Source organism: Bos javanicus, chromosome 27 (genome assembly GCF_032452875.1).
Source record: "Bos javanicus breed banteng chromosome 27, ARS-OSU_banteng_1.0, whole genome shotgun sequence".
NCBI lineage: Eukaryota > Metazoa > Chordata > Mammalia > Artiodactyla > Bovidae > Bos > Bos javanicus.
In genome coordinates this window covers 521,836-666,014 of record NC_083894.1, presented here as the reverse complement: position 1 = coordinate 666,014, position 144,179 = coordinate 521,836, and the positions used below count along the sequence as shown (strand labels likewise).

Sequence of the window (144,179 nt, the reverse complement as noted above, 5' to 3'; positions counted from 1 at the left end):
GCCAGGATCCTTGGCCTCAGAAGAAGAAGAATTCAATCTGGGGCCAGAGACGAGGCTTGATCTCTCAGAGCCTTGTGTCATAAGGTTTTATTAAACTATAAAGGAGATGGAGAAAGCTTCTGACATAGGCATCAGAAGGGGGCATAAAGAGTACCCCCTTGCTAGTGTTAGCAATAGAGTTATTTACACACTCCCATTAGTTATTACCATGAATTAAAAGAATGTCTGGAGGTTGTAAAGACCTCACTAGACCTATTTCCATAATTTACATTTTAAGATACCACGATTAGCCAGAATGTTCTTTCCAGAGACTGTCCTCAAGCAGGATACATTATTGTTATATAATCCTAAGGGATATAGAGGGGAAAAAAAGTTTGTCCTTTCTTGAATTCCTGAAAATTCCAGACCCCTCTCTCCTTGGGGACCCCACACTTCTTATCAACCTGCCTAGGAAATGACTCTCTCACTCTCGAGGCATTGCAGGAGAAAAAGGCCTCATCTCACTTTGAGGTGGGTATGTCGTGGTTTTTCTTGAGTTACAGTGGGATGCTTGGGGTTCCTCTCGAGTTGACACGAGGATCTCAGGGAACCTCTTGTATTGCCTCAGGGAAGTCAAATCTCCTTTCCTGTTGTGAGGGGGAGCATAGGATTGCTATCGAGTCACTGCAATGGATATCTCGGGGAACCTCTTGAGTATCATAAAGGGATCCAAGCCTCCTTTTGAGTTTTGTGTGGGAAATTTGGATTGCTCTCGAGGCACTGCAGGGGAAAAGGGCCTCATCTCAATTTGAGAAGGGAAACTCAGGGTTCCTCTGCACTTACAACAGGGATTTTGGGGTTCCTATCGACTTTCAACATGTGAGTCTGGCCTCATCTCATGTTGAGTCATGGAACTCCACGTTCTTCTCGAGTTGTAAAAGGGTTGTCAGGCCTCCTGTCGAGTTTAGGCGGAGAACCTGTGCTTTTTATAGAGGTGCAACAGGCAAGTCAGACCTCCATTCATGTTGATAGGGCCTACTGGGGTTCCATTTGAGTGGTTCTGAGGAATCAGGCCTTATCTCGAGTGGAGGGGGACCTCGGTGTCCTTTTGTCTTGTGGCAGGAACCAAGGGTTTCCTCTCGAGTTTCGATAGGTGAGACAGGCCTCCTCTCGAGGTGCCCGGGTAAAGTCGGGATTCCTCTCGAATCGAGGCAGGGGAATCGGCCCTTATCTCCAGATGAGGTGGGGAACACAGGCCCCATCTCGAGTTCTGGTCGTAAACTCGGGCTCCTTTCAAGTGACGACGTAAACCTCCTGGAACATCTTGAGTTGCATAAAGGGAGTCAAGCCTCCTTTGAGTATCGGGACGGAACTCGGGATTGCTCTCGAGGCGTTGCAGGGGAAAAGGGCCTCATCTCGCATTGAGGGGGGTATCTCATGGTTTTTCTCGAGAAGCAGTGAAATTCTTGGGGTTCTTCTCAAGTTACGGTGGTACCTCAGGGAGCCTTGTGTGTTGCCTTTGGGAAGTCAGACCTCCTTTCAAGTTTCAAGGGGCATCTCAGGATTCCCCAGGAGGAGCTGCATTGGAATAGGGCCTCATTTCGCGTTGAGGTGGAATGTCATGGTTTTTCTCAAGTTACAGCAGGAAGCTTGGGGTTCCTCTCGAGTTATGGCAGGTACTTCAGGGAGCCTCATATGTTGGCTCTGGGAAGTCAGGACTCCTTTCAAGTTCTGAGGGGCATCTCGAGATTCCTCAGGAGAAGCTGCATTGGAACAAGGCCTCATTATGCCTTGAGTGGAAATACTTGGTTTTTCTTGAGTTATGGCAGTAAGCTTGGGGTTCTTCTCAAGAGTTGTGACGGGGATCTCAGGGAAGCTCTCATATTGCCTCAAGGAAGCCAGGTCTCCTTTCATGTTGCGAGGGGGAGTGCAGGATTGCTATCAAGACACTGCAGGGGAATCGGGTCTCATCTCATCTGCATTGAGGGGGGAATCTCATGGTGTTTCTCGAGTTGCGGCAGGAAACTTTCTGTTTTCTCTAGTGGCGAGAGTGTCTCCAGAGAACCTATTATGTTGCCTCAGGGAAGTCAGGCCTCCTTTCCAGTTGCCATTGGCCCTCAGGATTGCTTTCAAGTAGCTGCAGAGGAATAGGGCCTCATCTCATGTGAAGGCGGGAAACTCAGTGTTTCTCTTCAGCTGAGACAGGGATCTCGTGGTCCCTACCGAGTTTCGACAGAGGAGTCAGGCCTCATCTTGGGTTTAGGCATGAAATTCCACTTTCTTCTTGACTTGTAAATGAGTTGTCAGGCCTCCTGTCGAGTTGACCTGGGGACTTGGACTTTTTCTAGAGGTACAACAGGGAGACAGACCTCCCCTGTGTTGTTAGGGGATACTCATGGTTCCATTCAGTGAAGGGGAATTGGTTTTTATCAGGAACTGAGTGGGAACTCAGTTTCGTTTCGGCTTGTGGCAGGAAGCCTGGGGTTCCTCTTGGGTTTCAATATGTGAGACAGGCCTTCCCTTGAGGTACGAGGGGAAGGTCAGGATTCCTCTTGATTCGAAATAGGGAAATCAGCCCCCATCTCGAGATGATGTGGTGAACACAGGGCACATCTCAAGTTGTGGTGCAAACCTAGGGGTTACTCTCAAGTGGCAATGGGTATCTTGGGAAATCTCTTGAGATTCATAGAGAGATTCAAGCCTCCTTGCGAGTTTCAAGAGGGAAATCTGGTTTGCTCTTGAAGCACTGCAGGGGAAAAGGGACTCATCTCACGTTGAGGCAGGAATTTCGTGATTTTTGTCGAGTTGCAGCAGTAAGCTTGGGGTTCTTCTCCAGTTGTGAAGGGAACTTCAGGGAACCTCTCATGTTGCTTCAGGGAAGTCAAGTCTCCTTTCAGGTTATGAGGGGGAGCACGGGATTGCTCTCAAGTCACTGCAGGGGATTTGGGCCTCATCTCACTTTGAAGGGGTAATCTCATGGTGTTTCTCGAGTTGCTGAGGGAAGCATTGGGTTCCTCTGGAGTTCCAGTGAGGATGTCAGGGAACCTCTCACGTTGCCTCAAGGAAATCAGACCACTTTAATGTTACAAGGGGGCACCTCGAGATTCCTCTTGAGTTGCTGCAGGGGAACAGGGCCTCATCTCGAGTTGAGGAGGGAAACTCAGGTTTCCTCTCTGCTTGCTATAGGGATTTCAGGGTTCTTATTGAGTCTCAACAGGGGAGTCTGCCCTAACCTCCTGTTGAGTCATGGAACTCTGCTGTCCTCTCGAGTTTTAAATGGGGTTTTAGGCCTCCTGTTGAGTTGAGCTGGGGAACTTGGCATTTTTCTAGAGGTGCAACAGATGAGTCAGACCTCCTTTTGTGTTGTGAGGGGCTACTCTGGGTTCCATTTGAGTCTGTGCAGGGAAATCAGTTTTTATCTCAAGTTGAGGTGGAACTTGGTGTCCTTTCAACTCATGGCAGGAACCATGGGATTCCTCTCAAGTTTCAATAGGTGAGACAGGCCTCCTCTTGAGAAGTGAAGGGCAAGTCGGGATTCCTCTAAAGTCGAATCTGGGTAATCGGCCCTCATCTCGAGATGAGGTGAGGAACACAGGCCCTTCTTGAGTTGGTGTTGTAAACATGGGGTTACTTTTGAGTTGTGACAAGTATTTAGGGTAACTTTTTGAGTTGCATAAAAGGAGTAAGCCTCCTTTCAAGCTTTGATAGTGGACTCGGGATTGCTCTCAAGGTGTTGCAGGAAAAAGGGCCTCATCTTGCATTGATGGGCCAATCTCGTGGTATTTCTCAAGTTGCAGCAGGAAGCCTTGGGTTCTTCTGGAGTTGTAATGAGGACCTCAGGGAACCTCTCTTTTTGCCTCAGGAAAGTAAAGTCTCCTCTTGGGTTGCAAGGGGGAGCACTGGATTGCTTTCGAGTCACTACAGGGAATTGGGCCTCATCTCACATTGAGGGGGGTATCTCCTGGTTTTTTTCAAGTTGCAGAGGGAAGATTTGTGTTTTTCTAGTTGTGACAGTATAATCAGGGAACCTCTCATGTTGCCTCAGGTAAGTGGCCTCATTTCAAGTTGCAATTGGCACCTCGGGATTCCTTTCGATTCGCTGCAGGTGAATAGGGCCTCATCTCGTGTGAAGGTGGGAAACTCAGGGTTCCTCTCCAGTTTCTACAGGGATCTCAGGGTTCCTATCAAGTTTCAACAGGGGAGTCAGGCCTCATCTCGTTTTGAGGCATGGAACTCCGTTTTCCTCTCAAGTTGTAAAAGGGGTGTCAGGCCTCCTGTTGAGTTGAGGCCGGGAACTTGGGCTTTTTTTTTAGGTGCAACAGGGGAGTCACCTCCCTTTGTGTTGTGATGGGGTACTCGGGGTTCCATTTGAGTCCGTGCAGGGAAATCAGTCCTTGTCTCGATTTGAGTGGGAATTCAGTGTCCTGTAGAATTTCGGCAGAATCACAGGATTCCTCTCGAGTTTCAATAGGTGGAAAATGCCTCCACTTGAGGTGCAAGGGGAAAGTCAGGATTCCTCTCGTGTCAAGGTGGGAGAATTGGCCCTCATCTCAAGATGAGGTGGGGACCATGGGGCGCTCTCGAATTGTGGTCGGAAACTCAGGGTTCCCCTCTACTGGCAATAGGTATCTCGGGAAATATCTTGTGTTGCTTAAAGGGTGTCAAGCCTCCTTCCCTTTCCCTTTGAGAGGGAAATTGGGATTGCTGTCGAGGCGTTATACGGGAAAGTGCTTCTTCTCGCGTTGAGATTTGAATTCAGTGGTTTTTCTGGAGTTGAAACGGGAAGCTTGGGGTTCCTCTTGAGTTGCAACAGAGACCTCTGGGAACCTCTCGTGTTGTTATTGCGGAAGTCAAGTCCTCTTTGGAGTTGCCAGGGGGAGCGTGGGATTGCTCTGAAGTCACTGCAGGGTAATCGAGCCTCATCTCACATTGAGGGGGCATCTCCTGGTGTTTCATGAGTTGAGACGGGAAGCTTTCAGTTCCTCTTGAGTTGTGACATGGACCTCATGGAACATCTCATGTTTCATCAGGGAAGTTTGGCCTCCTTTCAACTTGTGAGGGGCACCTCGGGATTCCTCTCGAGTTGCTGCAAGGTAATAGGGGCTCATCTCGAGTAGAGGTGGAAAACTCAGTGTTCCTCTCCAGTTTCCACAGGGATCTCGGGGTTCCTATCAAGTTTCAACAGGGGATTCAGGCCTCGTCTTGTTTTGAGTCATGGAACTGCGTTTTCCTCTGGAGTTTTAAAAGGGGTGTCAGGACTCCTGTTGAGGTGAGGCTGGGAACCTGGACTTTTTCTAGAGGTGCAGCAGGGGAGTCAGACCTCATTTCGTGTTTTGAGAGGTTACTCGGGGTTCCATTCTAGTCGGTGCAGGCATATCAGTTTTTATCTCGAGTTGAGGTAGAACTCTGTGTCCTTTCGAATTTCGGCAGAAACGGTGGTGTTCCTCTCGAGTTTCCATAGGTGAGACAGGCCTCCCCTTGAGGTGCAAGGAGAAAGTCGGGATTCCCCTTGAGTCAAAGCAGGGGAATCAGCCGTCATTTCAAGATGAGCTGGTGAACACGGGTCACATCTCAAGTTGTGGTGAGAAATGGGGCTCCTTTTGAGTTGTGACAGGTATCTTGGGGAATCTCTTGAATTGCATAAAGGGAGTCAAGCCTCCCTTCGAGTTTTGAGAGGGAACTTGGGATTGCTCTTGAGGCACTGCAGGGGAAAGGGGCTTCATCTGGCGTTGAGGGGGGAATATCATGGATTTTCTCAAGTTGTAGCGGGATACTTGGGGTTCCTCTCATATTGCGACTGGGACCTTAGGGAACCTCTCGTGTTGCTTCAGGAAAGTCAAGTCTCATTCGAGTTGTGATGGGAAGCCCTGGATTCCTCTGGATTCACTGCAGGGGAATCAGGCCTCATCTCACCTTGAGGTGTGAATCTTGTGGTGTTTCTCGAGTTGCGGCAGGAAGCTTTGGGTTCCTCTTGAGTTGTGACAGGGACCTCAGGGAACCTCTCATATTGCCTCAGGGAAGTAAGGCCTCCTTTCGTATTGTGATGGAACACCACGGGATTCCTCTCGAGTCGCTGCAGGGGAGTAGGGTCTCATCTCGAGTTGAAGCGGGAAACTCAGTGTTCCTCTCTAGTTGCGACAGGGATCTTGGTGGTCCTATCAAGTTTTAACAGGAAAGTCAGGCCTTGTCTCATATTGAGGCATGGAACTCCGCTTTTCTCCGAAGTTTTAAAAGGGGTTTCAGACCTCCTGTCAAGTTCAGGTGGTGATCCTGGGCTTTTTCTAGAGATGCAACAGGGGAGTCAGACCTCCCATCGTGTTTTCAGGGTATACTCATGGTTCCATGCGAGTTGGTGCAGGGGAATTAGACCTTATTTCAAATTGAATGGCAACTCAGGGTCTTTTCTGTCTGCAATGGGAACCGCATATTTCCTTTGGAATTGCAGCAGGTGAGACAGGCCTATTCTTCGGGTGCGAGGGGAAAGTGGAGATTCCTCTCAGCACAAGGCATGGGAATCTGCCCTAATCTCAAGATGAGGTGGGGAACAAGGTGCTCTTGGCAAGTTGTGATGGGAACCTCAGTGTTGCTCTCAAGTTGTGATGGGGATCTCAGGGAACATCTTGAGATAAAAGGAGTCAAGTTCTCCTTTCGAGTTTCGAGAGGGAGCTCGGGATTGCTCCAGGGTAAGGACTTCATCTCTCAATGAGGCATGAAACTCGTGGTTTTCTTGAGTTGTGGTGGGAAGCTTGGGGTTCCTCTCGAGTTGCAACGGGCACCTCAGGGAACCTCTTGTGTTGCCTCAGGGAAGTCATGTCTCCTTTCAAGTTGTGAGGGTGTGCACAGGATTGCTCTTGAGTCTCTGCGGGAGAATAGGGCCACATCTCGAATTGAGGCAGGAAACTCAGGGTTACTCTCCAGTTTCGACAGGAATCTCAGGGTTCCTATCATGTTTCAACAGGGGAGGCAGGCCTCATCTTGTTTTCAGGCATGGAACTCCACTTTCCTCTGAGTTGTAAAAGGGTTTTCAGGCCTCCTGTCGAGTTCAGGCAGGGAATTTGTGCTTTTTCTAAACGTGCAACAAGGGAGTCAGACCTCTCTTCACATTGTGTGGGGTACTCGGGGTTTCATACAAGTCGGTGCAGGGGAATCAGGCCCTATCTCGAGCTGAGCGGTAACTTGGTGTCCTTTTGAATTGTGGCAGGAACCGAGGGGTTTCTCTGGAATTTCAATAGGTGAGACATGCCTTCTCTTGAAGTATGAGGGGATAGTCGGGTTTCCTATCGAGTCGAAGCAGGAGAACCTGCCCTCATTTCGAGATGAGGTGGGGGAACACGGGGCTCTTCCTGGGTTTTAGTGGGAACCTTGGGATTCCTCTCGAGTTACGATGGGAATCTCAGGAACCTCTTGAGTTGCATAAAGTCAAGCCTCTTTTCGAGTTTTGAGAGGGAACTTGGAATTGCTCTAGTGGCGCTGCAGGGCAAAATGTCCTCACGTCACATTGAGGGGAGGAATCTCATGGTTTTTGTTGAGCTGCAGCAGGAAGCTTGGTGTTCCTCTCGAGTTGTGACGTGGACCTCAGGGAACCTTTCATGTTGTCTCAGGGCAGTCAAGTCTGCTTTCAAGTTGTGAAGGGCAGCTCAGGTTTCTTCTTGAGTCATTGCAGGAAAATAGGGCCTCATCTCATGTTGAGGCATGTAACTCCACTTTCTTCTCAAGTTGTTAAAGGGGTGTCAGGCCCCCTATAGAGTTCAGGCGGGGAACATGGGCTTTTTCTAGAGGTGCAACAAAGGAGTCAGACCTCCCTTCACATTGTGAGGGGATACTCGGGGTTCCATGTGAGTCAGTGCAGGGGAATCAGGCCTTATCTCGAGGTGAATGGGAAATCAGTGTCCTCTTGAATTGCAGCAGGAAATGAGGGGTTCCTCTGGAGGTTCAATAGGTGAGACAGGCCTACTCTTGAGGTGTGAGGGGGAAGTCAGGATTCCTCTCGAGTCGAAGCAGGGGAATCTGCCCTCATCTCGAGATGAGTTGGCAAACACGGGCTCTTCTCATGTTGTGGTGGGATACTCGGGTTTCTTTTTGAGTTACGACAAATATCTTGGGGAACCACTTGAGTTGCACAAACGGAGTCAAGCCTCCTTTTGAGTTTCAAGAGGGAACTCAGGCTTGCTCTCAAGGCGCTGCAGAGGAAAAGGGCCTGATCTCACTTTGAGGGTGAAATCTCATTGCTTTTCTCAAGTTGTGGCGGGAAGCTTGGGGTTCCTCTTGAGTTGTGATGGGGACCTCAGGGAATCTCTCGTGTTGACCCTGGGAAGTCACGTCTCCTTTCCAGTTGTGAGAGGGGGCATGAGATTGCTCTCGAGTCACTTCAGGGGAATCCAGCATCATTGAACATTGAGGGGTGAATATTGTGGTGATTATCAAGTTGGGGGGAAGTTTGGGGTTCCTCTCAAGTTGCAACGGGGACCTCAGGGAACCTCTCGTGTTGCCTCAGGAAAGTCAGGCCTCCTTTCATGTTCCGAGGGGCATATCTGTGTTCCTCTCTAGTGACTGCAGGGTAAAAGGGCCTAATCTCGAGTTGTGGTGGGAAAATCAGGATTCCTCCCTAGTTGCAACAGAGATCTCGGGGTTCATATGAAGTTTCAACAGGGGAGTCAGGCTTCGTCTTGTTGGAGGCATGGACTCCGGTTTCCTCTCGAGTTGTAAAGGGGGTGTCAGACCTCCTGTAGAGTTGAGTTGGGGAACTTGGTCTTTTCCTATAGGTGCAACAGGTGTGTCAGACCTCCCTTCGTGTTGTGAGGGGATACTCGGGGTTCCATGAGAATCGGTGCAGGGGACTTAGGCCTTTTTCTAGATAAGCTGTATCTCCATGTCCTTTCAACTTGCGACACAAACTGTGGGGTTCCTCATGAGTTTCAGTAGGTGAGACAGTCCTCTTCTTGAAGTGCAAGGGGAATCAATGCAGGGGAATCAGGCCTTAACTTCAATTGAGGGGGAACTCGGTGTCCCTTCGACTTGTGGCAGGAAATACGGGTTTCTCTCGAGTTTCCATAGGTGAGACAGGCCTACTTTTGAGGTGCGAGGGGAAAGTCAGGATTCCTCTCAAGTCGAAGTTGGGGAATTGGCCCTCATCTTGAGATGAGGTGGGGAACACGGAGCTCTTCTCAAGTGGTTTCCGGAAACTCGGGGTTCCACTCGAGTTACAACGAGTATCTCAAGGAACCTCTTGCATTTCATAAAGGCATTCCAGCATCCTTTCTAGTTTCGAGAGGGAACTCAGAATTACTCTCAAAGTGCTGCATGTGAAAGGGCCTGATTTCACATTAAGGGTGGAATCTCATGGTTTTTCTTGAGTTGTGGTGAGAAGCTTGGGGTTCCTCTCAACTTGCGACGGGGACCTCAGGGAGCCTCTAGCATTGCTTCAGGGAATTCAGGCCACCGTTCAAGTTGCGAGGGGCACCTTGGGATTTCACTTGAGTCGCTGCAGGGGAATAGGGCGTCATCTCAGTTTGAGGCAGGAAACTTAGGCCTCCTCTCCAGTTGTGGTAGGGATCTTGGGGTTCCTATAGAGTTACGTCAAGGGAGTCAGGCCTCATCTCGTGATAAAGCATGGAGTTTCACTTTCCTCTCAAGTTGTAAAAGGGGTGTCAGGCCTCCTGTCGAGTTCAGGTGGGGAACTTGGGCTTTTCCTAGAGGTGTAACAGGAGGGTCAGACCTCCCTTCATGCTGTGAGGTGTACTTGGGGTTCCATTCGAGGCAGTGTGGGGAAATCAGTCCTTATCTCCAGTTGAAATGGAACTCCGTGTCCTTTTGACTTGCAATAGGAACTGCGGGGTTCCTCTAGAGTTTCAATAGGTGAGATAGGCCTCCTCTTGAGGTGGGAGGGGAAAGCCGGTATTCCTCTAGAGTCAAAGCAGAGAACTGGCCCTCATCTCCAGATGTGGTGGGAAATACAGACTCTTCTCGAGTTGTGGTGGGAAATTCAGGGTCCCTCTAGAGTGGCAACGAGTAAGTCTCAGAACCTCTTGAGTTGCATAAAGGGAGACAAGCCTCTTTCAAGTTGCCTCAGGAAAGTCAAATCTCATTTCAAGATACAAGGGGGAGTGCCAGATTGCTCTCAAGTCACTGCAGGGGAATTGGGCCTCATCTAGCATTGAGAGGTGAATCTCGTGATATTTCTCGAGATGTGGCAGGAAGATTTAGGTGCCTCTCGAGTTGCAACAGGGACGTCAGGGAACTTATGTTGCCTCAGAGAAGTCAGGCATCCTTTCAAGTTGCGATGGGACACCTCAGGATTCCTCTCGAGTTACTGCAGGGGAATAGGGTCTCATCTCAAGTTGACGTGGGAAACAGTGTTCCTCTCAAGTTGCATTAGGGATCTTGGTGTTCATATCGAGTTTCAAAAGGGAAGTCAGGCCTTGTCTCATTTTTAGGCAAAGAACTCAGTTTTCCTCTCCAGTTGTAAAAGGGGTTTCATGCCTCCTGTTGAGTTGAGGAGGGGAACTTGGGCTTTTTCTAGAGGTGCAACAGGTGCATCAGACCTCCATTCGTGTGTGAGGGGCTATTCTGGGTTCTATTCGAGTCGGTGCAGTGGAATCAGGCCTTATCTCGAGTTGTAGAGGAACTCAGTGTCCTTTTGACTTGCAGCAGGTACCACGGGATTCCTATCGAGATTCAATAGGTGAGACAGGCCTCCTCTTGAGGTGCGAGGGGTAAGTCTGGATTCCTCTCGAGTCAAATCAGGGGGATTGGCCCTTATCTCGAGATGAGTTGGGGAGCACAGGGCTCTTCTCGTGTTGTGGCAGGAAATTTGGAGTTCCTCTCAGGTTGCGATGTATATCTTGTGGAACATCTTGAGTTGCTTAAAGGGAGGCAAGACTCCTTTTTAGTTTCAAGAGTTAACTCAGTATTGTTCTTGAGGCGCTGTAGAAGAAAGGGTCTCATCTCGCCTTGAGGGGGGAATCTCATGGTTTTTCTCAAGTTGCGGCAGGACGGTTGGGGTTCCTCTAGAGTTGCGAAGGGGTTCTCAGGGAACCTCTCATGTGCCTCAGGGAAGTCAGGTCTCCTTTTGAGTTGTGAGGGGGAGCATGAGATTCCTCTCAAGTCACTGTAGGGGAATCAGGTCTCATCTCGTGTTGACAGGGGCATATTATGTTGTTTCTGTAGTTGCGGTTGGAAGCTTTGGGTTCCTCTCAAGTTGAGACGTGGACATCAGGGAACCTCTCATGTTGCCTTAGGGAAGTCAGGTCTCCTTTCAAGTTGCAAGGGGCACCTCATGATTCCACTCGAGTTGCTGCAGGGGTACAGGGCATCATCTTGAGTTGATGAGGAAAACTCACGGTTCCTATCCACTTTCAACAGGGATTTCGGGCTTCCTATCAAATTTCAGCATGTGAGTCTGGCCTCATCTCTTGTTGAAGCATGGAAATCCACTTTTCTCTCGAGTTGTAAATGGGTGCCAGGCCTCCTGTCGAGTTGAGGTGGAGAATTTGTGCTTCCTCTGGAGGTTCAACAGCCAAGTCAGACCTCCATTTATGTTGTGAGGTGTTACTCGGGGTTCCATTCGAGTCGGTGCTGGGGAATCAGGCCTTATCTTGAGTTGAGGGGAAAATCGGTGTCCTTTTGTCTTGCGTCAGACCGAGGGCTTCCTCACGAGTTTCAATAGGTGAGACAGGCCTCTTCTTGAGCCAGGAAGGTAAAGTCGGGATTCCTCTTGAATCGAAGCAGGGGAATCGACCCCCATCTCTAGATGAGGTGGGGAACACAGGGCCCTTCTTGAGTTGTGGCCATAACCTCGGGCTCCAGTCCAGTGGCGACGTGAATCTCGGGGAACATCCTGAGTTGCATAAAGGGAGTCAAGCCTCCTTTCGAATATCAAGACGGAACTCAAGATTGCTCTCAGGGCATTGCAGGGGAAAGGGGCCTCATCTTGCATTGAGGGGGGTATCTCTTCGTTTTTCACGAGTTGCGGTGGGAAGCTTGGAGTTTCTCTTGAGTGATGGTGGGCACCTCAGGGAGCCTCGTGTGTTTTCTCTGGGAAGTCAGGCCTCCTTTCAAGTTTTGAGGGGCATCTTGGGATTCCTCAGGAGGTGCTGCAGCGGAATAGGGCTTCATTTCATGTTCAGGGTGCAATGTCGTGGTTTTTCTCGAGTTATGGCAGTAAGCTTGGGGTGCCTCTCGAGTTGTGACCGGGATGTCAAGATACCTCTCATATGGCCTCAGGGAAGTCAAGTCTCATTTCGTGTTTCAAGGGGAAGCACAGGATTGTTATCGAGTCACTGCAGGGGAACCTGGCCTCATCTCACATTGAGGGGGGAGTCTTGTGGTGTTTCTCAAATTGCCACAAGAAGCTTTGTGTTTTCTCGAGTTGCGACAGTGCCTCCAGAGAACCTCTCGTGTTGCCTCAGGGAAGTCAGGCCTCCTTTCAAGTTGCGATTGGCCCTCAGGATTGCTTTCGAGTACCTGCAGGAGAATAGGGCCTGATCTCGTGTTAAGGCGGGAAACTCAGTGTTTCTCTCCAGTTGCGACAGTGATCTTGTGGTTCTTACCGACTCTCAACAGGGAGTCAGACCTCATCTTGTGTTGAGACATGAAACTCCCCTTTCTTCTCAAGTTGTAAAAGGGTTGTCAGGCCTCCTGTCGAGTTGAGGCAGGAAACTTAGGCTTTTTCTAGAGGTGCAAAAAGGGAGTCAGACCACCCTTCGTGTTGTGAGGAGATACTCATGGTTCCATTCGATCAGTTCATGGGAATCGGTCTTTATCACGAGTTGAGTGGGAACTCAGTGTCATTTCCACTTTCAACAGGAAGCCCGGGGTTCCTCTCAAGTTTCAATATGTGAGACAGTCCTCCCCTTGAGGTGCGAGGGGAAAGTTGGGATTCCTCTCAAGTTGAAACAGGGAAATAGGCCTCCATCTCGAGATGATGTGGGGAACACAGGGAACATCTCGAGTTGTGGCGTGAAACGGGGTTGCTCTTGAGTTGCGACGGGTATCTCAAGGAACCTCTTGAGATTCATAAAGCGATTCAAGCCTGCTTTCAAGCTTCGAGAGGGAAATCTGGATTGCTCTCAAGACACTGCGTGGAAACAGGACCTCATCTCGAGTTGAGGAGGGAAACTCAGGGTTCCTCTCCACTTGCAACAGGGATGTTGGGGTTCCTATTGAGTTTCAACATGTGAGTCTGGCCTATCTCTTGTTGAAGCATGGAAATCCACTTTCCTCTCGAGTTGTAATGAGGTGTCAGGCCTCCTGTTGAATTGAGACTGGGATCTTGTGCTTTTGCTAGAGGTGCAACAGGCAAGTCAGGCCTCCATTTGTGTTGTGAGGGGCTACTCGCGGTTCCATTCAAGTTGGTGCTGGGAATCAGGCCTTATCTCAAGCTGAAGTGGAACTCGGTGTCCTTTTGTCTTATGGAAGGAACCCAAGGTTTCCTCTCGAGTTTTGATAGCACAGACCTCCTCTTGAGGTTCGAGGGTAAAGCCGGGATTCCTCTTGAATCAAAGCAGGGGAATTGGCCCTCATCTCGAGATGAGGTGGTGAACACAGGGCCATTGCTGAGTTGTAGTCATAAACTCGGGCTCCTGTTGAGTGGCAATGTGTTTCTTGGGGAACATCTTGAGTTGCATAAAGGGAGTTAAGCCTTCTTTAGAATATCGAGACAAAACTCTGTATTGCTCTCAAGGTGTTGCAGGGGAAAAGGGCCTCATTATGCATTGAGGGGGGCATCTTGTGGTTTTTCTCGTGTTGTGGCGGGATGCTTGGGGTTCCTCTCTAGTTATGGCAGGTATGTCAGGGAGCCTCCTGTGTTGCCTTTGGAAGTCAGGCCTCCTTTTAAGTTTTGAGTGGCATCTCAGGAATCCTCAGGATGTGCTGCAGTGGAATATGGCCTCATTTCACATTGAGGTAGGAATGTGGTAGTTTTTCTCGAGTTACAGCGGTAAGTTTGGTGTTCCTTTCATGTTGCAACGGGGAATTCAAGTCTCCTTTCATGTTTCTAGGACGAGCACAGGATTGCTATCAAGTCACTATAGGGGAATCAGGTCTCATATCACATTGAGGGGGGAATCTCGTGGTGTTTTTCAAGTTGCACAAGGAAGCTTTTTATTTCTCTAGTTGCCACAGTGTCTCCAGAGAACCTCTCATGTTGCCTCAGGGAAGTCTGGCCTCCTTTCAAGTTGCGATTGGCCCTTGGGATTGCTTTCAAGTAGCTGCAGGAGAATAGGGCCTCATCTCTTAGTATGGCAGGAAACTCAGTGTTTCTCTCCTGTTGCGACAGGGATCTTGGGGTTCCTAGTGAGTTTCAACAGGGGCGTCAGGACTCGTCTTATGTTGAGGCATGGAACTCCACTTTGTTCTCGAGTTGTAAAAGGGTTGTCAGGCCTCCTGTTGAGTTGAGGCGGGGAACTCAGCCATTTTCTAGAGGTGCAACAGAGAAGTCAGACCTCCCTTCGTTTTGTGAGGGAATACTCGTGGTTCCATTTGATCGGTGCAGAAGAAGGTCTTTATCGCAAGTTGATTGGGAACTCGGTGTCGTTTCAATTTGTGGCAGGAAGCCCGGGGTTCCTCTCGAGTTTCAATATGTGACAGCCCTCCCCTTGAGGTGTGAGGGGAAAGTCGGGATTCCTCTTGAGTTGAAAAAGGGGAATCAGCCCCCATCTCGAGATGATGTGGGGTACACGGGGCATGTCTCGAGTTGTTGCTGGATCCTAGGGATTGCTCTTGAGTTGTGACGGGTACCTTGGGGAACCTCTTGAGATTCATAAAGGGATTCAAGCCTGGTTTCGACTTTCGAGAGGGAAATCTGGATTGGTCTCGAGGCGCTGCAGGGCAAAAGGGCCTCATCTCGCATTGAGGCAGGAATCTCATGGTTTTTTTTCGAGTCGTGGCAGGAAGATTGACGTTCCTCTTGAGTTGCCACGGGAACCTCAGGGAACCTCTTGTATTGCCTCAGGGAAGTCAAGTCTCCTTTCAAGTTTCGAGGGAGAGGGCCGGACTGCTCTCGAGTCACTGCAGAGGAATCGGGCTTCATCTTGCATTGAGAGGCAGAATCTCATGGTGTTTCTCGAGTTGCGGCAGGAAGATTTGGTTTCTTCTAGATTTGTCTTGTGGACATCAGAGAACCTCTCATATTGCCTCAGGGAAGTCAGGCCTCCTTTCAAGTTGCGAGGGGCACCTCGGGATTTCTGTTGAGATGCTGCAAGGTCACAGGGCCTCATCTCTGATTGAGGAAAGAAACTCAGGATTCCCCTACTTATGACTGGGATTTCAGGATTGCTATCAAGCTTCAACAGGGGACTCTGGCCTCACCTCTTGTTAAGGCATGGAATTCCGCTCTCCTCTCACGTTGTAAATAAGGTGTCAGGCCTCCTGTTGAGTTGAGGCGGGGAATTGGCCTTTTTCTAGAGGTGCAACAGGTGAGTCAGACCTCCATTCATGTTGTGAGGGGTTAATCCGGGTTCCATTCGAGTTGGTGCAGGGGAATCAGGCCTTATCTCAAGTTAAGGGTGAAGTCTGTCCTTTTGTCTTGTGGCAGGAACTGCGGGTTTCCTCTCGAGTTTCAACTGATGAGACAGATCTCCTCTTGAGTTGCGAGTGTGAAATCGGGATTTCTCTCGAATTGATGCAGTATAATCGGCCCTCATCTTGAGATTAGGTGGGGGACACAGTACTCTTCTCGAGAGTTGGTGTCGTATACTCGGGGTTCCTGTTGAGTTGCAACGTATATTTCGGCTTTCCTCTTGAGTTGCATAAAGTAAGCCTCCTTTTGAGCTTTGATAGTGGACTCGGGATTGCCCTCAAAGTGTTAAAGGGAAAAGGGCCTCATCTAGCATTGAGGGGCCAATCTCATTGTATTTCTTGAGTTGTGGCAGGAAGCCTTGGGTTCCTCTGGAGTTGCAATGGGGACCTCAGGAACCTCTCTTGTTGCCTCAGGGAAGTAAAGTCTCCTCTCGTGTAGCAAGGCATAGTGCTAGATTGCTCTCGAGTCACTGCAGGGAATTGGGCCTCATCTTGCATTGATGGGGGTATCTCGTGGTTTTTTTTCGTGTTGCAGTGGGAAGCTTTGTGTTTTTCTAGTTGTGATAGTGTACTCAGAGAACCTCTCATATTGCCTCAGGGAAGTGACATCCTTTCAAGTTGCGATTGGCACCTCGGAATTCCTTTTGATTCACTGCAGGTGAATAGGACCTCATGTCGTGTGAAGGCCGGAAACTCAGGGTTCCTCTCCAGATTTGAAAGGATTTGGTGTTCCTACCGAGTGTCAGGGGAGTCAGGCCTCGTCTGGTTTTGAGACATGGAACTCCGCTTTCCTCTAGAGTTGTAAAAGGGGAGTCAAACCTCCTGAATAGTTGAGGCGGGGAATTGGGTTCTTTTTCTATAGGTGCAACAGGGGAGTCAGACATCCTTCGTGTTGTGAGGGGAGACTCGGGGTTCCATTCAATTGGTTAGTGAAATCAGTTTTTAATCTCAAGTTGAGGTGGAATTCGGTGTCCTTTTGACTTGAGGCAGTAACTGTGGGGTTCCTCTCGAGTTTCAATAGGTGAGACAGGCCTCCTCTTGAGGAGTGAAGGAAAGTCAGGATTCCTCTAGAATCGAAGCAGGGGAATCGGCCCTCATCTCGAGATGAGGTAGTGAATGTGGGGCACATCTCGAGTTGTGACAGGTATCTCAGGGAACCTCGTGAATTGCATAAAGGGAGTCAAGCCTCCTTTTGAGTTTCAAGAGGGAACTCAGGATTGCCCTCGAGGAGATGCATGGGAAAGGGGCCTCATCTTGCATTGATGGGGGAATCTCGTGGCTTTTCTAGAGTTGTGGCAGGAAGCTTGGGGTTCCTCTCAACATGCAACGGGGACCTCACGAACCTCTCATGTTGCCTCGGTGAAGTCAGGCCTCTTTTCAACTTGTCAGGGGCACTCTGGATTTCTTTCGAGTCACTTCGGGGGAACCTGGCCTCATCTCACATTGACAAGTGTATCTCATGGTATTACTGGAGTTGCTGCGGGAAGCTTTGGGTTTCTCTCGAGTTGCGAGGGGGACCTCTGGGAACCTCTTTTGTTGACTTAGGGAAGTGCAGTGTCCTTTCAAGTTGCGAGAGGCAGCTCTGGTTTCCTCTCGAGTCCGTGCACAAGAATAAGGCCTCATCTCGAATTGAGGTGGGAAACTCAGGGTTCCTCTCCAGTTTCGATAAGAATCTTGGGGTCCTTATCGAGTTTCAACAGGGGAGTCAGGCCTTGTCTCATTTTGAGGCATGGAATTACGCTTTCCTCTCGGGTTGTAAAAGGGCTGTGAGGCCTCAAATTGAGTTAAGGTGTGGAACTTGGGCTTTTTCTAGAGGTGCAACAAGGGAGTCAGACCTCGCTTACTGTTGTGAGGGGATACTCTGGGTTCCATTCCCTTCAGTGCGGGGAAATCAGGCTTTATCTCGATTTGAGGGGAAACTTGGTGTCCTTTCGACTTGTGGCAGGAACCATGGGGTAACTCTTGAGTTTCAATGGTGAGACAGGATTCCTCTTAAGATGCGAGGGAAAACCGAGTGTCCTATCGAGTCAAAGCGGGGGAATCGGCCCTCATTTCAACTGAGATGGGGAACACGGGGCTCTTCTCGAGTTGTGGCGGGAAACTAGAGATTCCTCTAGAGTGAAGACAGGTGTCTCGGGGAAAATCTTGAGTTGTGTAATGCGAGTCAAACCTCCTTTCGAGTTTCGAGAGGACTCTCGGGATTGCTCTCCAGGGGAAATGTTCCCTCATCTTGCATTGATGGGGGAATCTCATTGTTTTTTTCAAGTTGAGGTGGTAAGCTAGGGGTTTCTACTGAGTTGCAATGGGGACCTCAGGAACCTCTCATATTACCTCGGGGAAGTCAACTCCTTTTGAGTTGCAAGGGGGTGAACGGGATTGCTCTCAAGTCACTGCAGGGGAATCAGGCCTCATCTCGCATTGAGCATGATATCTTCTGGTGTTTCTCGAGTTGTGGCGAATCTTTGGGTTCCTCTCAAATTGCGATGGTGACTTCAGGGAACCTCTCATGTTGCCTCAGGGAATTCAGTCCTCCTTTCAAGTTGCGATGGGCACTTCAGGATTCCCCTTCTGTTGCTGCAGGGGAGAAGGTCTTCATCTCAGGTTGAGGCAGGAAACTCTGGAGAGAGTGTTCCACTCCAGTTGCAACATGGAAATCGGGGTTCCAACTGAGTTTCAACAGGCCCCGTCTCGTGTTGAGGCATGGAACTCCACTTTATTCTCGAGTGTAAAAGGGGTGTTAGGCCTCCTGTCGAGTTGAGGCGAACAACTTGGGCTTTTTCTAGAGGTGCAACTGGGGAGTCAGACCTCCCTTCGTGTGAGGGGGTACTCGTGATTCCATTCTAGTTGATGCAGGCGAATCAGGCCTTATCTCGAGTTGAGTGGGAATGCAGTGTCCTGAGGAATTGTGGCACAACCGCAGGGTTCCTCTTGAGTTTCAATAGGTGAAAAATGCCTCCTCTTGAGGTGCGAGGGCAAAGTTGGGATTCCTCTCGAGTTGAAGCAGGGGAATTGGCCCCCATCTCAAGATGAGTTGGAGAACATGGGGCCTTCTTGAGTTGTGGTCGGAAACTTGGGGTTCCTCTCAAGTGGCGATGGGTAACTCATGAAACATCTTTAGTTGCATAAAGGGAATCAAGCCTCCTTTCAAGTTTTGAGAGGGAAATTGTGATTGCTGTCGAGGTGCTGCAGGGGAAAAGTGATTCATCTCATGTTGAGAGGTGAATTTAGTGGTTTTTCTTGAGTTGAAACGGGAAGCTTGGGGTTCCCCCTGAGTTGCAACAGAGACCTCATGAAACCTCTCGTGTTGTATCAGGGAAGTCAAGTCTTCCTTCAAGTTGCCATGGGGAGTGTGGGATTGCTCTGAAGTCACTGCAGGGTAATCGGGCCTCATCTCGCATTGAGGGGGGATCTCATGGTGTTTTTCGAGTTGCGGTGGGAAGCTTTGGGTTCCTCTCGAGTTGCGATAGGGACCTTATGGAACGTTTCATGTTGAATCAGGGAAGTTTGGCCACCTTTCAACTTGCGAGGGGCACCCAGGATTCCTCTTGAGTCACTCCAGGGGAATAGGGGCTCATCTCGAGTAGAGGTGGGACACTCAGGTTTCCTCTCCAGTTGCCACAGGGATTTTGGGGTTCCTATCGAGTTTCAACAGGGAATTCAGGCCTTGTCTCATTTTGAGTAATGGAACTATGCTTTCCTCTGGAGTTGTAAAAGGGATGTCAGGCTTCCTGTCGAGTTGAGGCTGGGAACTTGGACTGTTTCTAGAGGTTCAGCAGGGGAGTCAGACGTGACTTCGTGCTGTGAAAGTGTCTTCGAGTTTCTATTCTAGTCCGTGCAGGGGAATCAGCCCTTATCTCAAGTTGAGGGGGAACTCGGTGTCCTTTCGACTTTTGGCAGGAACTGCGGGGTTCCTCTCGAGTTTTAATAGGTGAGACAGGCCTCCTCTTGACGTACGAGGGAGAAATTGGGATTCCTCTCTAGTCCTAGAATAGCAATTGGCCCTCATCTCGAGATGAAGTGGGGAATATGGGGTTCTTCCCGAGTTGGGGTGGAAAACTCGGGATTCCTCTTGAGTTTCAATAGGTGAGACAGGCCTCCTCTTGATGTGCAAGGGGAAAGTCGTGATTCCTCCCAAGTTGAAGCAGGGGAATCGGCCCTCATCTCAAGATGAGCTGGTGAACACAGGTCACATCTTGGGTTGTGGCAAGAAACTCTGGGTTCCTCTCGAGTTTCAACGTGTAACTCGGGGAATCTCTTGAATTGCATAAAGGGAGTGAAGTTGTGAAGTTACGTTTTGACTTTCAAGAGGGAACTCAGGATTGCTTTTGAAGCGCTGCAGGGAGAAAGTGCCTCATCTGGCGTTGAGCAGGAAATTTCGTGGATTTTCTCAAATTGCGGCGGGAAGCTTGGGGTGCCTCTCGACTTGAGACTGGAACCTCAGGGAGCCTCTCATGTTGCCTCAGGAAAGTCAAGTCTCATTTCAAGTTGCTAGGGAGAGCGCTGGATTGCTCTCGAGTCACTTCAGGGGAATCAGGCCTCATCTCATATTGAGGGATGAATCTTGTGGTGTTTCTCGAGATGCAGCAGGAAGCTTTGTGTTCCTCTCGAGTTGTGACAGGGACCTCAGGGAACCTCTCATTTTTGCCTCAGGGAAGTCAGGCCTCCTTTCATGTTGTGATGGGACACCTCGGGATTCCTCTCGAGTTGCTGCAGGGGAATAGGACCTAATCTCAAGTTGAGGTGGGAAACTCAGTGTTCCTCTCCAGTTGCGATAGGGATCTTGGTGTTCCTACCAAGTTTCAATAGGGCAGCCAGGCCTCGTCTCATGTTGAGGCATGGAACTCCGCTTTTCTCCCAAGTTTTAAAAGGGGTTTCAGACCTCCTGTTGAGTTCAGGTGGGGATTTGGGCTTTGTCTATGAAAGGTTGTTGTTGAATCACGCGAATACACCGGGATTCTTGGCCCCCAGAGGAGAAGAATTCAATCCAGGGCCAGAGACGAGGCTTGATTGCTCAGAGCTTTTGTGTAATAAAGTTTTATTAAAGTATAAAGGAGATAGAAAAAGCTTCTGACATAGGCATCAGAAGGGGGCAGAAAGAGTACCCGCTTGCTAGTGTTAACAATGAAGTTATATAATCCAAAGAATATCTGGAGGTTGTAAAGACCTCATCAGACCTACTCCCATAATTTACATTTTAAGATAACACTGTCCTCAGGCAAGATACATCCTTGTAAAGACCAGGTCTACTCCCATAATTAACATTTTAAGATAACAAAAGGTTGAATCCAAAGACTGTCCTTAGGCAGGATACATTATTGTTATATAATCCTAAGGAATGTGGAGAAAGAAAAAAAGTTTGTCCTTTCTTCCTCCTTGAGAATTCCAGACCCCTCTCTCCTTGGGGACCTCTAGACTCCCTATCAACCTGCCCAGGAACTGACTCTCTCATCTAGAGATGCAACAGGGGAGTCAGACACCTGTTGTGTTTTCAGGGGATACTTGGGGTTCCATGCAAGTCAGTGCAGGGGAATCAGACTTTATTTCTAACTGAGTGGCAACTCAGGGTATTTTCAATTAGTGGCAGGAACCGTGGAGTTCCTCTGGAATTTCAATAGGTGAGTCAGGCCTCCTCTTGGGGTGTGAGGGGAAATTGGGGGTTCCTCTCGACACAAAGCATAGGAATAGGCCCTCAACTCGAGATGAGGTGGGGAACACTGTGCTCTTCTTGTGTTGTGAAGGGAAATTCGGTGTTCTTCTCTTGTTGCAACAGGTATCTAGGAAATCTCTTGATTTGCATAAAGGGAGTCAAGTTCTCCTTTCGAGTTTTGAGAGGAAACTCGGGATTGCTCTCCAGTAACTTCAGGGGAAAAGGACTTCATCTCACTTTGAGGAGTTAATCTCGTGGTTTTCACGAGTTGTAGTGGGAAGATTGAAGTTCTTCTTGAGTTGCGACAGGGACCTCAAGGAACCTCTCGTGTTGCCTCAGGGAAGTCAAGTCTCCTTTTGAGTTTTGAGGGTGTTCACGGGATTGCTCTTGAGTCACTGCAGGAGAATTGGGCCTCATCTCACATTGAGGGATGAATCTCCGGGTGTTTCTTGACTTGTGGCTGGAAGATTTGGGTTCCTCTCGAGTTGCAACAGGGATGTGAAAGAACCTCTCATGTTGCCTCAGGTAAGTCAGGCCTCATTTCAAGTTGTGAGGGTACCTCGGCATTCCTCTACAGTCGCTGCAGGGTAACAGGGCCTAATCTCGAGTTGAGGCGGGAAACTCAGTGTTCCTCTCCAGTTGTTACAGGGATCTGAGGGTTCCTACTGAGTTTCAACAGGGGAATGAGGCCTCGTCTCGTCTTAAGGCCTGGAATTCTGCTTTCCTCACGAGTTGTAAAAGGGATATCAGGCCTCCTGTAGAGTTCAGGTGGGGAAATTGGGCTTTTCCTAGAGGTGTAACAGGGGAGTCAGACCTCCCATCGTTTTGTGAGGGGACACTCGGGGTTCCACGCGAGTCAGTGAAGGGGAACCAGGCCTAATTGCAATTTGACGGGTAATTCGGTGTCCTTTCGAATTGAGGCAGGAACCGCAGGGATCCTTTTGAATTTCAATAGATGAGACATGCATCCTCTTGAAGTGTGAGTGGAAAGTCAGGATTCCTCTTGACTTGAAGCAGGGGAATTGGCCCTAATCTCAAGATGAGTTGGAGAACACGGGGCCCTTCTGGAGATGTGGTTGGAAACTTGGGGTTCCTCTCTAGTGGTTACAGGGGTCTCAGGAAATCTCTTGAGCTACATAAAGGGAGTCAAGCCTCCTTTCGAATTTCGAGAGGGAACTTCGGATTGCTCTCATGGGGCTGTAGGGGAATAGGAGCTCATCTCAAGTTGAGGTCAGAAACTCAGGGTTCATCTCCAGTTGCCACAGGGATCTCGGGGTTCCTTTCGAGTTTCAACAGGGGAGACAGGCCTTGTCTCCGTTTTAGGCATGGAACTCCATTTTCATCTTGAGTTGCAAAAGGGGTGTCAGGTCTCTTTGTCGAGTTTAGGTGGGGAACATGGGCTTTTTTAGAGGTGCAATAGGGGAGTCAGACCTCCCTTCATTTTGTGAGTTCCGCTCAAGTTTTGTGGCTTCCATTCGAGTTGGTGCAATGGAATCAGGCCTTATCTCAAGTTGAGGAGGGAACTTGTTGCTTTTCAAATTGTGGCAGTAACTGCAGGATTCCTCTTGAGTTAAATATGTGAGCCAGGCCTCCTCTTGATGTACAAGGGGAAAGTCAGGATTTGTCTCAAGTTGAAGCAGTGGAATCGGCCATCATCTCAAGATGATGTCGGGAACATGGAGCCCTTCTCAAATTGTGGTTGCAAACTCGGGGTTCCTCTCCACTGGCAACGGATATCTCGGGTGTCATCTTGAGTTGCATAAAGGGAGTCAAGCCCTCCCTTCAAGTTTCAAGAGGGAACTCGGGATTCTCTCAAAGCCCTGCAGGGGAAAGGGCCTCATCTCACGTTGAAGGGGGTATCTCTTGGTTTTTCTCCAGTTTCAGAAGGAAGCTTAGGATTCCTCTCAACTTGCCATGGGGACATCAGGGGACCTCTCATGTTTCCTCAGGGAAGTCAAGTCTCCTTTCGAGTTGTGAGGGGTAGCTCAGGATTGTTCTCAAGTCACTGCAGGGGAATCCAGCATCATCTTGCATTGAAGGGGGAATCTAGTGGTGTTTCTCGAGTTGCAATGGGAAGTGTTGGGTTCCTCTTGAGTTAAGACGGCGACCTCAGGGAACCCCTCTTGTTGCCTCAGGGAAGCCAGGCCCTTTTTCAAGTTGCGAGGGGCACTGAGGGATTCCTCTCGAGTTGCTGCAGGGGAATACATCCTCATTTCGAGTTGAGGCAGGAAGCTCAGGTTTCCTTTCCAGTTGCCACAAGGATCTAGGTGTTCCTTTCAAGTTTCAACAGGGAATTCAGGCCTTGTCTTTGTTTTAGGCATGGAACTCCACTTTCCTCTCGAGTTGTAAAGGGGTGTCAGGCCTCCTGTCGAGTTCAGGCATGGAATTTGGGCTTTTTCTAGACATGCAACACGGGAGTCAGACCTCTCTTCACGTTGTGTGGGGGTACTCGGGGTTCCATTCAAGTTGGTGCAGGGGAATCAGGCCTTATCTCAAGTTGAGCAGGAACTCAGTGTCCTTTCAAATTGTGGCAGGAACTGAGGGTTTCATCTGGAATTTCAGTAGGTGAGATAAGCCTCCTCTTGAAGTGTGAGGGGAAAGTCGTGTTTCCTCTAAAGTTGAAGCAGGAGAATCTTCCCTCATCTCGAGATGAGGTGAGGAACATGAGGCTCTTCTTGGGTTTTAGCAGGAACTTTGGGATTCCACTCGAGTTGCGACAGGAACTCAGGAACTTCTAGAGGTGCAACAGGGGTGTCAGACCTCCCTTTGTGTTATGAGGGGATACTCGGGGTTCCATTTGAGTCAGTGCAGTGGAATCAGTCCTTATTTTGAGTTGAGGGAGAACTCGGTGTCCTTTCGACTTTCCGCAGGTACAGCTCCTCTCGAGTTTCAAAGGTGACACAGGTCTCCTCTGGAGGTGCAAGGGGAAGCTTGGTATTCCTCACGGATTGAAGCAGGGGAATGCGTCCTCATCTCAAGATGAGGTGGGGAACACGGGGCTCTTCTCGAGTTGTGGCAGGAAACTTGGGGTTCCTCTCGAGTTGTGACGGGTATCTCGGGGAACCCCTTGAGTTGCATAAAGGGAGTCAAGCCTCCTTTCAAGTTGGAGAGGGAACTCGGGATTGCTCTTGAGTAGCTGCAGTGGAAAAGCGCATCATCTCCCGCTGAGGGGGGAATCTCGTGGTGTTTCTCGAGTTGTGGAGGGAAGCTTTGGATTCCTCTCAAGTTGAGAGTGAGACCACAGGGAACCTTTCATGTTGCCTTAGGGAAGTCAGGCCTCCTTTCATGTTGTGAGGGGCACCTTGGGATTCCTCTCGAGTTGCTGCAGTGGAATCAGGCCTCATCTCGCATTGAGGGGTTAATCTCCTGTTGTTTTTCAAGTTGCAGTGGAAAGCTTTGGATTTCTCTCGAGATGCAATGGGGACCTCAGGGAACCTCTCATTTTGCCTCCGGGAAGTCAGGCCTCCTTTCAACTTGCATGGGGTACCAAGAGATTCCTCTTGAGTCGCTGCAAGGGGAATAGGGCCTCATCTCGAGTTGAGGTGGGAAACTCAATATTCCTCTCCAGTTGTGGCAGGGATCTCGCAGTTCCTATCGAGTTTCAACAGGGGAGTTAGGCCTCATCTCGTTTTGAGGCATGAAACTCTGCTTTCCTCTTGAATTAAAAAAAAAAAGTGTCAGGCATCCCGTAGAGTTCATGCAGGTAACTTGGGCTATTTCAAAGGTGCAACACTGTAATCAGACCACCCTTCGTGTTGTGCGGGGATACTCAGGGTTCCCTTCTAGTCGGTGGAGGGGAATCAGGCCTTATCTCCTGTTCAGTGGGAGCTCACTGTCCTTTCGACTTGTGGCAGGAACCACGGGGTTCATCTCGAATTTCAACAGGTGAGACAGGCCTCCTCTTGAGGTGCAAGGGGAAAGTCGGGATTCCTCTTGAGTCAAAGCAGGGGAATCGGCCCTCATCGAGATGAGGCGGGTAACATGGCACTCTTCTCTTGATGTGTGTGTGTGTGTGGGGGGGATCTCGGGGTTCCTCTTGAGTTGTAAAGGGTATAGTGGGAACCTATTTATTTGCGTAAAGGGAGTCAAGCCTCCTTTCGAGTTTCAAAAGGGAACCCAAGATTTATCTCCAGGCCTGCAGTGTAATATGGCCTCATCTCACCTTGAGGGGGGAATCTCATGGTTTTTCTAGAGTTGCGGCCGAAAGTTAAGGGTTCCTCTCGAGTTGTGACGGGGAACACAGGAAACCTCTCATGTTGCCTCAGGGAAGTCAAGTCTCCTTTCGATTTTCAAGGGGGAATGCTTAATTGCTCTCGAGTAACTGCAGGGTATTGGGCCTCATATGACATTGAGGGGGGAGTCTCATAGTGTTTCTCGAGTTGCGGCAGAAAGCTTCGGGTTCCTCTCGAGTTGCGACGGGGACCTCAGGGATCTTCCCACGTTGCTTCAGGAAGTCAGGCCTCTTTCAAGTTACAAGGGGACCTCAGGATTCCCCTCAAGTCTCTGGGAAAAGGGCCTCATCTTGCATTGAGCCAGGAATCTCGTGGTTTTTCTCCAGTTCCAGCTGGAAGCTTGGGCTTCCTCTCGAGTTACGATGGGGACCTCAGGGGTCATCTTGTGTTGCCTCAGGAAAGTCAGTCCTCCTTTAAACCTGTGAGGGTCACCTCGGAATTCCTCTTGAGTCGCTGCAGGGGAACAGGGCTTCATCTAGAGTTGAGGAGGGAAACACAGGGCTCCTCTCCACTTGTGACAGTGATTTCGGGGTTCCTATTGAGTTTCATCAGTGGAGTCAGGCCACGTTTCCTTTTGAGGCATGGGATTCCACTTTTCTCTAGAGTTGTAAAAGGGGTGTCAGGCGTGCTGTCTAGTTGAGGTGGGGAACTTGGGCTTTTTCTAGGGCTGCAAAAGGGGAACCACACCTCCCTTCCTGTTGTGAGGGGATGCTCGGGTTTCCATTCGATTGGCGCAGAGGAATCAGTTTTTATCTTTAATTGAGCTGGAATCTGGTGTCCTTTCGATTGCAGCATAAACCATGGGGTTCCTCTCGGGTTTCAATAGGTGAGACTGGCCTCCTCTTGACATGCGAGGGGAAAGTAGGTATTCCTCTCGAGTCGAAGCAGGGGTGTTGACCCTCATGTCAAGAAGAGGTGGTGAAAACTGGGCAAATCTGATGACGTGGCGGGAAATTAGGTGTTCCACTCGAGTTGCAGTGGATATCTCTGGGAACCTCTTGAGTTGCATAAAGGGAGTTCAGCCTCCTTTCGAGTTTCAAGAGGGAACTGGGGATTGCACTCTAGGCGCTGCAGGAGAATAGTGCCTCATCTTGAGTTGAGGTGGGAAACTCAGGGTTCCTCTCCAGTTGCGACAGGTATCTCGGGGTTCCTACCGTTGTTTAACAGAGGAGTCAGGCCTCGTCTTGTTTTGAGGCATGGAACTCTGCTTTACTCTCGAGTTGTAATGGGTTGTCAGGTCTAGTGTCGAGTTCAGGCAGGGAACTTCGGCTTTTCTAGACGTGTAACAAGGGAGCCAGACCTCCCTTTGTGTTGTGTGGGGATATTCGTGGTTACATTTGAGTTGGTGCAGGGGAATCAGGCCTTATCTCAAGTTGAGTTGGGACTCGGTGTCCTTTTGATTTGTGGCAGGAACCTAGGGGTTCCCCTGGAGTTTCAAAAGTTGAGACAGGCCTACTCTTGAAGTGTAAAGGGAAAGTCGGGTTTCCACTCGAGTCAAAGCAGGGGAATCTGCCCTCATCTCGAGATGAGGTATGGAACATGGGGCTCTTGGGCTGGTGGGAACCTTGATGTTCCTCTCGAGTTCAATAGGAATCGTGGGAACCTCTTGAGTTGCACAAAGGGAGTCAAGCCCCTTTTTGAGTTTTGAGAGGGAACTCGGAATTGCTCTAGAGGCTCTGCAGGGGAAAATGGCCTCATGTCACGTTGGGGGGGTCGGGGGAGGGAATCTCGTGGTTTTCTCGATCTGTGGCTGGAAGCTTGGAGTTCCTCTCAACTTGTGACGTGGACTTCAGGGAACCTCTCTTGTTGCCTAAGGGAAGTCAAGTCTCCTTTCAAGTTGTGAGGGGCAGCTCGTGTTTCCTCTCTAGTCACTGCAGAGGAATAGGGCCTCATCTCGCATTGAGGGGGTAATTGTGAGGTGTTTCTTGAGGTGGGCCAGGAACATTTGAGTTCCTCTAGAGTTCTGATGGTGACATCAGGGAACCTTTCATGTTGCCTCTGGAAAATCAGGCTTCCTTACAGGTTTCGAGGGGCACCTCGGGATTCCTCTCAAGTCCCTGTAGGGGAATAGGGCCTCATCTCGAGTTGAGGAGGGAAACTCAGGTTTCCTCTCCAATTGCAACAGGGATCTCTGGGTTCCTATCCAGTTTCAACATGGGAGTCAGACCTCATCTTGTGTTGAGGCATGGAACCCTGCTTTCCTCTCGAGTTGTAAAAGGGTTGTCAGGCCTCCTGTCGAGTTGAGGCAGGGAACTTGGGATTTTTCTAGAGGTTCAACAGGGGAGTTGGGTCTCCCTTCGTATTGTGAGAGGATACTTGGGATTCCATTCGAGTCAGTGCAGGAGAACCAGGCCATATCTGGAGTTGAGAAGGAACTTGGTGTCCTTTCAAATTGCACTGGGAATGGTGGCGTTCTTCTCGAGTTTCAAGGTGAGACAGGCCTCCTCTTGAGGTGTGAGGGGAAAGTAGGGATTTCTCTTGGGTCTAAGGGGGGGAATCAGACCTCATTTCAAGATGAAGTGGGTAACATGGGGCTCTTCTCGAGTTGTGGCAGGAAGCTTCGGGTTCCTCTCCACTTGTGACGGGGCCCTCAGGGAACCTCTCATGATGACTCAGGGAAGTCAAGACTCCTTTAGAGTTGTGAGGGGGAGCACAGGATTGCTCTCGAGTCACTGCAGAGGAATCTGGCCTCATCTCCAATTGACAAGGGTATCACATGGTGTTTCTCGAGTTGCGGTGGGATTCTTAGGGTTTCTCTCGATTTGCGACAGTGACCTCAGAGAAACTCTTGTGTTAACTTAGGGAAGTCAAACTTCCTTTCAAGTTGCAAGGGGCAGCTCGGGTTTCCTCTCGAGTCACTGCAGGGGAATAGGCCTCATCTCGCATTGAGGTGGGAAACTCAGCATTCCTCTCCAGTTTCAATGGGTATCTCGGGGTTCCTATCAAGTTTCAACAGGGAAGTCTGGCCTCGTCTCATGTTGAGGCATGGAACTCCGCTTTCCTGTCAAGTTGAGGCAGGGAACTTGGGCTTTTTCTAGAGGTTCAACAAGGAAGTCAGACCACCCTTCACGTTGTGAGTGGATACTCGGTGATTCATTCTAGTTGATGCAGAGAAATCAGGTGTTATCTCAAGTTGAGTGGGAACTTGGTGTCCTTTCAAGTTGCAGCAGGCAACGAGGGGTTCCTCTGGAGTTTCAATAGGTGAGACAGGCCTCCTCTTGAGGCGTGAATGGAAAGTCAGGACTCCTCTTGAGTCGAAGCAGGGGAATCTGCCCTCATCTCGAGATGAGTTGGGGAACACAGAGTTCTTCTCTAGTTGTGGCAGGGAACATGGTTTTCTTCTTGTGTTGTGACGGGTATCCTGGGGAGCCTCTTGACTTGCATAAAAGGAGTCAAGCTTCCTTCTGAGTTTTGAGAGGGAACTCGTGCTTGCACTCAAGGCACTGCATGAGAAAAGGACCTCATCTCTTGCTGAAAGAGAATCTCATTGTTTTTATCGAGTTGAAGTAGGAAGCTTCAGGTTCCTCCGGAGTTGTGACGTGGACATCAAGGAAGCCATCATGTTGCCTCAGAGAAGTCAGGCCTCCTTACATGTTGTGAGGGGCACCTCAGGGTTCCTCTCAGGTCATTTCAGAGGAATAGGGCCTCATCTTGAGTTGAGAAGTGAAACTCAGGGTTCCTCTGCAGTTGTGACAGGGATTTTGGGTTTCCTATTGGGTTCCAACAGGGGAGTCAGACCTCATCTCATGTTGAGCCATGGAACCCCACTTTCCTCTCGAGTTGTAAAAGGGGTGTCAGGCCTCCTGTCGAGTTGAGGTGGGGAACTTGGGCTTTTTCTAGAGGTGCAACAGGAGAGTCCAAGCTCCCTTCATGTTGTGTGGGGACTCTCATTGTTCCATCCAAGTCAGTGCAGGGTGCCGGAGTCCAGCTCCAGCAACCAGGGATTCAACCTGAAAAGATGGATGGTGTCGGCGAGAGAAATGGGGCAGCCTCTCATTTTTCTTGGACTGCCTGTTTATTTCAAGTTTAAGATTCTCTTTTATACTTTTACAAAAACATTAGGCCAGAGGTTTGACATTTTCAGTTCCCCCTCTCCCAGATTTATTATTTCCATAAATCATTGTTGCTCTTCAAACAAAATTCCTGCTTCAGTGATTCTCTGGCAATCATCCTTATCATCTATTATCTACTTCCTCTAATGTGTCCTATAGTTAACTTGTGATTACATTGTAACTCATGCTACATTCCTCAGTTTAATACTTATCTTCCTAAATCCTGTTTTCCCCTAACATCCTGAGCTCACTATCTCCTAAAAATGCTTCTAGCTATAGTGTCCCTAAAAATTCCTAACTTCTATAAGCTATAGTAAAATATGCTAACTTCACAACATTCCTTAAATCTTTAACTTCTAACTGTTTTAATTATTTCTAAGCCCTAAATTCAGTAAACTCCTTTGCCATAAACATTCGCCTCACAAATAGGCTTCAGATAGCAATCCCTCCCATGGCCTCAAGCTACAGCCTATCTGCTCATCCTGGAACACTCTTTTGTAAAAGTCCTTAAACCAATGTCAATGGTTAACTTTATGAATTATTTTCTGAGCATAGCTGCAGAAGGTTTTGTGCCTCCTCATGCTCCTTTCAAGAACAATCAGTTCAGTTCAGTTCAGTTCAGTAGCTCAGTCGTGTCTGACTCTTTGCGACCCCGTGAATCGCACCACGCCAGGCCTCCCTGTCCATCACCAATTCCCGGAGTTCACTCAGACTCATGTCCACTGAGTCAGTGATGCCATCCAGCCATCTCATCCTCTGTCGTCCCCTTCTCCTCCTGCCCCAAATCCCTCCCAGCATCAGAGTCTTTTCCAGTGAGTCAACTCTTCGCATGAGGTGGCCAAAGTATTGGAGTTTCAGCTTTAGCATCATTCCTTCCAAAGAAATCCCAGGCTGATCTCCTTCAGAATGGACTTGTTGGATCTCCTTGCAGTCCAAGGGACTCTCAAGAGTCTTCTCCAACACCACAGTTCAAAAACATCAATTCTTCAGCACTCAGCTTTCTTCACAGTCCAACTCTCACATCCATACTAACCACTGAAAAAACCATAGCCTTGACTAGATGGACCTTTGTTGGCAAATAAGCACCTTAATATTCCTTTTCAGTCAACTCAGCTGAGGAGAGGAAAAGACAAGTCAGAATTACAAGGCCTAACCCCCGACAGAGGATGAGATGGCTGGATGGCATCACTGACTTGATGGAGGTGAGTCTGAGTGAACTCCTGGAGTTGGTGATGGACAGGGAGGCCTGGCGTGCTGGTATTTATGGGGTCGCAAAGAGTCGGACATGACTGAGCAACTAAACTGAACTGAACTCCTTCATCCTGGGGCCATGCCTGTGGAATGAGGAAAGGGGTCTGTGGCCATGCCTCCATTTTGTCAGGAATGCCTAACGTGGCTCCCGACAGCAGGGGAATCAGGTTTCATCTCGAGTTGAGAGGGAACTCGCTGCCCTTTCTACTTGCGGCAGGAACAGCAGGGTTCCTGTCGAGTTTCAATAGGTGAGATAGGCCTCCTCTTGAGGTCCGAGCGGAAATTCGGGATTCCTCTCCAATCGAAGCCAGGGATTCGGCCCTCATCTCGAGATGAATTGTGCCGAGAAACTCGGGGTTCCTCTCCGGCTGTGACAGGCATCTTAGGGTACCTCTTGAGTTGCATAAAGGGAGTCAAGCCTCCTTTCGAGTTTCAAGAGGGAACTCGGGCTGCTCTCAAGGCACTGCCGGGGAAAGGGCATCATCTCACGTTATGGGGGAAATCTCCTTGTTTTTTTCAAGTTAAGGTGGGAAGATTGGGGTACCTCTAGAGTTGCGATGGGGACATCAGGAAATCTCTCCTGTTGCCTCAGGTAAGTTAACTCTACTTTCAAGTTGCATGGGGGGCGGGCGGGCAATATTGCTCTCAGGTCACTGCAGGTGAAATGGGCATCATCTTGCATTGAGGGGGAAATCTCATTGATTTTTTTTTTTCGAGATGCTGCTGGAAGCTTGGGGTTCCCATACAGTAGCGACGGGGACCTCAGGGAGCCTCTCATTTTGCCTCAGGAAAGTCAAGTCTACTTTCATTTTGTGAGGGTGTATGCGTGTTTGCTTTCAAGTTACTGCAGTGGAATCTGGCATCATTTCACCTTGTGGGGGAATCTCTTGATGTTTCTTGAGAAGAGGCGGGGAGCGTTTTGTTCCTCTTGAGTTGCAACAGGGAACTCAGGGAAACTCTCATGTTGCCTCAGGGAAGTCAGACCTCCTTACAAGTTGCGAGGGGCACCTTGGTATTCCTCTCCTGTCACTGCAGGGTAATTGGGCCTCATCTCGAGTTGAGGCAGGAAGCTTCAGGTTCCAGTTGCAACAGGAATATCAGTGTTCCTGTTGAGCTTCAACAGGGAAGTCAGGCCTCATCTCATTTTGAGGCTTGGAACTCTGCTTTCCTCTAGAGATGTAAAAGGGGTGTCAGTCCTCCTGTCGAGTTGAGGCGGGGAAATTGGGCTTTTACTAGAGGTGCAATAGGGGAGTCAGACCTCCCTTCATCTTGTGAAGGGATACTCCAAGTTCAATTTGAGTCGGTGAAGGGGAATTAGGCCTTATCTAGAGTTGAGGGGGAACTCGGTGTCCTTTCAACTTGGGTCAGGAACCCTGAATTTCCTCTGGAGTTTCCATAGTTGAGAAAGGCCTCCTCTTGAGGTGCAAAGGGAAAGTCGGGATTCCTCTCTTGAGTTGAAGCAGGGGAATTGGCCCTCATCTCAAGACGAGGTGGGGAACACGGGTTCCCTCTTGTGTTGTGGTCAGAAACTCGGGGTTCCGCTTGAGTTGCGACAGGTATATTGGGAAACCTCTTGAGTTGCATAAAGGTAGTCAAGCCTCCTTTCAAGTTTTGAGAGGGACATTGGGATTGCTGTTGAGGTGCTGCAGGGGAAGAGTGCTTCATCTTACGTTGAGGGGTGCATTAGAAATTTTTCTCAAGTTGAAATGGGAAGCTTGGGGTTCCTCTCAATTTGCAACAGGGACCTCAGGGAACCTCTTGTGTTGCCTCATGGAAGTCAAGTCTTCTTTAGAATTGCAAGGGGGAGCGTGGGATTGCTCTCAAGTCACAACAGGGTGACCGCGCCTCATCTGGCAACGAGGGGAGATTCTCGTGGTGTTTCTCGAGTTGTGGCGGGAAGCATTGGGTTCCTGTCGAGTTGCGATAGGGAACTCAAGGAACGTCTCATGTTGCATCAGGGAAGTCTGGCCTTTCAACTTGTGAGGGGCACATCGGGATTCCTCTCGAGTTGTTGCAGGGGAATAGGGGCTCATTTTGAGTTGAGGTGGCAAACTCAGGGTTCCTCTCCAGTTGCCACAGGGATCTCGGGGTTCCTATCGAGTATCAACAGGGGATTCAGTCCTTGTCTCATTTTGAGGCATGGACTCCGCTTTCCTCTCGAGTCATAAAAGGGGTGTCAGGCTTCATGTCAGTTGAGGCTGGGAACTTGGACTGTTTCTAGGTGTGCAACAGGGGAGTCAGACTTCCCTTCGTGTTGTGAAAGGTTACTTGGAGTTCCATCCTAGTTGGTGCAGCGGAATCATGCCTCATCTCAAGTTGAGGGGGAACTCAGTGTCATTTTGACTTCCAACAGGAACTGCGACATTCCACTCTAGTTTTAATAGGTGAGACAGTCCTCCTCTTGATATGCGAGGGAAAGGTGAAATTCCTCTGGATTCCTAGAAGAGGAATCAGCCCTCATCTCGAGATGAGGTGGGGAACACAGGGTTCTTCTTGATCTGGGGTAGAAAACTCGGGATTCCTGTTGAGTTGCAATGGGTACCTAGGGAACCACTTGAGTTGCATAAAGGGATTCAATCGTCCTCTCAATTTTTGAGAGGGAACTCAGGATTATTCTTGAGGTGCTGCAGGGGAAAAAGGCCTCATCTTCATTGAGGGTGGAATCTCATGGCTTTTCTCTAGTTGTGGCGAGAAGATTAGGCTTCCTCTCCAGTTGCAGAGGGTCCCTCAGGGAGCCACTCATGTTGTCTCAGGGAAGTCAGGTCTACTTTCAAGTTACGAGAGGTAGTATGAATTTATCTCGAGTCAGTGTAGGGGAATCGAGTCTCATCTCACATTGAGGGGGGAACCTCATGGTGTTTCCCCAGTTGTGGTGGGAAGCTTTGGGTTCCTCTCAAGTTGCAGTGGGGACCTCAGGGAACCTCTCATGTTGCCTCTGGAAAGTCAGGTCTCAAGTTGCGAGGGGTACCTCCTGATTCCTCTTTAGTCACTTCAGGGGAATAGGAACTAATCTCGAGTTGAAGAGGGAAACTCAGGCTTCTTCTCCAGTTGTGACACAGATCTTTGGGATTCGATCAAGTTTCAACTGGGAGTCAGGCCTTGTTTCATTTTGAGGCATGGAATTTCACTTTCCTCTCGAGTGGTAAAAGTGGTGTCAGGCTTCCTGTCGAGTTGAGGAGGGGAACTTCGGTTTTTTTCTGGAGTTTCAACAGGGGAGTCAGAGCTTCCTTCGTGGTATAAGAGGATACTCAGGGTTCCACTTGAGTTGGTGCAGGGGAACCAGGCCATATCTCGAGTTGAGAGGGAATTCTGTGTCCTTCAAATTGCACCAGGAATGGTATGGTTCTTCACGAGTTTCAAGGTGAGACAGGCCTCCTCTTGAGGTGTGAGGGGAAAGTAGGGATTTCTCTTGGGTCTAAGAGGGGAATCAGACCTCAGCTTGAGATAAGGTGGGTAACACAGGGCTCCTCTCGAGTTGTGGCCAGTAACTCGGGGATCCTCTCGAGTTTTGACGGGTCACTCAGTGAACAACTTGAGTTGCATAAAGGGAGTGAAGTCTCCTATCAAGTTTTGAGAGGGAACTTGGGATTGCTCTCAAGAAGCTGCAGAGGAAAAGGGCCTCATCTCGTGTTGAAGGGGGAATCTCGTGGTTTTTCTCGAGTTGTGGCAGGAAGCTTTGGGTTCCTCTCCACTTGTGATGGGGCCCTCAGGGAAACTCTCGTGTTGACTCAGGGAAGTCAAGACTCTTTCGAGTTGCGAGGGGAAGTGCAGGATTGCTCTCGTGTCACTGCAGGGGAATCGGGCCACATCTCACATTTAAGAGGGGATGTCATGGTTTTTCTCAAGTTGTGGCAGGAAGCTTTGGCTTTCTCTCAAATTGCAACTGGGACCTCAGGGAGCCTATCATGCTGCCTCAGGGAAGTCAGGCCTCCTTTCAAGTTGTGAGGGGCACCTCAGGATTCCTCTCGAGTCGCTGTAGGGGAATAGGGCCTCATCTCCATTTGAGCCGGTAAACTCTGGGTCGCTCTCCAGTTGCGATAAGGTATCTCAGTGTTCATATCGAGTTTCAACAGGGGAGTCAGGCCTCACTTCCTTTTGAGGCATGGAACTCCGGTTTCCTCTCGAGTTGTAAAGGGATGTCAGGCCTCCTGTTGAGTTGAGACGGGGAACTTGGGCTTTTTCTAGAGGTGCAACAGGCAAATCAGACCTCCATTCGTGTTGTGAGGAGCTACTTGGGGTTCCATTCAAGTTGGTGCTGGAGAACCAGGCCTTAACTTGAGTTGAGGGGGAACTCGATGTCCTTTTGTCTTGCGGCAGGAACAGAGGGTTTCCTCTCGAGTTTTGATAGATGAGGCAGGCCTCCTCTTGAGGTGCGAGGGCAAAGTCAAGATTCCTTTTGAATTGAAGTAGGGGAATCGGCCCTCATGTCGAGATGAGGTGGGGAATCCAGGGCCCTTCTCGAGTTGTGGTCGTAAACTTGGGCTCCTGTCCAGTGGCAACGTGAATCTCGGGGAACATCTTGAGTTGCATAAAGGGAGTCAAGCCTCCTTTCGAGTATCGAGACAGTACTCAGGATTGCTCTTGAGGCATTGCAGGGGGAAAGGGCCTCATCTCGCGTTGAGGGGAGTATCTCATGGTTTTTCTCGAGTTGCAGCGGGAAGCTTGGGGTTCCTCTTGAGTTACAGCGGGTACCTCAGAGAGCCTCATGTGTTGCCTCTGGGAAGTCAGGACTCCTTTCACGATTCGAGGGGCATCTTGGGATTCCTTAGGAGGTGCTGAGTGGAATAGGGCCTCATTTTGTGTTGAGGGGGGAATGTTGTGGTTTTTCTCAAGTTACAGTGGTAAGCTTGGGGTGCCTTTCGAGCTGCGACTGGGATCTCAGGCAACCTCTCGTATTACCTTAGGGAAGTCAAGTCTCCTTTTGTGTTGCTAGGGGGAGCAAAGGATTGCTATTGAATCACTGCAGGGGAATCGGGCCTCATCTCACATTAAGAGGGGAATCTCATGGTGTTTCTCATGTTAAGGCAGGAAGCTTTGTGTTTTCTCGAGTTATGACAGTGTCTTTAGAGAACCTCTCATGTTGCCTCAGGGAGGTCAGGCCTCTTTTCAAGTTGCGATTGGTCTTCTGGATTGCTTTCGAGTAGCTGCAGGGTAATAGGGTCTCATCTAGTGTTAAGGCAGGAAACTCAGTGTTTCTCTCCAGAGGCGACAGGGATCTCAGGGTTCCTACCTATTTTCAACAGGGGAGTCAGGCCTTGTCTTGTGTTGAGGCATGGAACTCCACTTTCTTCTTGAGTTGTAAAAGGGTTATCAGGCCTCCTGTCGAGTTGAGGCTGGGAACAAGGGCTCTTTCTAGAGGTGCAACAGGGGAGTCAGATCTCCCTTTGTGTTGTGAGGGGATACTCGTGGTTCCATTCGATCGGTGCAAGGGAAACAGTGTTTATGGCGAGTGGAGTGGGAACTCGATGTCGTTTCGACTTGTAGCAGGAATCCCGGGGTTCCTCTCGAGTTTCAATATGTGAAGCACTCTTGAGGTGTGGAAAGTCGAGATTCCTCTGGAGTCAAAGCAGGGGAATTTGCCCTCATCTTGAGATGATGTGGGGAACACGGGGCACATCTCGAGTTGTGGCAGGAAACTCGGGTTTCTTCTTGAGTTGCGACGGGTATATTTGGGAACAGAGTTGCACAAAGGGAGTCAAGATTCCTTTCGAGTTTCGAGAGGGAACTTGGGCTAGCTCTCAAGTTGCTGCAGAGGAAAAGGGTCTGATGTCGCGCTGAGGTGGATCTCGGTGTCTTTTCAACCTGCGGCAGGAAACTCGGGGTTACTAACCAGTTGCAATAGGTGAGATGGCCTCCTCTTGAGGTGCAACGGAAAGTCTGGCTTCCTCTCGAGTCAAAGAAGGGGAATAGGCCCTCCTCTCGAGATGAGGTGGGGAACACGAGGCTCTTCTCAAATTGCCATGGGAAACTCAGTGTACCTCTCGAGTTGTGGTAGTTATCTCGGGGAACCAGTGGAGTTGCATAACGTGAGTCAAGTCTCCCTTCGAGTTGCAAGGAGGAAGGCGGGATTGCTCTTGAGTCTCTGCAGGGGAATCGGGCCTCATCTCGCTTTGAGGGGAGAATTTCATGGTTTTTCTCAAGTTGCGGGAGGTAGTTTAGGTTCTTCTCAAGTTACCACTGGTATCTTGGGGAACCTCTGGAGTTGCATAAAGGGAGTTCCTCCTTTTGCGTTGCAAGGGGAACATGGGATTGCTTTCATGTCACTGTACTGGAAACAGGACTCATCTCATGTTGAGGGGAAATCTCATGGTTTTTCTCAAGTTGCAGTGGGAAGCTGTGCATTCCTCTCGGGTTGAAAGGGGCACCTCAGGTTTCCTCTTGAATCGATGCACGAGAATAGGGACTCATCTCGAGTTGAGGTGGGAAATTCAGCATTCCTCTCCAGTTCTGATGGGATCCTGGGATCCTATCGTGTTTCAACAGGGGAGTCAGGCCTCGTCTTGTGATAAGGCATGGAACTCTTCTTTCCTATCATGTTGTAAAAGGAGTGTCAAGCCTCCTGTCAAGTTGAGGTGGGGAAGTCGGGCTTTTCCTAGAGGTGCAACAAGGAAGTCAGACCTCCCTTCTTGTTGTGAGTGGAAACTCTGGTTTCCATTCGAGACGCTGTAGGTTAATGAGGTCTTATTCGAGTTTAGGGGGGACTCAGTGTCCTTTTGACTTGCAGCAGGAATCTTATGATTCCTCTCGAGTTGCAGTAGGTGAGACAGGCCTCCACTTGATATGCGAGGGGAAAGTCGGGATTCCTCTCGAGTTGAGGAAGGGATCAGTCCTCATCTTGAGATCAGGTAGGGCACAAGGAGTACTTCTTGAGTTGAGGCTGGAAACCCGGAGTTCCTCTCGTGTTGCGATGGCTATCTTGGGAAACCTCTTAACTTGCATAAAAGGAGTCAACCTTCCTTTCGAGTTGCAAGGGGGAACACAGAATTTCTCTTGAGTCACTGCAGGTGAATTGGGGTTCATCTTGCCTTGAGGGGGGAATCTCGTGGTTTTTCTTGAGTTGCAGTGGTAAATTTGGGGTTCCTCTCAAGTTGTGACGGGGACCTCAGGGGACCTCTCATGTTGCCTCAGGGAAGTCAGGCCTCCTTTCAAGTTGCGAGGGGTTCCTTGGTATTCCTCTCCTGACTGTCACTGCAGGGGAATAAGGGCCTTGTGTAGAATTGAGGGGGGAAACTCGGTGTTCCTCCCCAGTTTTAATAGGGATTTTGGGATTCCTATCAAGTTTCAACAGGGGAGTCATGCCTCGTCTTGTATTTAGGCATGGAACTCCACTTTCCTCTCATGTTGTGAAAGGGGTGTCAGCCCTCCTGTCGAGTTGAGGCGGGAAATTCGGACTTTTTATAGAGGTGCAACTGGGGAGTCAGACCTCCCTTCATATTTCAGGGGAAACTCGGGGTTCCATTCGAGTCACTGCAGGGGAATCAGGCCTTATCTAGAGTTGAGGGGGACCTCGGTGTCCTTTTGACTTACAGGAGGAAACTTGGGGTTCCTTTTGAGTTGCAGTAGGCGAGACAGGCCTCCTTTTGTGGTGCTAGAGAGAAGTCGGGATTCCTCCTGAGTCAAAGCAGGGGAATCGGCCCTCATCTCAAGATGAGGTGGGGAACATGGGGCTTCACTTGGGTTATGGCGGGAACCTCAGGTTTCCTCTGAGTTGTGACGGGTATCTTGGGGAAGCTCTGGAGTTGCATAAAGGGAGTCAAGCCTCCTTTCAAGTTTCGAGAGGGAACTCGGGATTGCACTCGAGGCTCTGCAGGGTAATCGGGCCTCATGTCGTGTTAAGGAGGGAATGTCTTTTTTTTTTTTTTTTCAAGTTGCAAGGGGAAGCTTGGGGTTCCTCTTGAGTTAAGATGGGGACCTCAGGGAACCTGTCATGTTGCCTCAGAGATGTCAGGCCTCCCTTCTATTGGCAAGGGTCACCTCGGGATTCCTCTCACGTTGCTGCAGGGGAATAGGACCTCATCTCGAGTTGAGGTGGGAAACTCGGTGTTCCTCTCCATATGTGAAAGGGATCTTGGGGTCCCTGTCAAGTTTCAACACGGGAGTCATGCCTCGTCTCGTATTGAGGCATGGAACTCTGCTTTTCTCTCAATTTGTAAAAGGGGTATCAGGCCTCCTGTCGAATTGAGGCGGGGGACTCCAGCTTTTTCTCGAGGTGCAACACAGGAGTCAGACCTCCCTTCATGTTGTGGGATACTCTTGATTCCATCTGTGTCTCTGCAGGGGAATCAGGCCTTATCTTGAGTTGAGGGGGAACTCGGTGTTCTTTCGACTTAGGGCGGGAAACACGGGTTTCCTCTAGAGTTGCCACAGGGGACTGAGATCTCCTCTCCAAGTGCAGTAAGAAATCAGTGTTCCTCTGGATTTGTAGCATGGGGTGCAGGATTGCACTGGAGTCGTGGCAGGGAAGTAGGGGTTCTCCTCGAGCTTGGTTGGTACTCAGGGTTCCTGGCAGCTTGCAGTGGGGCCTCCTGTCAAGTTCTCTTGTGGCAATTCTTCTCTAGCAGGGATCTGCAGGGTGGCTCCTGTCTTTTTGCAATGACTACTCACTAGTTTTGGCAAGGGACTACTCTATCATTGTGGTCGGGATCCATTCTGTCATTGCAGGGGTTTCAAGTCTCTCTAGTGGTGGTGTGCAAACTCCTTTCTCCTTGTAGTGTGAGGTTCGTCTGTATTAGCAGAAGAGGGTCTTCTCTCTGCATGTGATGTCCAATGGGGTCCTCTCAAGTAGAGGTAGAGGTCTCCTCTCTAGGGGCGAGGCTGTGTCCTCTCCAGTTGGTGTGCCTGTCTCCACCGGGGAGGTCCTCTCTGCTTTTGGCACTATGGGTTCCTCACTTCTATTCGTGGGATGCTGCTCTCCAGTTGTGAGGGCCTCCACTAGACTTCCTTCAGGGAGCTCGTCTCCATTGGAGGCAGGTCTTCTCTCTAGGTTTGATATCCTGGGGGACATCTCTCGGGTTGTGACTAGGGAATCCACTTCAGTTTTGGCTGGAAAGCCCCTCCGTCATTTGCTGCTGTGGCCCCTTTTCTTGTGCCAACCTAGGGATCCTGTGAAATTCCAGAGTGGATTCAGGGTGCCTCTTGAGTTGAAGCATATGACTTGGGGTTCCCTTAAAGCTGTGGTGGAGACTCCTCTTGATCTACAGTGGGGCAGATCCTCTCTAGTAGCAATGTGAAGCTGGCGCCTGTCTAAGGGCACTGTGCAGGAGGCTACTCTCTAGATGTGGCCTGGGGTTCACTCATTGCAGTGGGTGTCCGCTCTTTATTTTCCGTGGGCCGGCTCGTCTCTAGTTGTCGTTTGCAGCCACCTGTCTCATTGTGGCAGGGGAACTCCTCTTTAAGTGTGCTAATATGGCTCCTCTAGAGGCAGTAGAATGCTCTTCTCAAATTGGGAGGTGGCTGACTCTCTATGGTTGTTTTGAGAAGGGGCCCATTTTCTAGTTGTGAAGTGCAGGAAGCTACTGGCTATTTGTAGCCAGTCCTGCCAGAAGAAGTCCTGCTTAGTTGTAGTATGAGGCTTCCTCTCTGGTTGAGGAAGAGGGCTCTTCTCCAATTGGGATGGGCTTGGCTCCTCTTGGAAATCCTCTGCAGTTGCCCCAGTGTCTTGGGTCTCATGTCGAGTTGGGCTGGGGAACTCCTGGTTCCTCTCGAGTCACTGCAGGGGAATCAGAACACATGTTGAATTGAGGCGGGGAACTCAGGGTTCTTCTTGAGTTGTGGTGGGGAACTCTGGGTTTCTCTCTAGTTGTGATGGGGAGCTAGGGGATCCTCTCGAGTTGCAATAGATGAGACAGGCCTCCTCTTGAGGTGTGAGGGGGATGTTGAGATTCCTCTCGAGTCGAATCAAGGGAATCAGCCCTCATCTTGAGATGATCAGGGGAACACGGGGTTCTTCTTGAGTTGCAACAGGTATCTAGGGAACCCTCTCGAGTTGCCAAAAGGGAGTCAAGCCTCATTTCGAGTCGCAAGGGGGAACTTGGGATTGCTCTCAAGTCGCTGCAGGGGACTTGGGCCTCATCTCGCATTAAGGAGAGAAATGCGGGGGTTTTCTCACATGGTTTTTCTTGTGGCAGGAAGCCCGGGGTTCCTCTCGAGTTGCGAAGGTGATGTCAAGGAACCTCTTGTGTTGCCTCAGGGCAGTTAGGCCTCCTTTCGAGATGTGAGGGGAAACTCGTGATTGCTCTCGAGTTGCTGCAGGGGACTTGGGCCTCATCTAGCATTGAGGGAGTAATCGCGTATCTTTTCTCGAGTTGTAGAGGGGAGCCCAGGGTTCCTATCGAGTTGTGGTGGGAACCTCAGGGAACCTCTCATGTTGCCTCAGGGAATCAGGCCTCCTTTCGAGTTCTGAGGGGGAACTCAGGATTGCTCTCGAGTCGCTGCAGGGGAATAGGGCCTCATCTCAAGCTGAGGTGGGATACTCAAGGTTCCTCTCCAGTTACGACAGGGATCTCAGGGTTCCTCTCGAGTTGCAAAAGAGGAGTTGGGTCTCATCCAGTGTTTAGTCATGGAACTCCGCTTTCCTCTCGAGTTTTGAAAGGGGTGTTAGGTCTCCTATCGAGCTGAGGTGGAGAACTGTGGATTTTTCTTGAGTTGCAACAGGCGTTTCAGATCCCCCCACCCCCCGACTTCGTGTTGTGAGGGGAAACGCCAGGTTCCATTTGAATCGCTGCAGGGGAATCAGGCCTTATCTCGAGTTGAGGGGAACTCGGTCTCCTTTTGACTTGCGGCAGGAAACTCAGGGTTCCCCTCAAGTTGTGATGGGGATATGAGGATACCTCTCGAGTGGCAACAAGGGAGTCAGGGCTCTTTTCGAATTGAGGCGGGAAAGTCGTGTTTCCTCTCGAGTTGCAGCAGGGGAGCCAGCCTCCTCTTGAGTTGCAGCAGAAACCCTTGGTTCTTCTCTAGTTGTTGCTGGAAACTCAGGGTTTCCTCAAGAGTTGCCACAGGTGAATGAAAACTCCTCTCGAAATCAGTGTTCCTCTGGATTTTGAGCACGGGACGCAGGATTGCACTGGAGTCGTGGTGGGGAAATCGTGGTTCTCCTTGAGCTTGGTTGGTACTCAAGGTTCCTGGCGACTTGCGGTGGGGCCTCCTGTCAAGTTCTCTTGGGGCGACTCATCTTTAGCAGGGATGTGCAGGGTGGCTCATGTCTTGTTGCAATGATGGGTGACTGCTCCCTAGTTTTGGCAAGGGACTACTCTATCATTGTGGTCAGGTTCCACTCTGTAGTTGTGGGGGTTTTGAGTCTCTCTAGTGGTGGTGTGCAAGTTCCTCTCTCCTTGCTGTGGGTCGGCTCATCTCTAGTCATCGTTTGCAGCCACCTCTCTTGTTGTGGCAGGGGAATTCCTCTTTAATTGTGCTAGCAAAATCCTCTATAGATGTGGTAGTGCTTTTCTCAAATTGGGAGGTGGGTAACTCCTCTATGGTTGTAATGAGAAGGGGTGATTTTTTCTAGTTGCAAAGTGCATGAAGCTATTGGCTATTTGTGGCAGGGCAGGCCTCCTGCTTAGTTGCGGTATGAGGCTTCCTCTCTGTTTGCAGTAGAGGGCCCTTTCCAACTGGGGTGTGGTAGGCTGCTCTTGGGAATCCTCTGCAGCTGCATCATTATTGTAGGGCTCGTGTTAAGTTGGGACGGGGAACACGGGGTTCCTCTTGAGTCACAGGGTAATTGGGCTGCATCTCAAATTGAGGCAGACAACTCGGGGTTGCCCTCGAGTTGAGGCAGGAACAATGGGGTTTCTTTTGAGTTGTGACAGGGAACTCAGGGATCCTCTTGAGTTGCCAGAGATGAGACAGGCCTCCTCTTGAGGTGCGAGGGGAAAGTCAGGATTCATCTTGAGTCAAAGCAGGGGATTCGGCCCTCATCTCAAGATGAGGTGGGGAACCCAGGGTTCTTCTCCAGTTGTGGTGGGAAAATCGAGGTTCCTCTTGAGTTGCGACAGGAATCTTGGGGAACCACTCGAGTTGCCAAAAGGGAGTCAAGCCTCCTTTTGAGTTGCAAGGGGGAACTCAGGATTGCTCCCAAGTCCCTGCAGGGGAATCAGGCCTCATCTCGCATTGAAGGGGGAATCTTGTGGTTTTTCTCGAGTTGCAGTGGGAAGATCAGGCTTCCTCTTGAGTTATGATGCACCCCTCAGGGAACCTCTCATGTTGCCTCAGGGGAATCAGGCCTCCTTTTGAGCTGCGAGGAGAGCCTCAAGATTCCTCCTGGGTTGCTGCAGGGGAATTGGGCTTCATCTTGAGTTGAGGTGGGAAACTCGGGGTTCCTCTCAAATTGAGACAGGGTTCTGGGAGAAGCTTTCAAGTTGCAAAAAGGGAATCAAGCCTTTTTTTAAATTGTCATGGGGAACTCGTGATTGCTTTCCATCGATGCATTGAATTCGGGCCTCATTTTGGCTTCAGCAGGAACATTGTGTTTTTTCTCATGTTGCAGCAGGAAGCTCAGTGTTCTTCTCGAGTTGCGACTGGCATCTGGAGGAACCTCTTGAGTTGCAAAAAGGGAGACAAGCCTCCTTTCCAGTTCCCTGCGGGAACTCATGATGGCTCTCAAATCGATACAGGGTAATTGGGCCTCATCTTGAGTGAAGGTGGGAAACTCGGGGTTCCTCTTGAATTGCAACGGGTATCTGGGGGAACCTCTCAAGTTGCAAAAAGGGAGTCAAGCCTCCTTTCGAGTTGTGAGGGGGAACTCGAGGTTACTCTTGAGCTGTTGAAGGGGAATCGGGGCTCACCTCGAGTTGAGGGAGGATATTGTGATTTTTCTCGAGTTGGGGCAGGAAGCTTGGGGTTCCTCTCAAGTTTTGACGGGGATCTGGGGAAACCTCTAGAGATGCAAAAAGGAAGTCAAGCCTCTTTTTTGAATTTGGAGGGGGAACTCAGAATTTCTCTAGAGTCGCCGCAGGTAATTGGGCCCTCATCTCACATTAAGGGGGGATCTCATGGTTTGTCCCGTGTTGCGGTGGGAAAATTGGTGTTCCTTTCGAGTTGCTACGGGGTTCTCAGGGAACCTCTCGAGTTGTCTCAGAGGAGTCACGCCTCCTTTCCAGTTGTGAGGGGGAACTCTGGATTTCTCTCAAGGTGCTGCAGGGGAATTGGGCCTCATCTCGAGTTGAGGCAGGAAATTCGGTGTTCCTCTCGAGTTGTGACAGGAATCTCAGGGAACCTCTTGAGTTGAATCACATAAGTCAGGCCTCCTTTTCAGTTGTGAGTGGGAACTTGGGATTCCTATCAGTGTGCTGCAGGGGAATCAGGCCTCATCTCGAGTTGAGGTAGGAAATTCGGTGTCCCTCTCGAGTTGCGGCTGGAAATATGGGGTTCCTCTCTAGTTGTGATGGGGATCTGGGGGAACTTCTCAAGTTGCAAAATGGGAGTCAAGCCTCCTTTCATCGAGGAGGCTCAGGATTCCTCTTGAGTCGCTGCTGTGTAATTGGGCCTCATCTCAGGTTGAGGAGGGAAGCTCAGGGTTCTCCTTGATTTTTGAAAGGAATCTGGGGGAACCTCTCAAGTTGCAAAAAGGGAGTCAAGTCTCCTTTCCAGTTGTCTGGGGAACTCAGGAATGCTCTTGAGTTGAAGCAGGGAAATTGCGCTTCATTGCAAGATGTGCTGGGGAACATGGAGTTCTTCTCGAGTTGTGATGGGAAACTCGGAGTTCTGCCCGAGTTGCGATGGGGACCTCAGGGAACCTCTCGACTTGCTTCAGGAGAGTCAGGCCTCCTTTCGATTTGCTAGGGGAAACTTCCAATTCTTCTTGAGACGCTGCAGGGTAATCAGGCCTCATCTCGAGTTGAGGCATGAAACTCGGGGTTCCTCTCAAGTTGGGGTAGGGATCTCAGGGAACATCTCGAGTTGCAAAAAAGGAGTTAAGCCTCCTTTCTAGTTGAGAGGGTGAACTCTGGATTGCTCTGGAGTCCCTGAAGGGGAATCTGGCCTAATTTCTGGTTGAGGGGGGATCTCGTGTTTGTTCTTGCATTGCGGCAAGAAAATTGGGGTTTCTGTCAAGTTGCAATGGGGATCTGGGAAAACCTCTCAGGTTACAAAAAGGGAATCAAGACTTCTTCTAGTTGTGATGGGGAACTCATGATTGCTCTCGATCCCTGCATTGGAATTGGGCCTCATCTGGGGTTGATGGGGGATATTGTGGTTTTTGTTGAGTAGTGGTGGTAAATTCGGGGTTCCTCTCAAATTGTGATGGGGACCTGGGGGAACCTCTCAAGTTGCAAAAGGGAATTCAAGCCTCCTTTCTAATTGACTGGGTGAACTTGGAATTGCTCTGAAGGCTATGCAGGGGAATTGGGCCTCATCTCGGTTTGAGGTGGTATATCATGGTTTTCTCGAGTTGTGGCGGGAAGCTTGAGGTTGCTCTCGAGTTACGACAGGGATCTCAGGGAACCTCTAGAGTTACAAAAATGTAGTCAAGCCTCCTTTCAAGTTGCAAGGGGGAACTCAGGATTGCTCTTGAGTCACTGCAGTTGAATCTCACCTCATCTCAAGTAGAGGGGGGATCTTGTGGTTTCCCGACTTGGGGCGGGAAGCTCAGGGTTCCCTCGAGTTGCAACGATGATCTGGGGGAACCTCTCGAGTTGCAACAATGAAGTCAAGCTCCTTTCCAATTGCCTGGGGGAACTCGGGATTGCTCTCAAGTCACTGCAGTGAAGTCCCACCTCATCTCAAGTAGAGGGGATATCTTGTGGTTTCCTGAGTTGGGGCAAGAAGCTCAGGGTTCCCCTCGAATTGTGACGAAGATCTCTCAAGTAGCAAAATGGAGTCAAGCATCCTTTCAAGTTGCGATTGGCAACTCGGGATTGCTCTCGAGTCACTGCTGTGGAATCGGGCCTAATCTTGGGTTGAGGATGGATGTTGCGGTTTTTCTCGTGTTTCAGCAGGAAGCTCGGGGTTGCTCTCAATTTTGGAAGGGGATCTGGGGGAACCTCTTGAGTTGCAAAAATGGAGTCACACCTCTTTTCCAGTTGCCTGGAGGAACTTGGGATTTCTCTCTACTCCCTGAGGAATAACAGGGGTCTCATTTTGAATTGAGGGGTGATTTTGTGGGGTTTTGGAGTTCCTCTTGAGTTGCTGTGGGAAATTCGGGATTCCACTCGATTTAGCAAATGAGAGTCAAGCCTCCTTTTGAGTTGTGAGTGGGAACTCGGGATTGCTCTTGACTCACTGAGGGGAATCAGGGATCATCTCGGGTTGAGGTGGGATTTCGTGGTTTTTCTCAAGTTGAGGAGGGAAGCTCGGGGTTCCTCTCAAGTTGAGACAGGTATCTTGGGGAACCTCTCAAGTTTCGAAAAGGGAGTCAAGCCTCCTTTCAATTTCCAAGGGGGACCTCGGGATTTCACTTGAGTCGCTGCATGGTAATGGGGCTTTGTCTCAGGATGAGGGGCCATCTTGAGGTTTTTCTTGAGGTGTAGCAGAAGCTTGGGGTTTCTCTCGAGTTGGGATGATGATCTGGGGGAACCTCTCAAGTTAAAATAGGGAGTTAAGGCTCCTTTCAAGTTGCGAGGGGGAACTCTGTATTGCTCTCGAGTTGCTGCACTGGAATTGGGCCTCATCTTGGTTGAGGGTAGATGCTGTGGTTTTTCTCGAGTTGTGATGGGAAGCTTGGGGATCCTCTTGAGATGTGGTGCATATCTTGGGGAACCTCTCGAGGTACAAAATGGAGTAAAGCCTCCTTTCCAGTTGCCTGGGCAAAGTCGTGATTGCCCTAGAGTCACTGCATGAATTGGGCCTCATCTCGGTTGAGAGGGGATCTTGTGTTTTTCTCGAGTTGCGGCGGAAAGCTCTGGGTTCCCCTCGAGTTGCAATGGGGATCTAGGGGAACCTCTCGTGTTGCAAAAAGGGAGTCAAAGCTCCTTCCCAATTGCCTGGGGGAGCTCAGGATTGCTCTCGAGTCACAGCAGGGGAAATCCAGCCTCATCTTGGGTTGAGGGGGGAATCTCATGGTTTTTGTCAAGTTTTGGCGGGAAGCTTTGTGTTCCTCAGGAATTGCAAAGGCGATCTGGGGGAACCTCTTGAGTTGCAAAATGGGAGTCAAGCTTTCTTTTGAGTTGTGAGTGGGAACTCGGGATTGCTCTCATGTCACTGCAGAGGAATCAGGTCTCATCTCGGGTTAAGGGGAGATCTTGTGATTTTTCTCAAGTTGCAGCAGAATGCTCGGAGTTCTCTCGAGTTGTGACCAGGATCTGCGTGTACCTCTGGAGTTGCAAAAAGGGAGTCAAGCCTCCTATTGAGTTGCAAGGGGAAACTCGGGATTGCTCTCAAGTCACTGCAGGGGAATTGGGACTCATCTCGGGTTGAGGGAGGATCTCGTGGTTTTTCTAGAAGTGCGGCTGGAAGCTTGGGGATCCTGTCAAGTTGCATTGGGGATCTCAGTGATCCTCTCGAGTTGCCTCAGGGGAGTCAGGCCTCCTTCCCAGTTGTGAGGGGGAATTCAGCATTCCTCTCGAGGTGCTGCAGAGGAATCAGGCCTCATGTCGAGTTGAGGCAGGAAACTAGGGGTTTCTCTCGAGTTTTGACAGGGATCTTGGGGTTCCTCTTGAGTTGCAATGGGGATCTCAGTGAATTTCTCTATTTGCCTCAGGGGAGTCAGGCCATCTTTTGTGTTGCGTGCAGGAACTTGGGATTCCTCTCGAGTCAATGCAGGGGTTTCAGGCGTCATCTGGAGATGTGGTTTGGAACATGGTGTTCTTCTTGAGTTGTGACGGGGATCTGGGGGAACCTCTTGAGTTGCAAAAAGGGTGACAAGCATCCTTTCGAGTTGTGAGGAGGAACTCGGGACTGGTCTCGAATTGCTGCAGTGGAACTGGGCCTCATCTCGGGTTGAGGGTGTCTTGTGGTTTTCCTCGAGTTGTGGCAGGAAGCTCAGGGTTCCTCTCGAGTTGTGATGGGGATCTGGGGGAACCTCTTGGGTTGCAAAAAGGGAGTCAAAAATTCCTTTTGATTGCTCTCGGGTGGCTACAGGGGAATTGGGCATCATATCAGGTTGAGCAGAGATTTCTTGGTTTTTCTCAAGTTGTGGTGGGAAGCTTGGGGTTCCTCTTGAGTTGCAACAGTGAACTGCGGGAACCTCTTGAGTTGCAAAAAGGGAGTGAATGCTCCTGTCGAGTTGCAAGAGGGAACTCGAGATTGCTCTCAAGTCGCTGCAGTGGTATTGGTCTCAACTTGGGTTGAGGGGTTTCTTGTGGTTTTTCTCGAGTTGTGGCTGGAAGCTCGGGGTTCCTCTCAAGTTGCAACGGGAATCTGGGGCACCCTCTCTTGTAACTAAAAGGAAGTGTAGCCTCCTTTAAAGTTGCAAGGGGGAACTAGGGATTACTCTCAAGTCGCTGAAGGAGGATCAGGCCTCATCTCAGGTTGAGGGAAGGTCTTGTGGTTTTTCTCAAGGTGCATTTCAAAGCTTGGGAATCCTGTCGAGTTGCGGCAGGGATCTCAGTGATCCTCTCGAGTTGCCTCAGAGGAGTCGGACCTACTTTCCAGTCATGAGGGGAAATTCAGGATTCCTCTCGAGGTGCTGCAGAGGAATCAGGCCTCATGTCCTCTTGAGGCAGGAAACTCAGGGTTCATCTCGAGATTTGACAGGAATCTTGTGGTTCCTCTCAAGTTGTGACAGGGATCTCGGGGAACTTCTTTATTTGCCTCAGGGGAGTCAGGCCTCCTTTCTAGTTGTGAGGGGGCACACAGGATTCCTCTCTAGAGTGCTGCAGGGGAATCGGGCCTCGTCTCGAGGTGAGGCAGGAAATTCGGGGTTCCTCTCAACTTGCGACAGGGATCTCAGTGAACATCTAGAGTTTCTATAGGGGGTCAGGCCTCCTTTCCAATTCTTAGGGATAACTCGATATTACTCTTGAGTTCAGTTCAGTTCAGTCACTCTGTCGTGTCCAACTTTTTGTGACCCCATGAATCGCAGCACTCCAGGCCTCCCTGTCCATCACCAACTCCCGGAGTTCACCCAAACTCATGTCCACTGAGTCGGTGATGCCATCCAGCCATCTCATCCTCTGGCATTCCCTTCTCCTCCTGCCCCCAATCCCTCCCAGCATCAGAGTCTTTTCCAATGAGTCAGCTCTTCACATGAAGTGGCCAAAGTATTGGAGTTTCAGCTTTAGCATCAGTCCTTCCAAAGAAATCCCAGGGTTGATCTCCTTCAGAATGGACTGGTTGGATCTCCTTGCAGTCTAAGAGACTCTCAAGAGTCTTCTCCAACACCACAGTTCAAAAGCATCAATTCTTTGGAGCTCAGCTTTCTTCACAGTCCAACTCTCACATCCATACATGACCACAGGAAAAACCATAGCCTTGACTAGACGGACCTTTGTTGGAAAAGTTATGTCTCTGCTTTTCAATATACTATCTAGGTTGGTCATAACTTTCCTTCCAAAGAGTAAGTGCCTTTTAATTTCATGGCTGCAATCACCATCTGCAGTAATTTTGGAGCCCTAAAAAATAAAGTCTGACACTGTTTCCACTGTTTCCCCATATATTTCCTGTGAAGTGATGGGACCAGATGCCATGATCTTAGTTTTCTGAATGTTGAGCTTTAAGCCAACTTTTTCACTCTCCTCTTTCACTTTCATCAAGAGGCTTTTTAGTAGAAGCAGGGAAATCGTGCCTCATCTTGAGATGTTGTTGGGAACTTGGTGTTTTTGAGTTTCCGTGGGAAACTTGGGGTTCCTCTGGAGGTGCAACAGGGATGTTGGGGAACCTCTCAAGTTGCAAAAAGGGAGTCAAGCCTCCTTTTGAGTTGCAAGGGGAAGCTTGGGATATCTCTCGAGTCACTGAATTGAAATTGGGCCTCATATCGAGTTGAGGTGATATCTCATGGCTTATCTTGTGTTGCTTCGGGAAACTCGAGGTTCCTCTCGAATTGCGATGGGGATCTAGGGAAACTGTCAAGTTGCAAAATGGGAACCAAGCCTCCTTTCATGTTGTGAGGGGGAACTCAGGATTGCTCTCGAGTCACTGCAGTGAAATCATGCCTATTTTCGGGTTGAAGGGTGATCTTGTCATTTTTCTCGAGTTGTCGCAGGAAGCTCGGGCTTCCTCACGAATTGTGACAGGGGTCAGGAGGAACTTCTCAAGTTCCCAAAATGGAGTTAAGCCTCCTTTCCAGTTGCCTGGGGGAACTTGGGATTGCTCTCGAGTTGCTACAGGGGAATCAGGCCTCATCTCTGGTTCGGGGTGGGGGGGAATCTTGTGGTGTTTTTTGGTGTTGCAGCAGGAAGCTTTGGGTTCCTCTCTAGTTGCAAAGGGAATCTGGGGAAACTGTTCTGCCAAAAGTGAGCCAAGTCTCCTTCCGAGTTGTGAAGGGGAACTCGGGATTGCTGTCGTGTCACTGCAGTGAAATCCCATCTCATTTTTGGTTGAGGGTGGATCTTCTGGTTTTTCTCGAGTTGTGGTAGGAAGCTTGAATTTCCTCTCAAGTTGCCATTGGAATTTCGGGGATCTTCTAGAGTTGTGATGGGGATCTCAGGGAACCACTCAAGTTGCCCTAGGGGTGTCAGGCCTCCTTTCCTATTGTGAGGGGGAACTTGAGATTCCTCTCGAGGTTCTGCAGAGGATTCGGGCCTCATCTCGAGTTGTAGTGGGGAGCTTGTGTTTCCTATCAAGTTGTAACGGGCATCTGGGGGAACCTTTCAAGTTGCAAAAAGGGAGTCAAGCCTCCTTTCCAGTTTCCAGGGGGAACTATGGATTGCTCTCGAATTGCTGCAGGGGAATTGGGCCTTTCTCTCGAGTTGCAGCAGAAACTAGGGGCTCCTCTATAGTTGTTGCTGGAAACTCAGGATTTCCTCGAGAGTTGCCACAAGGGACTCTGGGAACCTTTCAAACTGCAGTGGGAAATCAGCGTTCCTCTAGATTTGCAGCAGGGGATGCAGGATTCCAGTGGAGTCTTGGTGGGGAACTCATAGATCTTCTCGAAGTGCTCAATGACCTTGAAGAGGTGACATTAGTATGGCACCCAGCCCTCTCAGACACACTCCAGTAACCTGCTTCCTTATGGGCAGTACTGGTCTGATCTAGAAATGTATTTGACAGCTCGGAAAGTGCACGGAGACACACGGCCCTGACTCTGGAATTTAGGCTCTCTGGGCAGGCCTGGATACCTGACTTCTGAGAAGTGAAAGAGTTGCTGCAAGATAGAGGCCTGAAAAACACTCTCTGGATGCCTTTCCTTCCTCGAAGAAGATAGCTTTCCCAGCCTCTTGCATGCAGAGTCACACACTGCTTGAAAGCACTTGCTTGGTGGTCATTGCTAAAGGAAGATGGGATCAGAGTCATTTTGTCAGATGTATTCTTGAAGGACTCAGGCAAATGCATACTAAAACCTTAAACTATGCTAAATTGGCAGTCATAGAACAGGACGAGACAGAAGCTCCTGGTAAATTCCTAGGGAGACTGAAAGAAGCCCTTTGAAGATTCACCGAGATTGATTCTGAAAGTAGAGAGGCAGGAGTGATCTTAAAAGATAGATTTCTCACTCAATTGGCTCCAGATATCCACCGTAAGCTATTAAAACAGGTGTATGCAATAAATCAGGAAGTTCACGGTTCACATATTGCTGAAGCCTGGCTTGGAGAATTTTGAGCATTACTTTACTAGCATGTAAGATGAATGCAATTGTGTGGTAGTTTGAGCATTCTTTGGCATTGCCTTTCTTTGGGATCGGAATGAAAACTGACCTTTTCCAGTCCTGTGGCCACTGCTGAGTTTTCCAAATTTGCTGGCATATTGAGTGTAGCACTTTCACAGCATCATCTTTCAGGATTTGGAATAGCTCAACTGGAATTCCATCACCTCCACTAGCTTTGTTCGTAGTAATGCTTTCTAAGGCCCACTTGACTTCACATTGCAGGATGCCTGGCTCTAGGACAGTGATCACACCATCGTGATTATCTGGGTCATGAAGATCTTTTTTGTACAGGTCTTCTGTGTATTCTTGCCACCTCTTCTTGATATCTTCTGCTTCTATTAGGTCCATACCATTTCTGTCCTTTATCGAGCCCATCTTTGCATGAAATGTTCCCTTGGTATCTCTAATTTTCTTGAGGAGATCTCTGTTCTGTTGTTGAGATCTGTCAGATCTCCCATTCTGTTGTTTTCCTCTATTTCTTTGCATTGATCACTGAGTAAGGCTTTCTTATCGCTTCTTGCTATTCTTTGGAACTCTGCATTCAGATGCTTGTATCTTTGCTTTTCTCCTTTGCTTTTCGCCTCTCTTCTTTTCACAGCTATTTGTAAGGCCTCCCCAGACAGCCATTTTGCTTTTTTGCATTTCTTTTCCATGGGGATGGTCTTGATCCCTGTCTCCTGTACAATGTCACGAACCTCATTCCATAGTTCATCAGGCACTCTATCTATCAGATCTAGGCCCTTAAATCTATTTCTCACTTCCACTGTATAATCATAAGGGATTTGATTTAGGTCATACCTGAATGGTCTAGTGGTTTTCCCCACTTTCTTCAACTTAAGTCTGAATTTGGTAATAAGGAGTTCATGATCCGAGCCACAGTCAGCTCCTGGTCTTGTTTTTGTTGACTGTATAGAGCTTCTCCATCTTTGGCTGCAAAGAATATAATCAATCTGATTTTGGTGTTGACCGTCTGGTGATGTCCATGTGTAGAGTCTTCTCTTGTGTTGTTGGAAGAGGGTGTTTGTTATGACCAGTGCATTTTCTTGGCAGAACTCTATTAGCCTTTGCCCTGCTTCATTCTGTACTCCAAGGCCAAATTTGCCTGTTACTCCAGGTGTTTCTTGACTTCCTACTTTTGCGTTCCAGTCCCCTATAATGAAAATGACATCTTTTTTGGGTGTTAGTTCTAAAAGCTGGTTTTACAAAAGGCAGAGGAACCAGATATCCAATTGCCAACATGCGCTGGATCATGGAAAAAGCAAGAAAGTTCCAGAAAAAACATCTATTTCTGCTTTATTGACTATGCCAAAGCCTTTGACTGTGTGGATCACAGTAAACTGTGGAAAATTCTGAAAGAGATGGGAATACCAGACCACCTGACCTGCCTCTTGAGAAATCCGTATGCAGGTCAGGAAGCAACAGTTAGAACTGGACATGGAACAACAGACTGGTTCCAAATAGGAAAAGGAGTTCGTCAAGGCTGTATATTGTCACCCTGTTTATTTAACTTATATGCAGAGTACATCATGAGAAACGCTGGACTGGAAGAAACACAAGCTGGAATCAAGATTGCCGGGAGAAATGTCAATAACCTCAGATATGTAGATGACACCACCCTTATGGAAGAAAGTGAAGAGGAACTCAAAAGCCTCTTGATGAAAGTGAAAGTGGAGAGTGAAAAAGTTGGCTTAAAGCTCAACATCCAGAAAACGAAGATCATGGCATCCAGTCCCATCACTTCATGGGAAATAGATGGGGAGACAGTGGAAACAGTGTCAGACTTTATTTTGGGGGGCTCTAAAGTCACTGCAGATGGTGACTGCAGCCATGAAATTAAAAAGCACTTACTCCTTGGAAGGAAAGTTATGACCAACCTAGATAGCATATTCAAAAGCAGAGACATTACTTTGCCAACAAAGGTTCATCTAGTCAAGGCTATGGTTTTTCCTGTGGTCATGTATGGATGTGAGAGTTGGACTGTGAAGAAGGCTGAGTGCTGAAGAATTGATGCTTTTGAACTGTGGTGTTGGAGAAGACTCCTGAGAGTCCCTTGGACTGCAAGGAGATCCAACAAGTCCATTCTGAAGGAGATCAGCCCTGGGATTTCTTTGGGAGAAATGATGCTAAAGCTGAAACTCCAGTACTTTGGCCACCTCATGCGAAGAGTTGACTCCTTGGAAAAGACTCTAATGCTGGGAGGGATTGAGGGCAGGAGGAGAAGGGGACGACAGAGGATGAGATGGCTGGATGGCATCACTGACTCGATGGACGTGAGTCTGAGTGAACTCTGGGAGATGGTGATGGACAGGGAGGCCTGGCATGCTGCGATTCATGGGGTCACGAAGAGTCGGACACCACTGAGTGACTGAACTGAACTGAAGCATTCCAAGCATTCAGTAGAATTGAGGTATGTATTTAAAATGAAATTTTAAGCTTTAACTCAAGAAATTAAAAACATTAAGAAAATTTAAGCCTGGAGGAGGAGCTAAGATGGGGGAGGAATAGGACGGGGAGAACACTTTCTCCCCCACAAATTCATCAAAAGAACATTTAAACGCTGAGTAAATTCCACAAAACAACTTCTGAATGCAGGCAGAAGACATCAGGCACCCAGAAAAGCAACCCATTGTCTTCAAAAGGAGGTAGGAAAAAATATAAAAGACAAGAAGAGACAAAAGAGGGAGGGACGGAGCTCCATCCCGGGAAGGAAGTCTTAAAAAGAGAGACGTTTCCAAGCACCAGGAAACATTCTCACTGCCGAATCTGTGCTAAGCCTTGGAAGCACAGAGGGCAACATAACAGGGAGGAAAAATAAACAAACAATTAAAACCCGCAGGTTAGGAGCCCTACGGTTACTCCCCCAGCGGAGAAGCAGCACAGACGCCTGCACACGCCACTAGCAAGCAGGGGCTGGGCAGGGAGGCGCGGCGCAGGCTGCATCGCTTACAGTAAGGATCTGGCCTGAATACCCCGAGCGCTATCTGAGCTAAATAATTTGGGCTAACAAACCAGACTGTGGGATATCTACCACACGAAAAGCCAGCCGTAACCTAAGACACTGCCAGGCCCGCACACGGAACAAAGGACTGAACAGAGATAGCCAGCTACAGACAATCCCCCTCCGGTGATAGGCATCCAGAGCCGGAAGGGGGCAATCGCAGCCCCAGAGAGACGTTATCTACAAAACTGTAAGCAGGCTTCTTTGCTAACTAAAACTTCTTGGGGGTCTGGATGGTCAACATACGCCTGAGAAGGTGCGCCGGTTGTACACCTAGATAACGGAGTGGCAGGGAGGCGATAAGTCGCAGCAACCACGCTTGCCAAACACCTCATCACCTGAGCTGCTCGGACCTGGGAAGGGCACAAAATGCAGGCCCAACCGAGTCTGCACCTCTGAGGACTACCTGAGTGCCTGAACCTGAGCGGCTTAGAACTGGGAGGTGCAAGCAGCCCAGGGCTGGCCCCGGATGGTTCCTCGCGGAGCAACCTAGAGCCTGAGCAGTGTGGGCAGGGAGGCTACATGCACCGTGAGCAGGGGCAGGCCCAGTGTGGCTGAGGCACTGCGAGCACACACCAGTGTTATTTGTTTGCAGTGTCCCTCCCTCCCCACAGCTTTGTGTCAGGGTGCAAATCAGACACTGAAGAGACCAGCAAACAGAAGAAGCTATAACAGAGGGAACCACCTTGGAAGCTACAGGCAATAGATTAAAACCCTGTGGTTAGTACCGACTACATAGGAAGGGGCCTATAGATCTTGAGAAATATAAGTCGGACCAAGGAACTAGCTGGAAATGAACTGGCCCCACAATACCCACAACAAAACCAGAGAAAGTCCTAGAAATATTTTTACTATTTTTATGATCATTCTCTCTTTCTTTCTTTTTTTTTAATTTTTAAAAAATTTTAAGTCCTCTATTACTCCTTTAATTTTCACTTTTATAACCTACTATTACTTTGCAAAAAAAAAAAAAAGACTTTTTTTTTTAAAAAAAGCAAACTTCATATATGTATTTTTTATAATTTTTGTAACCTTGTTTTTTTTTTTCTTTTATTCTTTTCTTTAACATTGTATTTTTGAAATTCCAAACTCTACTCTAGATTTTTAATTTTAGCTTTTTTGTATTTGTTATCAATTTTGTACCTATATTTTTTAATATAATTTTTGTGACTTTTTTTAATCTCTCTTTCTCCTCTTTTATATAACATTGTATATCTGAAATTCCAAACTCTACTCTAGATTTTTAATTTATGTTTTTTGGTATTTGTTGTCAATTTTGTACCTACATTTTCTTCATAATTTTTGCGACTTTGTTTGTTTTTATTTGTTTGTTTGTTTTTCTCTCTCTCTTTCTTTTTCTTCTTCTTTTCTTTAACATTGTATTTTTGAAATTCCAAACTCTACTCTAGATTTTAATTTTTGCTTTTTGGTATTTGTTATCAATTATGTACATATATTTTCTTTATACTTTTTGTGACTTTTTTTTTCTTTTCTTTTTCTCTCTTTCTTTTCCTTCTTCTTTTCTTTAAGATTGTATTTTTGAAATTCCAAACTCTACTCTAGATTTTTAATTTTTGCTTTTATGTATTTGTTACCAATTTTGTACCTTTAAGAACCCAATCTTCAGTACCCATTTTTTACTAGGGAGCGAGATTACTGGCTTGACTGCTCTCTCCCCTTTGGACTCTCCTTTTTCTCCACCCGGTCGCCTGTGTCTCCTCCCTAACCCCTCTCTACTCTACCCAACTCTGTGAATTTCTGTGTGTTCCAGACGGTGGAGAACACTTAGGAAACTGATTACTGGCTGGATCTGTCTCTCTCCTTTTCATGCCCCCCTTTTATCCTCCTGGCCACCTCTGTCTTCTTCCTCCTTCTTCTCTTCTCTGTATAACTCTGTGAACATCTCTGAGCAGTCCAGTTGTGGAGTGCACATAAGGAAGTGATTACTGGCTATCCCGCTCTCTCCACTGTTGATTCCATCTCATCTCATTCGGGTCACCTCTAACTCCCTCCTCCCTCTTCTCTTCTCCATGTAATGCTGTGAACCTCTCTGGGTGACCCTCACAGTGGAGAAATTTTTCATCTTTAACCTAGATATTTTATCAATGGTGCTGTATAGGAGAAGTTTTGAAACTACTGTAAAAATAAGACTGATAACTGGAAGCAGGGGGCTTAAGTCCAAACCCTGACTCCAGGGAACATTAATTGACAGGAGCTCATCAAACACCTCTATACCTACACTGAAACCAAGTACCACACAAGGGCCAACAAGTTCCAGGGCAAGACGTACCAAACAAATTCTCCAGCAACACAGGAACACAGCCCTGAGCTCCAAGATACAGGCTGCCCAAAGTCACCCCAAAACCATAGACATGTCATAACTCATCACTGGATACTTCATTGCACTCCAGAGGGAAGAAATACAGCTCCACCCACCAGAACACCGACACAAGCTTCCCTAACCAAGAAACCTTGACAAGCCACCTGTACAAACCCACACACAGTGAGGAAATGCTACAATAAAGAGAACTCCACAAACTACCAGAATACAGAAAGGACACCCCAAACTCAGCAATTTAAACAAGATGAAGAGACAGAGGAATATCCAGCAGGTAAAGGAACAGGATAAATGCCCACCAAACCAAACAAAAGAGGAAGAGATAGGGAATCGACCTGAAAAAGAATTCCGAATAATGATAGTGAAATTGATCCAAAATCTTGAAATCAAAATGGAATCACAGATTAATAGCCTGGAGACAAGGATTGAGAAGATGCAAGAAAGGTTTAACAAGGACCTAGAAGAAATAAAAAAGAGTTGATATATAATGAATAATGCAATAAATGAGATCAAAAACACTCTGGAGCCAACAAATAGTAGAATAACAGAGGCAGAAGATAAGATTAGTGAATTAGAAGATAGAATGATAGAAATAAATGAATCAGAGAGGAAAAAAGAAAAACGAATTAAAAGAAATGAGGACAATCTCAGAGACCTCCAGGACAATATTAAACACTACAACATTCGAATCATAGGGGTCCCAGAAGAAGAAGACAAAAAGGAAGACCATGAGAAAATACTTGAGGAGATAATAGTTGAAAACTTCCCTAAACTGGGGAAGGAAATAATCACTCAAGTCCAAGAAACCCAGAAAGTCCCAAACAGGATAAACCCAAGGCGAAACACCCAAGACACATATTAATCAAATTAACAAAGATCAAACACAACAAATATTAAAAGCAGCAAGGGGAAAACAACAAATAACACACAGGTGAATTCCCATAAGGATAACAGCTGATCTTTCAATAGAAACTCTTCAAGCCAGGAGGGAATGGCAAGACATACTTAAAGTGATGAAAGAAAATAACCTAGAGCCCAGATTATTGTACCCAGCAAGGATCTCATTCAAGTATGAAGGAGAAATCAAAAGCTTTACAGACAAGCAAAAACTGAGAGAATTTAGCACCACCAACCCAGCTCTCCAACAAATACTAAAGGATATTCTGTAGACAGAAAACACAAAAATGGTGTATAAATTCGAACCCAAAACAATAAAGTAAATGGCAACGGGATCATACTTATCAATAATTACCTTAAATGTAAATGGATTGAATGCCCCAACCAAAAGACAAAGACTGGCTGAATGGATACAAAAACAAGACCCCTACATATGCTGTCTACAAGAGACCTGCCTCAAAACAGGGGACACACACAGACTGAAAGTGAAGGGCTGGAAAAAGATTTTCCATGCAAATAGGGACCAAAAGAAAGCAGGAGTAGCAATACTCATATCAGATAAAATAGACTTTAAAACAAAGGCTGTGAAAAGAGACAAAGACGGTCACTACATAATGATCAAAGGATCAATCCAAGAAGAAGATATAACAATTATAAATATATATGCACCCAACATGGGAGCACAGCAATATGTAAGACAAATGCTAACAAGTAAGAAAGGAGAAATTAACAGTAACACAATAATAGTGGGAGACTTTAATACCCCACTCACACCAATGGATAGATCAACTAAACAGAAAATTAACAAGGAAACACAAACTTTAATGATACAATAGACCAGTTAGACCTAATTGATATCTATAGGACATTTCATCCCCAAACAATGAATTTCACCTTTTTCTCAAGCGTACATGGAACCTTCTCCAGGATAGATCACATCCTGGGCCATAAATCTAGCCTTGGTAAATTCAAAAAAATTGAAATCATTCCAAGCATCTTTTCTGACCACAATGCAGTAAGATTAGATCTCAGTAACAGGAGAAAAACTATTAAAAATTCCAACATATGGAGGCTGAACAACACGCTGCTGAATAACCAACAAATCACAGAAGAAATCAAAAAAGAAATCAAAATTTGCATAGAAATGAATAAAAATGAAAACACAACAACCCAAAACCTGTGGGACACTGTAAAAGCAGTCCTAAGGGGAAAGTTCATAGCAATACAGGCATACCTCAAGAAACAAGAAAAAAGTCAAATAAATAACCTAACTCTACACCTAAAGCAACTAGAAAAGGAAGAAATGAAGAACCTCAGGGTTAGTAGAAGGAAAGAAATCTTAAAAATTAGGGCAGAAATAAATGCAAAAGAAACAAAAGAGACCATAGCAAAAATCAACAAAGCCAAAAGCTGGTTCTTTGAAAGGATAAATAAAATTGACAGACCATTAGCCAGACTCATCAAGAAACAAAGGGAGAAAAATCAAATCAATAAAATTAGCAATGAAAATGGAGAGATCACAACAGACAACACAGAAATACAAAGGATCATAACAGACTACTATCAGCAATTATATGCCAATAAAATGGACAACGTGGAAGAAATGGACAAATTCTTAGAAAAGTACAACTTTCCAAAACTCGACCAGGAAGAAATAGAAAATCTTAACAGACCCATCACAAGCATGGAAATTGAAACTGTAATCAAAAATCTTCCAGCAAACAAAAGCCCAGGTCCAGAGGGCTTCACAGCTGAATTCTACCAAAAATTTAGAGAAGAGCTAACACCTGTCCTACTCAAACTCTTCCAGAAAATTGCAGAGGAAGGTAAACTTCCAAACTCATTCTATAAGGCCACCATCACCCTAATACCAAAACCTGACAAAGATGCCACAAAAAAAGAAAACTACAGGCCAATATCACTGATGAACATAGATGCAAAAATCCTTAACAAAATTCTAGCAATCAGAATCCAACAACACATTAAAAAGATCATACACCTGGGATAAAGTGGGCTTTATCCCAGGGATGAAGGATTCTTCAATATCCACAAATCAATCAATGTAATACACCACATTAACAAATTGAAAAATAAAAACCATATGATTATCTCAATAGACGCAGAGAAAGCCTTTGACAAAATTCAACATCCATTTATAATAAAAACTCTCCAGAAAGCAGGAATAGAAGAAACATACATCAACATAATAAAAGCTATATATGACAAACCCACAGCAAACATTATCCTCAATGGTGAAAAATTGAAAGCATTTCCTCTAAAGTCAGGAACAAGACAAGGGTGCCCACTTTCACCATTACTATTCAACATAGTTTTGGAAGTTTTGGCCACAGCAATCAGAGCAGAAAAAGAAATAAAAGGAATCCAAATTGGAAAAGAAAAAGTAAAACTCTCACTGTTTACAGATGGCATGATCCTCTACATAGAAAATCCTAAAGACTCCACCAGAAAATTACTAGAACTAATCAATGATTATAATAAAGTTGCAGGATATAAAATCAACACGCAGAAATCCCTTGCATTTCTATACACTAATAATGAGAAAACAGAAAGAAATTAAGGAAACAATTCCATTCACCACTGCAATGAAAAGAATAAAATACTTAGGAATATATCTACCTAAAGAAACTAAAGACCTATATATAGAAAACTATAAAACACTGGTGAAAGAAATCAAAGAGGACACTAATAGATGGAGAAATATACCATGTTCATGGATTGGAAGAATCAATATAGTGAAAATGAGTATACTACCCAAAGCAATTTATAGATTCAATGCAATCCCTATCAAGCTACCAATGGTATTCTTCACAGAGCTAGAACAAATCATTTCACAATTTGCATGGAAATACAAAAAACCTCGAATAGCCAAAGCTATCTTGAGAAAGAAGAATGGAACTGGAGGAATTAACCTGCCTGACTTCAGGCTCTACTACAAAGCCACAGTCATCAAGACAGTATGGTACTGGCACAAAGACAGAAATATAGATCAATGGAACAAAATAGAAAGCCCAGAGATAAATCCATACACATATGGACACCTTATCTTTGACTAAGGAGGCAAGAATATACAATGGATTAAAGACAATCTCTTTAACAAGTGGTGCTGGGAAAACTGGTCAACCACTTGTAAAAGAATGAAACTAGACCACTTTATAACACCATACACAAAAATAAACTCAAAATGGATTAAACATCTAAACTTAAGACCAGAAACTATAAAACTTCTAGAGGAGAACATAGGAAAAACACTCTCCGACATACATCACAGCAGGATCCTCTATGACCCACCTCCCAGAATATTGGAAATGAAAGCAAAAATAAACAAATGGGACCTAACTAAACTTAAAAGCTTCTGCCCAACAAAGGAAACTATAAGCAAGGTGAAAAGACAGACTTCAGAATGGGAGAAAATAATAGCAAATGAAGCAACTGACAAACAACTCATCTCAAAAATATACAAGCAACTCCTACAGCTCAATTCCAGAAAAATAAATGACCCAATCAAAAAATGGGCCAAAGAAGTAAATAGACATTTCTCCATAGAAGACATACAGATGGCTAACAAACACATGAAAAGATGCTCAACATCACTCATTATCAGAGAAATGCAAATCAAAACCACTATGAGATACCATTTCACGCCAGTCAGAATGGCTGCGATCCAAAAGTCTACAAGCAATAAATGCTGGAGAGGGTGTGGAGAAAAGGGAACCCTCTTACACTGTTGGTGGGAATGCAAATTAGTACAGCCATTATGGAGAACAGTGTGGAGATTCCTTAAAAAGCTGGAAATAGAACTGCCTTATGATCCAGCAATCCCACTGCTGGGCATATACACTGAGGAAACCAGAAGGGAAAGAGACACATGTACCCCAATGTTCATCACAACACTGTTTATAATATTAAGCCAGGACATGGAAGCAACCTAGATGTCCATCAGCAGATGAATGGATAAGAAAGCTGTGGTACATATACACAATGGAGTATTACTCAGCCATTAAAAAGAATACATTTGAATAAGTTCTAATGAGGTGGATCAAACTGGATCCTATTATACAGAGTGAAGTAAGCCAGAAAGAAAAACATCAATACAGTATACTAACGCATATATATGGAATTTAGAAAGATGGTAACAATAACCCTGTATACGAGACAGCAAAAGAGACACTGATGTATAGAACAGTCTTTTGGACTCTGTGGGAGAGGGAGAGGGTGGGATGATTTGGGAGAATGGCATTGAAATATGTATAATATCATATATGAAACGAGTCACCAGTCCAGGTTCGATGCACGATACTGGATGCTTGGGGCTGGTGCACTGGGACGACCCAGAGGGATGGTATGGGGAGGGAGGAGGGAAGAGGGTTCAGGATGGGGAACACATGTATACCTGTGGCAGATTCATTTCGGTATATGGCAAAACCAATACAATACTGTAAATTTAAAAAATAAAATTAAATTTTTTAAAAAAGAAAGAAAATTCAAGCCTGAACCCAAGAAATTAAACCATTGCTTTTTGCAAAGTGGAGAATATTACTATAAGCACTTACAGTTGAACCCCTCAATAGAGAAGTTGTCCAGTCTCTATTTTGGACTGTGTGATACACTCTGACTCTCAGCTTCCCTAGCCATACCATTTGGGTTCATGGGCATGCAAGGTTCATCTAATGATATTATCCTGAATTACACAACACAGGATAGCCTCACAAGGCTAAATTCTGTTTAACTGAGAGTTGAAAGATTAGCAAGCTGAGCCCTGTTAAAATTTTCAAAATGTGTTCCAGTTACACAAGAGGATGTCAGAAAAAAAATGGACACCTTCCCACCCACCATGTGAGTACTGAAATGCACTTCTAACATGTGAAAGGCCTTTCTCTCCTCACAGCTGGCCAAAAGGCCCACAGTGCCAATAAGGATAAGTTGAACTGGTCAAGTTTCACAAAACTTGTATGCCTTAAACAGATCCAGAGATCATTTTACTACTTCTAACCATATATCCAAGAGAAATGAAGATGTACTTCCACACAATAATGTGTACGTGAATGTTCAGAGCAGTTTTAGGCATAGTATCCAAGACATGTGAATAAACCAAAATCTAACTGATGAATGGATAAATATGGACATATCCATACAATGGAATAGTATTCAAACCTAAAAAGAAACGAAGTGCTGACTTATGTTACAACATGGATGAACTTTGAGAGCACACTAAATGAAAGAAGGTGGTCACAAAGATTGCTTATTGTGTGATTCCATTTATATGCAATGTCCAGAAGAAATAAAAAGTAGATTAGCAGTTGTGAGAGGCTGCTGGTAGCAGGAAAATGGGGGTTTGAGAGGAAATGGGGGTTGATTTCTTAAGGGTACAGGGTTCTTTTTGGGTCAGAGTGTTCTAAAATTGTTTTGATGGGGTCTTCCCTGGTGGTCCAGTGGTTAAGAATCCACCTTGCACACAAGTTTGCCCCAAGTTTGACCCCTGATTGGGCAACTAATCCTGTGTGCTGCAATCAGAAGAGTCTGTGTGCTGCATGAAAGATCACACATGGCACAACTAAGACTCAATACAGCCAAATACATCAGTGTTAAAAGAAGATTGTGACAATGGGTACACAACTTTGTGAATATACCAAAAAACACCATGTTGTATGCTTCAGATATATAAATTGTATGGTATGTGAATTATATCTTAATAAAGTTGTTACCAAAAAAAACAGAAAATCATGCCAGGGGGTCCAGGCCTCCTGGAGGTGGAACCCAGGGCCATCTTGGTGGGGACCAGAAACACAGCAGATCCGAACACTTTGGCATCAGGCTCTAAAAATGAGGTATCTCTCAAATGAATCAGAATTCATCTGGTGAATTTCCCTTGGGTAACTCTATGTGGTCTGTTAAGTTACAAGGGCCCAACATGCCATGCTTTCCAATCTGGAGGGCCTTCTCGGTCAGGAGAAAACTGAAGTCAAGGATGACAGAGTACTAGATGCAAGACTAATTCTATCAATGGCAGTATTCAAAAGCCTGAGATTAATACAGTAGATTTGGAGGTATGCAAGCAATAGCCGGGGGCTTCCTAGGTGATGCTAGTGGCAAAGAAAGTGTAGTCACTCAGTAGTGTCTGACTCTTTGAGACCCCATGAATAGCAGCCCCACCTGGCTCATCTGTCCATGGAATTCTTTAGGCAAGAATACTGAAGTGGATTGCCATTTCCCTGCACGGCAATGCAGGAGACATAAGAGACTCAGGTTCGATCCCTGCATCTGAAAGATTCCCTGGAGAAGAACTCCAGTATTCTTGTCTGGGGAATCCCATAGACAGAGGAACCTGGAAGGCTACAGTCCATGTGGTCACAAAGAGTCAGACACAATTGACTGAGCAAGCATGCAGGCATGCATGACCATCTCTGGAGGGCTTCCCCCAACTCATCAGGAAAGTACCAGTTCCCAGATTATGAAGGGCATATCAGTCTTAAGGCTTCCAAGATATAACAGAAGACATGTCCAGGACTCTGAACCCAGAGGTTTGGGCCAAAGCAGACATGAAATTGAGGAGGAAAGACTTCTATTCCTGGGAGGGAAGAGACACAGCAGACATTTAGTGTTGGGTGAAGCAGGCTAAACTCCTGCTATTTGAGGTGAGCTTCTAGGAAGCAGAGAGAAGCAAGCAAGAGAGAGAAATATTTTGGAGGCAGATGAGAGTTCTTTTCCTAATTGCACAGGGTTACCACTATATGAAAGACAGTAGCTTAGCTGAGGCCTAGGGGTAAAGGACACACCATTTTACCTGGGTTTACTGATGGGTTGGTGTCCAGGATAGGTGGATTTACAGGTTGAACTACTCAGGAAAGAGAAAGACAGATACCTCAAGTCACAGTGACTGGATGGCAAGAATGGAGAATGCACTCCACCTGCCTAGGGAAGAGGCCAGAACACAATGACTGGTACACGAGCTCTTAAGACCTGATGGGGAGTGCCTAGTAAAGGGTGCAGGGCTGCCAGCAGGAGTGGAGCAGGCTATTGAGCCAACTGCCTCTTAAGGCAGCAGCTTCCTTAGCTTTCCCACCACTGGCTGGCACTGAAGTCAGAGCATTTCTTTCTTTCTTTTTTCTTTGACCATGCCACATGGCACATAGGATCACAGTTCCCTGACCTGGGATCAAACCCATGCCCCTTGCAGTGGAAGTGCATGGTCTTAACAACTGGACCACTAGGGAAGTCTGATTAGAGCATTTCTAGCCCCCAATTTCAGCCACGAAAGCTGGCTGGAAGGCACAGTCAGGAGTCAGGGAGAGGATGTCAAGGACCTGGATTCCTGAGAGAGGAGTCCCCTTCATGTCACTAGAGGGTCTTGATTTCCCACTGATTATTTCTGTCCTTTTACTTCCAGCAGAGAGAGAATGACTATCTGGACTTCTCTCTGTTCATTCACTCTCTTTTGGATCCTGGAATGCCTGAAGCACCTTGCGGCTAATTTCCACCCCAAGGGGGCCACCTGACAATATGATCACTTCCTAGTCCTATCAGGGTTCCTGGCTGTGTGTACACACATGTACACACACATAAACCACAGTGATCAGTTTGCTCCATACTGGTTTCTGGTTCAATGTGCAGGTATGAACCTAAATTATTTTCTGAGGATAACTTCTGACCAAGAGAGCATCAGATAAGGCAGTCCCAGGCTGCTTCATTCTGTAATTCTGACTTATGCACAATACTACCTCAACTAATCATTTCTTGCATTTTCCTATTTATTCTCTATCAATCAGTGACCTCTGTAACTATCTCAGTTAGGCTAATGCTTAGGAACATGGGAACACAGGATCTAGTCCCACTGTCCTTTATCTTTCTAAAAGAATGATGATGAACACTGAAAGAAAGGAAAGGCACAGTTTTCAATTATTCAAATGACTTCTCCTTTGGACTTCTGCTGGTTTGTAGATAAGGCTTTACTGATTTACTATTGCTATTTCTCAAACCATCAGCAATGCCAGACACACCTGTCCTTTAAGTAAAAGATCAAATACCTCCCAAACAGGTGGGGGTGCAAGGGGTGAAGCCAGCATATTCCCAGTCGTAGGTCATTTCACTGTCCTGCTCCTGCAAAGAAGAGGCCAGCTCTTGGGTGGCAGGGCTCTCATCACAGGGCAGCAGGAGGCAGGGCTGCTCTGTGGGCAGCCAGGAGCCTTCACACCCTTCCTCTGGCAGCTCGGTCTCAGTCTGCGTGAAGGCCAGGAGCACGCGGCACTTCACCTCTCACACCTGAACACCTGGCCCACCTGTGGCACTGCAGGCGGACCACGGCTCTGGAATGATCCTGCAGGCAACCGGGGAGCCCCGGGGGTCAGAGCAGAGGAGGACATGGGCCATCAGTCCAAAGAGAGCACAAAGGGGGCGTGACGAGCATTCTATGAAGGGAAAAAGTAACTTCATTCAGAGGGGATTCAGTATGTTTTGGAGGCTGTCCTTTTGTTGGTGCCTGAAAATGTGTCGTGGACAAACGTTCCAACCTCATCAGCAACAGAAAGAAGCTTTTACCAGAGATACACTGAACTTTTGCACCTATGTTATTTAACTCAAATTCTGTGCTCTGACCTTTGCATATCATCATTAAAAGGTTTTCTGTAAGATTTGGACATAATAAATTGTGTAGAGATAATTTCTACTCTGAGTTCTTTTATAACATGGAAATGTTCACCAGTATTTATTCAAGACATTTTGGAGCTTACCCTGTCTTAACAGGCAGAATTTTATTAAAATGTCTTGATATTTAGGGGCAAAACTGTAGGATAACAAATGCTTTCTGCAGAGCGGTGGTGGTGGTTTAGTCACTAAGTTGTGTCCAACTATTGTGACCCCATGGACTATAGACCACCAGGTTCCTCTGTCCATGGGATTCTCCATGCAAGAATTCTGGAGTGGGCTGCCATTTCCTTCTCCTTCTGCAGAGTAGATGAAGCTTTGTTATTCTTTTTTATTTAGTATATGGGCTTCCCTGGTGGCTCAGTAGTAAAGAATCTGCCTGCCATTTCAGGAGACACAGGTTTGATTCCTGGTCCAGGAAGAACCCCTGGAGAAGGAAATGGCAACCCACTCCAGTATTCTTGCCTAGAGAATTCCATGAACAGAGGAGCCTGGTGGGCTACAGTTTATGGGGTCCCAAAGAGTTGGACATGACTGAGCAACTAAACAACATGCAACATTTTAATATATAACAACACACAAAACTTCTGAATTTTCTTGAAACTATCACAGCTGTTACCCATTGTGACTGAATAAAGCATGTATTTCTTATCCTGAATCTTTCTCCACTAAATTACAGGGTGTCCTCCTTTGGCCTACAGGTTAAATCCCGTTCACCTATTTCTGCACAGCCTACCTGCTAAGAATGATTTTCATAGTTCTAAACGGATGGTGAGAAAAAAGCAGGATATTTTGTGTCATGTAAAAATGACATAAAATTCAATGTGTGTCCATAACTAAATATTTATTGGAATACAGTCATGGTCACTTGTTCAGCCGTGTTTATGGCTGGCCAGGTCTGAGGATTTGCAAAATAGACTGTTTGGCTGGCAAAACCTAAGATATTTATTATTTGGCTCTTTATAGAAAATGTTTACTGATTCCTGCACTGAATTTAAGACACAGACTCCATTGGGACATATATATATATTTTTTAGTTTTATTTTATTTTTAAACTTTATGATATTGTATTGGTTTTGCCAAATATCGAAATGAATGTGCCACAGGTATACCTGTGTTCCCCATCCTGAACCCTCCTCCCTCCTCCCTCCCCATACCATCCCTCTGGGTCGTCCCAGTGCACCAGCCCCAAGCATCCAGTATTGTGCATCGAACCTGGACTGGTGACTCGTTTCATACATGATATTATACATGTTTCAATGCCATTCTCCCAAATCTTCCCACCCTCTCCCTCTCCCACAGAGTCCATAAGACTGTTCTATACATCAGTGTCTCTTTTGCTGTCTCGTATACAGGGTTATTGTTACCATCTTTCTAAATTCCATATATATGCGTTAGTATACTGTATTGATGTTTTTCTTTCTGGCTTACTTCACTCTGTATAATAGGCTCCAGTTTCATCCACCTCCTTAGAACTGATTCAAACGTATTCTTTTTAATGGCTGAGTAATACTCCATTGTGTATATGTACCACAGCTTTCTTTATCCATTCATCTGCTGATGGACATCTAGGTTGCTTCCATGTCCTGGCTATTATAAACAGTGCTGCGATGAACATTGGGGTACATGTGTCTCTTTCCCTTCTGGTTTCCTCAGTGTGTATGCCCAGCAGTGGGATTGCTGGATCATAAGGCAGTTCTATTTCCAGTTTTTTAAGGAATCTCCACACTGTTCTCCATAATGGCTGTACTAGTTTGCATTCCCACCAACAGTGTAAGAGAGTTCCCTTTTCTCCACACCCTCTCCAGCATTTATTGCTTGTAGACTTTTGGATCGCAGCCATTCTGACTGGCGTGAAATGGTACCTCATAGTGGTTTTGATTTGCATTTCTCTGATAATGAGTGATGTGGAGCATCTTTTCATGTGTTTTTTAGCCATCTGTATGTCTTCTTTGGAGAAATGTCATATATTTTTAAGACAATCTGAAGCAACACTTGCATCATGAGATATTAATAAGTGATAGGCTGGAAAGAGAGCAGTGATTGAGTGTGGAAAACACTGTTTTCAATAATGTTCAATAGGTTTATTTACTGCAAAATTTTTCCCAAAACTATGATATATGAACACATACCATACATACTCAAGGGGGAGTGGATACGACGTGTATGGTTTCCTAAATTTGAGTGACTATAGACCTCTATTCATGGGAAAATGTTGTACTAAATAACTTCAGAAAAAATGCTGCTGAGCTGTTTGCTTCAAATACAGTTCTAAGGCTTAATGTTTAAAATCTCAGAATGAGCTGGTTGTAAACATCTCTCAGAATCACCTAAGCATCTCTCCCTACATGAGGCTTCACCACAGTTGTACACAAGAGCACAGCAGAATCAAAACACTATTGCTGCCCATGAGCAATAAAGAAATATCAATAACACCTCCCTGTTTTCATTTTGTTTTGTTGGAAACTGTTAGTGGCAAACTATTCTCTAATCTTCATTTTCCATGACTCAGCTCCTTAGGATGTAGTAGTACTGGAGCAATATTTGCATCTTTACTCTTTTCTGTCCTTGCTGCTTTCCCATGGGAAAACTGGAAAGGAGACTGATTAAATTTAAGAAGACACATCCATACAATGTATTCAATAATAGGATGAGGTCACTGAAAAGAAGAAGGTGAATCTATATGAATTGGCAAGGAATATTCTCCTTTTGGAGGCTGTTAAATGAAATAAGTATGTGGTCTTATGAAATAAGTATCATACGCAATGATCTTTTGTCTAACTACACAAAAGAGCACAGACATGCCTATATAGTGTATATATTACATATTGTTGCTCAGTCTCTAAGTCATGTCCCACTCTTTGTAACCCTGTGAACTGCAGTACACCAGGCTTCCCTGTCCTTCACTAACTCCCTGAATTTGCTCAAACTCATTTCCATGGAATCAGTGATGTCATCCAACCATCTCATCCTCTGTCACTCCCTTCTCCCCTTTTCCTCAATCTTTCCCAGCATCAGGATCTTTTCCAATGAGTTGGTTCTTCGCATCAGGTGACCAAAGTATTGGAGCTTCAGCATCAGTTCTTCCAATGAATATTCAGGGTTGATTTCCTTTAGGATTAACAGGTTTGATCTCCTTGCAGTCCAAGGGACTCTCACGAGTCCTCTCCAGCACCACAGTTCAGAAGCATCAGTTCTTCAATGCTCAGCCTTCTTTATGGTCCAACTTTCACATCCGTACATGACTACTTGAAAAACCATAGTTTTGACTATACAGACCTTTGTTGGCAAAGTGATCTCTGCTTTTTTAACACAATGTCTGTCATAGCTTTTCTTTCAAGGAGCAAGTGTCTTTTGATTTCATGGCTGCAGTTACTGTCCACAGTGATTTTGGAGCTCAATAAAATAAAATCTGTCACTTTTTCCCCATCTATTTGCCATGAAGTAATGGGACTGACTGCCATGATCTTAGTTTTTTGAATGTTGAATTTTAAGCCAGCTTTTTAACTCTCCTCTCTCACTTTCATCAAGAAGCTCTATAATTCTTCTTTGCTTTCTGCCATTAGAGTGGTACCATCTGCATATCTGAGGTTTTATCATTTCTCCCTGCACTCTTGATTCCAGTTCATGACTCATCCAGCCATGAATTTCTCATGATGAACTCTGAATATAAGTTAAATAAGCAAGGTGACAGTATACAGCCTTGATGTTCTCCTTTCCCAATTTTGAACCAGTCTGTTGTTTCACGTCTGGTTCTAACGGTATATATTTATAGCTTCTATGTTATCTATGCTGATTTATATATAATTTCTCTTTTCAGGAAGTGATTGCAAGAGCCAGGAAATGGAGTTTATAGAAGGAGGCTTTTACTATATTTTGTTGCTGCTTTTTTTAAATTAAATTTTATTGGAGGATAGTTGCTTTACAATGTTGGTTAGTTTCTACTGTACAGCACAGTGAACCAGCTATACGTAGACATGTATCCCCTCTTTTTTTTTTTTTGGATTTCCTTCCCAGTTAGGTCACCACAGAGCACTGAGTAGAGTTCTCTGTGCTATACAGTAGGCTCTCATGAGTTATCTATTTTATATATAGTATCAATAGTGTATATACATCAATCCCAATCTCCCAATTCATCCCCCCCCCCCCCCGTTGTTTCTGCTTTGGAGTCCATATGTTTGTTCTCTACATCTATGTCTCTATTTCTCTTTTGCAAATAGGATCATCTATACCATTTTATAGATTCCATATGTATGTGTTAATACATGACATTTGTCTTTGTTCATTTTCATTTTGCACCTTTTAAAGGCTTTAACTTTCTAACCATATGCATAGTATACTTCTATGGTCATTAATTTTTTTCTCTTTTCTCCTTCATAATAAAAACTAAAATTTGGGATTATGTTTCAGCGAGAAGGCCCATCTTAATTCCCAACAGGGCAAATGATGGTTACACTTGATGTTTTCCAGGTGTCCTGGATGTTTCAAGTTGGTTATCATTTTTTTTTTCTTAGCTTGTAGAATCTTAGTTCCCCAACCAGAGATCAAACCCCAGCCTTCAACTGTGAAAGTCTGGAATTCTACCCACTGGACCACCAGGGAATTCTGTCAAGTTGGTTTTCAAAGATACTTTTAAGTGTCCTCTTAAAAAACAAATATCAGAGCTGTCCAAATTATCCATGAGTGATTTGGGGGAAGCGAGATGGGGAGTCACGGCAACTCAAAAATGTATGCATCATCCTGCATGATTTTCTTCTACACATTATGTTTCATTTAAACAAAGGACATTATCATGTTCATGCAGTTTGAATCTTGTTTTGTCTTTGTTCCCCCCTCTACACATACACACACACACACACACACAGTAATTTTATCTTTAAAGAAAAGAAAGACACACAGCTGCACACAAATATTTGAAGAGTAATGTCTGGGAAAAACAATCAGAGAAACAGAGCATATTCCCTGTGTCTTTGCACAATGCATGCATGCTCAGTTGCTCAGTTGTGTCCAACTCCACAACAGAAAAGATTTTTTTTTTTTTTAAGAGCAATTCAAGGGACTTCTCTGATGGTCCATTGATTAAAAGACTTCATCTTCCAATGAAAGGGTGCAGGATCAATCCCTGGTCAGGGAATCCCACATGCCTTAAGGCCAAAAACCCAAAACATAAAAAAAAAAACAACAGTTCACCTATAAGAGAGCCTAGGTACGAGATGATAAAACCACAGAATAAAATGGAAAACTACAGAGCTGAGGAAACAAATGGTGAAACAAAACATCATTAGAAACTAACAATTCAGAACCAAGAGAAAAGAATAGAAGAAACATGGCTGAAGGTCAAATTAACAACATAGAAGCAAGACTTGGAAGTGAATGCAGTGTTGAGAGAAAGAAAAGTTTTAAAGCAATTAGAGGGGTGAATGGAGGGCTGGGCTGCAAAGGAAGCTTCTGGGTGGGGGAGATGTTCTGTATCAAGAATGGGGCTGGGGTTCTGTGTTTTGTGTCCACCTGTTAAAACCCATCACTTTAGACAGACACACATTTTGTATGTAAATTGTATCTCTCTAAAATTGATTTTTAATGCAGTTTTTAGAGATAAAATGAGAGAATCCAATGTTGAAGATAGTTGGATTCTTCAAGTAGAGGTTTCAACACATGAAACAGAAAACAAAAGTTCATAAATAAAATATGTGAAAAATGTGCCTAAAATACAGCCTGGAAAGGTTACACTGTCTTCCAGGAAAAGGTGATTAAAAATGATTAACATAAAAACCTAGAGCTTTCAGCAGAATGCCCTCCCTAAAGATACCCACACCCTAATCCCTAGAATATATGAATATGCTGTTACATGGCAAAAGGGATTCTGCAGATGTGGTTAAGATTATGGACCTCAAGATAGGGCAATTATTTCAGTGGGCCTAATCACACAAGTCCTTAAAAACAGAAAGAATTCTCTGGCTGGAGTTAGAGAGATGCAGCATAACAGGAGGCAAGAGAGAATGATAGCATGAGAGGTACTCAGCCCACTGTGGCTGGCTCCAGGTTGGAAGGGGCCAGGAGACAAGGAATGCAGGAGGCCTCCAGAAATGGGAACAGCTCCCAGCCAAGAGCCAGCAAGGAAATGGAGATTTCAGCTCTGGAACTGCATGGATCTGCACTCTGCCAACTGCCTGAATGAGCCTGGAAGTGGATTCTACCCTGGGCCTCCAGAGAAGAGATCAGGCTGACAGATGCCATGGTTTTACCCTAGTGGGGCCTAAAGAAATCAGCTAAATATATTGGGTTTCTGACCCCCCGAACTATGAGATAATACATTTGTGCTGTCTTAAAGTACTGCTGCTGCTGCTGCTGCTGAGTCGCTTCAGTCATGTCTGACTCTGTGCGACCCCATAGACAGTAGCCCACCAGGCTCCCCCATCCCTGGGATTCTCCAGGCAAGAACACTGGAGTGGGTTGCCATTTCCCTCTCCAATGCATGAAAGTGAGAAGTGAAAGTGAAGTTGCTCAGTCATGTCCGACTCTTGGTGACCCCATGGACTGCAGCCCACCAGGCTCCTCCATCCATGGGATTTTCCAGGCAAGAGTACTGGAGTGGGGTGCCATTGCCTTCTCTGCTTAAAGCACTAAGTTTATGTAAATGAATATACTTAAAAACTAAGACTTTGAGGATGAAAAAAAGAATTGCATAGGCGTCTAGGTACAAAAATCAAGTCCCTTATAATAAAAAGTCAGGTGGACTTCAGACTCAGCAACATTCAAAACCAGAAAAAGACGAACAAAAGTTTTGAAAGAGAGAGTTGGGGTCCCAAGAATATTATGTCCAATCAAACTGTTATTCAAATACAAAGGCAATAATTTCCTGTAATATAGCAACAGTAATAGTACCAACCTAATGGGGTTAGGTTGGGATTAAATGAGATGTCAGAGTGAAAAGCTCAATAATTACAACAAAAATGAAAACAACTGACATTCATTACATTGTTATTTGTGTGAGACATTGTTCCCTGTACTTCACATATATTTTATCATTTACTCATAGCAACAGCCCCATCAGGAAGTATTATTATTATTCCCATTGTACAGATGAGGAAACTGAGGATAATTTATCAAAGATGACATAGTAGCTACTGGCATTATTTTACCCTGCCTCAACAGTATCATAGGTGAGAGATGCAATTTAAGATCATCCAAGATGACAATGAAAGGATCCCAGGAAAATCTGACAATATTATTTTGGGGCATTTATTTTCCTGATTTCAAAAGTGAATAAACAAACACCAATATCCACTTGTTAACATAATTTTTTGCTATTAAAGAAGAAGAATGTAACATATATCTGTGAAGGGAAAGCATATTTTGGGAAAAAATATTATCAGATACAGAAGGAAATGCTACAGCATCTCCTTAAAATGTAATGACAATAAAATTCAAGGAAACATTCTATAAAACAAAAGATAAATGAAGAGATTAAGAAAGTCAAAACACAAACTTCCCTGGCGGTCCAGTAACCACTGGACTAGGGGACTAGGATTCGATTTCTGGCTTGGGAAGTTCCCACATGCTATAGAGCAACTAAGCCCGTGTGCCACAACTGCTGAAGCCTGCACCCTAGAGCCCATGCTCTGCAACTAGTGAAGCCCCCACAATGAGAAGCCTGCACACTGCAACTAGAGAAAGAAAGCACGCAGCAACAAAGACCAAGGCAGGAAAAAAATAAAACACTCAAAACATGGCTGGAAATACTCCCTGGCTTGGTTGAGAAAAGGCTGAAAAAATACAAAAATAATGCAAAGTTTGCTCTATGACAGAAGAAAATCCAAATGAATAGTAGGAAATACATTCATGGAAAGGATAGCAAATGGTTGTTTGAAGGGCAGATGTGCACCCAAAACATAGAGGAGAAAACACAAAAAGGTGAGGGAAGTATCACATGTTAAAAACAGAGAAGAGATTCAATATGGAGAGTTGATGAACCTTCAGAATAAATAAGAAATACAATAGAAAGAGGCACAAATACAACAGAAGAAAACTTTCATGCACCCAAGAAAGATTTGAATCCATGTCCCCAAAATTCTCACTGTTTACCAAAATTTGAAAAGAAAAGAATACCTGGGTTTATTCTTTAAAAATCCTAATTTTAAGTATATGGAGAAAAATCTTATGTCTAAGTAAAAAAAAAATTTCATAACACAAGTATAAAGGACAGTTTAGGCACAAAGAAGACAGTTATTGAACAAGAGTTCATACTTCTGCTCATTTCAGAGTATAAGAAAGGAACTCTTAAATGCAGAAGGTCTGAAAGACTTATGCCATCTATATAATCTCCCAGGAAAAAAAAATGTACAAAGATACACTCCCATTTAATGAGAATTTAATTTTTAAAATTACCATGGGAGAAAAACAGAAATAAGATTCAGCACTTCCTGAACACTATAGTATCTTTTGTTTAAATTTTAAAGAGGAAATTTGATGGTAGGAATTAAATGCCTTCAATGTGTCCATTTTCTGGCCCCCAAATTCCACTCCAGCAAATGTGTCCTAAGGAGACATAGAGATGTAGAGAGGTGCAATTTGAGATTTGCTACAGTTTTGTTTATCATAGTGAATAATTAGATACAAACTGCAGAAGGCCAGAAACATCTTTCTAAAATATAATTGTTGTGATTACATAACTTGTTAAAAATTCCTAAATGATTCTCACTGCCTACAGATGAAGTCCAAATCCTTTATGAGCCATGGAAGGCCTCCAAGACTTGCCCACTTTCCCTGCTGTCATTACCACCTCCTTAGCCTCCAGCCTCCTCTCCACATTCAGTACCCTCAGTGTCCAGGTGTGGTGGCCCCCACGGACCAGTTGGCCTACATACAACCCCAATGCCTGATGTGCTGTTCTAACACCCATGTACAACTTAGGGCATCATTTCATGTACCAGCTCTCCCTGGAAGCCATCCCTGAGCTTTAAGCCTCACAACACAGCAATCTAATCGCTAACTTCTCTGTCTGCCTTATGAGACCAACCCAAGGATGCGAGAACCTTGAATTCAGGTCTCCTAACAATGGCACCCCACTCCAGTACTCTTGCCTGGAAAATCCCATGGATGGTGGAGCCTGGTAGGCTGCAGTCCATGGAGTTGCTAGGAGTCAGACATGTCTGAGCGACTTCACTTTCACTTTTCACTTTCATGCATTGGAGAAGGAAATAGCAACCCTCTCCAGTATTCTTGCCTGGAGAATCCCAGAGACGGGGGAGCCTGGTGGGCTGCCATCTATGGGGTCACACAGAATCAGACACTACTGAAGCGATTTAGCAGCAGCAGCAACATAAAATTGGAGCTCTTCCTTGAATCACAGGCTAGAGCATCACCACCCACCACTTAGTAGATCTGAAATGTTGGAGATAATTCTGTAATCTAAACATTTGTTTCTTCATCCCTACAATGAAACTAATAATAATGCCTCCTCATGGGGTCATTGTGAGAATTGGATCAGAATTAATCCACATACAACACTGAGGACACAGTCTGGCACAAAGTCCTTAGTATTAGTTGTTACTACTGTTGTAAGAAAAATAGAATGTCTAAAATATAACCTGATTCAATTTGAGCAAATACAAATGGAGAGGCTAAAATGGCAGTGGAAAATATACAAAATTGTTCTGAATCTGTCTCATTTCCTTGGTTCTCATACATGCTAAAAGAGAGGGAGGGCAGCGTGACTAAGGAAGCTCTGTGAGTCCCATAGAAACTAGGAAGGCTCCAGGGAAGAACTTTTAAAGCAATGATGAACCATATCAACTGTCAACACATTCCACAGCTGAAAGCTAACATGGTAAAAACTGCAGTTCCCCTGGCTTTGCTTTATAACCTGTAATTTTTATTTTCCTAATTAAAAAGAAAGGCCTTTTTAACATCCGTTCTCTATGTAAAGTCAGAGCTCGAGCCACAGTAAACCACAGAGGCAGAAATATTTATCTTCTCCAGGCGGCTTTGGCAGGCATTCTTCAGGGATCCAAAATACAGCTATGTTCATCTTCTCGCTCACTGTCAACAGGCAAGCATCCCCAAACCACAAAGACGGAGAATAAAAGGATGAACTGGAAGCTGAGATATGTTGTGGTTTTGTTTGGAAATCAAGGGACTGACTAGAGTCAGAGTGGTGGGAGGAAACTATAAACTTCACACTAGACAGTGGGAACAGGGCAGAAACTGCCAGGCAGCATGACTTACAAAGGAAAACTGCAGAGACCACAGAGAGAGGGAGAGGGATGGTGGGGAGAGGCAGCTGTTCAGGCCCAGGAACAGGTGCTGGGGAGGAAGAAGGTGTCCTACAGGAGTAGAGAGCAGATTAGCTTTGCTCAGTGAATGTGAACAGGAAGAGCCACTACCAAAGTCAGGTGGGGCTGACAGCACATGCAGGCTTGAGGATGAACATGGGGCCGGACCCTGCTGCAGCTTACATGCTATGGCCCTTTTCCAGTTAGGTAAAACTTAAGAAAGAACCTGGCTTCCCTGGTGGCTCAGTTGGTAAAGAACCTGCCTGCCAATGCAGGAGACATGAGTTCAATCCCTGGGTTGGGAAGATCCCCTGGAGAAGGGAATGGCTACCCACTCAGTATTCTGGCCTGGGAAATCCCATTGACAGAGGAGCCTGGCAGGCAATGGTCCACAGGGCCACCAATAGTCAGATGTGACTGAGCAACTAAAACCACCACCACCAAGAGGGACCCTAGAGATTATCTGATCCAATAGTTCCCAAATTCTGATGCACCACCCTCCTCGCCAGTCACCCAGGGTGTTTGCTAAAACATGCTGCTGACAAATCCACAGAGCTGGAAGTACAACAGAGATGACCACAGGCTGCAGGGAAAGGGACAGGGGATGGGGAGTCAGTGATTCCCAGGTACAGAATCTGTGGTGGGTATGATGAAAACCCCTGGAGATGGATGGTGGTGAGAGTTGCACAATAGTGCCAATGTACTTAATACCAGTGAACTGAACACTTAAAGAGGGTTAAGATGCTCCATTTTATGTTATGCCTATTTTACCACAATTTTAAAAAGAACTGGAAGAGCCAAAAGAAAAAATATATATATACTCCCAGAATACCTGACTTGGTGAGGTCCAGAAATCTGCATTTTAAATAGCATCACAGGTGCTTCTAAAAGAAGCAATCTGAGGACCACACTTAAGAGTGGTATTGTGGGGACTTCCCTGGTGGTCCAGTGGTTAAGACTCTGAGCTTGCAATCACAGGGCACAGGTTCCATCCCTGGTCAGAGAACTAAGATCCCACATGCCGTGTGGCATGGCCAAAAACATTTTTTTACAGTGGTAATCTGATGATCAAAAACAGATGTTTCTCTTTTAAAGATACACACTTAAGTATTTATGAATGAAAGGACATGCTGTCTGGGTGTGCTTCAAAAATGCCCCACTGTGGGTGGAGGCAGTGGTGTGGATGAAACAAGATGGCCCTGAGTTGATAACTGTTGCAGATGAGAGACAGATACATGAGTGAGGTTGTCATATTGTTCTCTTGTCTTTCAACAGGCTTGATATTTTCTATAACAACCAAAAAAAAAAAAAAAAAGCTTTTTCAAAATCCAGGTGGGTGCCACTCCCAGCAGAAAGGAGAACATGGTTAAAGTGAAGGAGGTGAATGGCAGCTCATTACAGGCAAGGAACAGCCAACAGCAGCGAGTGCTGGAGCACCCCATTCCAGTCTAAGTTGGGGGCAGGAGGGGGTCTGATCAGAGATGAGGCTGGGAGCCAGGAAGAGTGATACCTACCGCACTATGACTTGTTGGCTGGTGAACGAGCATAAGTCTTCAGGAAATGGGGAAACACTGGGATACGCTGAACACTGTTAGAAAAGATCAGACTTGTGCTTTAGCCAGACTGGGTGGATCTGAGATCAAAAGTGAGAGTGAAAGTTGCTCAGTCATGTCCGATTCTTTGTGACCCCATGGACTGTATAGGCAAGGAATTCTCCAGGCAAGAATACTGGAGTGGGTAGCCGTTCCCTTCTCCAGAGGATTTTCCCAACCCAGGGATTGAACCCAGGACTCCCACATTGCAGGCAGATTCTTTACCAGCTGAGATCATCAAGTGGGGAGCAAATTAGAAGGCTGTTGTAGGTGTCCTCGTAAGTGACCTCAAGACCTGAACAAAGGCAGTAGTAAGGATGGAGAGGAGGAGAGCTGCAATGGAGATTTTAGTAGATACGACTTCACAACTCTAGTTAATTATAGACAGGGAAAACATGAGCAAGAGGCGAGAATGACTGCAAGCTTCCAGTCTAGGGAACTGACAGCAAAGCCTTTAACCAAGAGAGAACACGCAGAAGGATTAGCAATGGTGATCTAATTGTGTTTTTTTTTTTAATTAATTTTTATTGGAGTATAGTTGCTTTACAATGTTGTTAGTGTCTACTGTATAGCAAAATAAATGAGCCACACATGGAATATTGCTGTGCTGTGTTTAATCGCTTAGTCATGTCCAACTCTTGGTGAACCCATAGACTGTAGCCCAGTAGGCTCCTCTGTCCATGAGGATTCTCCAGGAAAGAATACTGGAGTGGGTTGCCACTGCTTTCTCCAGGGGACCTTCCCAACCTAGGGATTGAACCCAGGTCACCTGCATTGTAGGTGGATTCTTTACCATCTAAGCCACCAGGGAAGCCCTATGGAATATTGCTCAGCCATAAAAGGAACAATATTGGATCATCTGTATAGGCATGTGGAATGTGGACCTAGGGAATGTCATAGACAGTGAAGTCAGAAAGAGAAAAATAAATATCATCTATTAACACATGCATGTGGAAGCTAGGAAAAGGGTATAGGTGATCTTATTTACAAAACAGAAATACAGACACAGATGTAGAGAAAAATACTAGATAACATCTAACTGTGTTCTGAGAAGAGACCCTGGCAGGATGTATAATTCAAGACTGAGAACTCACTGACCATCCTTGTGTGAGAGCAACAGACTCCCTTTGCAGGCATCCAAGTTCCTTTTCTTCTCCAGATTCCATCCCTTACAGAACCATAGGAGATCAGAGCTGGGAGAAACTTCCAGTAGCATTTAGCCTAACACTCTCCTTGTACAACTGAAAAGTCTAGAGATGATAACTGTCTAAAATCCTTATGATCTTTTTAATATGTTTAAGGTTGCCCTAACTTTAAATGAAAAACAACAACAAAAATCAAATACATACCTATAACCCTTCCTTTTCATCAACTTGACTACCAGTCTTCCTTCTTGAGTAGTAAAATACCCATTGTCCCATTTCCTTGTAATTCAGAATTAATTCCTTAAAGATCTGCAGCATTTTACTTCTCTACACTTTGAACACTACTGCTCTAAAATTAACTGAGGAAGACTTTGTCAGATAAAACAGCTTTTCCTCAGTTCCCAAAGCTGTTCCTTGGCTTCCTGTGAAGTCTGAACCTGCTGCACCTCTCCTTTAAGGCTTTGCTCCCTTGCTCTTTTTAACGGTGAGCCTTCCTTGGATCTATTCCTTCCTCCGTTGACAACTCCTACACTTTCATGATCCACTTTTTAAAAATATTTATTGATTTGGCTGCACTGGCTCCTTGTTGCAGCATGGGGGATCTTTAATCTTCATCTTCAATCTTACTTGAGGCATGTAGGATCTTTTTAGTGTCAGCTGCAAACTCTCAGTTGTGGTATATGGGATCTAGTTCCCCGACCAGGAATCAAACCTGGGCCCCCTGCACTGGGAGCTTGGAGTCTTAGTCATTGGACCACTAGGGCAGTTTCTAAGATCGACTTTTGACTCCACTTTTTCCTCTAAACCTCCACACTTCCATCATGAGCCAACATGCCTCTCTTCAGTCAGTTCCTCTGGGGTCATTCACCTCACAGTGTTCACAATGTCTTCTGGGCTCACATCCAGATGTTCTGCATGTGTCATCAGTGTGATGTGCCAGTTCTCTTGGTCCCCGTGGTCACTGGAAGCAAGGTGCCTTCTCAAAGAAAAGGAATCCATGTGCCCAGGGGGGCTCACTGCTGGGTTGCACTGCAGTGAAAAGGGACATTGACGGATGAGAGCCTGTTCTGAGAGGAGCAACAGGGTTGGTAAGGGATTTAAAAACAATACACAAAAACTGCTGAAAAGGCTAAGAATGATGAACCTGGGAAAGATAGTGCTCTAGGGATTCAGTTTTCTGCAAATTTGTGAAAACTTGTCACGTGGAATGAGGCACAGATGTGTTTTTTCTGTTTCAGAAAGCAGACATTGGAAGGAGGTTATATTTTGGCTCAAAAGGAAAAAAATACTGCAAATAACCCAGGTTGTTCAATCCAAGAAAGAGCTCTCAACGCAGTGAACTGTGCCCTTGGCGAAGGCGTTGAAGAGAGAGACTGGCCACCCAGCCTCTGAGATCCGCTTTCCTCTGACCACCTGTGAATTGTTCTCCCTGTGACAGCCTGTCAGCATGGCAGGCCTCACATATCTGATGTGGAATCAGCTGTCCTGTCCAATTCCTCAAGTCTATCACTGATGCTGTTTTGCTTCTAGATTCCTGGGTGAGAGTCAACGTCTTTGATTCCTTGCTCTCTTTAGGTCCCCATACCTTCACCTCCAGAATGTTTCTTGACATGCTCTTGATACTATATCTCCATGGATACCATGACAGCCCAAACTTGCCAAATCCCATGTGGACAGAAGTCACTGGATTTTTGATCTCTCTAGAGATTAAGCCTGGCCTTCTCATTTTATAAGTAAGGAAATGAGACCCAGAAAAATGAAAGACTTGTCTAAGGTCACATGGTTACAAGTGGTGATTCTAGGCTCCAAGACTCTTGGTGCCGTGTTCTTCCATGCCCCATACCACAGCAGCTCTGGGAGTTCTCCTGATAATCACTCAGGCCATCATGTTACGTTTTAGCTTAACTGGTTTGATAAACATTGGCCATGTCTTATCCATGGAACGATCAGTTTATTTGGTTAACACTGTGATGGTCTTTGGTCAAATCATACATGTTAATCTAGATCTAGATATTACCCCCAATCTGGAAACTGTAACAGACTACTGAGTCTGCTTTGAGTTAAAAGGCACCGTTCTTTTCTGTGCTTCTTGTAGACGCTGCCAAAGTAAGACTGCTGAATTGTGCAACAGAGGAGAATTCTAGCCAGTTCAGGCTCTCTAGAGTCTGCAAATCCAGGTCATTTGGATTTGAAACATATCATTATACTCCAGTGAGTACAAAAATGACATATATCATGTTAACTGGCTAGGCCCTGAATACTCCCATAAAAGGTCCTGGACTCACATTGGTTCTTCTGTTGGTATTCTGGTCTCTTCTAGTTCTTGAGCTTGTTTCAGCCAAGGTAATTTAGCTCCCACTGGACTTTTTTCTAAGGAAAAAGGAACATAAACAACAAGCTTAATTATTGTTAATCATTCAAGAGTTGGGCATGTGATTGTTATTTACTGGAGATTTCATCAATTTTTTTTCAAACGAACAGTGCATTAAGTGGCTTCTGGACGGAATCAAAAACTTCTGTCATGTATTTTTTTAATTTATACATTATCAGAATGCAACCAAACAATCCCATGACACAGTTGAATACATTCTCCAAGTTAGCATAAAAAATATCTTTTATAAATCAGTACCAATCTCTGTTGTTTGCATGTTAAATCTCTGATTTCAACCAGCTCAGTTTGCTTTCTTTTGCCACACATTTTTTGCCCACTGAGTGAAGAAATTAATAGAGACAAGCAAATAACATAGAAGGCTTAGAAAACTGAGAGGAGGAAGCTCTGTACTATGGTTTATTCAAACTTTAAAAATTTATATTAAAAAATGAAAAAAAATGTTGTAGTTGTTAAGAGAGATGATTACCAATTACAATTGGCCTTCAGGAGCAACCTGGTGCCCTTCTCTGTCCTTTGAAGCTTCCTAAGATGTGAAGAAACCATCTAATTATGAAGTGAGAAGGGAAATACTTTTGGACTGCTTTGGAGAAATCACAGACGCTAAGAAAGTGGCTATAAAAGTACCACTGACTACAGAAAAGAAGGAGAAAAGACTTCCCTGAAAAAATTATATAATCAGTATGTGTACCTTGCATGGAAACCAGTGATTTTTCCAGAAGACAGACATCATGAAAGAAATGTCTGTTGAAGAATTAGTTGCTTATGAGGCTATTTGTATGAAGAATGCACCCAGAAATCATGAAAAAGAATCTTACTATCCTCTCTGCTAAGTCACTTCAGTCGTGTCCAACTCTGTGCGACCCCAGAGACGGCAGCCCACCAGGCTCCCCCGTCCCTGGGATTCTCCAGGCAAGAACACTGGAGTGGGTTGCCATTGCCTTCTCCAATGCATGAAAGTGAAAAGTGAAAGTGAAGTCGCTCAGTCGTCCCCAACTCTTAGCAACCCCATGGACTGCAGCCTACCAGGCTCCTCTGTCCATGGGATTTTCCAGGCAAGAGTACTGGAGTGGGTTGCCATTGCCTTCTCCAACTATCCTCTCTAATGGGCTAATAAGGACAATTCCTTGGCACTGACACTTGGGAGTAATTCTTTCTCCATTTGCAAAAGGAAATACTTGTCACAGGATTGGTAATACCTTACTAAAATGCATGTATGGAAATAATCCTGTCTAGAGGGGAACACAACATACCCAAGAGGTGGTGCCAAGGTTTGCTTACCCATGGATGAGCTAATTCATGTCTGCTAATTCATGTGGAACAAATGGAACCACTCAAAAATTTCTGAGTGCGTCTATAAATCTAGACTGGAGATTTAGTCTATAAATCTAGACTTTCAGTCTAGAAAGTTTTCTTTGTTCATGGTAGACAATAGGACGTATGATGAAGAGGACACTATTCCTTCCACTCTGGTGGAAGGCAGGTGGGAATTTTCCTATTTCTCTCTTCATCCTCCTCCTCCGTTTTCTTCAAAGCAGGCACTGCATCACATAATTTTATGTCCACTTCTTTCTGGAGTTATTTCTCATCTGATCTCCAGTAGCATATTGGGCACCTACTGACCTGGGGAATTCATCTTTGAGTGTCCTATCTTTTTGCATTTTCATACTGTTCATGGGGTTCTCAAGGCAAGAACACTGAAGTGGTTTGCCATTCCCTTCTCCAGTGGACCATGCTTTGTCGAACTCTCCACCATGACCCGTCCATCTTGGGTGGCCCTATACGGCATGGCTCCTATTTCACTGAGTTAGACAAGGCTGTGGTCCATGTGTTATGTCCACTAAGAAATGCTAATATAAGCCTACACAGACAGGAGCCACTGTACCTATACAGTAAGTCTCCTGCATATGACCCTTCAAGATGTGAACTTCCAAAGATCTGAATGTGCATCTGGTTTAGCAAGGAACCAGAACCTGTGCCATAAACGTCAGGCATGAGTGACACTGCAGCCTGTCTTCTGTATCCTATTGCCAACAATCCTTCAGCTCTACTATCTCCCACCCCTTCTCCCTCCTCCAGTCAGTAACTCTTCTTGCCTGTTCAATCGATGCCAGCCCATGTTCTGCACTACTGTACTTCTTAAGGTACTTACTGTAAAATTAAAAGTGTTTCCTTTAATTTTTTTGTTTTTAATGTATTATTTGTATGAAAAGCATGATAAGCCTATTACAGTACACTACTATATACCTAATTGTGTTAGTTGGGTACCTAGGCTAACTTTGTTGGACTTACAAACAAATCAGATTTATGAACCAGTTCTCAGAATGGAACTCATTCATATACAGGGGACTTACGGCACTGAATCAACAAGATCTAAGTTTCTCTTCAAGATAAATTAATGACATAGGTTTAACTTCTTTATCTAGGTGGACAGGTCAATCTGTCAGTGAACAGTTTTTGTAAGAAAGTTGGTATGTTTAAATGCAAATGCTGCAGTATTAGTAAGAGAGCTGGAAAGCACCACCTGATTTCACTTTAAAATGCACCACAAATTTACCTTTTGGTTTGTAAAAGGGATGGGAATGATACATTCTTCTTTGATGTGTAACTTCAGTTGTGGGTTACAGCCACCAACGTGCTGTTCACAGTGGTTGATGCACAGCACAACTCGATAACGTAACCCTCGGCCACAAGTCACTGTGCACTTCAGAGATGAAAAGAAAAGTCAATGAAATTCTACATGAATATTAAACACAAAAGATCATAAACATTACATAAGGAAGGGGGTGGAGGCTAATTTCCCATGATTCTTATGCTTCAGGGCCCCTCCCTTGCAAGATTACTTCCAATTCTCACTTTGAAAAGTATTTCAGATGAGGTCACAGCACAAGAAATATGGAAATGCCCTAAAATCTTTCTATATAAATATGAAAGAAACTTAATATAGGTTTTTCTCAAACTTGATTAAAAATTCACACAACATCATCCAAAACAATCTGTGAAGACAAAAGAAACCTTTCAAAACAGTTAATTAAAAAGATATCAAATTTTGCTCAACCATGCCACAGGATTATCTTTCTATTCTGTGTATAGAAACTTATCTTGCAAAAATATCATATGAAAAGGCCTTCTAAGAGTATTCAGCCAAAAATGTAGGAAAAAATACTATAGGTATAATAAGGCAGTTAAAATGAATGAAAACATTATGTTATTTTCTCCAAATTTCGTGAATTTTGTGTTGCCAGCATTTCTTTTCTTGAATAATTTGTTTATGATTTAGAAGGTACTTTTGCCTATGAATGGAATTTTCTCAAGTCATGAATATCCTGGATATCTTTGCAGTTTATGTACATTATGTTGTAAGTACATATGCATGTATGCATGTTTTTTCTTAAATCAAGACTAGTTTTTAGGACTACTTAAGGTTTACAGAAAAATTGAGCAGTGATTATAGTGCAATAAAAATAAAATAATTTAAAAAAGAAAAACTGACCAGTTAGTATAAGAGTTCCCATATGCCCCCGTCCCTTACACACAGTATCCCCCAATATTAATATCTTGCATTAGTGTGGTACCTTTGTTACAACTGATAAACCAATACTGATACATTATTCTTAACTCAAGTCCAGAGTCACATTAGGGTTGCCAACTTTAAAATACTTGTAATTTCTTACAATTTCATTATTCTAAATAAACATGTATTTAGATACTCAATATTTGTGTTTTGTATTCTTTTTTCTTAAAAAACCACCTCCTTGGTAGGGGAGGGATGGACTGGAAGTTTGAGATTAGCAGATGTAAACTGTTGCATATAGAATGGATAAACAATAAGGTCCTACTGTATAGCATAGGAAACGATATTCAATGCCCTGTGATAAATCATACTGGAAAAGAATATGAAAAAGAATGTATATATATGTATAACTTGATCACTTTGTTGTGCAGCAGAAATTAACACAACATTGTAAATCAACTATACTTGAACAAAATAAAAATTTTTTAAAGTCACCTCCATATTGTTTAAACTTCAGGCCCCACCAATCCTGGATCCACCCCTGGGAGAAGTCAAGAAGCCTTGGGCACATGCAACAGAACAGACAGTGCTCCGCAGACATGATCTCACTAAGGGTTCTGATACACTGGCAGGTCAACAGCTTCATTCCTATTTAACAGATGAGCTGATCAACAACCGCCAACTAAGGACCTTCCTCAAAGTCAAGTAGTTCCTAAGAGGCCAAGTGGAATTCCATCCCAGAGCCTCCTGCTGTAAAAATAATGACTTCATCACTGCTTCATAAAGTTTTGAGATTCTTTCCTAAGACCATAGATGTTTCTTAAAATGTCAGAGAAGAGTTTCAGAGGATATAAAGGCCTTTTGCAGCATAGACCCATCTTCAAGAAATTCTTAAAGAGATGGGAATACCAGACCATCTGACCTGCCTCCTAAGAAACCTGTATGTAGGTCAAAAAGCAACAGTTAGAACCGGACATGGAACAATGGACTGGTTCAAAATTGGGAAAGGAGTACATCAAGGTTGTCTATTGTCACCCTGCTTCCTTAACTTCTATGCAGAGTACATCATTTCAAATGCTGGGGCTGGATGAATCACAAGCTGGAATCAAGATTGCCAGGATAAATATCAACAACCTCAGACACACAGATGATACCACCCTAATGGCATCAAGTGAGGAGGAATTAAAAAGCCTCTTGACAAGGATGAAAAAGGAAAGTGAAGAAGTTGGCTTGAAACTCAACATTCAAAAAACTAAGATCATGGCATCCAGTCCCATCACTTCATGGCAAATAGAAGGGGAAAAAGTGGGAGTAGTGAGAAATTTTATTTTCTTGGGCTCCAAAATCACCAAGGATGGTGACTGCAGCCATGAAATTAAAGATACTTGCTCCTTGGAAGGAAAGCTTTAACAAACCTAGACATTGTATTAGGAAGCAGAAACATTACTTTGCTGACAAATGTCCATCTAGTCGAAGCAATGGTTTTTCTAGTAGTCATGTATGGATGTGAAGGTTAGGCTGAGCACCAAAGAACTGATGCTTTTGAACAGTGGTGCTAGAGAAGACTCTTGAGAGTCCCCTGGACAGCAAGAATATCAAGCCAAGTCAATCCTAAAGGAAATCAACCCTGAATATTCATTGGAAGGACTTATGTTGAAACTGAAGCTCTTGGCCACCTGAGTAAAAGAACTGATTCATTGGAAAAGACCCTGATGCTGGGAAAGACTGAAGGCAAGAGGAGAAGGGGATGACAGAGAATAAGATGGTTAGATAGATCACCAACTCAATGGACTTGAGTCTAAGTAAACACTGGGAGATAGTGAAGGACAGGGGAGCCTGGGATGCTGCAGTGCACAGGGCCCCAAAGAGTCAGACACGACAGAGTGACTGAACAACAGTATCTCAGTGGCTTCCAAATAGGCTGCCTGCCTCTGGGCTTTCCAAGCATCAGTCTATCTTACCTCATTAACTTCAAATATAACACATTTACTCTCTTCAACAAAAACAGTGAAGCTTCACAGTAACTACCAGATCAAGAATACACTTCTAGGGACTCCCTTGGTGGTCCAGTGGCTGGAACTCAGCTCTCCCAATGCAGGAGGCCTAGTTTCAATCCCTCATCAGGGAACAAGATCCCATATGCCACAACTAAAGATTCCTCATGACACAACTAAAAAGAGCCCACATACCACAGGAAAGATCAAAGATCCCACATGCCTCAAGTAAGATCTGGTATAGCCAAATAAATTAATAAATATTTTAAAAAAGAACACACTTCCAGTGTCAGTTTTAGCATCTCTGTCTTAATCTTCCAATTCTTAATAACATGAGTTCCCTCTTTAATCCAGATGAATTAGGGCCTTTTCAACCTCCAGTCATTCTGTGTCATTTCTGCTTTACTCCACCATCCTGGCTTAGCCATACCTCACAGTGATGCCTTCTCTAGGTTCCTGCAGGGTTAAAGTCTGTGAATCTGAAACATGGGTTAAGCACTACAAGGACAACAAAGACTTTCCAAATAATTCTGTTTCAATGCCTGTTCCTTTCAGATGTACCATTGTTCTCAATCTTACCTGCTCTGATGCCTCCAACATTTCCCCTCATATCATCCTTCAACTGTCTTCTCAGCTCTTAAGGAGTAGGAACCATGTTCACATACAACTTCTGCATCCGCCATGTTTCCCAGTATAGTATTGGCCACAGAGCAAATAATCATTAAAGTCTGAGACTGAATTAAAAAGTGGCATGTTCTCAAATCTTGCCTGAGACCACTCCATGGCAATCCACTTGGGACAGTCGAACAGATTACAGGTTTGCATCACCTTGGGTTTGGGTGCATACATGCACTTCCATTCTTACACTTGAAGTATCTCTCCATGCATGGACTTCTACACACACACAAAGGTCCGTCTCTGAATCCTGCCTCCACAGAACACTGAACATGCAGTCCAAGGGTTGTGTTCCCAGCTCAAAAGCAAAGAAGTGAAAACACATTATTCATTTGTTGCTTGCTTCAAGTTTGCAAAGTTGATTGCAACAAGTACAGCCATAAGACTTTAATCTTAACTACTACACACACTGTGTTGTCTTAACTCCTTGGTCCTGAAAGTTATTGTCAGATGGGAGTAACATACCTGCCCCAGTGTATTATAACAAGAGGCTGTTGTGTGAAAGCATCTTCAATCTGATTCTAAAGTATAAAGCACCAGTGGACAATATTACCAGGGAATCGTACACACTCAGAGTCAGAAAGAATCATCCTAACATGTCTAGGTATAAAAGGGAATGTAAATATCTAATCAACTGCAATGTGTCAGCTCCCTCTGTAACGTACTGTGCTTAGTCACTCAGTCATGTCTGATTCTTTGCGATCCCATGGACTGTAGCCTGTCAGTCTCCTCTGTCCATGAGGATTCTCCAGGCAAGAATACTGGAGTGGGTTGCCATGCCCTCCTCCAGGGGATCTTCCCAACTCAGGGATCAAACCCAGGTCTTCCACATTGCAGGCGGATTCTTTACTGACTGAGCCACCAGGGAAGTTCCCCTCTATAATACCTAGGCATAAATGCATGCATGACATCTCCAGTGACAGAAAATATCACCTTTGAGGCAGCCTATTCCATCTAATTCTTAGAAAAATCTTATTATGTAATTAAAGTTTTTGTTCCCTTAGCTCTCTGTAAAGGGTCTAGTCTCATACATTTAAGACTACTGCTACAGATACTATGGGCTTCCCTAGTGGCTCAGACAGTAAAGAGTCTGCTTGCAGTGTGGGAGACCCAGGTTCCATCCTTGGGTCAGGAAGGTCCCCTGGAGAAGGAAATAGCAATGCACTCCAGTATTCTTGCCTGGAAAATCCCATATACTGAGGAGCCTGGTAGGCTACAGTCCATGGAGTCGCAAAGAGTTGGACATGACTGAGTGACTGCACTTTCACCTTTCACAGATACTAAAGCTCCTTGCAAACTGCTGAGAGCATATTACAGAAAGGAAAAGGAAACACGTAACTCACTGAGGGAGAGGCTGGAAGTGGTCATAGGGCATGATCTCTTTAAATCCATCGCTAGAAATGAAATCATGAGAATATAATTATTACTCAATACATTTACTCATTTGACTAGTACAGATGTCATATGACAAAAGACAGAGCTCTTTCAAATTATATTGACACTGATGGTTCTGAACCATTTCCCCCCAAATTCTCTTTCCACTTGCACACTTATGCTACCAACTCCTTAATTTTTAGGAATATCTCTGATATAAAACTTACCCAATTCTATATGAAAATGAAGGAAATGAAGCTAGTAGTATATACTCATTAAAGTAGTATATGTTCAACTCTTAATTTAGATAAACCTATTTATTCCCTTTTATCCTCTTAAATTATTGTGATAAAATATATTCATGATATTAACACACTGTCTTATTAGCAGGATCTTTAGAAAATCACTTTGTTTAACAGAATCTGTCTTTTGAAAAGATCTCTATTCATGATTGTGTACACCTGAGATTACAGGAAATGCACAGCTTTGTGATAGGAAATGAAATCCACTGAGAACACTTCCCTTTCCACTTGCACACTGTCTCAGCCAGCTGGCAGGGAGCTGGGGGATTCTGGGACTTGATAGTGTGCTGTTATTTTAGGATCCTGTTGCAAAGCCAGGAAACTTCCCCAGGCAATCCAAGTCACCAGGTACTAAGTTATGCAGCAGGATGGTTTATGCATAGCTTTTCTCCTCTGGCAGTCAAACTCTGCACTTCCTGCACTATGCATTATTTATACTGAGTTTAAGGTGAACACTTCAAAAGTTGAAATGTGGTCATCGGTAAACCAGTTTAAAAAGCTAAAATGGTGAATTATTGATATTCACAGCTGGTAGGTGGACTGCTGCTGCTGCTGCTGCTAAGTCACTTCAGTCATGTCTGACTCCGTGCGACCCCATAGATGGCAGTCCACCAGGCTCCCCCGTCCCTGGGATTCTCCAGGCAAGAATACTGGAGTCGGTTGCCATTTCTTTCTCCAATGCATGAAAATGAAAAGTGAAAAGTTAAAGTGAAGTCGCTCAGTCGTGTCCGACTCTTAACGACCCCATGGACTGCAGCCTACTAGGCTCCTCCACCCATGGGATTTTCCAGGCAAGAGTACTGGAGTCGGGTGGACTAGATGTACTTGAATGAAGAGACCTTTCATGTTGTATACACAAGACATGCTCAGAGAGGTTATGACAAAAAGTGAAAGGTCACAGCACATGGACACAGAGCCCACAAGCGCGAACCAGATGAGTGAGCAGATGAGCCTAATGCCTCTTGACCACGGTTACAAATGGTTTCACAGGTACCTGCCACCAGGGTACATTCAAGGTCATCCGCAATGGAACTGTGTTGCTTGATAAGAATGGATCAGTCACAGCTGCTGTTGATTTCTTTTTTAAAATTTTTAATTGGAGAATAATTGCTTTACAAAATTGTGATGGTTTCTGCCATCCATCAACATGAATCAGCCTGTGTCATACAGGCTCCCTGTGTCATACAGCAAATTCCCACTAGCTGTCTGTTTTACATATGGTAATGTATGTTTTCATGCCACTCTCTCAATTCATCCTACCCTTTCAACTCATTCCACCCTCTCCTTTCCTCCTTGCATCTACAAATGTCGGTGTCTCCATTGTTACCCCACAAATAGGTTCATCAGTACCATCTTTCTAGATTTCATATATATGTGTTAATATATGATATCTGTCTTTCTCCTTCTGACTTACTTCAATCTGTATAACAGGCTCCAGGTTCATACACCTCATTAGAATAGAATAGCAGAGTAATATTCCATTGTATACATGTACCAAAGAGCAGTGATACAAACCCTTGATGGGCAAGGATCCTTCGGTTTGGGTTTTGGTTTCACATTTTCAGGGTAGTAATGGCAGTAACGGTCAGGAACCACGTTCTTCAAGTGGATATCCACATATTGAGCAGAATTGAGCTGAAACCCTAAAGTGGCAGAACAGGAGTCTCTGAGTAGTGCATCCATTTGGGACTTCCTTGGCAATGAAAGTGAAAAAGAACTAAAAAGCCTCTTGATGAAAGTTAAAGAGGAGAATGAAAAAGTTGGCTTAAAGCTCAACATTCAGAAAATGAAGATCATGGCATCTGGTCCCATCACTTCATGGGAAATAGATGGGGAAACAGTGGAAACAGTGTCAGACTTTATTTTGGGGGGCTCTAAAATCACTGCAGATGGTGATTGCAGCCATGAAATTAAAAGACGCTTACTCCTTGGAAGGAAAGTTATGACCAACCTAGATAGCATATTCAAAAGCAGAGACACTACTTTGCCAACAAAGGTCCATCTAGTCAAGGCTATGGTTTTTCCAGTGGTCATGTATGGATGTGAGAGTTGAACTGTGAAGAAAGCTGAGCTCCAAAGAATTGATGCTTTTGAACTGTGGTGTTGGAGAAGACACTTGAAAGTCCCTTGGACTGCAAGGAGATCCAACCAGTCCATTCTAAAGGAGATAAGCCCTGGGTGTTCTTTGGAAGGACTAATGCTAAAGCTGAAATTCCAATACTTTGGCCACCTCATGAGAAGAGTTGACTCATTGGAAAAGACTCCGAAGCTGGGAGGGATTGGGCGCAGGAGAAGAAGGGGACGCCAGAGGATGAGATGGATGGATGGCATCACCGACTCGATGGACATGAGTTTGAGTGAATTCCGGGAGTTGGTGATGGACAGGGAGGCCTGGCGTGCTGCGATTCATGGGGTCACAGAGTCGGACACGACTGAGCAACTGAACTGAACTGACAATGTTATCGCTTGCCACACATTTTTTTCTTTCTTCCTTAAGAAACTCAACTCAGTGGTTCTCAACCCTGGTTGTATAACAAACAGAACCTTGTGGGAGCCTTTAACACATACCAGCACTCAGGTCCCCTCCTGGTCCAATGAAATCAGAAGCATTACAATTAAGAAATCAGCATTCCCACAGGTCAAAGTGGGAGGAGTGGGTCCTATCTGTTCCCATGGTCTCATTGCAACTGAAGAAATACAGCCATTCCTTTATTCCCAGGCTACCTAGAAGGTAGAAGCAGCAGATGCTGCTGCTGCTGCTGCTAAATCACTTCAGTCGTGTCCGACTCTGTGCTACCCCATAGACGGCAGCCCACCAGGCTCCCCCATCCCTGGGATTCTCCAGGCAAGAACACTGGAGTGGGTTGCCATTTCCTTCTCCAATGCATGAAAGTGAAAAGTGAAAGTGAAGTTGCTCAGTCGTGTCCGACCCTCAGCGACCCCATGGACTGCAGCCTTCCAGGCTCCTCTCTCCATGGGATTTTCCAGGCAAGAGTACTGAAGTGGGGTGTCATTGCCTTCTCCGTGTATGAAGCACACTGACAGTTAAAAAAAAAAAAAAAAGTTCAAAACTCAATTCTCTATGTTGATTGGGCATAAATTTTAACACTTTACTATCTTTCACAAATATGCTTAAAATGAGTATTTTCAGAAAGACAGTAGAGAACATACTCAGTCTTCAAATTGAACTTAAAGAGCTTGAATGATCCCATAAATCTGGAATTGATTGAACCAATATATTAAGAAGACAAATCAGAAAGATGCAGTCAAATGCATCACTGAAAATGTTTTTAAAGATTGAGAACTAGGTGTGTTGTGCATTATCACATTTATGACAGCACATCTGTGATTGGTCACCACTATGTCTTACCCCAGTTTTATCGCACAAGCATAAAGAATGAAATGATCCAACGGCAAATAATTCTCCATCTGGAGCCCAGGCTACTGAGGTAATAGGATGCTCATGAGGTTGAGAACTGTAGAAAGGACGGCTGTAACTATCCCATACCTTATATTTACAGTCTTTGCCAGCAGATAAAATTAAATCATTGACAGAGTTCCAATCTACTTTTAAAATAATGCCATCGTGAGCTTTCCACTGTAAAATTTTAGCATTTGGTTGAAGCGGTTTAATGATCAGCTGCTTGTCTGCTGTATAAAGAACCTTTTCTGAATCAGGGCCCCATGCTACCGAATACACTGGTGTTCCTTGATGAGCTAAAGTCTATCTTAGCATTTCAGTCTTTGACCATATTTTTATTTGTCCATCTTCTCCAAATGTAACTAATGCTGTTCCTTCATAATTCCATCGTCCTGCAGCAGATGCCCACTGCTTAATCAGAAGAGGGTGTCAAGCGCTTTAGCAAAAGCCCTTATGGAGAGCTAGCAGTTGCACTGAGTGCTGCTTCCAGTTTCTCAGACTCCTTTAGGTTTACAGTTACTGTGGGGAGTGAATAAGATCATGAGTGTCAAAGCTTTGTTAAAAATGTAAATCTTTAAACAAAGCCTGGGTGATATGGTACAGCAGCAGCAGAAAAGTTATGACCAACCTAGACAGCATATTAAAAAGCAAATACATTACTTTGCCAACAAAAGTCTGTCTAGTAAAAGTTGTCATTTTTCCAGTAGCCATGTATGGATGTGAGAGTTGGACTATAAAGAAAGCTGAGCACCGAAGAATTGATGCTTTTGAACTGTGGTGTTGGAGAAGACTCTTGAGAGTCAGAAAGGAGACAGAAAGGAGATCCAACCAGTCAATCCTAAAGGAAATAAGTCCTGAGTACTCATTGGAAGGACTGATGCTGAAGCTGAAACTCTAATACTTTGGCCACCTGATGCAAAGAACTGACTCATTTGAAAAGACCCTGATGCTGGGAAAGATTGAAGGTGGGAGGAGAAGGGGATGACAGAGGATGAGATGGTTGGATCGCATCACTGACTCAATGGACATGAGTCTGAGTAAACTCTGGGAGTTGGTGATGGACAGGGAGGCCTGGAGCACTGCAGTCCGTGGGGTCTCAAAGAGTCAGACACAACTGAGCGATTGAACTGAACTGAACTGACCAGCAAAAAAAAAAAAAAAAGATTTTTTAAAAAAGACTCTCAGGTTCTTCTAAGACGACTGAAACGTGTGACCAAGATTGAGAATGACTACTTGCGTTATAACTTGCATTATAACTGATTTGTGTTATACTTAGCACTTACTTTTTTAAGATTTTTGTTTTGATATGGACCATTTTATTTTTAAAGTCTATTGAATTTTCTACAGTACTGTTTCTGTTTTATGTTTTGGCTTTTTTTTTTTTTTTTATTTTTTGGCCACAAGGCATGTGGGATCTTAGTTCCCCAACCAGGGATCAAACCTGCAACACCTGCATTGGAAGGCAAAGTCCTAACCACTGGACCACCAGGGAAGTCCTGTTTTTAGCACTTATGATTAGAAAGTTATAATAGACTCCTTTGAAAATTTTTGGAGCTCATGTACAGGATAGATAGTCAGTGTCATATCTCTTTACTGTTGTAAATGGCACTGTGCAAGGCTCTTGTTTCCTTATATTTCCCCTTCTTCCATTACAATCCCCCAGAGACATCTATTTATTGGTAATGTGTTAAATATACATTCGTCTTTTGTAATGTTGTTTCATGTCTATCTGCTTTGACTAAATAAATGATAGTGTCTTAAATCAACTTCTGTTTTCTACTTTTCTCACTCAGTGTTACATTTCTGAGAAGTACCCTTGTACTGAGCTGTTGTTTCATTCTTCTGTATAACATTCCATTGCTTTCCTCATTTCCTGCCCTGGAGTACCTAGGTTACCTCTGACAACAGTGAACTTTCTAACAGGGGAAATAGAATTTTCTATACAGGGGAACAAAGCCCTCCCATCTACATCTCCCCCTGCCTCATAAGCCTTCAAAGAAGAAGGAATGAAGACTTATTCCTGATTCTATTCAATCAGTTTGTACAGTCTCTGAGGAAAGTGAACATTCCATATGGATGAGGGCTGTAAATTCAAAAAACAACTCACAAAATGATGCTTCTATTTCCTGAAAGATCTGATTTCAAGTTTCCTGTCACTACATAAGTGTCATGTTAAGTTTTTAAAAAAGGTAATTTTTCAAAACCAGAATGAGCTCTTCAAAAGAAAAAAAGAAGAAAAAGTCCAAAATTAAGTTCTCAGCCTTAGTCAACTGGTATAAAGTTCCAAAAATACATTTAAAGGCTTAATGGCTGAGAGCAATCTGATTTTATAAAACACTAGAGCTTCCTACAAGTTGTGGCTTAAATGTAAGCTGAGTGTAGAAGGACAGACTGGTATGCATTATAAAAAGCAAGGTCAAAAACTACAGGAACGAAAATCCAAATGGAGTCAATAAAATATGACTTGGGCACCAATATCTGCCAGAAAGTCTGCAACGTCAGATGGCAATGCCAGTCCGGGTACTTTCCCTGAACTAACCTCACGTGTCTCACACAGATGACTGCAGAAAAGACTGGGGAAGTCCACCCAAGTACTTGGAGACCAGCCTACTAGCCTTCCTCATTATCCCAAACTCTGAAATGCCATTTACATAAATCATGTAGATTTGATTACTAATATAATTAGATTTTGGTAATGCTTTCCTTGTGGGTTTTATGTGTGTGTATTTTCCCCAAAATAATAACAGAATGAAATTATAGCTCCTCGAGTCAAAGAAAAATTTCTTCGTTCTAAATGGAAACATATTTCTAGGAGACAAAGACCATACAGGTGTTTATAATTTGGGGAGAGAGACAATTAATTTTCCTCCTTAATTTTGTCACAGTACACAGATAACTAAAAGAGAAAGAAATAAGACAGACTGCTTTCCTACATTAAGAACAAATGTACTAAAATTCTGCCAATGTACAGAAAATGGCAGGATGTTGGGGGAACCTCCGAAAGGAGACTAACATGTTCCTTCTGTCCTCACAGACAATGCCATCTTTGGTGACGGACTCACAGCCAGGTGAGTCCCATGAAGGTTGGAATCCCGACCAGCAGGGCTGATTGTGGCTTTCCTTGAGCATTCAGATATGAGAAAACCTATTCTCCTCCAAAGAACTGAGCCAAGTGAACTAAGCTGAGTACATGTCCCTCCCAGAATGGAAAGCATCTCTTTTAACTTCAGTGTCCAAATGAAAACACATATTTAGCTGTGTGTGAAAGCTGGAAAATAAATTAAAACTAAAAAGATATTTGTTGTTTTTCTCATGGATAATTAGAATCAAAAAGAATTCTTTAGGATTAGAATTTTAAAAGACATAGAATTTGAAAGCCTCCCTATGTCTTTGCTCTTATTTTGGGGTCCATGAGACACATGCAAACATGTTTCCAGTTCTAACGGGGAAGGGGTGTTCTCTAAATCCAGTTTTCACCTGTTTTCAAGAATAAGGCAGAGGCATGTTCATTAACCCCACTGCGTCCCAGGCTGTGGAGTAAGATGCTGCGTGGTTACACGTCTCTAATTAGCACACCAACTTTAAAGTCAGCTTCAAAAACACAAACATGTCATTTTTAAATCTGAGCTCTAAATATTTAGGAACAAAGCCTGTGCCTCACCTCCTCCACATGTCACAGCGCAGGGAAAGAAGTCAGTTTGTCTCCACTGATGGCCGATCGGCTGGTAGAAGAAGAACTGGACCACGCTGTCCTTGGTCACAGTGTACCTGGTCTGGACAGAGAGAACTGTGATAACATATCTGCATGCAATGAAACAGTGCCTTCCACATCTTTCAACATGAGCTGAATACAAGTCAACTGGGTAGATAAATGCATCTATCACAACACACTCTCGTACATGAAGATTCCCAGAATGTTAAGATGTGATAGAATTTCAATTAAATTTGTCATAAACGGGATTTCAGAAGATCTTCAACCATTCTCCCTGGAGTCATTTTTCCAGGTAATTCCATGCTTGTGAATGAGTTCACAAAAATGTAGGCAGACTTTTTTTTTTTTTTAATTTATTGGCATATAGTTGCTTTATAATGTTGTTAGTTTCTACCATACAGCAAAGTAAATCAGCCATTTGTATGCATATATCCCCTGTTTTGGAATTCTTTCCCATTTAGGTCATCACAGAGAACTGAGTACAGTTCTCTGTGCTATATAGTAAGTTCCTATTAGTTATCTATTTTATACATCAGATCAGATCAGTCACTCAGTCATGTCTGACTCTTTGCAACCCCATGAATCACAGCATGCCAGGCCTCCCTGTCCATCACCAACTCCCGGAGTTCACTCAGACTCACGTCCGTCGAGTCACTGATTCCATCCAGCCATCTCATCTCTGTCGTCCCCTTCTCCTCCTGCCCCCAATCCCTCCCAGCATCAGAGTCTTTTCCAATGAGTCAACTCTTCGCATGAGGTGACCAAAGTACTGGAGTTTCAGCTTTAGCATCATTCCTTCCAAAGAAATCCCAGGGCTGATCTCTTTCAGAATGGACTGGTTGGATCTCCTTGCAGTCCAAGGGACTCTCAAGAGTCTTCTGCAACACCACACTTCAAAAGCATCAATTCTTCGGCGCTCAGCCTTCTTCACAGTCCAACTCTCACATCCATACATGACCACAGGAAAAACCATAGCCTTGATTAGATGGATCTTTGTTGGCAAAGTAATGTCTCTGCTTTTGAATATGCTATCTAGGTTGGTCATAACTTTCCCTCCAAGGAGTAAGTGTCTTTTAATTTCATGGCTGCAGCCACCATCTGTAGTGATTTTGGAGCCCAGAAAAATAAAGTCTGACACTGTTTCCACTGTTTCCCCATCTATTTCCCATGAAGTGGTGGGACCGGATGCCATGATCTTTGTTTTCTGAATATTGAGCTTTAAGCCAACTTTTTCACTCTCTACTTTCACTTTCATCAAGAGGCTTTTGAGTTCCTCTTCACTTTCTGCCATAAGGGTGGTGTCATCTGCATATCTGAGGTTATTGATATTTCTCCTGGCAATCTTGATTCCAGCTTGTGTTTCTTACAGTCCAGCGTTTCTCATGATGTACTCTGCATATAAGTTAAATAAACAGGGTGACAATATACAGCCTTGACGAACTCCTTTTCCTATTTGGAACCAGTCTGTTGTTCCATGTCCAGTTCTAACTGTTGCTTCCTGACCTGCATACAAATTTCTGAAGAGGGAGATCAGGTGGTCTGGTATTCCCATCTCTTTCAGAATTTTCCACAGTTTATTGTGATCCACACAGTCAAAGGCTTTGGCATAGTCAATAAAGCAGAAAGAGATGTTTTTCTGGAACTCTCTTGCTTTTCCTATGATCCAGCAGATGTTGGCAATTTGATCTCTGGTTCCTCTGACTTTTCTAAAACCAGCTTGAACATCAGGAAGTTCATGGTTCACATATTGCTGAAGCCTGGCTTGGAGAATTTTGAGCATTACTTTACTAGCCTGTGAGATGAGTGCAATTGTACGGTACTTTGAGCATTCTTTGTCATTGTCTTTCTTTGGGATTGGAACGAAAACTGACCTTTTCCAGTCCTGTGGCCACTGCTGAGTTTTCCAAATTTGCTGGCATATTGAGTGCAGCACTTTCACAGCATCATCTTTCAGGATTTGGAATAGCTCAACTGGAATTCCATCACCTCCACTAGCTTTGTTCGTAGTGATGCTTCCTAAGGCCCACTTGACTTCACATTCCAGGATGTCTGGCTCTAGGTGAGTGATCACACCATCGTGATTATCTGGGTTGTGAAGATCTTTTTTGTACAGGTCTTCTGTGTATTCTTGCCATCTCTTCTTAATATCTTCTGCTTCTGTTAGGTCCATACCATTTCTGTCCTTTATCGAGCTCATCTTTGCATGAAATGTTCCTTTGGTATCTCTGATTTTCTTTAAGAGATCCCTAGTCTTTCCCATTCTGTTGTTTTCCTCTATTTCTTTGCATTGATCGCTGAAGAAGGCTTTCTTATCTCTTCTTGCTATTCTTTGGAACTCTGCATTCAGATGTTTATATCTTTTCTTTTCTCCTTTGCTTTTCGCTTCTCTTCTTTTCACAGCTATTTGTAAGGCCTCCCCAGACAGCCATTTTGCTTTTTTGCATTTCTTTTCCATGGGGATGGTCTTGATCCCTGTCTCCTGTACAATGTCATGAACCTCATTCCATAGTTCATCAGGCACTCTATCTATCAGATCTAGGCCCTTCAATCTATTTCTCACTTCCACTGTATAATCATAAGGGATTTGATTCAGGTCATACCTGAATGGTCTACTGGTTTTCCCTACTTTCTTCAATCTGAGTCTGAATTTGGCAATAAGGAGTTCATGGTCTGAGCCACAGTCAGCTCCTGGTCTTGTTTTTGCTGACTGTATAGAGCTTCTCCATCTTTGGCTGCAAAGAATATAATCAATCTGATTTCAGTGTTGACCATCTGGTGATGTCCATGTATAGAGTCTTCTCTTGTGTTGTTGGAAGAGGGTGTTTGTTATGACCAGTGCATTTTCTTGGCAAAACTCTATTAGTCTTTGCCCTGCTTCATTCCGTATTCCAAGGCCAAATTTGCCTGTTACTCCAGGTGTTTCTTGACTTCCTACTTTTGCATTCCAGTCCCCTATAATGAAAAAGACATCTTTTTTGGGTGTTAGTTCTAAAAGGTCTTATAGGTCTTCATAGAACCGTTCAACTTCAGCTTCTTCAGTGTTACTGGTTGGGGCATAGACTTGCATTACTGTGATATTGAATGGTTTGCCTTGGAAACGAACAGAGATCATTCTGTCATTTTTGAGATTGCATCCAAGTACTGCATTTCGGACTCTTTTGTTGACCATGATGGCCACTCCATTTCTTCTGAGGGATTCCTGCCCACAGTAGTAGATATAATGGTCATCTGAGTTAAATTCACCCATTCCAGTCCATTTCAGTTCACTGATTCCCAGAATGTTGACATTCACTCTTGCCATCTCTTGTTTGACCACTTCCAATTTGCCTTGATTCATGGACCTGACATTCCAGGTTCCTATGCAATATTGCTCTTTACAGCATCGGACCTTGCTTCTATCACCAGTCACATCCACAGCTGGGTATTGTCTTTGCTTTGGCTCCATCCCTTCATTCTTTCTGGAGTTATTTCTCCACTGATCTCCAGTAGCATATTGGGCACCTACTGACCTGGGGAGTTTCTCTTTCAGTGTCCTATCATTTTGCCTTTTCATACTGTTCATGGGGTTTTCAAGGCAAGAATACTGAAGTGGTTTGCCATTCCCTTCTCCAGTGGACCACATTCTGTCAAGTGTCAACCCCAGTCTTGCAATTCATCCCACCTCCTCTTCCCTGCTTGGTATCTATAAGTATGTTCTCTACGTCCATGTATTCCTTCTTTGCAAATAAGTTCATCTGTAGCAATTTTTTCAGAGTTTTTAGTTTGTTTAACATTTTTTCTTCCTCATACCTATGATTTTAATTTCTATGAGAACAGGAACTGAGATGTAATCTGGGTTTGCTTACAACATGGCACATAATTAGGAATCTTACATTTTTAGTAACAACATCCCTAAGCATCTTTTAGCAGATCCTTCTGAAAACACAATTACAGAAACTCAAAACATACACAAATCCACAGTGTTTGCACATGAGCCTTTCTGCATCTAGTTAACAGAGAGAAGGTGCACCGCTGAGTGTGAGAAGGCACTTTCAGGTTATTTTATTTCAGCAAGTCCTCTCCCTTCTTTCTTTTCTTCTCTACTGATTGAACAAATAAGTGAATTGAGGAAAAGTCTGGAATGCAACACAAAGAGAAAAATAGAGGGAAAACAAAGATTAAGCTTGTGGGCAACAGAACCAGAAATGCCAGTATTACATGGAGTTAAAGAGAAAGAACAGAGGGACTTCCCTGGTGGTCTAGTGATTAAGACTCTGTGCTTCCACTGCAAGGGGTGCAGGTTTGATCCCAGGTCAGGGAACTAAGATCCCATGAGCTGTGCAATGTGGGAAAGACAGAGTGCTCAGTCTAAAAATATTCATAAAGTTCTGAGCAGACATAAAAAATGCAACAACAAGGACAAAGAGAAATTCTAAAAGTTATCAGAAAAAAGATGATTCCCTACAAAGGAGTGAGAATCAGAATGGCATCATATTTCTCATAGGCAATAATGGATACAAGAAAACAAACACCTTTAACATGATAAGGGCCAATAGTTTTTAATCTAGAATTCTACAACCAAATTATTCACTACCAATCAATGATCAGTTGTCAACTTATAAACAATCTAAGATCAAATTAACAGTCAGTAATCAGTGAAATGAAGTTTTTCTCAGAGACAAAATTACAGAAACTTGACCAAAGACTAGAAAAATAAACTACTTAAGGGTATACTGAAAAAAGAACTAATATAAATGCATGAGAAAGTAATGAGATGCAGGAAGCAGTAATGATGAAATGATCAGTAAAACTTATTAGTAAATATAAATAAGAATTGACTGAAAGAAAGAAAAACACCAATACAGTATACTAACGCATATATATGGAATTTAGAAACATGGTAACAGTAACCCTGTATACGAGACAGCAAAAGAGACACTGATGTATAGAACAGTCTTTTGGACTCTGTGGGAGAGGGAGAGGGTGGGATGATTTGGGAGAATGGCATTGAAACATATATAATATCATATATGAAATGAGTCTCCAGTCCAGGTTCGATGCACAATACTGGATGCTTGGGGCTGGTGCACTCGGATGACCCAGAGGGATGGTACAGGGAGGGAGGAGGGAAGAGGGTTCAGGATGGGGAACACGTGTATACTTGTGGTAGATTCATGTTGATATATGGCAAAACCAATACAATATTGTAGAGTTAAAAAATAAAATAAAATTTAAAGAAAAAGAATTGACTGAAAAAGAACAGTGTGTTGTACTTACTTATAAAACAGAAAAAAAGGTGTAAAATTATCAAATGAAAAATTCCAGACAGGAGATGTGTGTGGAAGAAGGGAGAGTTAAAGGGATGGGATGAGGTTACAGAGGCAGAAAAGACTTCTAAGGAATTGAAGAAGTTAAGAGTTTTTTTAGATTCACGAAGTACCATGAAGCTCAAGCAGAAGAAAGTCACTAATTACACCATAGTTAAATTGATGAAAAACCAAGAGAAAATGGTTGAAAACAGACAAATAAGACACATTACCTTCTAAGGGACAAAAATAAGTCTGACAGCTGATGTCTCAACAGAATAAATGGAAGCCAGGAGATAGTGGAGAGATATCTTCAAGAAAGTTTCACAATGACAAAAAGGTCAAGTCACTACAAGAGCGAATGATTCTAAAAGTTAGTGTACCTAAACACCAAGCTTCAAAATACATAATTCACAAGTGGACAGACCTCCACAGTCATAGTGGTAGTTTTACCAGGTGTCACGTGGTAACAGAATAAGGAGATAAAATTCAGTAAGGCTATAATTTTGAATAAAACCATTAATAAACATGACCTAATTAATATATGTAGAACACTGTGCCCAACAACAGAAGACTACATATCATACTCTTCCAAAATTTACCACAAATTGTTTTCACAAATTTCAAAACATTGAAATGATATAATGTTCTCTGACTACAGTAGAATTAAGATATAAAATGATGTGATTTCTTGAAAATTCTGACATACTTGGACACTACACTTGTAAATATACTATAAGTCAAATAATATATCACTATGAAAATTATAATACAATTTAACTGAATGATGAAGGAAAAGATTTCATATTAAGCTTTGTGGAATGAAATTTAAGGCATGCTTTGAGAGAAATTTATAGAGTTAAAATTGTATGTTATGGAAAAATTGGATGAAAAATAACTGATCTAACCATCCATTTCAAAAAGTTGGAAAAAGAAAAGCATATTGAATCCAGAGAAAGTACAGAGATGGTAATAATAAAGACAAGAGCAGACATTAATGATATGAGAATGAAATTACATATTAGTGCCTTATAAAGCCAAACAGTGCTTCTCTGAAAAGTTTAACAAAATTGATAGCCCTCCAACATGAACAATTAAAGGAAAAAAACAAAAATAGGGACAAATAATGAATATTAGGAATGAGACTCACCACAGATTCTCTACATAATGGAAGAAATAAGACAATACTATAAAAAAAAATCTATGTCAATAACTTTCAAAAAGCTAGTTGAAATAGACAGGTTCCTTGAAACAAAACTGACACATAAGGAAATCAAACATCTAATTAATTAGATAACAGCAAACTTGCACAAACTGTTACAGAATAGAGGAAGTATTTCTCAATGTATTTTGTAAAGCTAGCATAAAATTAACACCAAGATCTGACAAAGACATTACAAGGAAAAAACTCACCTCTCCTGGACATAAATACCAAAAAATAATCATAAATAAAAATAATTTAAAATCATAACTAGTAATATATAAAAGGGTAACCCTTTTTTTAATGATAAAATAACAAATACTTGTAAGTAAATACTGACAATAAATTCTAATAAAAAATAATGTCCAATAAAGTTTATTATGGGAAGGTAAGATCAGTTTAACATCCCCAAATCAATGTAGTTCACTATATTAAAAGGAAAGAAAGAAAAAAACATAATCATTACTTCTATTGAACATTGTACTAAATGTCCTAAGTAATGCAAGAAAGCTCCAATACTTGCCACCTGATGCGAAGAGCCAACTCATTGGAAAAGAACCTGATACTGGGAAAGACTGAGGGCAGGAGGTAAAGAGGGTGGCAGAGGATGAGATGGTTAGATAGCATCACTGACTCAGTGGACATGAATCTCAGCAAACTTCACGAAATAGGGAAGGACAGGGAAGCCTGGCATGCTGCATGCAGTCATGGGGTCTCAAAGAGTAGGACATGACTTAGAGAGTGAGCAATAACAACAATGCAAGAAAATTTCTTTAAAGTACACAACAATTGGAAAAGAAGAAACAAAACTCATTATTTGTGGGTGTCATAATTGTGCATGTACATACTCCAAAGATTTCACAAACTATTGGTATTAACATGTGAATGCAATGAAAATATAATGTCAGTATACAGAAACCAATTAGATTTTCATTCTCCAGCAGAAAACAAATAGAAAAAATTTTAAAACATTTACAATAGCATCAAAATAATAATCAAATATTTGGAATTTCATTAAAGATATGCAAAACATACACACTGAAAATTATAACCATTATTGAGAAGACAAAAGAACTAAATAAAGGGATGAATATACCATATTTATGGACTGGAAGACAATATAGGAAGGTGAATTTTCTCCAAATTGACCTACAGATTCAAAGCAATTCAAATAAAAATCAGCAGAATAAAAATTTAGGAGCATATTTCAAAGTTAACATGGAAAGGGAAGGAGGCAAGAATATTAAAGATAATCTTCAAGAACAAAGCTGAAGAAATTACACTGCCGGATATTGACTTGTTCTAATGTTACAGTAATTAAGTCACAATGGTATTGCTGCATAGAGATGAATAGGTCAGAAGAGAGTGTAAAAATCGAGCCCCACATATATAGTTTGGAATTTAAGATAGATATGGAAAGGATTGTCTTTTCCACCTAATGGTTTTGGCTCAACTGGATAGTCATGGGGGAAAAGATACTGATTCTACTTCACCCACAAGTATCAATTCTAGTTGTATTATAGCTCTCAGTGTGAAAGGTAAAATAGTAATGTTTCTAGACAAAAATATACAAGAATATTTTTATGATCCAGAATAAAGCAAAGATTTTCTAGCCAGGATACAAATAGCTTACACATAAAGTTTAAAATTAACAACCTATAGCACAACAAAATTAAGAATTTCTGTATGGGGACTGGTAGCCATAAATACATTTAATGGAGAAAAAAGTTGAAAATGAATTAAGAATTTAACTCTAGAAATTAGAAATACAATACCAAGATAAAACCCATGTAAAGAGAAAAGAAACAAAAACTAAAATGTACATGAATAGAATTCTTTATAAACTCTGAGAGTTAACAAGACTAAAGTCTAGTTCTTAGATACCTCAGAGACAAGCCTTTGGATGGTTTGAACAAACAAAAATTAGACAAGGAACCAGAGAACACATTTAGGAATGAAAGAGACATAGGTACAGGTGAGTTTTTTGTGTTGCTGTTTTGTTTTGTTTTAGTGATAAAGGAAGGTTATGATTACATTTCAAAAGTTAAATTTGAAAAATTAGATGAATTGGACACTTTTTAAGAAATAATAAATTGCAAATGTTTCTACCTCTGTGATTCACGGCACACGTTTAAAATGAGATGGAATTCTGGCTGAGAGGAATGATGAGATAGGTAGATTTTATTTTCTGTTAGACACTGAACTCTATCCCCCACAAAAAGTTATATTGAAGTTCAAACTCACAGAACCTCAGAAATGATCTTATTTGGAAATAGGGTTTTTGCAGGTCTAGTCAAGCTAAGATGAGGTCATTAGGATGGGCCCAACCCAGTGTGACTGGTGTCCTTATGTTACCGACCAGGGTTCTTGGCCTCCTTGATCAATAGAAATTGATCAGAGGCCAGATAATAAATTCAGGTGAGAATTTGTTGCAGCTCCTTCTGCAGTGCTGGGAGAGAGAACAAACAACAGATTCCCTTGCGCCCTGAGGGGGCGAGAAGCAATCCTTAAATGGGGTGAGGGTAGGGGTGTGTTCAGGGGGTCAGACTGGAGGGGTGACTTAGGTGGTTTGTCCACCCCTTAGGTAGTGGCATGTGCAGGGGGCATGCTCAGTACTCTGCCTTGTTCCCAACACCCAGTTTTGTTCCTGACACCCAGTTTTGCTCCAGGCTCTTCAAAAGTGGCAGTTGGGCTTTTCAGTCTCTTTGGATCTTTTGTCCAGAATCTGCCCCAACTGTGCATGCACACAGTTATTTTTAGCCCCATGTAATTTATTTGTATTTTGTCACATGAGAGGTGTGTCCAGGTGCAATCATTGCAGTGAAAGGTCCCAGGTCCCAGCCTGTCTCACTTATATAAAGTGAGACATTTGGGCACAGATGTGGACATGGACAGAGGGAAAGTGGTGTAAAGAAAAGGTAGGAAAGCTGAGGATTCAAGAAGCGAAGATAGTGTTTTGCCTATGTTCTCCTCTAGGAGTTTTATAGTTTCTGGTCTTACGTTGAGATCTTTAACCCATTTTGAGTTTATTTTTGTGTATGGTGTTAGAAAGTGGTCTAGTTTCATTCTTTTACAAGTGGTTGACCAGTTTTCCCAGCACCACTTGTTAAAGAGATTGTCTTTAATCCATTGTATATTTTGCCTCCTTTGTCAAAGATAAGGTGTTCATATGTGCGTGGATTTATCTCTGGGCTTTCTATTTTGTTCCATTGATCTATATTTCTGTCTTTGTGCCAGTACCATACTGTCTTGATAACTGTGGCTTTGTAGTAGAGCCTGAAGTCAGGTAGGTTGATTCCTCCAGTTCCATTCTTCTTTCTCAAGATAGCTTTGGCTATTCGAGGTTTTTTGTATTTCCATGCAAATTGTGAAATTATTTGTTCTAGCTCTGTGAAGAATACTGTTGGTAGCTTGATAGGGATTGCATTGAATCTATAAATTGCTTTGGGTAGTATACTCATTTTCACTATATTGATTCTTCCAATCCATGAACATGGTATATTTCTCCATCTATTAGTGTCCTCTTTGATTTCTTTCACCAGTGTTTTATAGTTTTCTATATATAGGTCTTTAGTTTCTTTAGGTAGATATATCCCTAAGTATTTTATTCTTTCCGTTGCAATGGTGAACGGAATTGTTTCCTTAATTTCTTTCTGTTTTCTCATTATTAGTGTATAGGAATGCAAGGGATTTCTGTGTGTTGATTTTATATCCTGCAACTTTATTATAATCATTGATTAGTTCTAGTAATTTTCTGGTGGAGTCTTTAGGGTTTTCTATGTAGAGGATCATGTCATCTGCAAATAGTGAGAGTTTTACTTCTTCTTTTCCAATTTGGATTCCTTTTATTTCTTTTTCTGCTCTGATTGCTGTGGCCAAAACTTCTAAAACTATGTTGAATAGTAATGGTGAAAGTGGGCACCCTTGTCTTGTTCCTGACTTTAGAGGAAATGCTTTCAATTTTTCACCATTGAGGATAATGTTTGCTGTGGGTTTGTCATATATAGCTTTTAAGAACATAGGCAAAACACTCTCCGACATACATCACAGCAGGATCCTCTATGACCCACCTCCCAGAATATTGGAAATAAAAGCAAAAATAAACAAATGGGACCTAATTAAACTTAAAAGCTTCTGCACAACAAAGGAAACTATTAGCAAGCTGAAAAGGCAGCCTTCAGAATGGGAGAAAATAATAGCAAATGAAGCAACTGACAAACAACTAATCTCAAAAATATACAAGCAACTCCTACAGCTCAACTCCAGAAAAATAAATGACCCAATCAAAAAATGGGCCAAAGAACTAAATAGACATTTCTCCAAAGAAGACATACAGATGGCTAACAAATGCATGAAAAGATGCTCCACAGCACTCATTATCAGAGAAATGCAAATCAAAACCACTATGAGGTACCATTTCATGCCAGTCAGAATGGCTGTGATCCAAAAGTCAACAAGCAATAAATGCCGGAGAGAGTATGGAGAAAAGGGAACCCTCTTACACTGTTGGTGGGAATGCAAACTAGTACAGCCACTATGGAGAACAGTGTGGAGATTCCTTAAAAAGCTGGAAATAGAACTGCCTTATGATCCAGCAATCCCACTGCTGGGCATACACACTGAGGAAACCAGAATTGAAAGAGACACATGTACCCCAATGTTCATCGCAGCACTGTTTATAATAGCCAGGACATGGAAGCAACCTAGATGCCCATCAGCAGATGAATGGATAAAGAAAGCTGTGGTACATATACACAATGGAGTATTACTCAGCCATTAAAAAGAATACATTTGAATCAGTTCTAATGAGATGGATGAAACTGGAACCTATTATACAGAGTGAAGTAATCCAGAAAGAAAAACACCAATACAGTATACTAACGCATATATATGGAATTTAGAAAGATGGTAACAATAACCCTGTGTACGAGACAGCAAAAGAGACACTGATGTATAGATCAGTCTTATGGACTCTGTAGGAGAGGGAGAGGGTGGGGAGATTTGGGAGAATGGCATTGAAACATGTGTAATATCATGTATGAAACGAGTCACCAGTCCAGGTTGGATGCATGATACTGGATGCTTGGGGCTGGTGCACTGGGACGACCCAGAGGGATGGTATGGGGAGGGAGGAGGGAGGAGGGTTCAGGATGGGGAACACAGGTATACCTGTGGCAGATTCATTTCGATATTTGGCAAAACTAATACAATATTGTAAAGTTTAAAAATAAAATTAAAAAAAAAAAAGAAGTGAAGAGAGAGGCATGAACAGATTCTCTCTCATATCCCTTTCAAGGATCAGTCCTGCCCACATCTTCATTTTGGACTTCTAGCCTCCAAAACTGTGAGACCAATAAACATATTGTTTAAGCCACCCAGTTTACTGTTCTTTGTTACCGTAGGTTCAGGAAGTGAATGCATGCACCGACTCTGAAAACTGTTCTGCTGTGTTTTGAAACACCTGTGGACATGGGAATTTAGCCACCATCCACACCACACTGCAAGGCTAAAATCTTCTCTTTGAGAGAGAGGAAAACAGTTTCAAACCCTCTCATCCCTGGGAAAGTTAGATATGCTGCCATAACTCCCCAGAAAGAAAAAAGAGACCCTGTAAGTAGGAAACATACACAGTATCCAGAGCTGTGGTTGGAGGAAACCAGAGACAGAGGCTTGCCCAGCTGAAAACCAACATGAATGTACTTAGCGCCACCGGGCTGAACAGTGAAACATGGTGAAATAAAAACATTTTTCATTTTACCACAATAAAAAACATTAAAAACAGAAATCAGAAAATATTTTTCTATAGAAATACAAAATATCCAAATAAAAGAAAGCAGATAGACAACTAACATAAAAAGGAAGTTTTCAGACTATTAGAAAAACTTTTTTTTTTTTTCCCTTGAAGAGGGACATACTTTTTAAAGAGGGGAAAAGCCACCAGCAATCTTTATTAAAATAGTTAACCATGGAAACAGATACCTTTCTCAAAGCCACTTATGTTTATTTCACTAGATTATTCTCATATACATATACTGAAAGCAGATATTCACAAACATCTACTTACAGATACTTAGTAAATTCTTACCGAAAGGATAGCGCCTCAGGGTCCAACCAGCAAAGCACACAGCATCAGCTACAGGCTCGAGACTCTCTACTGCTACGTGGTGGCCACATACGCATATTGCAGAAGCAAAATAAGAATATCTCAGGGGCTTATACAAAAATACTGTGACTCAGTAACAGAGTGACAAGAGTCATCCACTAGAAATAGATCATTCAGGAAAATAAGGATACTTAGTGAGAAATCCACTGGGAAGAAGAAAAAGTGCACTTTTTAAAGAAAGGTCCAATCATGAAAATACAGCTTCTGAAAAAGTAGAAAAAAAGAAATTCCATCTCATTGGTGCAGTGAGTTGCCAGATTTCTGAATCAGCACAATAGCCACAAAATAATCCAGAATCTCATGGATGCCTTCATATTTTACTCACCACATCAGAATGTAGTTGTTTTCAACCTTCCATTTATTAAAAGTCCATGTTGTTGCTGTTGTTCAGTTGCTAAGGTACGTCTGACACTTTGTGACTCAATGGAAGCAACGCAACAGGCTTCCTGGTCCTTCACTATCTCCTGGAGATAGCGGAGACATTCATGAAATGAGGTATAATCTAGGAACTGTATGCAAAGGGTGCCTTTGTATTTCAGTGCACCCAGGACTGAGCGAAATTATTAACAGCACTCTATGGGGTAGAGCTGATGGAGGTGATGGAATTCTAGCTGAGCTCTTTCAAATCCAAAAAGATGATGCAGTGAAAGTGCTGCACTCAATATGCCAGCAAATTTGGAAAACTCAGCAGTGGCCACAGGACTGGAAAAGGTCAGTTTTAATTCCAATCCCAAATAAAGGCAATGCCAAAGAATGTTCAAACTACCATACAATTGCGCTCATCTCACATACTAGCAAAGTAATGCTCAAAATTCTCCAAGCCAGGCTTCAACAGTATGTGAACCAAGAACTTCCAGATGTTCAAGCTGGATTAGAAAAGGCAGAGGAATCAGAGATCAAATTGCCAACATCCATTGGATCATAGAAAAAAAGCAACCGAGTTCCAGAAAACATCTGCTTTATTGACTACACCAAAGCCTTTGACTGTGTGGATCACAATAAACTGTGGAAAATTCTTCAAGAGATGGGAATACCAGACCACCTTACTTGACTCCTGAGGAATCTGCATGCAGGTCAAGAAGCAACAGTTAGAACCGGACATGGAACAACAGACTGGTTCCAATTTGGGAAAGGAGTACATCAAGGCTGTATATTGTCACCCTGTTTATTCAACTTCCATGCAGAGTGCATCATGCGAAATTCTGGGCTGGATGAAGCACAAGCTGGAATTAAGATTGCTGGGAGAAATATCAATAACCTCAGATATGCAGATGACATCACCCTTATGGCAGAAAGTGAAGAGGAACTGAAGAGCCTCTTGATGAAAGTGAAGAGGAAAGTGAAAAAGTTGGCTTAAAAGTCAACATTCAAAAAACTAAGATCATGGCATTCACTCCCTTCACTTCACAGCAAATAGATGGAGAAACAGTGGAAACAGTGACAGACTTTATTTCCTTGGGGTCCAAAATCACTGCAGATGGTAACTGCAGCCATGAAATTAAAAGACGCTTTTGCTTCTTGGAAGAAAAGCTATGATCAACCTAGACAGCGTATAAAAAGCAGAGACATTATTGCTGAGAAAGGTCCATGTATCCATAATTTATCCATTAGGCATGTATGGATGTGAGAGTTGGACCATGAAGAAAGCTGAGCGCCGAAGAATTGATGCTTTTGAACTGTGGTGTTGGAGAAGACTCTTGAGAACCACTTGGACTTCAAGATCAAACCAGTCAATCCTAAAGGAAATCAGTCCTGAATATTCACTGGAAGGACTGATGCTGAAGCTGAAACTCCAATACTTTGGTCACTGATGCAAAGAACCGACTCATTGGAAAAGATCCTGATGCTGGAAAAGACTGAAGGCAGGAAGAGAAGGGGACAGCAGAAGCTGAGGTGGTTGGATGGCAGAACTGACTCGATGGACATGAGTTTGAGCAGACTCTGGGAATTGGTGATGGACAGGGAAGCCTGGCGTGCTGCAGTCCATTGGGTCACAAAGATTCGAACATGACTGAGCAACTGATCTGATGAACTGAACTGTGGGGTAGAGCTGGTCTTCACATTCTCTCTCAGGTTGAAGTCAGCTCTTCCTATTTTTTTTTTTTTTAAAGATCAGCTGTTCTTAGTTGATTGGAATGGAACGAGATACAGTGAAATACAAGGTTAACCATCATCAGAGACCTCACACCCATTCTTAACCTACCACTAGAAGGAGAGCCATCACTTGATTGCCTCATAGGCCAAGCAGAGATGAATAGAAGCAGAGTTCCCAGTCTTAGTAACAACACAGGCTGGGTAGTACTACAGTGCTCTGACCAGAAAAAAAGTAACCCATGGAAAAGGATACTTCCTAGAAACCCACAGAATTTGGACAAGCTTGTAAGTCAGGGAAAACCATCAGAATTATTCTTGCTTCATCACAGCATCTCTGATTTGCCAAATTCTCTCCCACCAAGTACACCACATTCATGAAAGAAAATGGTTTGGGCATGAAAGTGAGGCTTTATTTATGCATGAGTCAGACAGTTGTGTGTAACATCCTCTTTGATAAATAATATACTTTTTTAAAAAAATACCTTTCTAGTCAAGAGAGATCAAAAGCTTTCCAGAAATTGAAGTTAAAACCCAGAATTGTTTATTAAATCTGAGAAAATTAGAACTCAAGAGACAGGAAAATAGAACACTGAGTACAAATTCATACAGTGGCAACATGCTGCTAAAATGAATTCTATTAAGAGGTGAATATATAATTTGGACATAAAGATGTAAAGTAATTTTTGAGTGTTGTCTTTCAGTTGCTAAGTTGTGTCTGACTTTTTTGTGATCCCATGCCCTCTAGGCCCCTCTGTCTATGGGATTTCCCAGGCAAGAATACTGGAAAGGGTTGTCATTTCCTTCTCCAGGGGATCTTCCCAAGCCAGGGATTGAACCCACATCTCCTGCATTGGCAGGTGGATTTTTTTTTTTCTTTTAACTGCTGAGGCAACCAGGGGAAGCCCAATTTTAACTACACATATAATATATGACTGTATTTCTAAGAATTAAATTTTAGAATATTATAAGTAAAACTAAGATCACTCCCCCAAAGCACTGATACCCTCTAAAATAGCCACTATTTTCTCAGTGTTTTCAGTTTGGAATATATCCTCTCAAATCTTAAAAAAATGTATATACACACAGATATACACATATTCATATATGTACATGTGTGTATATACAGACACACTCGAAGTAAATAGTTTATGTATTTATGTGTGTTTATGCATGAGGTCAATAAACAACACATTTTCCATGTTAATACCTTCACCAAACAGTTCCATAAAATTTTAACCTTTGTGGCTATTTTTCTCATCCCATCACTGTACTAATGTTTCCTACTCAGTCAGAGGTCTCTAAATTGACTTGAAAGGAATACAGATCTTCTGAGTAGGGATGAAAAGAGAATTTTTTAAGAGGGTATGTTTGTGTTTGTGTGTGTGGGTTTTACTACCTTAGCATCAAATGGGAAAACCTTAAGAGAAGCAACGCAAGCCCAGAATTTATGTACAACAATGGGTAAGAGAGAATAGAAGGAAAGAGAAATGACAGTTAGGGCTTCCCCAGAAGACTTTCCCAATGCTGCTGTCAAGGAACAACATTGGGTTGATGCTTCAAGGGTCTGACACAAAAGTCACTTCAATGTCTGGGAATAGCAAGTGACATCCAGTAGTGGCAACTTAAACGTCTAAAAATGTCTATACCTTTAACGTCAGGATTACATGAGGGCCCGGTGTGGACCATGGCAAGTGAGGACGTGTGCCCTGTGGAGAAGGCAGCTGTTACCCAGCTGCAGCCAATTATCACCATGGCGGAATGCAAGCTGGTGGTCAGACCTTCCCATTTTTTAAGTGAAGCAGGAAAAAAAGAACACTGGTATTTTAATATAAAAATCTCTTGATTTTTTTAAATGTTGACAATTTAAAACTCAAAGTTTCAAAACAACAACTCCACCCAGACTGACACTTGGCTGGTCACACTGGAGGCTGACTTTGCAAACAGGACAGCAGTTTGCAACTCTCCTCCAACTCCAAATGTCTTTCTCTGCTGGCACAACCAATACTTTGATGAAACTTTGACAAGTCAACATAGAACAGTTCTTTAGAAGGCACTGGGTCTTCTCACAGGTAAATATATTCCTGGCAATTGGAGTGCTTGTCTTTCTTTCCTTTCCATTTTGAATGAGTTTCCCAAAAGGGATAGATAGGACAAAACCATCCTCTGAAACACCCCTTTCTGCATGTCTTAGGTATTTTTGGTTGTATCAGAAGAATTTCAGATTGTGTCACCTTGGAAATACATTGGCCACTGCATTTCATGTCCTCTGAGTAAAAGAAGATCCCCAGATTTACCCAAGAGAGGGGACACAGAGCCCTGGTCACAGGAAAGAAGAGTACTTATGAGGGGACCTTGTGACAGCCAGACAAGTGCTCATGATGAGACATTACTGAGGAAACAGGAAAGGAAGGTAAGGGAGGGGCCTCTGTCTTCTCTGCTCTGCTTTGCAAGGAGAGCAACAGAAGAGTCATGGTTTAAGACATGGAGCATTTAACCACAGACCATTCTCACTGAACTCCATCGAGAGGTTTAAAACTGAACACAGCAACCAGAGACTACAAATTCAAAACAATCATTCCCCTGTAAGAATGAAGTTTGTTTCTTAACTATTGTGGTTGAGGAACAGAACCTTGAGAGAGTTGAATGATTTTTAAGAACTGACTGTCAAGGTGAAAATATTAATGACATATGCCCTGTATAATAACAGTCATTGGCTGCCAACTAAACAAACGTGTTCTTTTTCAAATTCAAGATGTGCTGGGCCCCTGATGCATGATGTTTTATGAAGAGACTCGTCCTACCTTGAAGATGAAATCAGCCATCAGACGTCCTGGAATCTTAAAGGTTTGCCTCTCTGAGCCCTTCTGAAATTCCACTGTTGTGTTTTCTACAACAAAAACTCCAGGGCTCTTAAAGCTGTTCTCTCCTTTGCTTCCTTGAAGTGTTTTTGATTCAATAACTACAATTTAAAAATAAAGTTTTAATGAAAGTATCTTAAAAAAATTTCATTTCAAAAGATATTTTAGTACATGTAATTGCATCTGATATCAACACAACGTCAATACATCCACTCAGTTTACAAACACTGATTCGAATTGGTGACACAAATATATAAGCGTTTAGTGTGTGTGTGCTAAGTTGCTTCAGTCATGTCCGACTCTGTGTGGCTCTGTGGACTGTGGCCCACCAGGCTCCTCTGTCCATGGGATTCTCCAGGCAAGAATACTGAAGTGAGTTGCCATGCCCTCCTCCAGGGGATCTTTTTAGCTGTCTATAAAAAGGAGCAAACAAGATTGCTAGGTCCAGTAAGGTCTACTTAACTCTTTGGAGTTATAAGAGCAAGAAGAAAACTTCTCTCTATATTTTTTCATGATGTAGTTATTACTTAAAGGTATGTTACTAATTTTCTCACCCCTTCAGATCATAGGCCTAGACTTTACTAAACTACAATAAAATTTGAATTTGTTTTAAGATTATTTTTTTATTTTGAACTACTTTATAGATTCACAGGAAGTTGCAAAAGTAGTGAAGAGGTCCTGTATACCATTCATTCGGTTTTACTCAATGGAATGATTACATCTTATCCAATGATAATACAATATAAAAACTAGGAAATAGACATCAGTACAACGTGTGCCTATAGTCCTGTGCTATTTTGTCACACATCACCACAACCAAACACAGAACTACGACATCACTACGAAGATCTCTCTCATGTGTCACCTCTGTAGTCACAGTGGCTTTTTTTCTTTTTTTTTTTTTTTTGCCGATTTCTCTCTGCCACTGGAGCAGCTGCAGGAATTCAAGCGCCCTGGACAGACTGTGTAACAGGCATTAGGAGACATCCCTGATTATCCCTGACAGGCAGGCTGGGAGCTTTTCTGGGAAAATTCAAAGACTGGACAAGGGCCCCTTGATCTGTAGGAGTCATTACACTCAGGCACACAAAACCCCAACCACTTTGGCCCTAATCTCTGTGACCGCAGTAGATTTTTGGAAAGTGTGAGATTAAATTCATTTCCTAGTTCCAATGAAGATATAAAACTGAATGCTATAAAGCGAGTTGTCAGTAAAAATGAGATGGGAAACTAGAAATGTAAGAGGGCCCTACACTGGATGAATTAGACCTTGAAATTAAAGGAGAAAAAAATTATGAGCATTCAGGTAATATCAAAACATGAAATGAAATTGGGCAAAATCCACTGCTGCAAAGAAGAAGACATAAAAAACACCAAGTTTCTAGACAGAGATTGAGCCTGAAGTGACTTGATTAAATTTAAATAGTGTCCAATGGATTCAGCGGCTGTGTTGGGGCAGTGATTGTTTTACCACTGAGCTGACCTTCTGCATCACAGCTTGCTGCATCTGGCTGCTTGCTCCATTTGGCTGCAGAGTTATGGCAGCGGTGGTGAGGGGTGGGGGAATCAGAATCTGGAAAGGCGATCTAGGGGGAAGGGAAGACCAACATGACATCTATCTTCTGAACCATTTCTGTTCATTTGGCTTTCCTTGTTTTTAATGTTTATTTTAGCATATTCAAAAGCAGAGACATTACTTTGCCAACAAAGGTTCATCTAGTCAAGGCTATGGTTTTTCCTGTGGTCATGTATGGATGTGAGAGTTGGACTGTGAAGAAGGTTGAGTGCCGAAGAATTGATGCTTTTGAACTGTGGTGTTGGAAAAGACTCTTGAGAGTCCCTTGGACTGCAAGGAGATCCAGCCAGTCCATTCTGAAGGAGATCAGCCCTGGGATTTCTTTGGAAGGAATGATGCTAAAGCTGAAACTCCAGTACTTTGGCCACCTCATGCGAAGAGTTGACTCATTGGAAAAGACTCTGATGCTGGGAGGGATTAGGGGCAAGAGGAGAAGGGAACGACAGAGGATGAGATGGCTGGATGGCATCACTGACTCGATGGACGTGAGTCTGAGTGAACTCCGGGAGTTGGTGATGGACAGTGAGGTCTGGCCTGCTGCGATTCATGGGGTCACAAAGAGTCGGACACAACTGAACGACTGATCTGATCTGATCTGATCTGAATGTTTATTTAATTATCTACTTGGGCTTCCCACATGGTGCTAGTGGTAAAGAACGTGCCTGCCAACACAGGAGATAAAAGAGACTTGGGTTTGACCTGATCTTGGGTTGGGAAGATCCCCTAGAGGAGAGCACAGTAACCCACTCCAGTATTCTTGTCTGGAGAATCCAATGGACAGAAGAGCATAGGGTTACAGAGTTGGACATGACTGAAGTGACTTAGCACACATGCATGCAAGTATCTACTGCATTTTCTGCCTCCTTTAATTATTTTTTTCATGACATTTTGTGGTTCTTTTGTTTTCATTTATTTTTAGGCCATGCCATACAGCATATGGGACTTTAGTTCCCCAACCAGGGACTGAACCCATGGTCCCTGCATTGGTAATGCTGAGTCTTAACCACCAGACCACCAGGGAAGTCCCTAATGTTTTGGTTTTTGATTCTGAGTCCATTCTATTAACTTCAATGGTGTCCAAGATCTTTAGTGATGAAGATGTGAGAATACAAGGTGCATACCCAGTTTTCAAGTGCATATGAATTACCCAAACTACTCTCCTCCACTTCTCATAAAATATCTTTATTCCAATTATTTCAAAAGGTTTCCCACTCTCTGGGTCACAAACCCTGGCTGCATACACAGGAGGTCAAAAGCAGATGCCCCAACCTCAACTGCATGACTTGATTCAGAAATGGGTGGTCCATAAAGGGAAGTGCTCTGATGAAGCCACCTTTTGATGGCTTGTGGATCCCAATACTGCTGACACTTCAGATTAACAAGGCCACTGTGATGAATTCACAGTGAAGCAGAGGCCAGTGCTGTTCTTTAGGAGTCACCATTTTTATTGAGATAAACTTGCTTCTCCTTAGTGCCTATGCCTCTTAAAAGTAATTGGCAGAAAAGGGGTTTTTGAAAATCAACAATTCAGACAATGTGTTGATTTATGGATATGTTTTTTAAGTTGTTATTATTTATTTATTTATTTATTTAAATTGGCAGATAATGACAATATTGTGATGATTTTTGCCATACATCAACATGAATCGGCCATAGGTAAATATGCGTCCCCGCATCCTGAATCACCCCCCACCTCCTCCCCACCCCATCCCTCCAGGCTGTCCCAGAGTGCCCTGGGTGCGCTGCTTCATGTATCAAACCCACATTTGTCATCCATCCTACATATAGTACTGTACAGGTTTCAGTGCTATTTTTTCAAATTAAGGTCCAACACCCAGTGTATGTGCTGCAGGCTTACATTGTGATGTGCAATCCACAGATCATGAGAACTGCACTCACAGCCTTTCAATCCTCAGAGCTCTCAAGGACCTTCTATTCCTACAGTAGGACAGCTAGTGCTGGGTAAAGACCCCAGGAAACGTATAAATGCTCCCACACTGCGAAAGGCAGAGGATGACAGCCTCTTTTCTTGCTGCTACAGCTGCCTTCTTTCTCCTCTTCAGGCTTAAATGACTGAGGTTGCAAAGAAGAGTCAAGGAAGAGATGCTACGCATAGTCAAATAGATGAAAGAGAAATATCCTATGATATTGCTTACATGGAATCTTAAAGAAAAATACAAACAAGCTTTGGCATTAGTTAGCTGGCTTAACAAAGAAATATATTGGAAATCCCTTTATCCTCTGCTGCTTAATCTGAAGAATGAAGTTAGTGTTGTTGCAAGAATAAATAAAATCGCATACCAGGAAAAAAAAAAAAAAGAGGATCAGAAACCAAGACGCTCTTTTATCCCCAAATCTTCACAACTCAAGTCTACAATAGTACCTTTACATATTTTGATCCATATTAGTTATTTTTTAAAAGAAATGACTAGAAAGATGATGAATGCTCCTAACTGCTTCTAGCTGAAAGGATTGCCCTGAGAAGTATCAGTCTAGGCTTCTTTCAAAAGAGACAGGGTCATGCTAATTATCCCAAGAGGTCTCAAATTCTAAGAAGGCCACAAAGTATTGTTAGGTAAGCATGTAATGAGCATTTAGCATGGCTGCCTTGGTTATAAATACATCAAACTTATCCTTCGAGTTGTATTTTATAGTGTATGCACACTTTGCTCAGCATCCATTTCCTTTGATGAGTCATTATGCTCATGCTTATATTTATACGTCTCTATACAGTGAGTCCCCTAAATATAAACCTTCAAGTGGCAAACTTTCAGAGATCAGAATGTGTGTTCGCATGTCCAATCACTAAGTTAGTTCACATGTCTGGTGTACATTGTCACATGTCTGTATCCTCTACAAGTGATTGTGCTGTGTGCAAGTACAGTAGTACAGCATCTTTATTTCAAGCCCAGGATGTCCAGAAGCAAGCATAAAATAGCAGTGATGTAGCTGGTACAGTAGTCAATTGTGTTAATTGGGTACCTAGGGTAACTTTGTTGGACTTACAAACAAATTGGACTTACAAAACACTCTTTGGATGGAACTGGTTTGTATGTAAGGACTTTACTGTATATGGTCATCAGACAGCATTTAGAGGGCCAAAACAAACAAACAAAAAAAACACAATTCTTACAATCAATAATGGAGGTTTTCCATTTATGGCATCTTGCCTTCTCCAATTTATTGCCAGTCAACATATTTCATGTTGAAGTTTTGCTTCAATAAAATCTCTTTTGCAGTAACCCTCTTATTATTTCCATTTTTGAAATTTTAGGGAAATCTGGAGCTGTGTGCTTGATATAATACTGAGGCCAAGCTTGCAAAAGGACTGGAAATTCAAGCTCTAATCGCCTCGAGGCAATATGCAATACGGGTATTCTGTAATTAAATTCCCCAGCAAAGAGACTAACATTATGTTACTGAGTGTCCTCAGGTTTTAATGATGTAGCCTTTTGGAGTGTAGGACTTAATACGGATCTTAAAAAGAATGATTTATTACTGCAAAGTCAGCTTAATTTCAGGACTATATCTTTGGACTAAAATTAAGAAAACACTTGTACAAATCAAGAAAATAAAGCCACATCTATATTAAGATGTTAAGAAATGCTAACTAATTCTTTTGTAAATGAAGCCAGTTCATTCTCTTCACTGGCAGAGATAGGTAACTTTCAGAGACACTTCTGAGCCAGTTTTGAGAATGTTTAGAAGGAGAAATACTCCAAGCAAGAGATCTTATCACCTTTGGAGAAATGGGAATATTTTTGAGCTCTGTTCTTGGGACAGTGCCAGTCTTTAGTACTAAAGTTATATTTAATATGTCAGAACAGGTATGTATGTAAATGAGTATTTTACCTCAAAGTATTCATCTTTACTAAACCTGTTTGCTGCTGCTGCTGCTAAGTCACTTCAGTCGTGTCCGACTCTGTGCGACCCCATGGATGGCAGCCCACCAGGTTCCACCGTCCCTGGGATTCTCCAGGTAAGAACACTGGAGTGGGTTGCCATTTCCCTCTCCAATGCATGAAAGTGAAAAGTTAAAGTGAAGTCGCTCAGTCGTGTCAGACTCTTAGTGACCCCATGGACTGCAGCCCACCAAGCTCCTCCATCCATGGGATTTTCCAGGCAAGAGTACTGGAGTGGGGTGCCATTGCCTGTTTACTGCCTACTTATTCTGCTTTTTGAGCTTATTAAGCTCTCTTTAGAGCTGAATTTTAAAGAACTGTCTTTAGTATCATGAGAAAATCAGGCCCAGTCATTGCATATTTTTATTTTCTAAAATATCCTTTTGATATGCTGTAAAATTCACATGCCATAAAATTCACTCATTTAAAATATAGTTTTGTGGTTTCAGTATACTCACAGAATTGTGCAACCATCACCACAATCTAGGTTTAGAACATTTTTGTCACCACTCCTCCAAAGAAACCCCATATCCATTAACAGTCAGTCCTCAGACCTGCAGCCAACCCAACTCAGCCTCGCCCTATGCAAGTGCAACCAACTTTATGTCTCCTTAGATTTGCTTACACTGGACACTTTATATAAAGACAATCAAATATTAATAACATGTGGCCTTTTTGTGACTGATTTCTTTCACTTAGCACAATGTTTTCAAAGATCGTATCTATTGTAGCAAGCTTCTCAGGTGGTGCTAGTCATAAAGAACCTGCCTGCCAATGCAGGAGATATAAGAGACTTGGGTTCCATTTTTAAGCAGGGAAGATCCCCTGGAGTAGGAAATGGTAGCCCACTCCAGTATTCTTGCCTGGAGTATCGCATGCACAGAGGAGCCTGGCGGGCTACAGTCCACAGGGTCAAAAAGAATCAGACATGACTGAGCACAGAGACATCTATTGTAGCACATGTCAGGGACTTCACTCTTTGTTGTATTCAAATCATATTCCACATATGCCACATTTTATTTACCCATTCATCTGTTAATGGACATTTGAGCTGTTTCCACATCTTAGCTATTATGAATTATACTGCTATGAATATTCAGTACTTCATAGTTTTGAACCAAAATGTTATTTTACAACGTGATCATTCAAATCATTCACGGAATTTGGATCTAAATGATTTTCACCTGTTTTCAAACATCAAGTTGGCATTGACAAGGATGAAGATTTATTCCCATCGAGTTGTGGGCTGGGACTCCCCTGGTGGCCCAGAGGCTAAGACTCTGTGCTCCCAATTCAGGGGCCCAGGTTCCATCCCTGGTCAGGGAACTAGATCCCACAGGCCAAAACTAAAGATCCTACATGCCACAACTAGGACCTGGCACAGCCAAATAAATAAATTTTTAAAAAGAAATAGCTCTTGTGGGCTTTAAGCCATTTTAAGAAGAAGCCTTAAAAAATCTTTTGATGCATCATTCTAGAGAAAGCCTTGAGTGAACTGACCGCTATATGGTTGTAAACATTTTAATATTTTAAATAGATCAGTCACACTCTTTTAGTCTTAATTCATACAATAAAGTAGTGTTAAAAAAAAAAGACTTTCCAATAATGGCTCACTCTCACTGTCCTAAATATATTCTTTTCCTTCCCTAATTTAGGCCATAATGTACTATGGAATTTCTTTTCTTTTTTTTTTTTTAAGATTTTTAGTCTATATCGTTGGTGACAAACACATTTTGATATAAACATTCCTCAAAGGACATTGCTGGTTAGAATATCAGTACTGAATCTAAAGTATACAAACACATAAACACACATGCACATACACACTTGAAAGCTACAGAAAATGTACGACACTTGTGGCCCTGAGAAATTCTTACAACTTGAAAATCTAAGATGGTGGCTCAGGAGAAACAAAAAGGCAAAATATGCACATTTTTAATCCAGTGGACCTTGATTTGTGTTGCTTTAAAATAGTTATATTTATAACTCCTTAGTGTTTTATACTTTCTACAGAAAGATAGAGTTGAACACAGTGAGCTTCTTCAAGGCTAGGGACCCAGTCTGGGCAGAGACTCAACTTCCCCAGAAAAAGACTAAGAAAGTCCATCGCATGGCCACAGGAAACCCTGGGAGAGAAATATACAAACTTCTTTAGTCTCAGTTTCTTTGGGTCCTAAGAGACCAGAAAGGGCTTCCCTCATAGCTCAGTTGGTAAATCATCTGCCTGCAATGCAAGAGACCCGGGTTTGATTCCTGGGTGGGGAAGATCCCCTGGAGAAGGAAATGGCAACCCACTCCAGTATTCCTGCCTGGAGAATCCAATGGACAGAGGAGCCTGGCAGGCTACAGTCCATGGGGTCACAAGAGTCAGACACAGCTTAGCAACTAAAGGACCACTGAGAGACCAGAAAAGCTAAGACAGAGGAGATACCATGTAACTTTGACTAAAGAAACATACAATCCCAACCCTTTGTTGTTTCAAACTCTTAGGATTCTGGGAAACCAGTGTTTACTTTCAGTGCCCCCTAGATCTAGGCTGTGATGTGCTATCAACAGAGTTTGTACTTGTCAGCTGTATTCACTGATGCAGCTTTGTTGTTTAAATTTTGTTTTGCTATCTTTTATCCCAAACTGTTGAGATCTCCAGAAGACTCTTGAATCTAAGTTTACTCTCCACATAAAAAAATAGTTCATTTCACATATAACTTGATTTCCTCTCCTGTGAGGGGATTAATGCCAAACTGGTATACTTCCCACTAGGACATGAGAACTAAAAAAATCAGGATCATATATCATTCCCTAGAGATATAGACTATTTCAGTGGGTCTGCTCAGTTGTGTCTGACTCTTGTGCAACCCCATGGACTGTAGCCCACCAGGCTCCTCTGTCCACGGGATTTCTCTGGCAAAAATATTGGAATGGATTGCCATTCCCTTCTCCAGGGGATATTCCTGACCCAGGGATCAAACCCACGTCTCCTGAGGCTCCTGCATTGGCAGGCAGATTCTTTACCACTGATCCACCTGGGAAGACCTAGACTATTTCAAAGTGATAAGCAAAACCATTAAGATGTTGACCTACTCATTAATACAAAGAAGAGTGTATACACACGTACACACACACATACATTTTCTTTAGTAAATAAGCTTTCAGAAAAGAAGAAAAATGTTAAGATTACATCTTGCTTACAGAGATGTGCAGGTGCTTTCACTGTAATTCTCACGCTTCAACTTCCCAAAGGAACAGCAATTATATTTTCTTCCCCTATGAAAGAACACAAGACAAATGTAATAAAACTTCTGCACTAAAGCCCCATTGAAATAAGCCACTCAATCAAAACTAAGGGCATGTATAAAGTGTTCTTAATTGTATTTCATTTCCATCTTCAGTCAGGAAGCCTTCAAAAAACGGTCATTGTGTCAAGGCATATTAATATACTCACATAATTTCATTTAAATACTGGGTTGGCCAAAACATTCATTTTTCTCTGTAAGATGGCTCTAATAGTCCTTAGTTGTCTTTAATTTCATTAGGAACACTTTTGTTAGACTGTATTAAGACAGCTGTCATATCAGTGTGCATTAAAAAAAAATAACCAAAATTGGTGAATTTTTGTGTAGCCATGTTAGTAATAAAAAATGGAAGAAAAAAGGCAACATTTTCAGCATATCATGCTTTATATATTTTATTATTTCAAGAAAGGTAAAAATGCAACTGAGAAGCAAAACAAGATTTGTGCAGTGTATGGAGAAGGTGCTGTGATTAATTGAATGTGTCAAAAGTGGTTTGTGAAGTTTTGCGCTCGAATTTCTAGCTGGACAATGTTCCGTGATCCAGTAGATCAGTTAGTTGATAGCAATCAAATCGAGATATTGAGAACAATCTACGTTATACCATACAGAGATAACCAACATACTCCAATATCCAAACCAGCTTAGTTATGTTAATCATTTTGATGTTTGGGTTCCACATAAGTTAAGCAAAAAGAATCTTCTTGTCTCTGCATGTGATTCTCTTCTTAAATGTAACAAAAATCCCATTTTAAAAAACAAATTGTGACAGGTGATATAAAGGGGATGCTGTACAATAATGTGGAACAGAAGAGATCATGCGGCAAGGGAAAAGAACCCATTAACAACACCAAAGACCGGTCTTCAGCCAAAGAAGGCGATATTGGGTGATATGGTGGAATGGGAAGGGAGTCCTCTATAATAAGCTTCTTTCAGAAAACCAAATGATTAATTCCAACAAGGCTCCCAATTAGACCAACTGAAGACAACACTCGATGAAAAGTGTCCTGAATTAGTCAACAGAAAACACACAATCTTCCATCAGGATAATGCAAGATTGCATGTTTGATGACTAAGGCAAAAACTGTTATATCTTGGCTGGGAAGTTCTGACTCATCTGCCATATTCACCAGACACTGCTGCTTCAGATGTCCTTTCAATTTGGTCTTTACAATGTTTGCTTCAGGGAAAAATTTTCAATTCCTTGGAAGACTGTAAAAAGCACCTAGAACAGTTCTCTGCTCAAAAAGATTAAAAGTTTTGAGAATATGGGATTATGAAGTTGCCTGGAAAATGGAAGAAGGTAATGGAACAAAATGGTAAATACATTATTAAATAAACTTCCTGGTGAAAATGAGAAATGTGTCTTTTACTTTAAAAATACTGAAGAAATTCTTTGGCCAAACTATTTTTTTTAATATTAAAGAAAAATTTAAATAAATGCACTGATCAACTTGAGTGAGTCTACAAACGAGGGTCCTAAGGTCATACTCATTCATTTGAGGCTGCTTGTGCCCTGCAAAGGCAGAGGTGAGTAACTGTAACAAAGACAATACAGCTCACAAGACATCTCTGGCCCCTGTAGATTTCTTTTTCATGCTGTTACACATTCTGAAATAAATTTTCATGACCACATAATAATCCAGGGGTATCTGAAATTCTATCCCCCTGTCTATTTGATCAAGTCTATGACTAAATGATATTAGTACATCATCAACAATATGAATTACTTCAAGCAGATGTTGTGTTTTGTTTGTTTGTTTAACTTACAGAGAATTTTTTATAGTCTCTGGGTGAAGTTGTTGAATCAAAGGATGTCACTATGTTTATTGATTTGTTTATAAGTTTTATTAAATAAAAATACTTATTTACTATTAAAATTCAAAAAGCATTCCAGACAAAATAAAGCTATTTCCAATCCAACTGCCCAGAGATCATCACTTCTAGCACTGTGATAAATATCCTTTCCTGATTTTATATTTGTTTGTTTTTGAAACACATACATGTAAAAAAAAATGAACACTATTTAAATGTTCACTATTTTGGGGGGAGTTAGATAAACAGTGATACATCCAGGCTAAGGATCTTTCCAATCCAGGGATTCAGCCTGTGTCTCTTGCATCTCCTGCACTGACAGGTGAGTTTTTACCACTAGCATCACCTAGGAAGCCCTGAAGGAATACTCTACAACTGATAATAGTAACAATAGGAGGCCACAGTACTTGACAGGAAAAGACTGCTAACATATATACTGATTGATGAAAAAAGCAAGTTAATATATGTTTTCACCCAGTGTTAGATAAGTACAATCCTTTGTTTTACTGGTAGCTGGATCACTTGTGAATGTATCCTCAAGCAGCATATTGCTTACTTTTGCTTGTTTGGGACCTTGGTTAAAACAGAGACTACTGAGAGGGTAACAGGCAGGAAGGCCAGGGGTCTCCAAACGGAGGAAATGGCCTGCAAGCGTCAGACATTTTTATCTCTCTTAAGTAGCAGGAGGAAACAAACTAGCGATATTTCTTTTCTTCTCTATACCAATTTAAAAGGAGGTTTCTCTTAAAATACTGTGTTGCCATAATGACACCTGGTTTCACCTGAAGTTAACTATTCTCAAACCTAGAGATAACCAATGCCTTTTTCTTATGGAAATGTTGTCTTAAGCTATGCTAATGTGCTATGCATTTACCCCAAATGGTCTTCAAGCTGGTTCTGCTTCATGGCTCAGAATCTACCTGACAAACCAGTATGTTATACTCAGATATTGTTCCCCTAATCTATATAAATGAAACTATTTGTATGGTAATCTGTCCTTCTACAAGATTCGAGTTAATCATTTTATGGCCCAGGATGAACCATTTGGTGCCAAGATTATCCCAAAATGCATCTTATGGGTGAGGGGCCTGGTGCCATTCTGAGTTTTAAGACATTCCTTTCTTTCATTAACAGACTGCTAGTGACTATGTAACATCCAGCTAAAGACTAGCAGGGGGTACTCTTTCTGCCCCCTTCTGATGCCTATGTCAAAAGCTTTCTCTGTCTCCTTTATACTTTAATAAAACTTTATTACACAAAATCTCTGAGCAGGCAAGCCTCATCTCTGGCCCCGGATTGAATTCTTCTCCTCTGGGGGCCAAGAATCCCGGGGTCTTTTCGTTCAACAACAACCTTTCTCTACATACGTATGTGTATATTCTTATGTGACTTGCTTTTCTTTGAACAATGCTGTTTATCTGAAATAAAATCATGTTGATGAGCCAAATTGTCCTTCATTCATTTTCACAACTGTACACAACATAATAGTTAAATTAAACATCTTTGAATCTCCTTTTTCCAGGAAAAGAAAAAAGAAAATTAAAAAATAATTATATGGCCAAATATTTCTTGAATATGATGTCAAAACCACAGGTAACAAATGAAAAACACAAACTGGACTCCATCAAAATTAAACTTTTCCATGTCAAAGAGTACTATCAATAGAGTGAAAAACCAAGGCATGCAGTGGGAGAAAATATCTGTAAATCACATACCAAATAAGGGGTTAATATTCAGAACACATACAGAATTTCTACAACCCAACAATAATGACAAAAAAAAATCACCCCAATTCAAAAAGTGGGCAAGGACTTGAATAGACATTTTTCCAAAGAGGATATACAAATGTCAATAAGCACAAAGAAACAGGCTTAACATTACTAATCATTAGGGAAATGCAAATCAAACCCACAGGGAGATATCACTTCACACTTATCAGGATGGCCATTATTAAAAACAAACAAACAAAAAAATAACAAGTGTTGGTCAGGATGTGAAGATATTAGAACCCTTGGGAACAGCTGATGGAAATATAAAATAATTTTTTCAATCACTATGGAAAACAGTTACTCAAAACATTAAATATAGAGTTACAACATGATTCAGCAATTCCACTTCTGAGTATACCCCAAAGAACTGAAATCAGGGACTCACACAGATATTTGCACATGCATATTCACAGCAGCATTATTTCAGCCAAAGATGAAATCAACCTAAGTGTCCATTCACTGATGAGTGGGAAGCTATCACGTGGTAAATATATACAATGGGATATTTTTCAGCCTTAAAAAGTAAGGAGATTCTAGGACTTCTCTGATGGTCCACTGGTTAAAAATCTGCCTTACAATGCAGGGGACACAGATTCAGTCCCTGGTGGGGGAACTAAGATCCCACATGCCGCAAGTCAGCTAAATCAGCACACTACAACTACTGAGTCCATGTGCTCTAGGGCTGGTGTGCCACAACAAGAGAAACCCACATACCACATACTACAGCTAGAGAAAGCCCGCATGCTGCAACAAAGGTCTGGGGTGGCCAAAATGAAAAAAAAATTTAAAAAAATTTTTTTAAAGTAAGACAATTCTGACACATGCTATGACACATAGATAAACCACAAAGATAGTATGCTAACTGAAATACGCCAGTCACAAAAGGATATGTATGATTCTGTTAGGGGAAGCACACTGATTGAAACTGCCCACCCTGGCCAGGCACCATAATAACTATTTGCATGAGTTGTTTTATGACAGGAGATCCTGATAAGGAATACGGAACTAATAAGCCACCACCAACTGGAAGAGTCCAGGAAAGGTCTAAAGGAGACACCGCGTGTCCGTCCACTTCCCAGAATCCCTCTCACTAGCATCCATCTTGGCTGAGCGATGTGTGCGCCACCAGGAAAGACTCTGAATTAGAATGATTGGCCAAAGGCCACCTGGAAACTAATCCCATCACCATAAAACCCGAGACTGAGAGCCACGCAGCAGAGCAGTTCTCCTGGATTCCCTTACCCTACTGCTCTCCACTCGGGTGCCCTTTCCCAATAAAATCTCTTGCTTTGTCAGCACATGTGTCTCCTTGGACAATTCATTTCCAAGCGTTAGACAAGAGCCCAGTTTCGGGCCCTGGAAGGGGTCCCTCTACCTGCAACAAATGGCGACTCTGGCGGGGACTCTTCTTCACTGAGACTGACATCCTGACCACTCGGGGTACTCAGGGGCCAGCTTGCCTGCCAATGGACCAGACCCAGTGGCCGCAACTGGTACCCTTTTGTCCCTGGTCTCCTCCTGATGCGGATAACTGGCCAGAGTGCCCTGACCAGTAAGGAACAAGAAACTTTATTGACCTCTCTCTCCTTCCCTCTCTCTTTCCTCTCCTTAACCCTTCCTATCCTTCCCCGTTTTTCTAGTCCCCCGGTCCTGGACCCAGGAATCTGGTCGAAGGGCCCTCAGCCTAAGCTGAGGATTGGAGACTGATCACCTCCCCTTGGCAGATAACTCGAATTCTGATTCTGTCTGGTCTGATTTCTGGTAGGGCCAAGTTCCTGTCCTCCCTTCTCTGGAGGCCCAGGGGTAAAGTCCCATAATGCCTGGGTATCTGCAGGTGGCAGGAGACGTCTGTAAGGCCACCCCTTTTACCCCCCTCTCCCACCTCCTCCCTCTTCTTTCAACCTGGCTTCCTTTCCTCCCTTTGAAATTTTTGAAGACCTGAGATATTTTCCTTTATCTGAAGTTCTGTGTCTCTATAGGAGGTTTACTGAGAGACTATATTCTTGTATTTAAGGGAGTGTCTGATGAGGACTTTCAGGTTTATATGTGCATGTTTTAATTCTGTGTTCTGTGTTGTGTTTTTTGATGGCCATTTTGCTTTGTCTGGCCACCATTTGGTTTAGACCTGCTGCCATTTTGTTAGAACTTGATTTTCTTTCCCTGTGCCTTGAGACCAGGGCTCTCAGGAACACTTATCTAGATCATCTCTAACTCCTGAAACTAAGGAAAAGGGGGAAAAGACATTAAAATTTTTATTTATTTCAACTTTTTTTTAATATAAATTAGTAAAGTTTATATTGTAGTATCAAATTCATGACTAAACTTAGAAAATGAAGCTAGGTCTTGCACTGTCTGTCTAAATATGTCGTGGTATGTCTTTGTCTCTGGGTAATATTTTTGAAGTTAATTTGTAAATGAGCTCTATTTAATTGGCTTAAAAAAAAGTAAGTGCTTACAAATCAAATAATTCTAAATTAAACAATAAATTCCAGGTTCATGTGAACTGGGAAATATTCAGTATTAAATATCTGATATTAATGTTTGTTTGTTGACCTATCTAATATAGACATGTCTTAGAGTAATTAACATTAAGTAGAATATTTTCATTGTACGTAGGTTTAATATAAGTTAAATATTATATCTGTTACAAGTTTGTCAACAAGGAAATTACCTCAAGTGAAGAAACTTCTAAAAAAATGTAAACGAGATATGAGCTTTTATATAAACTCTATTAAAAATAATTATTCTTTAGAAATATCTAAGATAGTCTCTCCAGATTGGCGTAACTTAAATTTCTAAGGGTTGTGCTGAGTGTGGTAAGTGTTGGAAGTCTATTGAATAGTTAGGTCATTTTCAAATAAAATAAGATTTTGAAACATTTACTACTAAACACTAATTTCCTTTTACAGAGAAACTAAAGAGATTTGGGACTATAAATGAATAATGTTTGGTGCCATCATAAAATGTTCTAAGGAAAAAAGGGTTTTAGAAATTATCACTGGTATTTATGCTCACCAATCTATAAAATGCTAATATAAAAGTTAGTTCTTGGTTGCTAGAGGAAAGTAGGAAGTGTGTTTTCAGTTAAAAAAAAAAAAAAAAGGTATGAAAAATACTAAAAAGAGTTATGCATGATCAGGATTTTCTAAAATGGGATTACAATTAGTTAGATACATTGATTTTGTTAGGAATGACACAGCCATAAGAAAACTGGTTAAAGCCAATTAGGTCCAAGATGGCAGAGCTGACTCTCACTAGTCCTTGAGCCTTGGTATTTACGCCCATTGTGACACATCAACAAGCTAAATGATACACCCATCAACGTTGACTAAATCTGACCAAATATTCTAAACGCGTTTAATTGATCTTTTTGATAAAACTTCCTAAATCGAATTCTTTTGAAGTTCTTTTGACCTCTAGCTAACTTTGGGGTGCTTCAGAAGGCCCCTGAAACATCCCAAAGAGAGATATTAAACTGTGTTTATTTGGTTGGTTAAATTACATGAAAAAGATCATCAAATGAGTAATAAATCCGCTCATGTTATAATGTATGGTAAAATTACTAATACAGATATCCTAGAAATTATATGGAGTTCTTAACATTCTGATATGTCCTGGTATTCTTATGGAAAACCTGATGACTTCACAAAAGTTAACAAAAGGACTGAATGAACCAGCGAATATGCTTATAACTTTTATGGTTTCTATCTGAAAAATTACAGGTTTGAATCAGGTTTTCAGGGAGTAGGGAAAACCTTCCTCTCAAACTAATTATGACAATACTTTGGTAAAATTAAACGTTATAAACAAAACAATTGAATTTTCTGACTCCTCCAAAAATTGGAAATTCTTAGGTTTCCAGTAAGTTTATCAAATGAGTTAGGAAGGTTATCTCACAAGTACAAAAATCTCAAGAAATTTTTGAGACCTTAAAAAGGGAAGAATTCAGCTAGATTTGTTAGGCAAAATCTGTGATAAGCCTTTGGTGTGAGTTTCTCAGCCCTGCTTTATTTTAAAAGTTCAGTCTGAGGTTCTATAAATGTTTCAGCAAAATATGATCAAGTGTGGTTATATAAATCATCAGACCAAAATTAATGAAAACAGACCTATTTTGTAAACAAGCTAGTCTTAATTTGGTTATATTTGATTAAAACGAGGGTAATTTTAGGGAGAAAAAGATGTTTCAATAAATGTTAAATCCCAGTTTTTTAACGGAAGTCTGCATGTAGTAAGACTCATTTCTTGGATAGTTCTTTGCTGTTACGTGATATTAATGTAAAATTGAATTGAATTCTTAAAGAATATCCTAAGTTTGTTTCTGAAGCTTATCTCAGTAATCTATCTTTGGATGAAGATCAGATGCCTCATGACCTGCAACCAGGACTGGAAAAAGACATAATTTAAGGGACTGTCTCCAACCTGGATGGAAGGACTTTTTTATCATCAGGATACACTACACTACACCAGGATGAGAAGACAAAGACATCAGAGGTAGACAGCTTGCCCAAGATGCTGGACCTGATTCGTTTGATCATTTATGTTTTCTTGACTTCTTAGACCTTTGCATATAAGTCAAATGCTTTTCTATCATAGGCCTGATTCTATGCTAGTTTTAGAAATCAATTTAATTGTTGGGTTTGTGGCAGATTACCTGTTTCTAGCTCTGGATTACCTTTGTAAATTTCTCTAATACAAGACTCTAACTGGTTGGTCCTGAGAAAATTTACTTTAAAAAAAATTATAGTCATATTCAGGTCACTGTGATATTACTAGTGGGATCCCCTCACCGGGCCAATTAATAATGTCAGCTCTGACTCTGGCCATAAATTTGAGCTTTTTTCTATTACTCAAGCTCAATCAGAGCAACAAGAAAAGTTTCAGCAAAGGAGGAAAAATCTCCCACAATTATGGGATGAATTTATATAGATAACACCAGGCTATGGTAATTTAGGTTTAAAGTCTCCTCTGTATTGGAAACAATTAAATCATACTAAGGACAATCAGTGTAGTAACACTAGAAAACTGGGCTATGTGCCTTATAGACAGTGCCAATATATAATTTCCCTGGAAGATATAGATTCTACAGAGCAGACTGAGTCAGATGACCTGAGATCTACTGTGCTACATCTAATGGAAGTTCTTAAGTCTTACTTGGGACTTTACTAATACTGCTGGCTATGTTATTTGTATTTCACCTGTTTTACAAAACTGCTGTTTCTTACACTGTCAAATTTGTGTCTGAGGCCTCTAATAATATATAGTCCCATATGAGATCGATAATGGTAACAGTGTAACTCTAGATATGGGAAGAAGCAACAAGAGGGAATATTTTCCTGGACCAAGAGGCTAGTAAGACAAGTGGTCCAGAGAATTTTGGATACTATTTTATGGCCTAGTCCAGTAACAGCACATTGAGTGGCCTATCAACAGAATCTTTGCCAAACCTGAGAATGGACATTCTCAGCACCATGGGATAAAATGGTCATGAAATGCCCCCTTCAAAATCATGGTCTAATTTATGAGCAAAAAGGGGCTCTGCCAACTGAAGACTGACACTTGCCATCTACACCTACAAAGATTAAATCATGACCACTGCAACTGCTGACTTTCAATGCTCCTGAAAGGAGTTCAGGGTGAAAATCAGGAATGATACACTCTGTACTCTGGGAAAAACTGGCAGAACAGGCCTTCAGATAGTTAGATCTTTTCAGGAGAAGATTTTATGAGTCCAAATTCTTGCATCTTCTCATACCTAGAGAAACACTGACGTCATTAACGGCGAAATCTGCTTTGGCTATTAAGGAAAAGTTTATAATTAAAAGTCAAAATAGAGTAGCTATGGTTCAGATATCCTGGGAAATAACTAGGTGATGCTATGGGTGTACTATAGACCTTGTATTGCTAAACACTTGAGTTTTCTGAGTCCTGGCAGGCTTGGATGCCACCATTCTCAAAACAATGTCTTCTGGAAGCTAGTAACTGCAACCTTACTTTTTATAAAACTGGCAACTGGCTACTTGGCTAGTTGCCTAGTTTTTCAGGCCTATTCTAAAAAGAAATGAGATTTATTTTGTCTACTAAATTCCAGTTATCACTCCTCCAAATACTTCTAATTGGGTCTGTTACACCAAAATGGCAGACCAAAGGATTGAGATTTTAATCATACAAGGCTCAGATCTAGGACTTGGAACTCAGGAATACTTTCAAGTCAGTGTCTATTCTCCAAGCTGAGGCAGTCCTATGCTCCATTTTGACAGGAAATTATCATAATCATAGTTGCCTCATTCCCTAAATTAAAACTGAACAGAACTCTGTGGGGCTCTGGAGTAGAGATCTGTTCTGTGTTCTCCATTTCTTGTCTGTAGGATATAGGCTTCATTCAGCCTCCTTGACCTTCCCTGAGTTCCAAAGGGTGGATTCAAACAATTGCTAATCAGGGAAGGGAGGAGATACAGAAACAGGAGAAACAAAGTTTGGTACAGCCTCCAGACAGAGTCCTGGTTCCTACTCAAAGAAATATGAATACCAATGTCTTTGAGTTTTTCTACAGAACTGGAGCCCCCACCCAGGTGGAGGATGGTAACCTCAGACTGAACACAAGATTGCTGGAGCACAGCTCTGTTCCCTCACCAGCAACCAATCAAAAAGGGTCACAAATCCTGCAACCCTCACCCCAAATGTTGCCTTCTGTTTCCGGGGACCAGAGATGACCATCCTGTTAGGTCTCCTGTTTGCCCCTGTCTATTTCATCTCTGAGAGGGGCCAACAGTTTCAAACTAAATTGCTGTTATTACAAGAGTGAATGCTGGTTTCAGGCAAAAAAATACCTTGACTTAGATCTGGTACAGAGAGACTTCTGCTCTGCTAGGCAGGCCTATGCCCATGCACAGCAGGAAGAAGTTACAGAAGAAAGAGACCTCCGCCCCAATTCCCAAGAAGTATCTTGAGTATGGAGTCTCTAAGGGGGGAGTTGTTAGGGGAAGCACACTGATTGAAACTGCCCACCCTGGCCAGGCACCATAGTAACCATTTGCATGAGTTGTTTTATAACAGGAGATCCTGATAAGGAATACAGAACTAATAAGCCACCACCAACTGGAAAAGTCTGGGAAAAGTCTAAAGGAGACACCGCGTGTCCATCCACTTCCCAGAATCCCTCTCACTAGCATCCATCTTGGCTGAGCAATGTGTGCGCCACCAGGCAAGACTGAATTAGAACGATTGGCCAAAGGCCACCTGGAAACTAATCCCATCACCATAAAACCCGAGACTGAGAGCCACGCAGCAGAGCAGTTCTCCTGGGTTCCCTTACCCTACTGCTCTCCACCCGAGTGCCCTTTCCCAATAAAATCTCTTGCTTTGTCAGCACATGTGTCTCCTTGGACAATTCATTTCCAAGCGTTAGACAAGAGCCCAGTTTCGGGCCCTGAAAGGGGTCCCTCTTCCTGCAACAATTCCATTTATATGAGGTATGTTAAGTTCATAGAGACAGAAAGTAGGATGGCTTTTGCCAGGGGATGGGGTAAGACATATTATGACAATCTATCTCCAGAACTTTTCTCATTTTGCAAAACTGAAAGTCTGAGCACACTAAATAATAACTCTCCATTCTCTGTCAGCAAATCATTGACAGTGGTTTCCTCCCAGGAAAAAAAAAGAATTCTGGGAGTGCCTGATGGAAACATAGTTCTACATTTTTTGAATTTTCTATAATAAAAATGCACCAATGAGTTACTTTTAAAATACAATTTTTGAAAAAGCTAAAACCATTATTTACAGAGAAAAAAAGAAAAGAAAAGACCACAGCCAAAATGTTTTGCCGAATGAGTTCTGAAAAACCTTAAGCAAACAAGCAAGTTGCAGTAATAGGAAACTGAAAGCTTTCCAGTTAGTGAAAACCAGCTAAACAAACTGATACCCAAACCAAACACAGAGATCACATAAACAAACGTGAATTAAATCTGTGCTTGGCCAGTGACATGGTGGAGGGGCGGGGAGCGGGGGTAGGGGAGGGGTCCACAGGGCGAAGGGGCGGGGCTGAGGCGCTCAGGTCGACCGCGCTAGTGGCTCCCGGTGGGTTTGGGCACTGTGCAGGTGCCCTGCAGGATGGGCGCTCAGGCCACGCCTGGGCCACGCCTAGGCCCGCAGGAGGCTCAGAGGCCCGCGGGCAGCGAGGTGCGGGCCGCCGCAGGCCCCGAAGCCAGACACCTCCGGAGCCGCGTGGCACTGAGCAGCGAACTGGATGAGGGGAGGTCCACGGAACGGGGCCGGGCCTGGAGAGATCCAGGGTGGGAGGGCGGCGAGACCTCCGCGCCCCTCACCCCAACCCCCAGGACCCGCAGGCACGCACGGCAGGCCGCTAGGGGTCCCGGAAGCCCTCCGGGCCCCCGGGCCCGGCCAGGCGGTTGCTGGCCGTGGTGGGTGGCGGTGTTCAGGGGCGTGGCGGCGTCGGCAGGCAGGAGTCCGGTCGCGGGTCGTGCGGCTCGAGTACAGCGCGCGCCCCGTGGAAGGTGCGGCCGTCTTGCCCGACCGGCAGGACAGAGCGAAAGGGAGGCGCAGCGCAGGGCTTTCAGGGAGCCCGGAGGTAGCCGCCTCCGTCTACGACCATACCACCGTGAACGCGCCCGATCTCCTCTGATCTCGGAAGCTAAGCAGGGTCGGGCCTAGTTAGTACTTGGATGGGAGACCGCCTGAGAATACCGGGTGCTGTAGGCTTTTGGCCTCCCCTGTTCTTTAGCCCCCGTACCTCCGGCATGGCTGTCTCCGCAAGCCCCACCTGCCCCTGGCGCCCCTCGCACGCCACCGCGCCCAGAGCCGGCGTTACTCAAAGGCACCGGCGTCCCAAATCTTGGGCGCCCGCAGCCCCAGCCCCTCCCGGGATGGGTGGCCGGGGCCCGACTCCCGCTGCAGACCTGGGTTGCCTCCGCGCGGCCCGCGAGCCCCTCCGCATTCTGCTTCTAGGAAACCAGACGACCTGCGGGTCTCCGTCTGGGGCTCCCTTGGCATGCCGCAGGCCATCCCCGGGGCTGCACCAGCCCCAGCCCCAGCCCCAGCCTCGCAGGCGATCGCGCGTGCTCGCGCGCGCCCGCGCACACACACAGATACTTGTGCACAGATGGTGCATGTATCTTGTTGAATTATAGTTTTGGTGGATATATGCCTGGGAGTGGGACTGCTGAATAATACGGCAGTTCTATTTTTAGTTTTTTGAGGAACCTCCATACTCTTTTCCATAGTCACTGTAACCAACTCACATTCCTACTAACAGTAGAGGAGACTTCCCTTTTCTCCACATCCTCTCCAGCATTTGTTATTTACAGACTTTTTAATGAGGACCATTCTGAACTAATGTGAAGTGGTACCTCCTTGTAGTTTTGAGTTGGTTTCTCCAATAATTAGTGATGTTGAGCAAGAGGACCTGTTTAAAATGCAGATCCAATTCTATCACCTCCCTGCTAAACACTGCTCTTGTATTTTCCCGTCATATTTAACATACGACCAAATCCCTTCATTGCTTGGTTCCTTTCTTCTCTGATTTCTTTTCACTGGAATGCCCTTTGCACTCTTTTGGTTACATCCCATAGGGCATTTTTCATTTCTTGAATGTACTAAGTTTCCCTTGTCACATAGCCTTCCAAGATACTGTTGTACCTGCCTGAAATTCTTCTTGCATCTTACCCTAGTCGGTTCAACCTATGGATCTCAACTCAATTATTACTCTGAAAACCCTTCTCTGACACCCAGGTTTGGTCAGGAAAGAGTCCTCTATATACGTTCTCAAAGTATCTGCCCATTATTTATCATTAGATTAGTCTCAGTGAAAGCAGGAACTGTGTGTCTTCTTATCTCAGCATTCTATTTCCAGAAACCTATTACATGCCTATGAGCTCATTGTAGATGCTCAATATTTATTCAGTATGTGAAAGACAGAAAAGTTCTTTGAAGCCTCAACTTTTCCCTTGGCTCAGCACTTTTGATCTCTTTGTATCTTTGTCAATTCAATTCTTTTCTTTATTCGGTTGAGGTGCACCCTATATTCAAGGCACAACCTAAGGCATTAAAAAATATCAATAAACATAGGTTTTTGCTTTCAAGGAACCCGTACATCAGATTTCTATCATTGAGGGTTTTTAAAATGCTCTAGAACCATGTGAACTTCTGGTATTTTCCACTTTCATTTCAAAGAAAGATCATTTTACTTATATAGCAAAGGTTGAAACCTTCAAACTTTTAGTCCAATACTTATATCTTTAGCATTTCAGGCAGTGCTTGTGGTTCCCTCTGTAGGTGTGTGGCTCTTCCAGAAATGTGAAGATCTTCCATAGTCCTCAGACTTTTGTGTGATTTGGAATCATCAAGAAAGTTTCCAGTTATAGGTTCCAGACCACCACCTCAGTCAGTAGCTAATGGAGTGCATTCCAGGAATATGCATTTTTCAGCAGCATCACTGGTGATTCTGTTGCTACAGACTCAATGCAGGGGGCAGGGCCTGGACTGTCCACTGGGTCTGATGTGGAATGGAAAGAAGGGCTTCCCCACCACTGTTTATAGCCCTGTGACTATAAACGGTCCCCAAACAAGAATCAGACAAACAAGATAATCCCAGACTGTAGTCAATGAGATGAAGGAACTAAGCAACTGGTTGAGATAGAGCCAAGGGGAAAGGTTGCTCTTTTTTTCTCCACCTCTACTCCTTTCTTCCTTGATGCCTTAGTGATTCATAATGGAGATCTGAAATAAAGTTGACAATATTCATAGTTGTTGAATAAAGATTTTGCATTTAACCAACTCTAAAAAAATGAAGAAAGTTTCACCTGCCACATGTTTCTTTAAAATAGTCCATTGCTTTTCAATTCTGGGTTTTCTCCATTGCCTAGTTCAAGTAGCCTTAATAGTAAAAGTAAAATAAAACTAAATAAAGATTCAAATATACCAACAAAGGAAACCTTCCGTTTCTTAAATCATCTTTCCACTTAGTAGAACACGAGATCTTTTCTTTGTATTTTGACTAGGGAATTAGCAGTATCGTGGCTCAGATGGGAAGGAATCTGCCTGCAGGAGACTCGGGTTTGATCCCTGGGTCGGGAAGATCCCCTGGAGAAGGGAATGGCGACCCACACCAGTATTCTTGCCTGGGAAATTCCACAGACAGAGGAGCCTGACGGGCCACAGTCCATGAGTGGCGTAAAAGTTGGCCACAACTTAGCAACTAAGAACAGAAGTATTTCCAAGGGCCACATTCAAGAGATTTGGAACTCTTGCTTGACTCCCTCATGTTGACCATGTTGACTAGGCAGCAGATAGCAGCTGAGTCATCTGTACAATTAACAAAGAATGTGTCATTCTGTTCTATACTTCCTGTACTGTAGGAAGAGACTGTACAGAGCAGACGTCTGGACTTGTACAGGACTTTTGGTGCTTTAGAGGATTACAGTTGTAGCACCATCAATGACCGCCAGAGTTCGCAGGATGGCTGCCCTCAAAGTCTGAGTCCAGACATGTCCAGTATTTTAGGGTATATCAGATGAGTAAGAGTGCATTTACCCTTCACTATGTCTCCATAGAAAGTTGCTTTGGGTTTGGAGGTACACACACACACACACACACACACACAGATACAAACACACACACACACACACACACACACCCCACCGCCAAGACTGGTCAAGAGCTGGAAATCACAGGTAAGGGAGACAGAGAAAGAGGGAGAGAGAGAGACAGCAAGAGGACCCACAGGCTTCCCCACCCCCGGCCTCCCCCCTCCACTCTGGGTATCTGCCCGGCCCCAAGTCGACTTGACCCCACCCTCGCCCACCGACACACTCACACACACACTCTCACACACTCACCCTCTGGCCTTGGGGCGGGGTCTCGCCTTAGGTAGCCAAGCCAAAGGGGACCTTTGAGACCACGGCTACGAGGAAGTCTTGGGGTCTCCACGGGCGAACGCCAGCCCTAGGGCACCGCGTCCAGCCAGGGCCCGGCCCAAGGCTGACGCCCCCTCCCTTGGGGAAGCTGCTTCTTCCGCAGGGCCTCCCTCTGTGGTGCGTCACGGTCTGTGCCAGTATGTCTGTCTCAGGTCGGATGCCATCTTCTCTCCCCTGTCTGTCTCTCTTTGCCGCCTCTGTCAGTCGCTCTGTGTCTCCCTCTCTGTCTCTGCCTCCCTGTGCCTGTGTGCTTTCGCGCGCGCGTCTGTCTGTCTGTCTGTATCTCCCTCCCGTCGTCTTCGAGTCTGTCTCTGAACCTTCGTCTCTTTCTGCCTCTGTCTCTCCTGACACCCTGCCGCCCGTCCGTTCCTCTGGCCCCGCCTCTCACAGGTGTTATGGCTCTGGCTGAGGAGCTTGCGCCGGCCGGCTGTCTCCCTTCGCGTGGGTGCGTGCGAGTGTCTGGGCGTCTGTCCGTGTCTGTCCTGCCTGTGGCTCGTCTGCTCTCCCAGGAAGGTCGTGTGCCTGGCCGGCGGTGTGGGGGCAAGGGGGCCCTCGGTAGGGCGAAGGGGCTGGGTTGAGGCGCTCCGATCGACGGCGCAGGTGGCTCTGGTGGGTTTGGGCAGCGGGCAGGGGCCGGGCAGGATGGGCGCTCAGGGCCCCGGCTGGGCTGTGCCTAGGCCCGCAGGAGGCTCCGAGGCCCCCGGGCCGCGGCGGGCCCCGAAGCCAGACAACCTCCGGGGCGGGGCCGAGTGTCCCTGAGCAGCGAACTGGATGGGGGGAGGCCCGCCGAGCGGGGCCGGGCCTGGAGAGGCCCAGGGCGGGAGGGCGCCGAGACCTCCGCGCCCCTCACCCGACCCCCCAGGCCCCGCACGCACACACGCATGCCCGGCCGCTGGGGGTCCCGGAAGCCCTCCGGGCCCCCAGCCCGGCCAGGCGCTTACTGGCCGGGGGTGGTGGCGGTGTTCGGGGGTGTGGCGGCTTCGGCAGGCCGGAGTCCGGTCGCGGGTCGTGCGGCTCGAGTACAGCGCGCGCCCGCTTGGAGAGCTGCGGCCAGCTGGTTCGACTGGTACGTCAGAGCGAAAGGGAGTCGCAGCGCAGGGGTTCTTAGGGCGCCCGGCGGCAGCCGCCTCCGTCTACCGCCATACCACCCTGAAGGCGCCCGATCTCGTCTGATCTCGGAAGCTAAGCAGGGTCTGACCTAGTTAGTACTTGGATGGGAGACCGCATGGGAATACCGCGTGCTGTAGGCTTTTTGCCTCCCCTCTCCTTTAGCCCCCGGCACCCCCACCCACCCCCCACCCCCAGCCCTCTGCGGCGTTACTGGCGCCGCAAGCCCCAGCGGCCCCTGGCCGCTCGCACCCCACCTCACTCACAGCCGCAGGCGCCCTTGAAGGCAGCGGCGACCCGACTCTTGGGCCCCCGCACCCCCAGCCCCTCCCGGGGTGGGTGGCCGGTGCCCCGACTCCCGCTGCAGACCTGGGTTGCCTCCGCGAGGCCCGCAAGCCCCTCCGCATTGAGCTTCCAGGAAACCAGACGACCTGGGGGTCTCCATCTGGGGCTCTCTTGGCAGGCCTCCAGCAATCCCGGGGTCTGCACCAGCTCCAGCACCAGCCCCAGCTCCAGCCCCAGCTCCAGCCCCACCCCCAGCCTCGCAGGACGTCGCGCGTGCTCGCGCGCAAACGTAAGCACACACAGATAAATGTGCACAGATGGTGCATGTATTTTGTTGAGTTACAGTTTGCCTGGGAGTGGTACTTCTTTCTAGTTTTAGTTTTTTGAGGAACCTCCATACTCTTTTCCATAGTGGCTGTACCAACTCACATTCCTACTAACAGTAAAGGAGAGTTCCCCTTTCTCCACATCCTCTCCAGCATTTGTAATTTACAGACTTTTCAATGAGGACCATTCTGACTAATGTGAAGTGGTACCTCGTTGAAGTGGTACCTAGTTTGGACTTGAGTTTCTCCAATCGTTAGTGATGTCGAGCAAGATGACCTTTTAAACATTCAGATCCAATCCTATCACCTCCCTGCTAAAACTGCTCTTGTATTTTCCCATCATACTTAATATCCGACCAAATCCCTTCATTGCTTGGTCCCCACTTTCTTCTCTGATTTCTTTTCACTGGAATGCCCTTTGCACTCTTTTGGTTACACCCCATAGGGCATTTTTCATTTCTTAAATGTACTATGTCTCCCTTGTCACATAGCCTTCCAAGATATTATTTTACCTGCCTGAAATTCTTCCTGCATCTTACCCTAGTTTACGTTGGTTCAACCTATGGATCTCAACTCAATTATGACTCTGAAAAGCCTTCTCTGACACCCAGTTTTTGGTGAGGGAAGAGTCCTCTATATAATTTCTCAAAGTATCTGCCTGTTATTTATCATTAGATTAGTCTCAGTGAAAGCAGGAAATGTGTGTCTTCTTCTCTCAGCATTCTATTTCCAGAAACTTATTACATGCCTATGAGCTCATAGTAGGTGCTCAATATTTATTCAGTGTGTGAAAGACAGAAAAGTTCTTTGAAGCCTCAACTTTTCCCTTGGCTCGGAACTTTTGATCTCTTTGTATCTTTGTCAATTCAATTCTTTTCTTTTTTCTGGTGATGTGCACACTGTATTCAAGGCACAACCTAAGGCATGAAGACATATCAATAAATATAGGTTCTTACTTTCAAGGAACTCATACATCCAATTTCTATCATTTAGGGTTTTTAAAATGCTCTAGAAAATGTGGACTTTCAGTATCATCCATTTCATTTCAAAGAAAGATAATTTTACTTACATATCAAAGGTGGAGACCAATACTTAGACATTAACCATTTCAGGCAACTCTTGTGGTTCCTTCTGTAGGTGTGTGGCTCTTCCAGAAATGTGAAGATCTTCCATAGTCCTCAGACTTTTGTGTGATTTGGAATCACCAAGAAAATTTCCAGCTATAGGTTCCAGACCACCACCTCAAACAGTCAGTAGCAAATGGAGTGGATGCCAGGAATATGCATTTTTCAGCAGCATCACTGGTGATTCTGTTGCTACAGACTCAATGCAGGGGGCAGGGCCTGGACTGTCCACTGGGTCTGATGTGGAATGGAAAGAAGGGCTTCCCCACCACTGTTTATAGCCTCCTGACTAGAAACGGTCCCCAAACAAAAATCAGACAAACAAGATAATCCCACATCGTAGTCTATGAGATGAAGGAACTAAGCAGCTGGTTGAGATGAGGCCAAGGGAAAGGTTGCTCTTTTTTTCTCCACCTCTACTCCTTTCTTCCCTGATGGATGCCTCAGTGATTCATAATGGAGATTTGAAATAAAGTTCACAATAGCCATATTGGTTGGATAAAGATTTTGTATTTAACCAACTCTAAAAAACAAAGAATGTTTCACCTGCCACATGTTTCTTTAAAAAAGTCGATTGCTTTTCAATTCTGGGTTTTCTCCATTGCCTTGTTCAAGTAGCCTTAATAGTAAAAATAAAACTAAATAAAGATTCAAATATACCAACAAAGGAAACCTTCCATTTCTTAAATCATCTCTGCACTTAGTAGAACACTAGCTCTTTTCTTCGTATTTCGACTAGGGAATTAGCAGTATCATAGCTCAGATAGAAAGGAATCTGCCTGCAAGAGACTCGGGTTTGATCCCTGGGTCGGGAAGATCCCCTGGAAAAGGAAATGGTGACCCACACCAGTATTCTTGCCTGGGAAAAGCCACAGAGGTGCCTGACTGGCCGCAGGCCATGGGTCGCATCAAAGTTGGGCACAACTTAGCAACTAAGAACAGAAGTATTTCCAAGGGCCACATTCAAGGGATTTGGAACTCTTGCTTGACTCCCTCATGTTGACCATGTTGACTAGGCAGCAGATAGCAGCTGAGTCATCTGTACAATTAAAAAAGAATGTGTCATTCTGTTCTATACTTTCCTGTACTGTAGGAAGACACTGTACAGAGCAGATGTCTGGACTTGTACAGGACTTTTGGTGCTTTAGAGGATTACAGTTGTAGCACCATCAATGACTGCCAGAGTTGGCAGGAAGGCTGCCCTTAAACTCTGAGTCCAGACATGTCCAGTGTTTTAGGGTATATCAGATGAGTAAGAGTGCATTTACCCTTCACTACATCTCCATAGAAAGTTGCTTTGGGTTTGGAGGTACACACACACACATACACACACACACAACACGCACTGCCCCCTAGACAGGTCAAGAGCTGGAAACCACAGGTAAGGGAGACGGAGAAAGAGGGAAAGAGAGACAGCAAGAGGACCACGCAAGCTTCCCAACCCACGGCCTCCACACCCTCCCCCCTCCACTCTGGGTATCCACCCTGCCCCAAGTCTACCTGACTCTACCCTCGCCCACCGACACACACACACACACACACACACACACACACACACACACACACAGTCTCTCTCTCACCCTCTGGCCTAGGGGCGGGGGCTGGTTCCCACCTTAGGTAGCCAAGCCGAAGGGGACCTTTGAGACCTTGGCTGCGAGGAAGTCTTGGGGTCCCCACGGGTGACCGCCAGCCCCAGGGCACCGCGTCCAGCCATCCAGGCGGGGCCCGGCCCAAGGCTGATGCCCCCTCCCTTGGGGGAGCTGCTTCTTCCGCGCGGCCTCCCTCTGAGGTGGCTCACAGTCTGTGCCAGTGTGTCTATCTCGGGTCAGATGCCATCCTCTCTCCCCTGTCTGTCTCCCGTTTGCCGTCTCTCTGTCACTCGCTCTCTGTCCCCCTCTCTCTGTCTCTGCGTCCCTGTGTGTGTGTGTGTGTGTGCGCGCGCGCGCGCGTGCACACATGATTCTGTCTGTCTGTCTGTATCTCCCTCTCGCCATCTTCGAGTCTGTCTAGGAACCTTCATCTCTTTCTGCCTCTGTCTCTCCCGACAGCCGGCCGCCCGTCCGTTCCTCTGGCCCCGGCCTCTCACAGGTGCTATGGCTCTGGCTGAGGAGCTTGCGCCGGCCGGCTGTCTCCCTTCGCGTGGGTGCGTGCGAGTGTCTGGGCGTCTGTCTGTGTGCCTGCCTGTGGCTCATCTGCTCTCTCAGGAAGGTCGTGTGCTTGGTGGGCGGCGTAGGGGCAAGGGATCCTCGGTGGGGCGAAGGGGCGGGGCTGAGGCCCTCCAGTCCACCGCGCTGGTCGCTCCCAGTGGGTTGGGCACTGGGCAGGGGCCGGGCAGGATGGGCGCTCAGGGCCCCGGCTGGGCAGTGCCTAGGCCCGCAGGAGGCTCAGAGGCGCGGGCCTCGAAGCCAGACACCTCCCGGGCCACGTTGGCCCTGAGCAGCGAACGGGATGCCGGGAGGCCCGCCGAGCGGGCCGGGCCTGGAGAGGCCCAGGGCGGGAGGGCGCCGAGACCTCCGCGCCCCTCACCCCACCCCCCAGGGCCCGCACGCACGCCCTGCAGCTGGGGGTCCCGGAAGCCCTCCGGCCCCCGGGCCCGACCAAGCGGTTGCTGGCCGCGGGTTGGCGGTGTTCAGGGGCGTGGCGGCTTTGGCAGGCCGAGGGGTCGTGTGGCTCAAGTACAGCACGCGCCCCCATGGTGAGGTGCGGCCGGCTGGCCCGACTGGCATGTCTGACATGTCAGAGCGAAAGAGAGGCGCATCGCAGGGCTTTTAGGGCACCCGGCGGCAGCCGCCTCCGTCTACCGCCATACCACCCAGC

The 144,179-nt window shown here is 44.3% G+C and overlaps 1 protein-coding gene, 1 long non-coding RNA gene, 1 other non-coding gene and 1 pseudogene across 4 annotated transcripts; 2 read left to right on the top strand and 2 right to left on the bottom strand.

The window, feature by feature from the left end:
* Positions 1-67,842: 67,842 nt before the first annotated feature.
* On the bottom strand, positions 67,843-84,728 carry LOC133239777 (uncharacterized). Its single transcript, XR_009733959.1, has 3 exons — positions 84,206-84,728; positions 81,545-81,629; positions 67,843-80,288 (listed from the first exon to the last, which is right to left on the bottom strand). It is a non-coding gene; the product is annotated as an uncharacterized LOC133239777 (long non-coding RNA).
* A 6,035-nt stretch (positions 84,729-90,763) lies between these two features.
* On the bottom strand, positions 90,764-141,344 carry LOC133239776 (ADAMTS-like protein 3). Of its 2 annotated transcripts, none has more exons than XR_009733958.1 (5): positions 139,997-141,344; positions 122,909-122,983; positions 114,185-114,342; positions 96,590-96,701; positions 90,764-91,150 (listed from the first exon to the last, which is right to left on the bottom strand). XR_009733958.1 is itself a non-coding variant. In XM_061404038.1 (5 exons), exons 3-5 carry the CDS (start codon positions 114,203-114,205, stop codon positions 90,960-90,962), a joined length of 324 nt encoding a protein of 107 aa, XP_061260022.1. In that variant the 5' UTR covers positions 114,206-114,342; positions 122,909-122,983; positions 135,506-135,642; the 3' UTR covers positions 90,764-90,959. The 2 variants fall into 2 exon arrangements, 1 of the variants encoding a protein (XP_061260022.1); XM_061404038.1 differs by lacking the exon at positions 139,997-141,344 and adding an exon at positions 135,506-135,642.
* On the top strand, positions 135,190-135,308 carry LOC133240186 (5S ribosomal RNA). The gene has a single exon (XR_009734165.1). It is a non-coding gene; the product is annotated as a 5S ribosomal RNA (ribosomal RNA).
* On the top strand, positions 139,652-139,770 carry LOC133240154 (5S ribosomal RNA; annotated as a pseudogene).
* Positions 141,345-144,179: the final 2,835 nt, after the last annotated feature.

What these genes read in the sequence shown, in the direction of transcription:
- LOC133239776 (XM_061404038.1), bottom strand. Translation starts at nt 114,205, where the DNA reads ATGGCTGATTTCATCTTCAAG. An exon ending in TGGCTGATTTCATCTTCAAG is followed by an intron (nt 96,702 to 114,184) that starts GTAGGACGAGTC and finishes CTCTCTGTCCAG; the next exon opens with ACCAGGTACACTGTGACCAA. An exon ending in CGCTGTGACATGTGGAGGAG is followed by an intron (nt 91,151 to 96,589) that starts GTGAGGCACAGG and finishes CTGCCACTTTAG; the next exon opens with GGTTTCAGCTCAATTCTGCT.